Source organism: Suncus etruscus, chromosome 1 (assembly GCF_024139225.1).
Source record: "Suncus etruscus isolate mSunEtr1 chromosome 1, mSunEtr1.pri.cur, whole genome shotgun sequence".
Classification (NCBI taxonomy): Eukaryota; Metazoa; Chordata; class Mammalia; order Eulipotyphla; family Soricidae; genus Suncus; species Suncus etruscus.
This window is the reverse complement of record NC_064848.1, coordinates 192,295,468-192,437,309: the sequence shown is the minus strand read 5'-3', so window position 1 is coordinate 192,437,309 and position 141,842 is coordinate 192,295,468. Positions and strand designations below refer to the sequence as shown.

At 51.0% G+C, this 141,842-nt stretch overlaps 2 protein-coding genes and 1 non-coding gene across 4 annotated transcripts; 2 read left to right on the top strand and 1 right to left on the bottom strand.

The window, feature by feature from the left end:
• Positions 1–24,648: 24,648 nt before the first annotated feature.
• Positions 24,649–68,696, top strand: MAP3K14 (mitogen-activated protein kinase kinase kinase 14). 2 transcript variants are annotated; one of them, XM_049779048.1, is made up of 16 exons: positions 24,649–24,731; positions 47,955–48,227; positions 48,594–48,663; positions 50,279–50,489; positions 50,582–51,196; positions 52,782–52,919; positions 59,123–59,252; positions 59,654–59,785; positions 60,130–60,234; positions 64,207–64,370; positions 64,850–65,000; positions 65,731–66,105; positions 66,248–66,351; positions 66,631–66,775; positions 67,377–67,477; positions 68,161–68,696. In XM_049779048.1, the coding sequence occupies exons 2-16, from the start codon at positions 47,975–47,977 to the stop codon at positions 68,323–68,325; spliced, it is 2,859 nt and encodes a 952-aa protein (XP_049635005.1). In that variant the 5' UTR covers positions 24,649–24,731; positions 47,955–47,974; the 3' UTR covers positions 68,326–68,696. The 2 variants fall into 2 exon arrangements, with proteins under 2 accessions (XP_049635005.1, XP_049635006.1); XM_049779049.1 differs by lacking the exon at positions 24,649–24,731 and having other exon boundaries at positions 47,927–48,227.
• A 2,306-nt stretch (positions 68,697–71,002) lies between these two features.
• Positions 71,003–71,141, top strand: LOC126032895 (small Cajal body-specific RNA 11). The gene has a single exon (XR_007504061.1). It is a non-coding gene; the product is annotated as a small Cajal body-specific RNA 11 (non-coding RNA).
• A 13,446-nt stretch (positions 71,142–84,587) lies between these two features.
• FMNL1 (formin like 1) lies at positions 84,588–110,683 on the bottom strand. The gene is made up of 27 exons (XM_049779008.1): positions 110,555–110,683; positions 101,313–101,396; positions 100,146–100,259; positions 99,376–99,449; positions 99,032–99,115; positions 98,674–98,811; positions 98,435–98,452; positions 96,984–97,092; positions 96,091–96,167; positions 95,768–95,861; positions 95,086–95,160; positions 94,744–94,854; positions 92,724–92,873; positions 92,171–92,272; positions 91,738–91,990; positions 91,183–91,476; positions 90,928–91,052; positions 90,403–90,605; positions 88,151–88,385; positions 87,692–87,760; positions 86,848–86,928; positions 86,633–86,762; positions 86,340–86,503; positions 85,911–86,012; positions 85,684–85,776; positions 85,423–85,543; positions 84,588–84,918 (listed from the first exon to the last, which is right to left on the bottom strand). Exons 1-27 carry the CDS (start codon positions 110,681–110,683, stop codon positions 84,815–84,817), a joined length of 3,333 nt encoding a protein of 1,110 aa, XP_049634965.1. The 3' UTR covers positions 84,588–84,814.
• Between the last annotated feature and the right edge of the window lie 31,159 nt (positions 110,684–141,842).

Sequence of the window (141,842 nt, the reverse complement as noted above, 5' to 3'; positions counted from 1 at the left end):
TGGTCTGTGGTCACTCTGGGAAAAGGGGACAAATTCCTCCAGTTTAGTGCCAGGGAACCACTGAGCCCTGATGAGGTGAGGGACCCACATGCCTTGTGGGTTTGTTGCCACCTCTCTGCCTTTGAGGCTGAGAGAGAGAGAGAGAGAGAGAGAGAGAGAGAGAGAGAGAGAGAGAGAGAGAGAGAGAAGGAAAGAGAGAGAGAGACAGAACAGGAGGGTCCCCAGGCATGTCCTCAAAACCCAAAGCTAAGGACTTTGTGGAGGCTGTGTCCCTGTCCTGAGGCTCAGAACTGGGAAACAATGGGGTTTCTTGGGCAACTTGAGGCCTGGCATGCTGGTCACAGCTGTCTAATTGCCCAGGGCCACAGAGGAGAAAACTGGAGTCCAATGAGGTCCTGGAGCAGTCTTCTCTACCTGCTGAGCAGTGATCCTGGGGCATGGTGACCAGGTGGGCTACCTGTTTCATGACAGGCTTCTGGTCTTTGGGCATAAAAGCCTTGGATATTTCAGGGACCCATGAAAATTCTGATTTTCATTCCTTTAAAAACCAGAAGATTCATTGAATAAAACAATAAAAAATACACACTTTTGCATCTTGGATTTGTGGATTATATGCCTAGATTATATGCCTCTCAACAGCAAGGCCATTGCATGATATATTTCTGATATTTTTGATGTAGGAAGAGGCCTGTGAAGGCTAAAGTCCTATGTGACCCCTATAATTTTATCCCCACATGATAAAGAATGTCAGAACCTCTAGCCCTTTTGACTCTGGGTGCAGAGAGAGCGACCCAGGCTGGGCCAGAGCAAGCTTCGCTTATCTGTTGAGGACCAGACCACCCTGGGTTGGCCTGGGGAACTGCACACCCTGTCCCATGTCCCCCCACTATATGACTGTATGCAGCCCAGTATTGAGGAAGGGTGTGTTCTGATTCCTGGCAAAGTCCAGCTTCCTGTTTTTCTGTAGTGGACAAGGCCAGACTCCTGCTGCCCAGGGATACAGGCACATTGAGGGGCCAACAAATCCCGCTGGAGCTAGGGGCTAAACAGTAAAGAGAAGGGGACAGAAATCAGGTTTCATTGGATACATCTTCCCTCTCTTTGTGACATCCCTGCAGGCCTCCTGAACCTTCCTGAGTCCAGGAAGATGAGTCTGGGGTCCCTGCCCAACAGCCACTCTCAAAAATGCTTGAGTCCAAAGGGAGAACAGAGTTTTGATCTGGATGACTGAGCAAGAAATGAAAAAGAAAGGCTGGAGCAAAAACACAAGGAGAAGGACTTTTGTCTTGCAAGAAGCCAACTCCAATTAGATCCCTGTACCCAATATGGTCCCCCGAGCACCATCAGGAGTGATTCCTTAGTGCAGAGCCAGGAGTAACCCCTGGTCCAAAACAAAATAGAAGAAAAAAAAAAAAAAAAAGAAATGAACAGGTAATGGCGAAGAACAGAGTGTCTGGCAAATATCAGTCTTGGCGACCCTCCGGAAACTCACATAAACCAGAGTTTAGCACTGGTCCGTATCAGGGGTCCCCAAACTTTTTAAACAGGGGGCCAGTTCACTGTCCCTCAGACCATTGGAGGGTCTGACTATAGTAAAAACAAAACTTATGAATGAATTCTTATGCACACTACATATATCTTATTTTGCAATGAAGAAACAAAACAAATACAAATACAATATGTGGCCCACAGGCCATAGTTTGAGGACCACTGGTAGAGGTGTTCCAGAATGATCCAGTAAGGGGATCAGAGGAGCCATGGGGGGGGGGGCACTGGACACAAGAAGAAGAGGGTCACCAGAAGGGGCATCCACTGTTCTAGTTGCTTTGCAGAAAGTGAATTACATAGGCAACTGTGGAAGCGATGCCAGAGGCTCATGCGGGCCCTACCCCTTGGGCTCTTCTCAGAGCTGTACCTGTGTGGCAAATGATTGATTTGAAGCGTCAATTCACTAGGAGCCAGAACAATAGTTCAAAGGGCTGGAGCACTGCTCTGTATGTGCAGACTCAGGACCAGCTGAAGTCACGGTCCCCTGAGCACTACCAGGAGCACCACCCCTGAGCAACAAGCTGGGAATAGGCCTCGAGCACCACAGGATGTGACTAGAGATGCACCCCCAGATGAGCCTATGCCCGCCTTTCCTTTGCTTCCCTCTGCTCCTATAATAACCAGGAGTCACACACACGTGGCTGTGCTGAGGATTGGAAGTGGCACATGAGGTCTGTCTACATACTTGCACACAGTGTTCTCTGAGGGAGCCCTTTGAGGTTTGGGGTCATGCTTGCTCCTGTTGGAGTGTTTGCCAGGGGGTCAGACATCATGGCCGTGGTGCCCACCCTGTAGTGGTAGCATGTCCAGAAAGAACTAGGAGTGCCAGGGATCACAGAGGGCAGAGTGGAATTCCACTAGTGCTAACAATGAGGTTCAAACTTATAACATTATATTTGCAAGGCAGATCTATGCCTCAGCCCCTTTACTCAACAGTAATAATTTTATCTTTGGTTTTTGGGTCACACTTGGAGGCACTCAGGGGTTACTCCTCGCTCTACACTCAAAAATCGCTCCTGACAGGCTCGAGGGACCATATGGGATGCCAGGATTCAAACCCAGGCCTATCTTGGCTTCAGCCATGTGCAAGGCAAACTCCCTACCACTATGCTATCTCTCCAACCCCAAGAAATAAAATCATTTTTGAAGTCAATATTCATTTATTTTATTATTTATTATTATTGTTTTGGTTTGTGGGTCACACCTAGCAGTGCTCAGGAATTACTCCTGCCTCTGCACTCAGAAAATCACTTCTGGCAGGCTCAGAGGACCGTATCGGATGTCGAGGATCAAACCCAGGTCCGTCCCAGGTTGGCTACATACAAGGCAAATGCCCTACCGATGTGCTATCACACAGACCCTTACAGTAATGAAATGTTTATTTTATTGCCTTTATGGTTCTTGCTCAGCAGGATTCAACCCAGGTCTTGTATGAACAAGGCCTGCACCTTCATATTGAGCTACATCTTCACACCCCTACACAAACAAAATTTATTTGTTTGAGACCAAACCTGGTGGCTTCCATAGGCTACTCCTGGCTCCATGCTCAGGGGAACAGGGTTCCTGCTTTGAGCCAGTCCAGCAACAATCTTCCTGCAGTATGTATTTTCTTTTTTTTTTTTTTTTTTTGGTTTTTGGGCCACACCCTGTGACGCTCAGGGGTTACTCCTGGCTATGCGCTCAGAAGTTGCTCCTGGCTTCTTGGGGGACCATATGGGACGCCGGGGGATCGAACCGCGGTCTGTCCTAGGCTAGCGCAGGCAAGGCAGGCACCTTACCTCCAGCGCCACCGCCCGGCCCCAGTATGTATTTTCTTAAGTGGGACTAGCCTTACCTTCAGGCCATGTGATGATTTTGGTTTTGACTTCCCTACAGAGTTTTATTGTTTTGTTGTTGTTGTTGTTGTTGTTATTTTGAATCACTTCTGGTGATGCTCAGAACTGACTCCTAGCTCTGTGCTTAAGGATCATTCCTGGTGGTCTCAGAGGACTCTACATGGTGCTGGGGTTTGAACGTAGGTCAACTGCGTGCAAGGCAAGTACTCTACCCTCTGTCCTATCTCACCCCAGTTGCAGGAAGGTTTTGTTTTTTTGTTTGTTTTTTTTTTGGGGGGTCTGGTTTTTTTTTTTGTTTTTTTTTGTTTTTTTTTTTTTGTATTTTTGTTTTGGGACCACACTCAGGGTTGGGACCAGAGAGATAGTACAGTGGTAGGGTGTTTGCCTTGCATGCAGCCAACCTGGGACAGACCCAGTTTGATTTCCGGCATCCCATATGGTTTCCCCAACCTGCTAGGGGCAATTTCTGAGTGCAGAGCTAGGAGAGACCCTTGAGCACTGCTCAAAAATCAATCAGTCAGGCCCGGAGATATAGCACAGCGGTGTTTGCCTTGCAAGCAGCCGATCCAGGACCTAAGGTGGTTGGTTCGAATCCCGGTGACCCATATGGTCCCCTGTGCCTGCCAGGAGCTATTTCTGAGCAGACAGCCAGGACTAACCCCTGAGCGCCGCCAGGTGTGGCCCAAAAACCAAAAAAAAAAAAAAAAAATCAATAAATAAATAAATAAAGTTTAAAAAAATCTAAAAAAAAAAAAAAAAGCACTCAGGGGTTACTCCTGCCTCTCACTCAGGTATGACTCCTGGCAGGCTAGGGAATCAATCATTAAGGAATTCCAGAGATCAATCCATGATGGATGGCTGCATGCAAGGCAAACACCCTACCATATGCTGTGCTATCACTTGGTCCCTGGCTGTAGTATTTTCATGGCTGTGCTTGATGTGAGTATCTTTCAATGACCAGATTTTCCTGTCACTGGTGCTAACAGTGTCACCTTACTGACATATCCAACACTCGGTTTCCCTGGCTCTATATCAAAACAGTGTCAGAAATAGGGGGCATCCCATATGGTTCCCCGAGCCTGCCAGGAGTAATTCCTGAGTCCAGGTCCAGGAGTAATCTCTGAGCACCACTAGGTGTGACCCCCCCCAAAATGAATCTGAAAGAGAGGGGCTCTGGATAGAGGTGGTTAGGATGAAGAGAGTAAAAAGTTTGGGGCATTTTAGTTTTTGTTTATTTGGGGGACACACCTGATGGTGCTTAAGAACTATTTCTAGGGGCCGGGCGGTGGCGCTAGAGGTAAGGTGCCTGCCTTGCCTGCGCTCGTCTTGGATGGACAGCGGTTCGATCCCCCGGTTTCCCATATGGTCCCCCAAGCCAGGAGCGACTTCTGAGCGCATAGCCAGGAGTAACCCCTGAGCGTCACCGGGTGTGGCCCAAAAACCAATAAAAAAAAAAAGAATGAAAAGAACTATTTCTAGCTTTGTGCAGGAGGACTGGGGATCAACACCATGTGGACTAATGTTCCACATACAAAACCTGGCTCAGCCCATTAAGCAATCTCTCTGGCCCTCAGACTTTGCTTGGACTGATCAGTGAAAGGACTGCCTAAGAGTTTGATGTGAGGGTGAGAGAATTCAGTACTTTTCCTCACTGCACAGCCAGTGAGAGGACACTAATACCTGTGAGGTGACTCAGGCGTGGTTCTCAGTTTCAGTGCCAAGAAACCCCTGATGTCGGGTCCACATCAGCCACACATGACCTTAAGACCAGGAAAGGGAAGACAGCTTGAGGGAAGTGAGGATTGCATTAGTCCCCAGCTTGGTCCTGAGCCCCCAGAGCTGAATGCCATCTGCATGGATACTCAGCAAAGGCCCCCAGAACCTCAACCCCTTACTTTGCCCCAGGATCTGGCCATAAAGCAATCACCCTACCCCCAGATGGTGTCAGACCCCACCATATCCCCAGCTGTCAGCAGAGCTGTGGCAGAGTTTCCAGCTTTTACAATCTTTGGGGAAGGATAGTCTCTGCAGAAGGCTGAAAGGGGCTGGATAGACAGTACAGAGGGCAGAGCATTTGCGTAGCATGTGGCAAATCCCTGAAACCCCACATGGTCCCTGGAGCCCACCAGGAGTGATCCCTAAATGCAAAGCCAGGAGTAAGCTCTGGGCACCACTGGATGTGAGCCCAATACAAAATAGGCCTGGAGAGAGCATAGTGATAGGGGCATTTGCCTTGCAAGCGACCAACAATGGTTAGAAGCCCAGCATCCCATATGGTTCCCCAGGCCTGCCAAGAGCAATTTCTGAGCAGAGAGTCAGGAATAACCCCTGAGCACAGCTGGGTGTGCCCCCCCCAAAAAAAAGTCTGGCCCAAGGAAAACCCCCTTCTTCCAGAGACTGTGTCTCCTGAGATAATGGACATCTAGTCTGAGCCAGGAGCCTGCCAGCCACAGTGTCTGCTCAGTGCTCAGCTCTTCTGGGCCCCCTAAACCTTCCATTGACCCCATCACAGCTCAGCTTGTCTTTCTCCCAATCCCAGCCTGGCTTCTGCTCCTCCTTTCTAGGATCCCTAAAGCATTCCTCATGCCCGGGATTCTCCCATTAGGAAGTCAGCTACCACATTCATCTCAAAAATGCACCATCATTATCATCGGTGAATTCTGCAACTTCCTGTCTTGGTGAGACCCACCAGCTCAGAGCCTGTCCCAGCTCATCGTGGTGACTGGTTTTGGGGGTAGGGCACTTAAGAAGCAGGGAATTTACCCCTGTTGGGCAGAACCTGGGCTTGTTGTAACAGATGCTCAAAAACTATTTGGAGAGTAGGCTGGGGGAGCCAGTAAAAGGGTGAAGACACGTGCCTTGCACAGGGTCTAGCCAGGCTCAATCCCTACACCACCCACATATGGTTGCCCGAGCCCTGCCAGGAGAGACCCCTGAGCTCATAACCAGGTGTAAGCCTGAGTGCTATGAACTGTGGCTCAAACCCACTCATTTCCAATAATATTTTTTGTATGTTTTTTTTTTTTTTTTTTGTTTTTTTTGTTTTTCGGGCCACACCCGTTAGATGCTCAGGGGTTACTCCTGGCTACGTGCTCAGAAATTGCCCCTGGCTTGGGGGGACCATATGGGACGCCGGGGGATCGAACCGTGGTCCTTTCCTTGGCTAGCGCTTGCAAGGCAGACACCTTACCTCTAGCGCCACCTCGCCGGCCCCTTCCAATAATATTTTTTAATTGTTGAATGGGAATATTGGTGAATGAATAAATGCACTCTCTCTTCATATTTAGAGATCTGGGTTTTGGGAAAATGACCAGAGAAGGAGGAAATTGTTCTGAACCCTTAAAATTCAGTCAGTGGCAGGGGACATGGCCATTATAGACATACTAGCCCTCAGCTTGCCTTTACTTTCAGCCTCTCTTGGGAACCTGGCTTCCTCCCCAAGGAGTCCTTCCTGCCTCTAATACTCCCTTGACCATTGTTTTCCTGCATGTGTCTCCATTCATTCATTCATTCATTCATTCACCTACTTCTGCACTGTAGTGTGCAGGTTCAGGGTGGTAGTGGTAAAGGATGGGGTGCAGCAGCCTATCCCCTGCATCTAGGAGCCTGTGAGTGAGGGGTGGCAATTGTGTGTACTGTGGCAGTTTTGGGGAGACAGGGAGACTCGATTCTTAGTGAGGAGACAAGATTTCTCCAGCTCTGCTGCAGAGGAAGAAAAGGGCTCTCAGGTTTCTCTGCCACCTCAGACATGCCTTAGGTCCAAACAAACCAATCCCCTAAGCACCTAATGCCCCACCGACTCTTCCTACTGCTCCCCATTCCCAACCTAGCCTTATAGCAATCCATCAGGCCTGGGATCCAGGCCAGCTTCAAAGTCTCTTACATACAACAACCTCCCCAAAAAAAACCGGCTGTGGGGCTCACGGGCTCCTCCCTTCATTGAAAGTCAATTCTTGGGAGAAAAAAGTCTGGGGCCAGAGAGATGAAAGCCAAGGTAAGGAGTTTGCTTTGCAGGTGGCCAAGCCTCAGTTTGAACCCCAGCATTGCTGGCAGCGACCTTGGCAGGACCGTTGGCTGCAGAGCTGGTGGGTTTTTCTGTGGGGTGGGCAGAGAGCCAGATAGCAGGTGGGCAGCATCAAGCCCAGGGAGGGTCTGTAAAGAACCCTGGAGGCAGTCTACAGAGCTGGCAGTGCCCAGGAGAACTGTCAGACTAGCAACCTCTCCACCCACCCTCTGATTTCCCATTCTCATCTCCTGTTGATTCCAGCAGGCCTTGGCTACTGCGGGAAGCTCGAAGACAAAGCAGAATTCCAGGAACTCTGGCTGAGCAGATTTAGCCACTTTCTCAGTTCCTTCTTAAAGGTGCTCAGGCCCCTCGTGCTCCTGGTCAGGTCCTGCCTCATGCCTTGTGCTCCCCAGCCCCCACCACACACACTTCTCTCTCTGCAGCTTCTGAGAATCCTGGAAGGTCACGGCTGGAAAGGACCGTGGAGATAGTGAAAGAGGAAGTGGAGACTCTCTCCTGTGTCTCCCCAGCCCCCAGGAAGAGCAGCTATTGAATAAGATGCCCAGAGATGTGGAGCAAAGATGTCTTCACTCATTCCCACATCCTGACCCTTTTGCCAGGCAATTCAAGAGAAGTTTGTTCTAGAAAGGGGTGGCCAGATGGCTGGTAGCAAAACCTGGGTTCTAGAAGGGATGAACAGAAAGTATAGCAGCAGAGTTGTCTGGAAGGATGAAGAATGTCTCGAGAGATTGCTAAACTGAGTATTAAAATTTCGAGTGATGGGAAGATGAAGTCGAAGCAATTTCAAGAAAAAAGAGGTTGTTTTGGGACTGGCAAGATGGTTCAAAGGGGTGGAATACAAACTTTGGGTGCTTGAAGCCCTGGTTGTAAATCCCAGAGCACCACCAGTACTGAGAGGTCCTATCAGCACCTGACTTCCAGTCCAAATACAGAATCATCAGCTGAAGGCCGAGGCCCAGACCAATAGCACAGCGATAGGGCGTTTTTGTCTTGCATGTGGCCAACCCTGGACTGACCCCAGTTCCATTCCCAGCATCCCAAATGGTCCCCTGAGCCTGCCAGGGGTTATTTCTGAGTACAGAACCGGGAGTAACTCCTGAAAACTGCCAGGTGTGACCCAAAAGCCCCCCCCTCCAAAAAAGAATCAGCTGCCAGAGCCCCTTTCAGTGACAGGCTCCACAGAACACTGGGGAATACCCCTCCCAAAATGAAGTGACTTTATTGTCTTGGAGACTATAAGAGGGGAGTTTTTTGTTTTTTTTTTTTAGCTTGATTTGCTGTGATACTAACTAGTCACCAGTGTGGGCAGTATATATAAATAACTGGTGGTTATGAAATTTGAAGTCATAAAATTTGTCTGTACATGGATGGATATGGTGAGTATTATACTGAGTGAAATGAGTCAGAGGGAGAGGACTAGAAATAGAATGATCGCACTCATTTGTGGAATATGAAAAAATTATATGATAATAATACCCAAAGAAAACAGAGATGAGTGAGGGCCAGGAGGATTGGTCCATGATAGGAAGCTTGCCGCAAACAATGGTGTAGTGCAGTTAAGTCAGAGAAGGGACATGTGACAATTATAGTTGGAGATAGTCACAAAAACTGGGTGCTGAAAGGAGGCAAAGTGATGTGGTGGTACCCCTTCAGGAACCATATTGCACAGTACCTAAAAGGGAGGGAGGGAGGAAGAGAGAGAGAGAGAGAGAGAGAGAGAGAGAGAGAGAGAGAGAGAGAGAGAGAGAGAGAGAGAGAGAGAGAGAAGGAGGGAATCTGGTCACTGGTACACTGGTTAAGGGATGAGTGTTGAAACATTGTATGAATGAAACTCAATCACAGCAACTCTGTAATTGTGTACTTCACAGTGATTCGATTAGAAAATTAATAAATAGACAGAGGCTCGGCTGGGCTCAGAACACTCCACATGCCAGGATTTCGTGGGCCTTTGACTGGTATGATGGGGGCTCTGGGCAGGACAGCTAGCCATAGGACCCCTGGGCTGACCACTTGGTCCAGGGGAACAAGATTCCCCCCACACCAGGCGGGTCTTCAGGGCCACGCCTGGTTAATCGGGCCCTGGGGGGAGGGGGTGAGAAATTCCTCCCTAGGCATCCACACCAGGTGACACTCAGGGCTTATTCCTGGCTATGTGCTCAGAAATTGTTCCTGGCTTGGGGGACCATATGGGATCCCGGGAGTCAAACCGAGGTCTGTTCTGGGTCAACTCATGCAAGGCCAATGCCCTACTGCTGCACCATCACTTCGGCCCGCAGTGGGGATGCTTAACTCATGTCACCGGGGCTAGAGATAGTATAGAGTGGAGATATAGATCCAGCTTCCTGGCCGACCCCCAGTTCTCTCCTCAGCACCACATGATTCCGCAGCCAGGTGCTATTGAGTGTGGTTCTGAAGGCCCCCAAGATCTGCCAAATGTCCCCATTAATTCCCAGCAACACATGGCCTGAACAGCCCCTCATCCTTGGGCCTGCTGACCCTCAGACCTCCTGAGCTCTGCTTGGGACTCCACTCCTCAAAAATTGATGCTCCAGGGGCCAGATGGATGGCCAACCCAAGATGGACTTGGGTTCAATTCCCCACATCTCATATGGTGGCCCGAGACTACCAGGAGTGATTTCTGAGCACAGAGCCAGGAATAACCCCTGAGCGTCACAGGGTGTGTGGCCCAAAAACCAAAAAAAAAGATGCTCCAGTAGCATCGGATACAATGTTCTGTGGCAGATAAGGACTCAAAATATGGGATAAGATTCAGAAGGGTCCGTGGGGTTGGGGAGGAGGGTCAAATCTCACTCAGCTCACACTGCCACATGAGTATAAATGAATACTGCAGAATTGGCTTCATTTCATTTCTAGCAACATTTTTTTGGGGGGGAGGCCACACCCGATGGAAGTCAGTGTTACTCCTAGCTCTCGGCTCAAAATTTACTCCTGGCAGCCTTGGAGGACCATATGGAATGTCGGAGATCAAACCTGGGTCTTCCACATGCAAGGTAAATCTATTGCTTCAGCCCCGATTTCTAGCTACTTCTAGTGAAAGTGTTTCTGCTTTCCACCTTCCTCATGCCAGGAGAGTGGGCTGTACACATCCCTTTCCAGAGATGATTCCCTGAGATCTGCCAAGAGTGATCCCTGAGTGCAGAGGCCCTGAGCCCTTCTGGGTATGGTCCCCAAAAAAAACTAAAAATAATAAAATAAAATGGGAAGATTGAAGCCTAGTCCCTAGTAGGTGCTTAGTAGCTAATTAACAGTGACAACTTGAGCATCGATCAAAAACTCAAGGATTTCATCACTAGTGAATGGCCTTACCTAGGTGGTTTCTCATTTCTCAAGCTTCCAGAAACGCCTTCTGCTTGCCCTCAGCCTCCACCTCTCTTCTCTCCCACCCCTGACTTCTCGCCAGGGCACAGCAGGACAAACGGCCGCCACTGTAGCAGCCAGACAGACTGTTCCGCCGAGTTGGCAGAGAGAGAGTTTGTGAAACGCACCCTTGTTTACTTTTGCAACCACCAAGCTAATTGTTTGTGTCTTCAGCTAACAAGCTGTGGGCGATTACAGGCCCACTGGTGGTTGTGGGCATTGTTCCAAGGGCTCTGGCTCTAGATCTCCTCGAAGCAATCGCCTACGTGGTGTTGGAGGTTTCATCATGTTGTATTTTAAGAGAAGCTCTGAGTATGCCTCTGCCAGATGATGAAAGTCTGACTAAGGTGCTGCACGGAGGCTGTGGCCAAGGCGGGTGCCCGGCCCTCCAGTGCCAGCAGTGACAGAGGACAGAGGCTGATCGGGGCTTCCAACAACGACATCCTTAGAGAGAAAGCAAATTCAGCTCTGTTCACTGATTTGGAAAAACTTTTAAATAAACCATCAAAAATCCTTTCAAGATCAGATGAGTGGAACTCAAGTGGAAAATTATCCAGCAAGAGAGAAGAGAAAACAAGCTATGATAAATGGGCAATAAGGCCATTCCATCACCAAAGAGGAATGAGGCCCTCAAAACCAGTCTCAAATCCTGGGGACCCCCTTTTTTCTGCTTGTTTACATCTGCAATTGCCTAACCTCAGCTATTTGCATATCACCTTTGCAGGTTTTTTCCACCTCTGAATTTCACCTCTTCTTTTTTTTTTTTTTTTTTGGTTTTTGAGTCACACATCCAGCGGTGCTCAGGGGTACTCCTGGCTATCTGCTCAGAAATAGCTCCTGGCTGGCATGAGGGAGCATATGGGACGCCAGGATTCAAACCAACCACGTTAGGTCCTGGATTGGTTGCTTGCAAGTCAAATACGGCTGTGCTATCTCACCTCTTCTTTTATTTACTTAGGATTCTTCTCTAAATGGATTCACTTTTTAAAATTATTTTCTTTTGGGGAGACCCACACCCGGCGATGTTCAGGATTACTCCTGGCTCTACACTCAGAAATTACTCCTGGTGGGCTGGTGGGGGGAGGGATATAGGATGCTAGGGATTGAACCCAGGTTGGCCAAGAATAAGGTAAGCATCCTACCCTGTATGCTAGTATTCTGGTCCTGCCTTTTTTCTCTAAAACGTAATTGTTTAGGAAAGAAGCTCCCTATTTTGTGAAGAACCGTCACAAACCTTTGTCTATAAATGGAAAGTCAGAATCATTAAGAATCCAATAAAAATCAAGCATGGATATTAAACTAGTAAGACTTGTGACCAATTCTCTCTTAAAGACACATGTCATAGTGTGGTGCAAAAGATATTGGCCTAGGGGGAGTCTCCCCCACCCCCTACTTCAATAGAAGGTCTACACTCAAGAATTACTCCTGATGGTGCTTGGGGAACCATATGCAATGCTGGAGAGCAAACCTGGGTCAGCTGCCTGCAAGTGCCCTACCTACTATGCTAACTCTCCGGCCCCCACATCAGCAGGTCTGGCAGGAAGTGTGACCCACTTTGTTAGTTAAAGACATAAATGCCTGAACTGCTGTTCCCTGAATGCAGCTCCATAATCCATTAGGAGCCGTCCCTCTCTTCACCATCCCTGCTGCATCCACTGCTCTATCCACTGCCTGAAACTGGCCGTGTGCAGTTGGTGCCTGATAGTACTCGCTGATGCACAGGTTAATTGAGATGCAAAATGAAATAGCCAATAATAAGATCTTTACTGCAGCAATTCTTGTGTATGAGTGTGTCAGGGATTGAACCTACAACCGCAGACAAGTTAAGGGTTCCCTTGACCACTGAAAAACTATGAAAAGAAGTAGTTGGTCATCAGTCTACCTGGTAAAATTCAGCATCGAATGAACAAAGAGATATGATGGACACAGAGAATGAGGTAAGGGGCTGGAGTCATAGCACAGCAGGTAAGGTACTTGTCTTACACAAGGCTGATCCAGGTTCAATCTCCAGCATCCCATATGGGCCACTAAACCTGCCAGGAGTGATCCAAGTGCAGAGCCAGGAGTTAGCCCTGAGCACTGCCAGGTGTGGCCCCCCAAATAAAAAATATATTACAAGTAAGGTAACTGTGTACCTCCTCTAAGGAACTTACTGAGATAAAAGGCACAAAATAATTCTAATGTGCCTATTCTGTGTATTTTTTTGGAGGGATCAAAGACAAGGTGACAACCAGCAATGTTTGGGGGCTATCCCCAGCTCTTGGTGCTCTAGGGCCCAAGTGATAGTACAGAAATTAGGGCACTTGCCTTGCATACAGCCAACCTGGGTTCCATCCCCGGCACCCCATATGGTCCGCTGAGTGAACCAGGAATCTTCCCTGGGTGCAGAACTAGGAATAAACTCTGAGCACTGTCAGGTGTGGCCCCCAGAACAAAAATAAATAAATAAATAAATAAAAGAGGTTCTAGGAGTGGAACGACATCTCAAGGACAGGTAAGCCCTGTAAACACAAGATTTGAGTTTTAGCCCCAGCCCCAGGGCCAGGCCCAAACATGAAACTGTCAGACCCAGTTGGCCAAATTTCTCCAGGATTTTCCCCAACTGCCACTTGAAAAGCCCTCCAAAAGGTAAAGAAAAAAGATCCATACATTTATGTGTTTATTGGTATATAATACATAACAGGAAAAAGACACTCGAGAAACTGGTATTATGGTTGCTTCCAAGAAAGGGAGTCTGGGGCCAAAAAAGGGAGAAGCATTCTCTTGACTTTTATCCAAAGCACTCAAGTCAAACACTAAAGGGGAGAGAGAGAGAGGGTTGGGACATAGTCCAGTAGTAGAGTTTGTGACTTGCTGGTCTGAGAGTTCTATCCCAAGCACCCCTGTCTGTCTGTCTGTCTCCTCTCTCTCTCTCTCTCTCTTTCTCTCTCTCTCTCTCTGTTTCTTGCACACACAAGCGTGCGCGCGCGCGCGCGCGCACACACACACACACACACACACACACACACAGAGCACAGCTCCCTGGGAGCACACTTCTCTCCACTCTTGCCAGATGCTCTCATCTCTTCATTTTAGCTCCTGGGTTTTCCCTCTGCCTAATGTGAGAACCTTTTCGTTTAATGGGCCGAAACCTATCTTGGCACCCATCTGCCCAGCCTTAGAGAAGTCACGTCCTCCCTGACTGCCACTTCCGTCTCTTCTACAGGCCTGAAGTCATCCCTCTCCTCGCCCAGCTTTTTCCGGGCAAGCTTTCCTTTCTTGGCAAGTGGGCGTGATGCTGGGCACCAGGCCCGACTCTCCCTCCAGGTGTTACCCAAGGCCCAGTAAACATAAGAGCCTCTTACCCAGGCAGCTTTTGACACTGTGGAATTTCATTCTGGGGCCATTTTTTTACACTTGGGAGTGTTCTCATTGATCCATTTGATTAATCTCATGGCCAGATGGCACACAACTGATACCCCTGTGTAAAAGTTTTATCATGTGGCCTCAAACTGGAGGGGCAACTCCTGGCTGTCTAATGACTCCTTTAAGCCCTGGGGAGCTCCAAATCCTCAGAGCTCTCAGCTCTACCATTGGAGAATGAGATTTCCGTTCTTGCATGCAAACACTGGCTGCATGTTTGCATTTCAGACTAAAGAGGATGATAAAGCAAAGGGCAAAGACAAAAGGGCATGTGCCAGCTGGGCTGGCCTCTTTAGCAAGTTTCCCCAGAAGCCCCACCTGGAGGCTTCCATGTTCCTGGCACTGGCTGGAATTTTGGCACAGAGCCACCCTAGCTGCAAGGGAGCCTGGGTAAGCAATTCCATCTGCGTGGGCTGCCACTATATACAAATTAGCATTTAGATCTTATAAGTTAGGTGGCAAGAGGTAGATGTATTACAATAAAGTGTAACTAATATTTTATTAGCTGTTAGTAAGTAGTGTTTACTCACTCGGGTAGATAGGAGAAAGAAAGTCTGAGAAGAAGCAACTCTTTCTTTGTTGTTGTTTTTGGCCCACACTCTGCGGGTGCTCAGGGCTCACTCCTGACTCTGCACTCAGGAACTGTTCCTGGTGGTTATTGGGAGCCATATGGGGTTCTGGGGATCAAATCTAGGTCAGTCATATGTGCAAGACCCGCTTTCCTACTTCTCTGAACCTGGAGTAACTTTTTTTTTGTTTTGTTTTGTTTTGTTTTTGTGTCACACCCGGCTCAGGGGTTTCTCCTGGCTCTGTGCTCAGAAATCACTCCTGGCAGGCTCGGGGGACCTTATGGGATGCCAGAATTTGAACCATCGTCCTTCTGCATGCAAGGCAAACACCTTACCTCCAAGCTATCTCTCCAGCCTGTGGAGTAACTTTTTTTTGTAGTTCTCATATTTCTTACATGGAGCTGAAAGGAAACTGGAGCATATTGAAGATTTGGGGATAGCGTGTGGAGAAAGGTTAAGACACTGAGAAACCACAAGGTTACTGGTGTAGCAGGCAGTAAGACACCACACAAGTGTTTGGTTTGAGAAATGGTTTCACAACGACTTTAGTTCAACACACATTCACAGTGCTGAGATAATAGCTCAGCAGTAGAGCATTTGCTTTGTATGTAGGAGGCCATGGGTGCATGCCTGGTTCCACAAAACAAATAAACAAAACCTCCACATTTACCAAATACCACCAGACAGCAATAAGCTAAGATAAGGAGAGTTCCAGAAGCTGCAGCGACTGCTGGGAGAGGGGAGCCATTGCATCGGGGCCTGAGTGCTGGGGTAAGCCAACAAAAGCCCCCAAGGCTGCCCTGTTTCATGGGCTGTGATCCAGATGCTCTACCTGGCGGGGGGGGGGGGGGGGTGGCCCGATACAATAGTGCATAGTTTAGAGGTTGTCAGCAGGGGTGAAGGGAAGAACAAGCTGAGGAGCTGGGGTGGGTGTGAGTGGCAGGAAGAACTAAACAAATTGTGCTTTCCCAACAGTCATTTGGGAAATGACTGTTTGGAAATCTGGAGTCTAAGGTGCCCCCACAAAGATGAGGAAGGACATAGGGTGCCAGAAACCAGGGGACTGGCAGACTCCAGGGCTCAGGCAAACAGGGAAGAGCCAACCAAGGGTGTCAGGGACTGAGAATCCATGGGGGTGGTGGTGAGGGAGGTGATGAGGTTGGTAGTGATGTCACCCACAAGAAGGTGGAGCTGGCCTAGCCTGCAGGACTCCAGAGAGTTGAAGGTGTCGGGTGAGAAGGTGGTAGGTGGCCAGGAGTGGATCTCATGGAGCACATGCCTGGGACCAGGATGAGTGTGCAACCCCTTATGAACATTGAAACCACATGAGTACCACAGCAACAGCAGCCATGGAAGGAAGAATGGTGGGACAGAGGAGGAATGGGAGAGAAACCAAGGCAGGCGGCACACAACCTCCAGAAGTTTCTCCCACCTAAATGGCATGCACTGAGGTTTCCGCCAAGTCCTCCCAGAGCTTGCTCACTCATTTCTTCCTAATGCTGAATTTCTTTCTAATTCATTATCTGCATGTGTCACAATTGATTTACTCATTACTAAGGAAACCATAAAAAGATCGGCTCTTGCCAGCAGTTTGGAGGTGGGATGGAAAGGAGTGGATAGGCAGAGCCCAGAATTTGGGGGGGCAATGCAAGCATTCTGGGTAAGTCTGTGATAGAGAGCTGCCATGACACGTTTGTCCAAACCAAGAGAGTGAGCGTCCAATATCAAGAGTGAGCCCCATGTGAACTGTGGGGGTGATGATGTATCCATATGGGCTCAGAGTCATGAAGGGCCCCTCCTCTGGAGGATGCTGATAACGGAGGCGGCAGTGTGTGTTGGGGAGCGAGTGTATGGGAAACCTCTGTATCTCCTCTTTTGTTTGGCTGGGAACCTAAAACTGATTTTAAAAAGCAATATATCTTAAAAGATGTGTGAGTGTGTGTGTGTGTTGTGTGTGTGTGTGTGTGTGTGTGTGTTAAGTCTGTTTATTTTTTTAAAAAACATCAGGGAGGGACCAGATAGAGAGGACAGCAGATAGGGCTCTGGCCTTTTATGTAGCTAACCTGGCACCTCATATGCTCTCCAAGTCTGCCAGGAACAACAATCCTTGAGTGCTGTCAGGAATAATCCCTGAGCATCTGAGCACCACCAGATGTGTCTCCCCTAATCCCAAAACCTCCTAGGGTTTCTGGGATTACTCTTTTTTTTTTTTTTTTTGGTTTTTGGGCCACACCCAGTAAGCTCAGGGGTTACTCCTGGCTATGCGCTCAGAAGTCGCTCCTGGCTTGGGGGACCATATGGGACGCCGGGGGATCGAACCGCGGTCCGTCCTAGGCTAGCGCAGGCAAGGCAGGCACCTTACCTCCAGCGCCACCCGCCCGGCCCCCATCTGGGATTACTCTTTCCAATGACAACCATTCATGCATGGGGTCTCAGTTGGGCTCCTGAGGGAAACCCACTCTGAACCCCTCCTGGAAGACACTGTCCCTGCCTGTGCAATCTGGCGGTGTGTCCACTACTCCTTGCAGCGTCTCTGGTAGGCCCTGCAATGGTGACTGACCCCTGCAGAGATCCTGGATCTTGAGAGACTCTGGCAGGAGCCCCACTGAAGGAGATAGAAAGGGGTTAGAAGAATCTCAACTCTTTCTCCTGGATGGGGTCTATAGAGGTGGCTGTATACCTGTTGGAATTCTAACACTTTCCAAGCTTACCCCGGCCATAGACTCCCCTGCTTCTCCTCTAATCTGTTGGGTTTCTCAATACCCCACAGTTCCCATCCAGTGTCCAGTTCTTCCATTCCTGGAGGATTGATTCCTTGCATGAAAGTTCATGTTCAAAACCCAGAGTGCAGGATTAGAAACAGTATAGCCAGGAGGGCACTTGCCTTGCATGTGGTTGACCCAGGAGCCATCCTTGACACCACATATGGTCCCCCAAGCACTTTGAGGTGTAGGTCTGAGTGTAGAGCTAGCCCTGAGCTCTACTGGGGAGTAACCCAAAACCCAAACCACATCAAACAAAATCCAGAGTGATCATTCACTGCTGGTTGGAATATCTCTGGTCCCGTCTGTATGGAAAACAATATGGAGATTTCCCAAAAAATTAAGATTAGACCTCCCATAGGACATTGTAACTTCACTTCTTGGCATCTACCCCCGCCAAAAAAAAAGCATTAATTTTTTTTTTTTTTTTTTTTTGGTTTTTGGGTCACACCCGGCAGTGCTCAGGGGTTATTCCTGGCTCCAGGCTCAGAAATTACTCCTGGCAGGCATGGGGGACCATATGGGACGCCGGGATTCGAACCGATGACCTCCTGCATGAAAGGCAAATGCCTTAGCTCCATGCTATCTCTCCGGCCCCAAAAAAAGCATTAATTTAAAAAGATGCACTTACACACATATATCGACACTGATTACAATACTAAGGCACATGCCCAATGACAGATGAGTGGATAAAATTGTGGTATTTATACACAGTAGAATGCATCCACAAAAAATGAAATTGTGCAATTAGTGGCAACTTGGAATATGAAGTGGAATTTGAATGAAATAATTAGGAGAGAGAAGGACAATAATATCACTTGTGTGTGGAGTATAGGGAAACAAATCAAGGGTATAGATAACATCAGTTCATAATCAATTCTGCCACTGGGACACAGACCTGAGAATAGCAGGTTGGGAAAATAATGAGGTGAGCCAGAAGTAACACAAGGGCACTAATGAAGGGTCTCAGACATTTTTGTAGTGCTGAGGTGAGGCAACTGTGCACCTCAGAACCCTTACAGTGGACATTAGTGTAAGCATAAACAAACTTTGATAGTGTTTCAAATTTTGTTTTTATTTTTTGGTTTTTCGGGCCACATCCGTTTGGTGCTCAGGGGTTGGTTACTCCTGGCTAAGCGCTCAGAAATTGCCCCTGGCTTGGGGGAACCATATGGGACACCGGGGGATGGAACCTCGGTCCTTCCTTGGCTAGCACTTGCAAGGCAGACACCTTACCTCTAGTGCCACCTCGCCGGCCCCGATAGTGTTTCAATTTTAATTCAGTGGTGGAAGGCATGGGCACTGCAGTGACGGTGAAATAGCATTAGTCTATAAGGAATAAAAACATTAATATTATGTAATCATGTGACTAAACTATAAAGTTTAGTTTGTTTCGAGGCTACAACTGGCAATGCTCAGGTCTTACTCCTATTTCTGGAGTGCTTATGTAACCATATGGGATGCAGGGAATCAAACCCAGGTTGACCACGGTGCAAGGCAAGTGCCAGTGTACTATTGCTCTAACTCCAACTATAAAATATTTTAGGAGCCGGAGAGGTGGCGCAGGCAATAGGGCATTTGCCTTGCACATGCTAACCTAGTACAGACAGCGGTTGGATCCCTCCAGCATCCCATATGGTCCCCCAAGCTAGGAGCGATTTCTGAGCACATACCAGGAGTAACCTCTGAACATCACTGGGTGTGGCCCCAAAATAAAAAAAAATATTTTAAACACACACACACACACACATACACACACACACACACACACACACACACACACACCAGAATAAAGACCCAGAAGATAGCTCTGAAGTAAAGCATCTGCCAAGTGTGACTCCATGACACTGTTTATGATCTCTGTTGCCACAATGAAGTGTGTCATTCCAAGAACCCACAGTCCTATATGTGGACAATCCCCTCACAGGTGGGAGCACTGCCACCAGCGTGAACTCCCCGCAGGACTGTCTGATCCCCAGCACTCCATCTTGTCTTCATTCTCATCACCTGCAGTCAGGTCCATCTCTGGAAGAGTGTAGTCTGGGTGCTTCCCATAGCCTCGACCTGGTCCAACACTGCAAATGCTCAGATCATCCTACATGTAGCTGGCTGCAGAGGATGAAGGAGGGGACATCCTCTGCTCACTGGAGTCCTAAATCTGTTTTATATTTTGTTTGGAGTTTGAGAGGAAGAGGCTAAAGGAAGGAGTTGAAAGGCAGGTGAGATTGTGTTGGTATGGGACAGAGGCTAACGTGCCTTTGGAGGAAGGCAAAGGTGATTTCAAGAAGAACTTGGTAGGGAGGTGAGGTAAGAGAGAACATGGAGCCAGAGAGATAGCACAGCAGTAGGGCATTTGCCTTGCATGCGGCCAACCTGGGAAGGACCCAGTTCAATTCCTGGCATCCCATATGGTTTCTCGAGCTTGCCAGGAGCAATTTCCGAGCACAGAGCCAGGAGTAACCCCGACCATCACCAAAACCCAATTAATTAATAAATAAATAAAAATAAACAAACACATGGAGGTAAGGCATTTGTCTTTCATGCAGAAGGTCATTGGTTCGAATTCTGGCATCCCATATGGTCCCCTGAACCTGCCAGGAGCGATTTCTGAGCATGGAGCCAGGAGTAACCCCTGAGCACTGCCAGGTGTGACCCAAAAACCAAAAAAATAAAATAAAATAAAAAATAAACAGACAAAAAAAGAGGATAGTTAATTGGGAAGTGATTGAACGTTAATGCAGGGCTCTCTGTGAAGGTTTCAGAAAAAATATGGCAAAAAGAGCCAGAGATTGTGTAGCAGACAAGCTGTTTACCTTGCACACAACCTATCCAAGTGCATAAAACCAGAAAGTAAACCCTAAGCATTGCTGGTTGTGGCTTCCCCAAAACACAAAAATAAACCAACAACAATATGTGTGTGTGTGTGTGTGTGTGTGTGTGTGTGTGTGTGTGCGCGCGCGCATGCGCGCACACAAACTACATCACCCATCCTTCAGAAAGATTTGACCAAACCTTTCTCCTTCCATCTACACTTCCATGGCTCCTCCTTTCTCTTCTCTAGTAGCTCAATGGTATACCCCATGTCTGTCCTTAAGCAAAGCTAAAATACTGGAGAAAGGAGGAATCAGCATCCAGAATCTACCTGCAGTGGTTTGCTGATACATGTTTTAAAAACCAGTTTGGAGGGGCTGGAGCGATAGCAGAGTGGTAGGGCGCTTGCCTTGTATGTAGCTGACCCAGGACAGACCTAGGTTCAATCCCTGGCATTCCATATGGTCCCCCAGCCACGAGCGATTTCTGAGCGCATAGCGAGGAGTGACCCCTGAGCGTCATGAGGTGTGTCTCCCCCACCAAAAGAAAGCAGTTTGGATGCTGGAGCAATAGGGCAGGGGTTAAGGAGCTTGCCTGACCTGGTTAAACACAACTCAGATCCCAACACCACATTAGGTTCCTGAGCTTTGCCACAGGACTTCTAAACATAAATCAGTAATAGCCCCCTTGAGCTTCACAGGATGTAGACCCCTCCAAAAAGAAATATAAGAGAGCCCTGGTTTATACCTTCATCCTGCCCCAATTCAAGATATTACCAACATGAGATGTGCAGAAAAGTACTAACCACAGAGCAGAAGAGCGCTCCCGAACAACACAGCCCACACAGCCTTCACCGCACCTCCTTTGGCTCTGGACTGGACACAGAGTGGGGCAGGTCCAACTGAGGTGCAGCCACTGCACCAGGCAGAGGAAAGAAAGCAAGGCCACCTCCGCTCCAGCCCTTCCTCCTATACCATGTCACTATCACTTATCTCAACCTCACATCTGAGTTCTTCTCAAGTGTAACTTCAGGGTTTTAAAAGAATTTGGGGTCTGCGAGCCACAGACACTTCAATGATTCACCAGCCACTTTCTCACTAAGGCCTAAGTCCCATCTACTTTGCTGACTAAAACAATCAAAACCAGCATGCAATTTCCTTTCCTCCAAAGCAAACAGAAAAGGGAAAATTATCTCAGAGGTGTATTCTCCCACTGAGGCACCACTGTCCCTCATTCTTCTTCATTCTTCTGCAGCGCTGATGGGCCCTTGGCACCTAGAAATAAAGCACAAAACCTCTTTGCAGAGTCAGTGTGCAGGACTTGGACCCTGCTGGGTTTGTATCCCAGCTCTTGGGGTACAGCACAGTAACCTTGGGTGAGTTAGTTAGAGCTCCCATTGGCTGCTCTGAGAATAACAGCATTTGCTCTATGGGATTACACCCCACGAGTTTTCAGCTGGGGACAGTTCTGCTCCCTTTGGGGACAACTGGTGATGTTGGAAGCATACTTTTGGGGGAACTAGAATCATCTGGGTTAGAATCTAGGGTGGCAGTCACTTGTAGAGTACTCAGAATTGTTCAGAAATATCTTGAATACATATAAAGCCCCACTTCTAATGCCAAGTTGAGGAATCTTGATATATATATATGGGATGGTTCCACATATGAAATATTTAGCAGTCTCTCATTTAGGGTTTTATTTTTCTCAATTTTACAAAATAATTTCTTGGGGGAGGGTGTAGTTTGGGGCCTCATTCAGTAGTGCTCGGAGGCAAGACTCACTAGCCACATACCAGGCAAGTGCCTAACTCATGTCCTATCTCTCAGACCCCCTGTGGCTCACTCTTTTATAAACGTTCAAACAAGGCAAAATAAACAAGCACAGAAGCTCCTATCCTTTTTTGGAAAAGTTGTCCTTAGCCTTCCACCTCCATAGGTGAGCGGTTGGGGTGGGATAAGAGAGACCAAGAGTGCTGAGAACCTGGATCCTGGGCCAGGTGTGAGTCACCCTGTAAATGTCATTGTGTTTTACTGAAAGCAGAACCAAGGCTGCTCATGTGACTCAAGGATAGATGTCATTCCTGTGGTTGTCGTCACTTGGCTGGAGGAGCTCATTGGACCCTGGAAGCCTCTTTTCATTGGGTGGGGGTATACATTTAAAGGGTCTGACCCCACACGCTCAGTGCTTAAAATAAGCCTTATAATCTCACCAGCCTTTACAGTCCAGACAGAATGGGGAAAAAGAAAAACCTGAAAAAAGCTGCTGAAACTTCCCAGCCATGCTTGACCCAAATCTCTCCCTCACGGATCTGGGCAGTTTGTTCCTCCCCAACTACCTAACATGAAATTTCCTATTGGGAAGCAAAGTTCTGGGTGATTCAGTTCATCCTCACCCACCAGTCCACTTCAGCATCTGTGGGTAGATTTATTTTTTATTTGGGGGTGGGGTGGGTCACATTCAGTGATGATCAGGAATTACTCCTGGCTCTGCACTCAGAAATTGCTCCTGACAGGCTCAGGGGACCATATGGGATGCAAGGAATTGAACCACCTTCTGTCCTGGATTGCCTGCATGCAAAGCAAACGCCCTACTTCTGTGCAATCGCTCTGGCCCCTGTGGGTAGTTTTAAAGACAGTTCATCTTGATGAGGTAAGAGTGGCGGCCGCCAGGGGACCAAGATCAGGGCAGAAGTGTTGAGAAAAGTTGTGCCATGTTCCTGGGCACTGGGAGTCCTGAAGGAGGAATGGGGAGAGAGGCCAAGGCGAGGCGCCGAGTCTGCAGGCACTGGGCCCGTGCCAATGTCTTTCCTGAGAAGTGCTATGCCCAGAGGCACACAGGTGGTGGGAGAGGGAAGACGGGCATCCAGGCTTGCTGATACAACCTGTTACCAGCCACCATGCCAACTTCCGCGCCCTTCCCTGAGTCACTAAACCAAAACCCCTGCAACTGGAAGGTGTTGTGGAGCCCCAGCTTTTTCCCTTCCCATCAGCTCCCAAACTAGTCTATGCCACAGTCAGGGACATGCACCGGTCAACGGCCAGCTCCAAGCATGGCTTGATCATGGCCTTGACATCAAATGCTTCAGAGGTTAGATGGCTTCAGAAGACACTGCGGGATGTAAGGGGCAGGAGCTGAGAGGAACTGCAGGCTCTGTGTTCAAATCTGAATTCAAATGTGAAAAATGGGCCTAGCCAAGCAAAGGAGATGCCCCCTGCCAAAATGAATAGTTCTCCCCCACCCAAAAAAGAGGTCTTTAGACTGCAAACACAAGCTTCAAGGTATCAAAGACCTTCTGAAAAGTGGTCCTGCCTTTGCTCAACCACTTCGAGCCTTGCTTGGGGCCTACCTACACCCACCTATTAGCTCAGTTGCACCACTTTTCTTCAGCTGATTGTTAACGCTAGGTTGAGAATACGGTTTTTTGTTTGTTTGATTTGGTTTTCGGATCACACCCTACGATGCTCAGAGGTTATTACTTCTGTCTCTGCACTCAAGAATCACTCTTGGTGGAGCTGGGGGAACCCTATGGGATGCTGGGGATCGAACCCGGGTCAGTTGCGTGCAAGGCAAACACCCTACCCGCTGAACTATCACTCCTGTGCTATATTCTTGGTCTTCAATGTCCTGAACCCTCTGAACCCAGCCAGATGCCTTGCCCTGCACTCACACATTAGGCTCAGTCTGGGCCTCAGCCACCATAGCAGCATTTTCCACAGAACATCAGTCTCCCCTGCAGGCCTGACTGTGTCAGTCCAGAGCTCCCAGAGCTTTTCTACAACAGTCCTACTCGTCCCCAGAGACCCCCCCCCCACAAGAAGTTAGGCACAGAGCCATGCTCAAGAAACACGTTTCCAAAAGGCCTCAGAGCAGAACCCGACCCTGAAGCCACAGCGCCTCGCGGTCTCCAAGGCAACGACGTCAGAGGCCACGCATGCGCACAATTGTCCTTCCTGACCATACCTTCCAAAGAAAAGACGGGCCGGAGCGAATGCGCATGCGTAATTCCTTCCACACCCGCCGCCTCCGTCCTGTCAGTCCGCCCCACAATCGCTTCCTCAAAAAAAAAAAAAAAAAAAAAAAAAAAAAACACTGTCCGGAAGCGATGTCCATTTTGGGAAAGGAGGGTTCCAGCGTCCAATCGCTGCTAGAGGCCGAAAGCCCGGACGCGCGCTCTCATTGGCTAGCCTGGAGGGGTGGGCGGGGCCAAGGGGTCGAGGCGCGGCCAGAGCGGGGAGGTGCGAAGAGAGACAAAGTTGCAGCCGCCGGGGGAGGCGTGGCCCGGGGGCGGCCGGGGCGGGGCTTCGGCGGGGCCCAGAGCACCGTGACCCGCCGCCAGCCGCGGGAGAGCACGGGCGTGGGGGAGCGCGACGCTGTGGCTGGAGAGATCAGCGCCCCGCCGGTAAGTGATCGGGACCCCGAGTCCCGGAGCTGCGCGTTCCGAGGCGGCCAGGATGGGTCTCCCGCCCGCCCGCCCGCCTGCCGGGCCTGAGCTGCGGCCTGGCTGGCACGGAACGCGCGAGGGCGCCCGGCTTCCACTTCCCCCGCGCCCCGTGCCACGGCCTGGCCCTCCTGCTTGGCTCCTGGGTGCCCCCCAAGCGCCTTCTCTCGGTGAGAGTTGGACCTTTCTGCACCGGCACCCCGAGTCTTCTCACCCGCCCAGCCAGGGGAGCACCTTCTCGGGTGCTCGTGGCACACCCCGAAGTTGGGAGAAGGAACTGAAGCAGAGCCTGCCCTTGGCACCAACAGGCTGTGCTGGACATGCAGAGTTGCCCCTCCTCTTAGCCCTCAGCCCTTCTGATCCTGGACCCAGATACTATAACCCCATCTATAAAGTCCTGCTGGACCAGGCGCCCCTCAATGTCCCGAAAGGTGGCTGGTCCAGAGTAGAATCTCTGCTGTCCACCCCCTGGGCCTTTTGGGGGATGCATAACTTGTGCCACTTTCCACTGGGATGTTGCCCCCAGTGCCCTGGGCACTGAGGTGGGAGGAAGAACAGGAAAGGTATCATGGTGCAGAATGGAGACAGTACAGTGGGTAAGGTGTTTGCCTTGCATATGTCTGTCTCGGGTTCGATCTCCAGCATCCCATAGGGTTCCCTAGGGTCCCCTGAGCCTGCTAGGAGTGATCCCTGAGCACAGCCAGGTGTGACCCCCAAACATAAATTAAAAAGGAAAGAAATCAGTGGTACAGATGTAAGATTACTCTGGTGAACTGCAGACCATGAATGTCTTCTTTGACTAAAGGACTTAAAAGCGAATGGAAATGAATGATGGAGGGGGTTGGAAGGGGTGAGCTGCTATAAAGTAGATAATTGAAGTTTGCTTCCTAGAAAAGGTGAGACCCTGGCCAGAGAGAATACAGAACGTAAGGTCCTTTCTTTGCATTTGGCCAGCCTGGGGTCAGTTCCCAGCACTGCATATGGGTGGGTGTGATATCTGAACACTACTGAATGTGGGACCAAAAAACAAAAAAAGAAAGAAAGAAAGAAAGAAAGAAAAAAATGAGGGGCAGAGAGATAGTACAGTAGATAAGGTGCTTGCCTTGGTTGGAGCCCTAGTTGGAACCCAGGTTGGATCCTTGGAATTTTGTATCCCTGAGAACCGCTAGGAGAGATTTCTTTGTGCAGAGCCAAGAGGAGTAAACCCTGAGCATTGCAGAGCATAGCCCAAATCTCCCCACCCCAAAAAAGAAAAAGGGAGGACCCCCTCAAATAGAAACAGGGTCTGGGGCCCGGAGAGATAGCACAGCGGCGTTTGCCTTGCAAGCAGCCGATCCAGGACCAAAGGTGGTTGGTTCAAATTCTGGTGTTCCATAAGGTCCCCGTGCCTGCCAGGAGCTATTTCTGAGCAGACAGCCAGGAGTAACCCCTGAGCGCCGCCGGGTGTGGCCCAAATAAAACAGAAACAAAAAAACAAACAAACAAAAAAAAAAAAAACAGGGTCTGTCTGAATTAGTGGGAGATAGTGAATTAATGGAATTAGTGGGAGACTGTCTGAATTAGTGAAAGATGCTATGGTCTGTATTTTTACAAAGTGTCTGCTGGAGCAATGTTTTTACTAGAGAGATGATAGAGTAGGTAAGGCAAGTACCTTGTCTGCGATTGACCCAGATTCAGTCCCTGGCACCCAGTATAGTCCCCAAGCCCACCAGGAGTGATCTCTGAGTTTATTTATCCAGAAATAAACCACAAACAAAACTTTAAAAAAAAAACGTAGCTGCATGCCTGTAGACTTTTAAATCTTTCAGGTGTCTGGGTGTAAAATAGATACTGACAGTGTGGGAGCGATAGTACTGGGGTTAGGGTATTTGCCTTGCACGTGACTGTCTGTGGTTTGGTCCCCCAAACACCACCAGGGGTAATCACCGGGGAGTGATCCCTAAGGACATAGCCAAGAGTTAAGCTCTGAGTATGACCAGGTCTGGCCCAACCACTGTCCTCAAACACACACACTAAAAGATACTGTGATACTGTCCTCTTTTATAACAGAGCATTAAAAGGGGGGGGGGCTCGCTCTTGCCTGATGGTCCAGAGTTGAGACTGAATGAGGAGCTAGGAATTAGATGCCAGAAGGAAGGAAGGAGTTTTTGCACCTAGTGTGAGAAAGCAAGTGTTTGTCCTACTCAGGGCACATTTGGATTCTGAGGCCAGAATTTGTTCCGCTGTATGGGGGTGCCAGATCTGAGCTGATCAAACACCTTGAGGATCATCTCCTCCTTCCTTTATTTTGAAGGGCGTGGTGAACTTCTCAGAAAGTCTCAAAATAAAAGTAACAGTCGCTAGGTTTAATTTTAGAAAGAAGAACCCAGGTATCTGTTTCAAGCACTTTTGTGAAATCAGACAACACCAGGTCAGTTGGTCTATAGTGTCTTGGGGCTGTTTTCAGATGTTAAGGAACAGCCTGGAAGGGGGTTTTTGGGTCCCCGGTCTTGTCTGTCAGAAGCTGTGGGAGCGGCCCATGGCACAGACCCTGCCAAACGAGCCTTTCCCAGTCACCAGAAGCGTCTGCTTGGCCCTTGAGCCTCAACAGACAGGAGATTTGGTTCCTCATTTTAGTTCTCCTGTTGAACACTGGTTTCTTTGTGGCCGGTCTGGCGTGTTCAGCTGTCATCGGAGTTGGAAGCAGCCTGTTTCGGCTGGCTGTCAGACTCCTGGGAGCTGTTAGGATTTGGGGATGGGGCGTATGCGTGGGAGTGGGAGGCTAACAGTCTATCTCTGGTGGGAGTCTGGAGAGAAATCTGTGGAACTGAAGGAGGAGTCAGCCAGGATTGTTTTCACTTTGCCTCCCCTCAGAGTGCTCTGGCACTTTGACCTGTGAAGTCACTTTGAATTTCCTATTTTGTTTCCTGTTCCAGTGGCAGCCCAGGAGCTTTCCTAGGGGGCCTACCTGCCCCGGTGAAGGGCTGACAGATGCCTACAGGACTTCTCTCTGGTTCTGAAACCCTCTGTGGAACCGCAGGCCTAAATAAAAGGGGGCCACCACATCGGCACTGATGGCTACCATCATCACAGGTTTTTTTCTTTTTCCTGGCAAAAGGTTAAAAGGCAACTAAAATTCAGCTTTCATGATTAATAAGTCACTACCGCAGTTGTGTCTGATGCTTCCTGTTTGCCCCATTTTAGTATGTCAGTTAAACTGGAAACCTCTGGGTAACGGGGGCCCTCTTAGTGGCATCAATATGAACGTGACAGGAAAGGGGACGATGTCGTGTCCCAGGATTGGGGAGCTCTCAGGATAGGCCAGCCATCTGGCCTCTGCATCCCCAGAGCCTCCAGAAGCAGAAGGAGTGGGGCTTTGTGTTTGGGGTGCTGCACGTGGGTGACCCGGCTTAGCCTTGTAGTTGGGGGGCTGGGAAAGAGGCTGGCAGAAGGGCGAGGCCACCCAGGGTCCACTGAGGCTCCAGTGTTGACTCAAGGGTCTTTCCTTGTAATCTGGGCTCAGGATCGAAAGACAGTGCTGAGAGTGGGTCGTCTTTCCTCAGTGCTTCACGCATTCAAGCTTCAAAGCTCCTCTCTTTGCTATTTACGTCCTTTCAATCAATCTTACCCTCCTGATTCCACCAAAATGTAGATGCATCAGGTGGCTAAGGTTTTTGCAAGCAGTTTTTGTGGTTCCTTTAAAGACAGGGACAAAAACTTAGGAAAGTGGAGCCCTGAAAGAAAAAATAAAATGGATGAGAAGTCAGTGTCAGACCCAAAATGAAAGGATAGGTTATATGTATATATATATATATATATATAGAGAGAGAGAGAGAGAGAGAGAGAGAGAGAGAGAGAGAGAGAGAGAGAGAGAGAGAGAGAGAGAGAGAGATTTTTGTTTGTTTGTTTGTTTTTGGGTCACACCCGGCAGCACTCAGGGGTTACTCCTGGCTCTCCACTCAGAAATCGCTCCTGGCAGGCTCAGGGGACCATATGGGATGCCGGGATTCGAACCATTGACTTTCTGCTTGCAAGGCAAACACCTTACCTCCATGCTATCTCTCCAGCCCCAGATATGTTTTTATTTTTTTCCCAAAAAAATGAGCCCATTTTTTAAAGTAAACTGAAGAATTGTCTTTATTTGTTAGAAAATTGTGGGCATTAATAAGGGTTAGCAGTTCTGTATGGGTACTGATTCATTGTAAGAATGAGTGATGACAGGCCGAGTGACAGATAGCAGTTCCCTCTGGGTCCTCACCCCTGTTGACAAATGCAGATATGGAGACAGTTGTCAAGGGATTGCCCAGAGCAGTCGAGCAACATGGAATCTCTGTTTCAAAGGTGGGGGATTCAGCCTTCACATCAGACAGGGCTCTCTGCCTGCGTGACCTCCAGCAAGTCACTCCTCCAAGCAGTGTATCCCACCTGTATCCCAGCTGGCATGAGAAATCTTCCCCCAGTTGCTTTGTGTGGTAAAGGAGAGAATAGAAATAGGTGCTGAGCTCTATGCCTAACACCTAATGAGACACAGAAGTGAGTGAATGAGCATTCCTTGGTGATCGGGTAATGCGGGGAGTAGGGGAACTGCTGATACTACATTGACCAGACCTGTTTTCCGTAAAGATGTCGGGTCAGGGCACCTAGCTGTGGCCAAGTCATTTTCTTAGGAGGCACTTTCAAGGGGACATGGCTACTGGCTAGAGGTTCTAACTGTCAAATTCCAGTCTGATGTTAACTGCTGCCCACCATACATCTAAATGTCTAAAATGTCGCAGCTCTGCTCAGAGACCCAGAAGTGATCCTCCTAACCCTGGGGTCCCCTCTGTCTTCCCAGCCCTCTGAGCTAAGAAGCAGACCTGAGTTCTTTCCTGTGTTCCTGCCCCCCCCCCCCCACACAATCCTGGGTGATGGGGACAGGTTCCAGCCTTAATTCTGGGGATAAAAAAAGGAAAATATTTGTAGACTAGAATTCATCAAGGAGTCCATCATTGGCAGACTAGGTGGGAAAGCTTGTTTCTAAGTTTCACCCCATGTGGCAACCCCCCCCCCAGCCTAAATTCCTTTGCTTTCCTAAAAATGTCTTTGTCAGGTTCTCCCCAACACCTTGTAGCTTCTCCCCAGCACCCTGGATCTACACTTAATAGACCTGGAGGTTTCTCTTTAAATCACCCATGAGTGGGTGGGGAGGAGGGGGACGAAAAAATTTTCATAGATGATTTTAAATTCTTATTTCCCCTTCTTCATACAAAACAAAATATAGGCTCCCTCCTGGCTGACAGTTTCCTTTAAATAACATTTTGTTTTCTCTTGGGGAAGCTGCCTTGATGGCCCAAGAGTCATTTCTAAAGTGAACCTAGTTTTTAGAAAAAATAGATCACCGGATGTCAAGCCTCGTGTTCAGAAGAAAATGAAACCGGCAGGCTAGAGGGGCTGCCGGGCTGCCTGAGTCTGGAAGGGAGAGGCAGAGTTTGCGGGCGGCTTTTTGACTGGCCAGGGGGAGCCCCCCTCCCCCCGACAGCATTTGATCCGGGCCTTAGTCACTGGCAAGGCGACTCTGCTTAGGTGAGAGGAGCACTTTCCCTGGAAGGTGAGTCACCATGCGGGGTGTGGGCGCCCAGTGACTCCGTCCTTGTCCTTGGCAATGTCACAGAGGAAGACCTGATCCAGCCTTTGGAGTAGCCCCTCCACCAGAGACCTCTGGAGCTGCAAGAAGAAAGTAGATGGCATTCCTGGCAGAACAGGAGCCCTACACACACACACACACACACACACACACACACACCCTCCACCACCCTGGCAGGCTGGGACACACACACACACACACACACACACACACACACACACACCCTCCACCACCCTGGCAGGCTGGGACACACACACACACACACACACACACACACACACACACACACACACCCTCCACCACCCTGGCAGGCTGGGAGGCTTTGCCATGGAAAGAGCTCTGAGGCCAGAGCAGCGACCCTGTACCCCTGATTCCCACCTAGAGGGCAGGAACTGGCCTGCTGCCAGGGACAGTCAGCAAAGAGGCAGGAGGGGCACGCTGGCGGCAGGGAGCTGGGAAATCCCTTGGCAAAGAGCAGAGATATTCAGACCATGCTCGGGGTCAGAGTCCTCTGAAGAGACCCCTTTAGTACCTGCCTGCCCTTTGCCACCTTTGTGGGTGGGAGGATCTAACCATCAGTGTGATTGGAAAGGTTAGAAATTTAGGAACGCATAGCTGGCCACCCTGATAGGGCCAGTGCTCGGGATTCTTAGGAACAGCCATCCAGATGCCCAGTTTCTGGTTTCTGCTTCCCTCCAAGCCCTGCCTAAATGTCATCAAAGCAGAGAGTCGAGCACTATCAGTGCTGGTAGTCCAGGATTTCTGTCAGCCACTGGGCTGGAAGAGCCTGTGTCATTTGTCAAGTGTCTGGCTGCCCTGGTCTGTCACACACTACTCCCCAGTTCCCTCACTAGCCAGTGAGATCTGCAAATGCTCAGGCTTAGGGACGCAGGTTGTGCATGACCATTCTGTCTCGGAGGAGCAGTTGGCATGCTGGCCTAGCAGCCTTGACCAGCGGCCACAGAGGAGTTGATGGCCCAGACATCTGTGTTGCCCGCTTTTCACCAAGAGGTGCTGCTGAACTGAGGGACAGGAACTAAACTTCTTCCCTAGCTCCTCTCCTCCCCTACCCTCTCAGCCTCCCTGCGGGCCCTCCCAGACTTGGGAAGGGTGGAGCCAGAGTGGCAGCTGCCCTGTCAGGTCTGAGGAACCCAGAAAAGGTCAAAGTTGATAAAAGAAAACAATCCTGGGCAGGGTTACCCAGAAATCTCAAAGGTGTCCTATACCCCCAGGCACCTTTCTACCTTGCCAAGTCGTTAGTGTCTTACCTACAGTGGGCGTTCAGGATTCCTGATGACTGATGGCATCAGCCATGGATTCCCCTTTGCCTCTGCCTGGTAGGAGACCTTTGCCCAGCCTCTGCAGTTGGTCAGAGAAGAGGGCAAAGCTTGATGTCACATCTGTGTGCAAAGAGCTGTCTCAACTGAGACCTGCCTGTCACACCCACCTCCTACCAGACAGATGTTTCCTCATGCTGGGACAGTCTCCTGATCAGTGCTGGGCTTGTGGGAAGGCTTGGACATAGAGCCCAGCTTTGCCAGCTTTCCCATGCAGACTCAGACTCAGGCCTATGGCAGCCAAGAGCGGACTCCCCTTGCCCCGAAAGCTAGTTGGCTGTGCCAGGCTTCTGGAGGTCTGGCCTAGCAGTCCCAGTGGCCACATGGGAAATGGAACTCACTTCTCAAAGATAAGAGGAAAAGCACAGGTTGCACTCTACCTCCTGCCTAGCACCTTTCTGAAAATCTGTGCCCCGGTGGGTACTATTGGTGGCTAAGATGGGTTATCTTCTCAAGCATTTGCAAAGAATTGGGTCTCTAAGTGAGCATTAAAACAAAAAAGGATGGGGCCAGATAGATAGCATGGAGGTACAGTGTTTGCCTTTCATGCAGAAAGTCATTGGTTCGAATCCTGGCATCCCATATGGTCCCCCAAGCCTGCCAGGAGCGATTTCTGAGCATGGAGCCAGGAGTGACCCCTGAGCGCTGCCGGGTGTGATCCAAAAACAAAACAAAAAAAAAAAAAAAAGAAAAAGGATGTGGATGGGACTGGAGAGATAGTACAGCAGGTAGAATATATGCTTTGTACATGGGTGACCTGACACTACATATGACCCCCCCCCAAATCCCACCAGAAGTGATCCCTGAGCACCACTGGATATAACCCAAAAACTTTAAAAAAAAAAAAAGTTGAGGGAGATATTGAAATGATGCATTGATGCATTCATGAAAGTATCACTCTCGGTATTCTGACTCCTGATACCTCAGCAAAAATGGGATGAAAGACAGGCAAGATGGAAAGCCAAGGACATATCTCAAAGGGCTGGAGCTCTGACCAGCATGCAGAGCCCAGGATTCCATTTCCAGCTCCACCTGGTCCCCTGAACACACAACTCAGTCTGATCAGCATTAAGTCACATCACCCTAGGGCTGGTCCCTGCAGGGTAATGCCACTGGCTGAGACAGAGCCAGCCCTGGACTTCCTAGTGATGATGCCTGGGAAGGCAGGTTGGCTGGGTTTCGGGTTTATTCTTCAGTTCCTCAAACCAGTTCCTCAGTTTCATCCTTGGTTACCGGGGATGCCATGAACTTTAGCCTCTTTCCTTTCAGGGACCCCAGGTCTCTCTCCATCTCCCATCTCCTCAGAACACAGGCAGAGCCTGCTAGAAACCAGAGCTGCCAGCCAGCTTGGTGGTGAGGAAAGGAGAGAGTAGGGGTTTTCAGGGAGTGGCAGACCACTGTACTGACCGAGCTCAATGTCCTGAGCAGCCGTGCTTGCTGAGACCACCCTTAGGCTTGGCTCTATTCAGCATGTCAAAGCAAGCACTGAGATGAGCAGGAATTTAATGACAAAGGCCATTTCTAACAATGTCCTTGTGGGAAGCTGTCGGTATGGAATGTTCTATACTGCAGCCTCCACACATGCTCAGAATATTCAGCAGTACAGAATTCCCCAACCTGCAGGTATCAGTGAAACCTGACTTCTATTTTTCTTTTTGGTTTTTGTTTTTTGGACCATACCCCACAGTGCTCAAAGCTTATTCCTGGTTCTGCTCTCAAGGACTACTCCTTGCCTGGGTCAGGGGTTGCTGAGAATCAAACCTGGGTTGGCTGTGTGCAAGGCAAGCTCCCTACCCACTGTACTATCTTTCCAGCCCCCTAAGTTTGTTTTTTTTGTTTTGTTTTGTTTTTTATTGGCTTTGGGCCACATCCAACTATGCTTGTATGGGATGCCAGGAATCGAACCCTGGTCGGGTCTGTCCCGGCTTGGCCACATGCAAGGCAAACGCTCCTGCCCCTATTTTGGTTCCATTTCTGTTGCTGCCTATACTCAAGCCCTCACCCCAGCATCTTTTGCTTTTGCAAAGAATTCCAAGTGGAAATCGGGACATGAATGGGCTGATGCCCACAGGTTGGTCTCCATCAGTCCCACTTGGAGTCTTGGCTCCATTGCCATTTTGAAGTTGCTTTTACCAGGATTAGTTTTGTTTTCTCCTAATGAAGTGCTTCCTCCTGGGTCAGTCTTGGGTTTCTCTCTTAACATACCATGCATTTGCTGCTGCTGCTGCATTTTAGTCCCAATTTTTTTAAATTTGGATCATTAAAAAGGTTTTTATTTTGGTTTTGGGGCCACACTCAGCAGTGCTCAAGGGCTACTCTGGCTCTGCACTCAGGAATCACTCCTGGTGGTTTGGGGAACGATCAAACCCGGGTCAGCCTCATGCTAGGCAAATGCCCTCCCCCCTGTACTACTGCTCCGGTCCAGGATCATTTAAACTTTTTAAATTTGGATCAATCGAAAGTGAATCCAGTGTTCATGAGTAAGTGTTTGCACATAAAAACATCCCACTTGCAAACCCTGATCGGCACTTCCGTGCAATCTGACCTTGGGCCAATGACTTGACCTGCTGAGTCTCAATTTCTTCCTCTGTATAAAGGGAATATACTAGGGCCTAGCTCACAGCAGTAGTGTGATGACTCAAGAAACAAGATCGCCTTCTTGTAGTAGCTTATCTGCAAGGTTTTCGCTTGTTCCGGTAAGTAGAGGATCTTTGTTTAGCAGTGATTTAGCAAGTTGTGGCTCTCCAATTCAGCTATAAGACATTATAGCATGTTTTTGAACACCCAGGTGAAGCAATAATGATTTACACATGTTGAGGCACACCAGACTTACATAGTCTCAGTAGAAGATGATGACATCTAAGGAATAAAATAGGGTGGGAGACAAGGAAAGAAGGAATATGGGAGGGGAGAAGGAAGAGAAGGAGGAGGGAGGGAATGAAATATAGGAACCTTACCCAATATTTCGTGAGCCATGATAAGTACCATTCATATTTCTACTTAGGCCTCCCTAGATGACTAACTGGCTGCAGCTGAGGAGTTCAGGGTTTTGGGTCGTGGACTATGGCAGCTCATCCTCGGTGGGTTGGTTTGGAGCTGCGGCATGGCCAGGAGAAGGGCTGGGTGTGCAGACATGGAGCACTGTCCAAAACAGCCTCCTGAGGAACATTTTGGGCCTGAGCCCTCTGCCTCCACTCAGGGGTTCTGCCAGTGTCTGCTCCAACCTTCCTGCTGATGTGAATCAGTCAATGGGAGGCTATGGGCAGTGGGTTTTAGCTCCACAGAGGTCAAGACGCTGCCATCAAACTGGTTCTGTTCTCTCTCTCTCTCTCTCTCTCTCTCTCTCTCTCTCTCTCTCTCTCTCTCTCCTCTCTTCTCTCTCTCTTCTCTCTCTCTCCTCTCTTCTCTCTTCTCTCTCTCTTCTCTCTCTCTCTCTCTCTCTCTCTCCTCTCTTCTCTCTCTCTTCTCTCTCTCCTCTCTTCTCTCTTCTCTCTCTCTTCTCTCTCTCTCTCTCTCTCTCTCTCTCTCTCTCTCTCTCTCTCTCTCTCTCATATTGATTGGGCAGTGCTGAATGCCAGGCATACCTAGTGCATTTCATTTTCTCCCTTGTCCTGAGTTGTGTAAAATCCTCTGATATTGCCTTGGGTTTCCCTGGTTTTGTTGTTTGTTTTTTGTTTGGGGGCCACACAGGTGGAGTTATTCCTGGCTCTGTGCTCAGAAATTACTCCTGGCAGGCTCAGGGAACCAGATGGGATGCCATGGATTGAACCTGAATGGCCACATGCAATGCAAACGCCCTACCCGCTTTGCTTTCGCTCTAGTGCCCCCTGTCTTTGTGATGGCTCACTCACTCTCAGATTATATGGCCTGCCTATAACTGCCCACCAGAATATTGAGATTTGGATTCGAATCAGATCTTTGGATCTCAGGGCCATTCTTTCATGTGTGGATGGTTATTTTGTTGTTGTTATTTTTAAAACATTCATGGTTACAAGATTGTTTATAATGCAGGGTTTTTATTTCACATATAAAGTTGTTCATGACTGAATTACATACAGTAATACAATATACAACAACCTTCACCAGGGCATGTTTCCCACCACCAATATTCCCAGTTTTCCTCTCACCCTTCCCATGCCCTCTTCCCTTCCTGTCTCTGAGGTATACATTCTCTTTCTCCCTTTTTTTTTTTTTTTTTTTTTGGTTTTTGGGTCACACCCAGTGACGCTTAGGGGTTACTCCTGGCTATGCGCTCAGAAATCGCTCCTGGTTTAGGGGACCATATGGGATTTCGGGGATTGAACCGAGGTCTGTCCTAGGCTAGCGCATGTAAGGCAAACACCCTATTGCCTATGCCACTGCTCTGGCCCCTCTCTCCCTCTTTTCTTTTTTTTATCCTTTTAGACACTTTGGTTTGCAGTACAGTGTGCACATTGAGTTTTTTTTATTTCATTTTATTTAAACCATTGTGATTTACAAAATCCTTTATAGCTGGGTTTCAGACAGACAGTGAATCAGGGCCAATCCTACCACCAGTGTTGACCTCTTTCCACCATGTTCCCAGACTGTATCCCAGCCACCACCCTTTGTCCCCCAGTCTTCCAGTATAACAGGCCCATTTAAAGTTTATATTGTTAGAGTTTGGGACTCTTTATCCATTGTTGTTGACTTTGGCTTGGATATTTATTCCTGTCCCTTTTCTTTTCTTTTTTTTTTTTTTGGTTTTTGGGCCAAACCCGGCGTTGCTCAGGGGTTACTCCTGGCTGTCTGCTCCTGGCAGGCATGGGGGACCATATGGGACACCGGGATTCGAACCAACCACCTTAGGTCCTGGATTGGCTGCTTGCAAGGCAAACACCGCTGTGCTATCTCTCCAGGCCCCCTTTTCTTTTTTTAATCTCCACCAATGCACCTAAGACTGCTTGGCCTCTGACCCCCATCCTTTCATATTTGTGTTTCTCCTCCTCCACTCAGTTTCTTTCCTTCTCAATATACTCTGGGGCCAAGGGTTGTTCTCAGTTCTCCGTTTTGTTAGAGTAAGTGATCGCCAAGGACTCTTCTGGTTCCAAGATCATATTCTGATTCCTGTATCTTTTACCGATCATTTCCCCCAACTAAATTATAAGTTCCTTGGGGCCAAGGCTAATCCCATTTCAGCACCTAACCACTGTTTTGGGGGACCCCTTGTTCTCCTGTTAGGCTTCTCTGCCACACATATTCTGGAGTCAGAAGGGCCACCAGAAAACCAATCCCCAGATTGCCAGCTCCCAGAATTCACCACCAGAATTACTTGTACATGGGCACAAAGAAATGACTAAAGTCATTGTTTTTGCATTATTACTCAGAAGAATGAAAAATTGGAAACAGCTTGAAAGTCCATGAAGGTAATAGGTTAAGACATGATGGCTCATTTGCTCCATGAAATCTCATGGGACCCTCAAGCAAAGTCAGAGCTACACACACACATCAACATGGAGCCGTGTGCATAGTAGGCCACAGAGTGAAAGAAGCAGTTGTGGAATATTAGGAATGTATAGTCCCATGTTTATTTTTAAAATAGTCCCAAACTCAAGTCAAGAAGGAAGCTTAAAGGACCAGAGCACATGCTTTGCATTACTGGAGCCTCAGGTTTGGCACCACAGGGGCCCCCAAGCATTGCTGAGTATGGCCCCAAAATAAAATAGTCCTAAACTCTTTGACCATGTATGTAAGCTAATGGAACCAGAAGGATCTACATCTTTTGTTATCTAGAAACTTTATTATCTTTGGGGACCACACCCTGTAGTGCTCAGGGTTTATTCCTGGCTCTGTACTCAGGGATTATTCCTAGAGAGGCTCTGGGACCTTATAGGGTACCAAGGATTGAGCCCAGGTTGGCCATAGGCAAGGCAAGTGCCCTATGCGCTGGTCCCTACACTAAACTTCATAAGTATTTCTTATATAGCAGGGAGGAGGGAACCATGCAGGAACTTGGCTTCCTTACTCACTCTTCTGTTCTTTCTCCCTCCCTCCATTCTTCTCTCTCCCTTTCACTCCCTCCTTTCCTTCTCCCTTTGCTCTTTCCTCCCTGCCCTTCCTTTTTTCTTTCCTCCTTCCTTCCATTCTCTCTCCCTCTCTCCCCTCCCTCTCTTCTTCCTCCCTCTTTCCTTCATCCCATCCTCTCTTCCTTTTTCTTTATCTTCCCTCCCTCCTTCCCCCTTTCCTGCAACTAAGCTGCAGGACTCCCTGGAGAACTTGCTCCTTTAGCTACAGTGCTTGCACACACACACTCACCGGAAACATGCTCCTTTAGTTGTGCTCACATGTGTGGTTTAGAGGGCACGCATGAGGGTGACTTGTGTCTCCAGTGGGACTGCACACTCGAGTTGCAGTGCTCACACTGCTGTGGCTGGCTAGGCAAAGGTGGTCCCATATGGATGATGCCAAGGGTTCCAGGGAGCAGAGCTGCAGAGACCTCATAGTGGCCTCAGCAGTTGCTGAGGGGCTGGCCCACGTGAGTCCTGGCAGCCAGAGAGGGGCCCACTTGCCCCTGGGTCTCGGCTGTCATTTCAGTCCCTTGTTCGCTCCCCTGGGGCCTGTGGTTTCTACCCGGCTGAGTCAGGACATAGGAAGGTGCTCCCAGATGGTTGTCAGTGACCTCCGCGCTGAGGGCCACAGCCTCTCAGCTTCTATTTGTGATCATCCAAAGACAGGGCACGTGGTGGTTATAGGCAGTGCAGAGGGGGGATGGCAGGGGAGAAGTGGCAGAACTGGACTTCGGATAAAGCCAGGCTTCCTTCCTCCTTCACTGCTGAAGTCCCAAGGCTGGGATCCCAGGGCCGCCCCAATCCAGGAAGCCTAAAGCAGGCGAGTTTTTCTGGCTTGTCTCTCCTGCTCTCCTTATGTAATATCTCACCCGGCTTATTCTTTGTCTGTTTCCAGACGCAGAAGTAACACTTGTTGGCTCAAACAGTTCTTTTTTTGTTTGTTTGGTTTTTGTTTTTGGTCACACCCGGCAGCACTCAGGGGCCACTCCTGACTCTATGCTCAGAAATTGCTCCTGGCAGGCTCAGAGGGACGATATGGAATACCAGGATTAGAACCACCATCCTTCTGCATGCAAGGCAAACGCCTTACCTCCATGCTATCTCTCCGGCCCCTGGCTCAAATAGTTTAAGCCACCCGTGGCTCAGCTCTCCACTCAGGTCAGCCTCCCAGCCCTGGTTATTGAGTTTCTCTTTTACCTTCCAGTACCTTCCAGCTGCCCTGGAAGCGGCTTTCCTTTCCCTCTCTCCCTATTTATCAGCCCTGGAGCCCTGGTGAGGTTTGGAGGGAAGGGCACACATAGGTGTCCAGCCCCACTGACCAACATAGACTAGATTCCTCTAAAACTTACCCCCCTTTTGTAGTGACCCCATTTTGAGTGAGAGCTTGATTTCACTAAATCACAGGAATATGTCCCAAACTGGAAACGGTAGGTGTGGGGAAAAGGGAAGGCGGTCTTGATCTTTTCATTGGATATGTTTCTGTGTTTTTTTAAACTACTTGGAAGCATCATCTACTTAAAGAAAAAGAAAACAGCCTGAGGATGTGATTCAAGTGGTAGGCTGCCTGCCTTGTCTCCTGAACACCCTGGCAAGGAAAGCAGACTGGCAGCACTGGGTGGCAACAGGACCATAGGGAAATCTGATCCCACCTGTGAAAGACAGCCCAGATGGGCAGAGAATCCCCACAAGGTCAGGACATGCAGAGACGCACAGAGTTGAGTCAGCAGCAAGTGGCAAGGAGATGAGACGAGACGGGCAAGAGCCCAAACCCTGTGTTTAGGGAAACAGTGGTCAGCATTTGGGGGCCGCAGAGTTGGGGCAGGGCCCATAAGCAGTGCAGACCAGCCTGAGAACCTGAAGCTTGGGTGGGCTGGGTGCCAGGGAAGAGAAGCTGCAGTTAAAATTGATGGGAGGAAAATTGCCTTCAGCCTGGGAACGGACCCAGCAGGCAGCTGTGCCAGTCAGCCGTGGTCAGTGGGCAGAGATGGCCCTTGGCTGCCTGAGGTCACCCAATTGTCTTCCATATGTCTCACTCACCCGTGGTTTGACCTCGGGACTGGGCGAAGAGACCAAATTTTTGTGGGCAGGTGAGGGATCTTTTTCCTAATTGATCCGTCAGACTAATGATTAATGCACATTCATACGTCGTACCCTCCTCCTTACTGGGAAAGGCTTCTGCCGAAAGTGCTCCCCTGGGAAACAGGCTCCAGGATGACAAGTGAATTGGTTGTTGATACTGCGCCAGTGAGATGTCTGGGGCATGTTCCCCGCTTCTGGTATCCCAGAGCCCAGTCCTCTGGGGGAGGGAGGGTGAAGGGAGGATGGAGGCAGCCCTGGGATTGTGGGGTGGGGTACGAGGATCACAATAGTTGGGGGTTCTCGAGACAAGTGCAACATCCACTTACATCCGTCCCAATCCTGAGAGCTCCTTCATTTGGGACACCCCACTAAATCGCGTCACACCCCTCTCATAAGAGTTGTACCCTTTAGGGATGTATCAGGCCCTAGCGTATTTCCCTAATCTGGGACCGGAACTCTGCACAGCTTCCTGCCCCAAAATTAAGCTTTGCCCATCAGCCCCTAGGGACTGAAGGAGACACCTCCCTGGACCCCTTGGGGCCCGCTACCCAGATTGTCCAACTTTTCCTTGGCAAGTTGCCTTCTCACCATCTAATTTCACTTTAGCATCACCAGGATTAGCCACCTCTTCTGAACTCCAGATCCCCAGGGGGGTCGTCCCACTGTCCCTGCCCCATGCCTCTCTGATATTGTCACCTCTGGTGTGGAATGTGAGCTCCTCAGGGGACTGCATCTTCTGCCACCAAAGAGGTTGAAAAGAGGAAGCTCGAGAATTAAGTTGGTTTGCAACTAATGTCTTATTCAGGAAGTTGAGTCATTCCACTTCTGCTATTGGCCCCCACTGGACAGCCAGAGAAGGACCCATTTCTATACCCGGATGAAGTAGTCTAAGGGCACTGGGCCAGGGCAGTCTACTCTGATCCCTCTGTGGGCATTTTCTGTCTGACCATGGAAGATGAAGGGTTTTTTTGTTTGTTTTTTTTTTTGCTTGTTTTGTTTTGTTTTATTGTTGTTATTGTTATTGTTTTGGGCTATGTTGGGTGGTGCTCACGGCTTATTCTTGGCTCTGCACTACATGGGGTATAGGAGATCAAATACAGTCTGGTCACATGCACAGCAAGTGTCCTCCCCACTGTACTGTCTGTCACTCTGGACCCAGATGAATTTTCCTATTGGACATTTTTGGTTTATCGTGACCCAAATTATGCGGAACTATAAGCTCCACCCCTTGACTGTGGCGCTAAGACACAGTCCTGTTGCCTCACAGATGGCACAGAGTTTGCAGAGGGGCAAGGGAACAGGCGTCCTTGTTAGATCTCATCCCAGACAGACAGAGAGGAATTCCTGTCCTCTGCCTCATTTCATCCCAGACAACTAAACAGAGCTCAGAGAAGAAACACAGATGCTTGGGCCTGAAGAGAGCGCTCCAAGGGCTGAGCATATGTTTGGCATGAGGGAGGCCAAGTTGGATTAGTTTGATCATCAGCATCACATGGTCTCCTGAGCACCACCGGGAGTGACTCCCAGCAAAGAACTGGAATAGTCGCCAACACTTCAGGGTGTGGCTAAAAAAGCGTCAAACACAAACCTCAGAGGCCCACTCAAGGCTTCCCAGGCAGACTCTGGATGCATTAGCTGGTGCCTTCTTCCTCCCCCACAGCTGTAATGGAGTGAGTCTTGGCAGGTTACTAAGTGTCTCTAGGCTGCACTTTGCACATCTGAAAATGAGGTTTTAAGTGATATATTAGGAGCTGAAGAGATAGTATGTGGGTTTAGACATTTGTCTTCACACAGCCAACCTCGGTTTGATCCCTGAGCACTCCTGGGTGTGCCCCCCCAAAAAATCAAATCAATAAAATGGTAGATCATTGCTAAACAGTGACAGCTATCATTCTAAATGAGACTTAATGAGGCTTTGCATGTGGGAGCTTTGGTTTAATCCCCAACACCTCAGGATCCTCTAAGCACTGCTGGGAATGGCCCCTAGGGTCTCCTCCCCCTCCAAAATACAAAGTTATAAAAGATTTCCTAGGAGACTGGCTTTCTTATTTTGTTGTTGTTGTTGTTGTTGTTGTTGGTCTTTGGGTCACACCCGGCAGCGCTCAGAGGTTACTCCTGGCTCTATGCTCAGAAATCGCTCCTGGCAGGCTCGGGGGACCATATGGGATGCCGTCCTTCTGCATGAAAGGCAAACGCCTTACCTCCATGCTATCTCTCTGGTCCCAGGAGATTGGCTTTCAAACTGTCTTGTTGGAGATTTAGAATTCTGTGGAGGTCTTGGGGGAGGAAGAAAAGCTCATCTTGTGGGTTTGCCTCCCTCCTGAGCTGCTGCTGCCTCTTTGTATTTCGTTTTCTGGGGGTTGGGATTTTGTTGTTTTTGTTGTTTGGTTTGGGATCACACCCAGCCATGCTCAGGGGTACATACTGGCTCTGCGCTCAGGGGCCACTTCTGGTGGTGCTTGGGGGACCATATGGGATACCGGGGATCAAACCCAGGTCAGCTGGATGCAAGACATTCTCCTCCCTTTACTATAGCCCCAACCCCTCTGCTCCCTCTTTGTGAGTTATCTGCCAGTTGCATGCTTCTAATTTTTCTATATACAGGGGTCTTGAGCTAGGATTTTATTTGAGAAAATTAGATCAATGGTCCTACTGGTGCCAGAGAGATAGTATAACAGATAAGGCACCTGCCTTGCACACCTGGTTCATTCCTTGCACCCTACCCTTGCTCCACTAGGGAATGATCTCTGAGTTCACAGCCAGGAATAAGCCCTGAGCCTGGCCAAGTGTGACCCCAAAACAAAAGAGGGTAAAAAAACATCCTGCTGCTTTCTAAAAATTAGTCAGGACTAGAGCCCATGTCTTCTGGATCCTAGTCTAGTTTTTTTGTTTGTTTGTTTGTTTGTTTTGGGGTTACACCTGGCAGCACTCGGGGGTTACTCCTGGCTCTGTGCTCAGAATCTCTCCTGGCAGGCATGGGGGACCATATGGGATGCTGGGATTCAAACTACTGTCCATCCTGGATTGGCTGTGTGCAATTGGCCATGCTATCTCTCTAGCCCCTATCTAGTTATTTTTATTGTGCATACCAAAACATGGAACTGAATATTATATATTTTTAAAATATTATCATTGCTAAAAAATAATAGAAGACAGGGGGCTGGAGAGATGGCATGGAGATAAGGCCTTGCATGCAGAGGGACGGTGGTTTGAATCCTGGCATCCATATAGTCCCCCAAGCCTGCCAGGAGCGATTTTTAAGTGTAGAGCCAGAAATGGCCCTTGAGTGCTACTGGGTGTGACCCAAAAACAAACAAAAAAAAAAAATAGAAGGCAGTATTTTAACCAAATATATAAGGTAGTATTTTAACCAACCAATTAGCCAAAACTTTATTTAGCCTTAACTCCATTTCTGTCCCAGAATCCCAGGAGTAGAAACTTTGCTGTCAGAGAAAAGTTACTCTCCCCAGGCCAGCATTACTCCTTTGAGCCTTCTGCAGGGCTAGAACTCTCCGTACCATCCAGTAATAGGAACTGCTTCAAAATTTTTACTTGATCTGAGCTGAAATAAATCTAAGTAGCCACACACAGTTCATGGATGCTGTATTGGACAGCTCGTCCTTAAGTCTAAAACTGGGGTCAGATGGTGACCCTGGCCCATTGGCCTCAGACTCATCTAAAGAGTTTGTTCCAAGTACAGAATCTGGGCCCAGTGCCCAGCAACTTATTGAATTGTTCTGGGCTGGGTGCAGTTTAAGAACCCATTTGGGTCTTTCGGTCTTGCAGTTGTGTTGGAATGTGCTGTACTAGCGGGCTCTTCCCTTGTGTTCAGGAGTGCACCCAGAATCAGCCATTTAGCCCTGGCCTTGATCTTTGACCATCTCAGTCCTCTGGGAAATGTCAGACCTTTGGAGAATAGGGTGAAAGTTAGAGGCCCCGTCCCTTGAAAAATTCAAACTGTATGTCGTTTGGCAGGGGCTCCCCAACCTCCCCAGAGCCATCCTTGAGCACACATTAAGAATTCCTCAGCCTAAGATAGACATAAAATAATCTCACTCATTTGTGGGATATAGAAAAAATAAAAGATAGTATGTTAATAATATCCAGAGATGAGGATCAAGAGGACCAGTGCTTGGGGGACCATGGTAGTAAGCTTACCACAAAAAGTGGTGAATATAGTCAGGGTAGTGAACAGTCTGCTGTGTCAGTGATAGTTGGAAATGATCACTTTGGACAAGAACTAGGTGCTGAAAGCGGATAAAGTGATATTCATGGTACCCCTTCATTAGCAATAGTGAGAAAACAGAGAGAGAAATAAAATGCCTGCCCCAGAGGCAGGCAGGGGAGAGTGGATGAGAGGGAAACTGGGGACATTGGTGGCGAGAAATGTGCACTGGTGAAGGATGTTGTACATTCTATGACTGAAATTCGGCCACAAACAATTTTGCAACCATGGTGCTAAAATAAAAAGAATTATATTTTAAAAAAGAAAAAAAAAAACTAATTCCTCAGCCACAGGAAATAGCTCAGTGGACTGAATGCATATGAAGTGTGCTTTAATGCTCAGCACCAGGTTTGATCTTCCAACGTTCCCCCAGAACAACTAGAAATAACCACAAAGAAAGAGCCAGGAATAGCCTCTGAGGACCACTGGATTTAGCCCTAAAACAAACAAACAAAAAATAATAATCTCTGGGACTGGAGCAATAGTACAGTAGGTAGGGCATTTGCCTTGCACATAGTGGACCTGGGTTCAATCCCCAATATCCCATATGATCCCACAAGCCTGCCAGGAATAGTCCCTGAGTACTGCCAGGTGTGACTACAAAAAACAACAATTTCTCAACTGGGACTGGGGACCTAGCCCAGTAGTCATGTACTTTCCTTACATGTGTAAGACTCACACACACACACACACACACACACACACCCTTTCAACAGGGACCAATAGTCTCTACTAACTGGTGAGTGAGAGAGCCAGGTTTGCGTGTTAGGGTTCAAGAGTATTGTTCAGAGGCCAGAACCATAGTACAGCAAGGAAGGCACTTGCCCTGTAGGTTCCAACCCTGAGTGCAGAATCAGGAGTAACCACTGAGCACTACCAGGTGTTGGGCCCACTCACCCCTTAAAAAAGTGCTATTCAGAGCGTATCAGTCAGGCAGATAGTGGCCCAGATCCCTCTAGAAACTTCCCTGGTATTCCTAGCCTGTATTACTAGATGAAAAACATCATTATATGGCCACAGAGGACAGACCACTCTTCAGGCCCCTCAACATCCCCCTTGAGTTTCGTCCTGTCCTGTTCCTTCCCTTTACACCAGGAGTCTCAAACTCAATTTACCTGGGGGCCGCAGGAGGCAAAGTCGGGGTGATCCTTGAATGCAAAGTCAGTAGTAAGCCTTGAACATTGGGGTGTGTGACCCAAACAACTAAAACAAAACAAAACAAAAAAAATTCCTCTAGGGCAGGGCCACAAAATGTTGTACGGAGGGCCACAAACGGCCCACGGGCCTCGAGTTTGAGACCCCTGCTTTACACTTTCCTGGCTCTACAAGGGAGCTGAAGAAGGTCAGCCCTTGCTCCTGTTCCCTGCCTCAGCTCCAGCATGGCAGATGGACAGCATGATCTGACGTACCCCCCATCAGTGAAACACATACTGCATGGAGCTGGGCATTGTATTTAGGCTGAAGAGTACATTGGGGCTCAGAGTTATCTCCCAAGAAACACCATCATTTCCCCTCAGATTGCGGGAAAGAAGAAACAAAACCATGAGGCAATAAGCTGATTACCTGCCTGGGGACCAAAGCCCAAGTGACAACCCCAATTTAAGACTAAAATCCTTTTGAGGGCTAGAACCCACAGATACAGGAGGAAACAAGCATGCTTGCCAGGTTGGGGCACTGCTGACAACCAGTGTCCCCAAATAGCTTTTTGAAGTTGGAGGATGTCCTTGAGACTGTGAGTCACAGCCACGTGCCCAGGACAGCCAGCTGCATACACATCTCCCGGGCAGGACCATGTCCCTGGGAGGTGAGGGCCACCCCACTTCCCTATGCCCTTCACAGGTCTGGGCTAACTCCTACAGCCTCCTGGTGACTCTGCCTGCTGGGCTGTCTGCCGCAAGCTGGAGGAGCCCTGGAGCTTATCTGACTCAGTAACAGGGAGGAGACTGGGCCTGCTGTGCAGCCCACCTCACCACCCAGAGAGGATTCCAGGGAGGATCTAGTTTAGGGGATCCTGAGTGTAACTACAGCACCACACAGCAAGGCTCCTCAGAGCCACCCCCGACCCCCAGTCTCATCTTTCTCATTAGTGGGACTCTTCATCCTGATCCCTGGACTGCTTGCATCTTTGCAGCTTGTCTCCAGTTTTCCTCCTCCAGCCTTGGCCTCCTGCTCCTCCCTGCAGGTACTCCTCTGTGCTCAGGAGCCTTCTGACCATATGTAGGACAAAGGCCTTATTCCTCTTTCTTTTTGTTATTGTTATTTATGGACCACACCTTCCAATGTTCGGGCCTTACTGCTGGCTCTGAGCTCAGACATCACTCCTGCCTGCTTGGGCACCATATAGAACCCAGTCAGCTGTGTGCAAGACAAGCCTGTTTCTACAAGTGGAAATGAAGAGGTTAGAGAATGCCTGAGTTAGCACTCCCTAGCACAGTCTGGAGAGCCCGGGCTGGACTCAGGTGTTTACCTGAACAGCAGTGGCACCTCTTTGGAGGCAAAGGGGAAAGATGGAGGTTGGTGACAGGAAAACCTTGTGCCGTGGTGGGTTTTACCCACTTGAACTCAGTGCATCCTGTCGATGCCTTAGGATGAGCAGATCAAATAGCAGGGCCACTGCTGGCCTGCCTCCTCAGCATAAGAGCCTGGCACCCGAGCTCAGAGTCCAGCAGAGATGAAAGGCTCAGGGTAGCAGTGACCTCCAGCCCTCCCACCACCCTCTGGGCCTCTGGACCAACCCAGCTGTGGTGGTAAGTTCAGTCAGGAAGTGTCTGCTTTGTTCTGACTCCCACAGCTTCAGTGAAGCCTTCCATTTAGCTGCATGGTCTGCCCTTGTGTCCCCAGACCAGAGGGAGGTGAGGCAGGGTCCACTCTGTCACATTCTCTAGCAGCGGTTTCAATAGCAGGTCTGTGCTCTGCTGGAGATGGGTGGAAGCACTGCTCAGAGAGAACTGCTAAAGCCCATCCACATGGCGGCCTTCTTGGGGTTTGTCCAGAGCAAGTTATGCCTCAGCAGAACCCTGCCCTTGGGGACTCTCAGTCCTTGTCACTGAAAAGGTACCCAAATGTCCAGGATGGGAGATGGTGCTGTTCTCTGCCCTGCAGACCTGGGTGCCTCTCTATTTCCTGGGGGTGGCCCCCTCACCCCCACCCAGAATCCCTATGCTTTGTCCTGTCTCACTAGAGGTGGACATTGGTGTTAGAACTCACAAACAGGCCACTGTTAGGGTCCCGGAGTGATAGCACAGTGGGTAAGGGGCTTGCCTTGCCACATGACCAACCTGGGTTCAATCCCCAGCAACCCATTTGGTCTCCCGAGCCCTGCCAGGAGTGATTCCTGAGTGCTGAGCCAGGAGTAACCCCTGAGCATCACTAGCTGTGCCCCCCCCTCCCCCATAAGAAGAAAAGAAATACCACTGTTAGCATTGCCAGAAAGAAAAAACTGATGCCTAGAAGTTTTTAGCATACATACCCAATTCTGTCCATCTGTTAACACACACACAAACATGCACACATGCTTCTCCCTCTACCTCCTTCTAGGAAACAAACATATCTGAATCTCCTCTTGGAGAAAAGCCATGGGGGCAGTAGACAGGTCCTCCGAGAAGGCAGGGTCTGTGCCTTCAGTGAGTGATTAAGGGATTCCTCTGCCTTGTTTATCCGAAATCAGTGGCAGAAGGAGACTGAGCCAGGGGATGCAGGAATGTGGCAGCGAGGTGTTTGTGCTGAGTGTCCAGAGGAGGCAGATCATGGTCCTTGCTGGGCACAGTGGGGAGTCCACAGAGGGAAGCAGCCTGAGAGGTTGGGGTTCAACCCCAGGGAACCAGGAAGGACCCAGACAGGGGAGACTCCTGCTGTTGGGGAGGGGCCATAAAGAAGCAGGCGCCTTCCCTGACACGCCCTGCTCTTCTCTCGCAGGGTGAGTGGCAGCCTGGGAGATGGCAGTGATGGAAATGGCCTGCCCGGGCGCCCCTGGCTCGACGGCGGGGCAGCAGAAAGAGATGGCAAGCGCCAAGGAGAAAACTCAGGCCCTGGGGAAGGACAGCTCCCTCAGCCAGTTGGAGGCAGTGGAGAAGAGCCCTGTGTTCTGCGGGAAGTGGGAGATCCTGAATGACGTGATCACCAAGGGCACCGCCAAGGAAGGCACTGAGGGAGGACCGGCCGCCATCTCCATCATCGCCCAGGCTGAATGTAAGGCCCTGCCCGGGGAGGCAGGGGGGACCCCTGTGTTAGAGTCTCAGAAGCATACAGTTGGGGAGGGAGCCAACAATTAGCCACTTAGTAGGGGAGTAACCACAAAGGGAGACCTTGTCCCATCTGGACTGGACTGGGGCAGAGAATGGGACGTGTCCTGGGGCTAGCTGGATCCAGATCCTCCATGACACCTGCCCCTTTCAGCACCTTTCATTACATGAGCCGTGTCCTCTGCCCGAGACTACCAGAGGGTGGAGGGAGGAGTCCTTGGAAGGTGGGATGGTGGGTGTTCCCCTGAGAAATTGTGTCACAGTGTTGCCCTCCTGGACTCTCTCTCCTACCGCCTCGCCTTTCCTTACTTAGGTGAGAACAGCCAGGAGTTCAGCCCCACCTTCTCGGAGCGGATTTTCATCGCAGGATCCAAACAGTACAGGTAAGCGGGCAAGGGGGGTGGCAGAAGCCAGTAACTGAAACCTTGTCCCCGCCACTTTGGCCTTTGTCCCAGGCTGCTTTCACATGGCCCGGCTAGTCCCTCAGCACCTGTGGCACTGCTCTTGGCACCCACCAGGCTTTCCTGACAGCCAGAGAAGCTTTCAGGGTGTGGATGATGGGGGATTCTTGTTCTCATGGTGGCCTGCTGGGGGTTGCCCAGCACAGAAGTCACTTCCCCAACTGCGTGCTCAAGGAGTGTCTCCTCCCCTGCGATCACATCCCAAGAGCAAGAGAGGGACTGAGGGGAGCAGCTCACAGGACACCACGTAGAAAACAGGCCCAAAGCCCCAGCATTTTCTGGAGACTGACAGCTGCAGCCAGACAGCACACAGTTGGCGCCTCTCCAACAGTCAACCTTTGATCGCAAGGGTTTATAGAGTGCTAGTGATAACAGAGTGGAAGGGCCAGGACCGCTGCCCTTGAACCCAGCCATGCTGATGTCTGTCACATTCATTCCTTATCCTTTTTCTACTCAGGGTGGCTCCACGCTCCTCACAGAGCCAGTTCTTTCAGCTGCCTGAGAAGCCAGTACCCACCCCGGAATGGTCCGAGTGTGCTTCCTTTATGGGGTGCATATGATGAGGCCACCAGAGGTGCTGTGATCTGCCCCCATGTACACTGCCATTTGGCTTTGGCCCTTTCAGAAAGCTCCTCTGGCCAGTGCCTTTAATACCTGGAGGGTTAAGAGCCAACTCAAAATCATGGTGGGCCCTGACCACCAGGTGGGCATGTGGGGAGAGAACCCTTCCCACCACCCTTGCTTTTACAGGGGCCCTAACCAATGCTAACTCCTTCCTGAGCTAACAAGCAAACAGTCCACACACAGAGTGCCTGTCATGAGGCAAGACCTCCCATCTGCTGCTTCTCTGGGCTCTCTCCAGGGCACCCCACCATGGACAGCTGCGGGAATTGCATGTCTTGCAGTATAGTGGGGATGCACTTGTCTTGCATATGGCCGACCCAGGTTCAATCCTTGATACTCCATATGGCCCAAAAGTCAAAGAAAGAAAAAGAATCGTACATGTGTCTCCTAGCAGCATGTGTCCCTTGGAATAGTCATGACTCTCCTGGGAACTTCTCCGTGGGCTCCTTCTAAAATGAGCTGTTAGATTTCCAGGGATCTCCCAAGCATGCTCCCAGAGTCTGGGGTCCCTCCCACCCTCTCTCAGCCAACCAACAAGTGGGTCAGTACAAGGGCCAAAGGATTCGGTGCTGCTCAGGCCTTGTAGCACTGGGGCTTTCCCAGACTACCCAAATGGTGCTGGGGGCCTCCAGAGCTGTACCCTATGGTGCCAGGGATTGGACTGGGGTGAGCCCACATGCAGGGCACCTTTACTCCGGTACCATTTCTTCAGGGCTGTCTCATGTATACTTCACAGCCCACACACTTTCCACACATGAGAAGCCTGAGGTTGGCTGGTTGGGGTCTGAGAGCATTCATCTAGGGGTTGACATGGCTCCACCTGGAGCCTAGGGCTCCACTGACATTGCCCAGTGTTGTTCCCTCCTCTTGAGCCCCCTCATTCTCAACACTTACTTATCCCCTCCTCTTTCAGCCCGTCTGAGGGTCTTGACCAGATCCCCAACAATGTGGCCCATGCCACCGAGGGCAAGATGGCGCGCGTGTGCCGGAAGGGAAAGCATCGCAGCAAAGCCCGGAAGAAACGCCGGAAGAGGAGCCCCAAGTCCCTGGCTCCGGCACAAGTGGCCCTGGCCAGACCTCTCCCCCGAACCCCCGAGCAGGAGAGCTGCACAGTCCCCGTGCAGGTGCGCCCCTGCCCCTTGGGCCACCCCCTTCCCCTGGACCCTTCTTTCCTGGACCTTCACCTATGTCCTAATGCCTCTGTTTCCCCCCCCAGGAATTCGAGTCTCCACTCAGCGCCCCATATGTTAGAAGTGCCCCCCAGTTCACCAAGCCCCTACAGGAACCCGACCCTGGCCAGCTCTGTTTTAAGAAGCTTGGGGTGGGCCTGCGGCCTGGACTACCTCGGCCCGAACTCCACAAACTGATCAGCCCTTTGCAGTGCCTTAACCATGTGTGGAAACTCCACCACCCACAGGACACGGGCCCCCTGCCGATGCCCGCTCACCCCTTCCCCTACAGTCGCCTGCCCCATCCTTTCCCCTTCCACCCGCTACAGCCCTGGAAGCCTCACCCACTAGAGTCCTTCCTCCTGGGCAAACTGGCCCCTGCAGACAGTCAGAAGTCCCTCCTGGGCCTGCCCCTGAGCCAAGTGGCTCCTGTGGATGCTCAGAAACCCCTGCCCCAACCTCCAGACCCTCGCTACCCCCCACGGAGCACAGGGGAGAAGTTCTCCATGGAAGAGTACCTGGTACATGCTCTGCAAGGCAGCGTGAGCCCTGGCCAGGCCCACAGTCTGGCCAGCCTGGCCAAGACCTGGTCTACGGGAGGCTCCAGGCCCCAGGATACCAGCCTCCAGACTGAGGACAGTGAAGGCGTCCTGCTTACTGAGGTAGGTGAAACATGGATTCATGCCATCTTCACCATTGTCCAGTGCAGGGGCTGGGTGGGAGCAGTCAGGGAAAAGGGGGCATCCCTGGAACCTACTGAATTCCCGTAAACACACACACACACACACACACACACACACACACACACACACACGGCTATTCTCTAGGCAGCATCTCTCAACCAGGGGCAATATGGAGGGACCCAGGGAAATTCACAAGAGGGAACCATGAGAAAGAAGGGTAGCACAGAAGGAAACTAGGTCAAAGGAGGCACAATCGGGAAAAAGTTAAGAAACCCTTGTTTAGGGGCCGGAGAGATAGCATGGAGGTAGGACATTTGCCTTTCATGCAGAAGGACGGTGGTTCCAATCCCAGCATCCCATATGGTCCCCCCAGGTCTGCCAGGAGCGATTTCTGAGCGTAGAGCCAGGAGTAACCCCTGAGCGATGCCGGATGTGACACAAAAACAAAAACAAACAAGAAACCCTTGTTTAAGTCACATAGACCACAGTGAAATAGTCAGAAAATCACACACACACACACACACACATACACATACACACACATACACACACACACACACACACACACATCTTGGCATCTATAAGAAGATGCTCCCTCAGCCTCACTTTTCAATGTTCTGCTATTTGGGGTTTATTTGTTTGATTTGGGGCCATACCCAGGATCACTCCTTGCAGGACTTGAGAGACCGTATGGGATGACAGAGATTGAACCTGGGTTGGACAAACCTGAGCCCTCCCTTCCATACTATCCCTCTGGCCCTTTGTTTTTTTATTTTTAGTTCTGTAACCTTAGATAATCTATCCAAATTCAAATTTCTAAGTGGTTTTGTTTGCTTATTTTACTTTTTCATTTTATAGATAACTAATTCCCACCACACCCCAGCACCACCCCACGGTGCTGGCACGGACTGTATCTTTGCAAATGTCTGGGCCCAGATTTCTCAGTTTTATTCCATTGACCCCAGGTGTTAAACCTAAGTCCGTGCCCATTTCCAGTGCTTCCTGCTCTGAGTCCCCCAGACCCCCAATCATTGTCAAAGCTATCCATGGCCTGATTCTGTCCCACAACTCTAAATCCAGGAGGCTTTCCAGGGCCACAAGGTTGGACTGACCTGTAGCAGCCCCTGGGGTCTCTTCTGCTTCACCTTTTTCCCATCATACCCCACACTTCTGCCTCAGGAGACTGGAGCAATAGTACAGCAGGTAGAGTGTTTACCTTGCACATAGCTGACCCAGATTCTGTCTCTGGTACCACACATGATCCCCACACCCACCAGGAGTGATTCTTGAGTGCAGAACCAGGAATGCAGAACTGAGCACCTCTGGGTGTGGCCCAAAAACCTACAGAATACATGAATGAATGAATGAATGAATGAATGAATGAATGAATGAATGAATGAATGAATATAGAGTCCTGCTTCAGATGGGGGTAGGAAGGGGAAACCAGGGGAACTTGATTATGAGGGCTCAACCCAGCAGCTTGTCAGAGACCTGGGGAAGCCCTGTGACCCATCACTCTGCTGGCCCTGGCCACTGACGCTGACCCTTCTCCTGCCAACCCCAGAAACTCAAGCCTGTGGATTATGAGTACCGAGAGAAGATCCACTGGGCCGCTCGGCAGCCCTGCCTGGGCAGAGGCTCCTTCGGGGAGGTGCACAGGATGGAGGACAAGCAGACTGGCTTCCAGTGTGCTGTCAAAAAGGTACACTGCACCCTGAACATAGGCCCAGGTCTGGGGTTCGGGTGGGTGGCTGGATGGGCACCCCATGGTGCACCCCATGTCCCTCCAGGGAGCTGCATGTTGTCTACATGTAGGAGAGAGAAAGAACATGAGACTTGGGTGTGGCCCAAGTCCCTTCTAGTGCCCCTAGTGGCAGAACCTGGGAGATGGTTGGATTGTCATGATGTCCCTGTGGAGCTGAATCTCCCCAAACCACACCAGAGCTGCCCCACTTTCGACCCCAGAGGGAGAATGACCTCCCCATTGGGTGTTTCTGGGGTGCACTGGGGGAGCAGACAGCCAGAGGCCAGACCCAGCATGTATAGAGCATCCGAAGGAAGTGGGATGGGCAGGAGACCCAGCTTGGCTGGCACCCCAGTGCTGAGTTCTAACACCCAACTCAGGAAGAGTAGGCAGGAACTTGGGGAGCCTGGGATCCTTGTTTCCCACTTCCTCATCTCATGGAGGTTACAGCTGAGACCAGAGTGGGCCGTGTGCGCATTATGACCATCTGAAGCTCATGAAACAGGCCTGCTGGTGGCCACTCATACTGGGCAGCCCAGCACAGCTCCCTGGCACCCACTGGTCTCAAGGGCACTGGCCCTATGTGATCTACCACCACCATTCTCCTTTTCTCCCTTCATCTGAGTTCAGCTTCCCTTGTTTGGATGCCCCAGATTCAGCCTTAGAGCTGACACCCTGGACCCCAGACCCCAGAAATCAGAAGCATATTTCTGGCCCATTTCTGTGGCCCACTGGGCAGGGGAAATAAGCTAGTTCAAAGGTATACCTGGTTTTAAGTGGCTTGGTCAAGGACACTTATGGTTCCCCCCAACACACACATGCACACACACACACACACACACACACACACACACACACTTCAAGCATGCTCCAGTCCCCTGGAGCTTGAAAAGGTGAGGCCCCAGGAGGTAGGGTCTAGGGGTACCCCAGGTGATGGGATGAGGGACTATCCACAGGTATTACCCTAAGCTTCAGACAATCTGTCCAAGTAAACAAGCCCCACCCCACCCCCAGCTCTTAGCCAAACGCTAGCTGAATCTGGCCATCGCGTGGCCGGCTGTGGGCCTGCCCTCCTCTGCAGCACCCTCTCCCCTTCTGGCCATCCGAGAAGTCGCAGCTGTTCCCGAGGAGAGGTAGAGAGCGGATGGGAGGAGGGCGAGAGAGTGTGAAGGGGCCTGTGCTGGGAGCTTGCTTAGTCACTGGGCTTCTCAGCTGTTCCTCTGCTGCTCGGCAGAGTCCAGGCAACACGATAAACAACCCTAATATAGTAGAAGAGGATAAACCCTCGCCTCAACTCGCCTCCCCAGACATGGGGGACGCTCCAAGCCCACCCCTGCCCCCAGGATCAGCCTGTTGAGCAGACAGGCAGACAGCCCCCCCTTCACTCCGAGGAGGGGAGAAGAGGAGGGTGTAGGCTGTTGTGGTGTCCTTGAGGGTTTCCAGCTGGAAGGTTTGAGAAAGTTCCCTTCCAAGAGGGGCGGGAGTGGGTGAGGTCAGTGGGATCAGAGGCCACCACAGAGTCCAGCAAGCATGCACCCTGGTGGGGAACCTAGACTGGAAGGATCTTTTGCTCTTGGTCCCCTCAGAATTCCATGCCAACCCCCCAGGTCAAGTTAGCCACAAATTTAGGGCTTACTTAGGGTTTAACACAGAACTCTTGTTTGTGGGAAGGGACATCTTGGGGTGCGCTTCCAAGCATTGGCCAGGGGGCAGGGTGTGCACTTCTGGCAGTACTTGGTTAGTTGGTCCAGTGATCAGTGCTGCTCAGGTCTGGCATTGCTGGGCACCCCCAGGGCCATTGCCCCAGAGCTCAGGGACCATGAGGAGCCTTGCTTAACCCCTGAGCAATCTCACTACCATGTTTTGATTTGTTTTGGGCTTCCCCTATGTTGCTGGGACTGAACCCAGACCCTACATTGGCCAACTCTGTGCTCTAGCACTTCCGCTATCTCCTTATCCTCTGGGATTGATTGATTGGTTGGTTGGTTGTTCTACAGTTCTATTTGATTTCTTTGGCAGAAGGGTGATTTGGCATATCTGATAGTGCTCAGGGACCACACCTGGCAGTGCCTGAGGAGTCAATATATGGTTTTGGAATTTGAACTGAGTTTAGCCACATGCAAAACAAGCTACTTACCTCCTGTACAGTCTCTCTGATCACTGATCTTTTTTTTTTTTTTTTTTAAATAAAAAGCCATGGGGCCACGCTCAATCTTTGCATGCTGAAGACCCAGGTTCCATACTGAGCATTGCATGTCTCTGAGCACCATTAGCAGTGACCCCCCACAGATCTGGAATAACCCTCAAGCACTGCTGTATGTAGCCCCAAACCATAAAAATGTGTTCAAGAGACCCTTGCACACTGTGTGCATTCTCAGGGATACTCAGACACACTCTTTTATCTCTCTAGTGCTTGTTGCCTGTGTTCTTAGGTGGGTCACTGATGAACTCGGAGGATCATGAACTCCTGGTACTTTTATTCTTCAAGTCTAAGTGTGGCATGGTATACCTTTTTTTGGCAAAGTTCCCATCCCCTCTGTTCAAAGGGATCCATGACCTAAAGAGCTGAAGAGCCTTTCCCACTGTACTATCGTTCAGGCTCCCTTGTGAATTTTTGATTTTGTTTTGTTTTGTTTTGAGTCCATACCCAGCAGCTCTCGGGTTACTCCTGACTCTGCACTCAAAGTTACTCCTGGCAGGCTAGGGGAATCATGGAGGATGCTAGGGGTTGAATGTAGATCAGCAGCATGCAAGGCAAAAAATGCCCTTCCTGGGCCCGGAGAGATAGCACAGCTGCGTTTGCCTTGCAAGCAGCCAATCCAGGACCAAAGGTGGTTGGTTCGAATCCCGGTGTCCCATATGGTCCCCCGTGCCTGCCAGGAGCTATTTCTGAGCAGACAGCCAGGAGTAACCCCTGAGCACTGCCGGGTGTGGCCCAAAAACCAAAAAAAAAAAAAGAAGAAGATTAAAAAAAAATGCCCTTCCTGCTATGCTCTCACTCCAACACCACCCCCCCTGCCACCATAAATTTTTTAAAAAACGCTTTTGTGTTAATAGCCCTTCACTTCTCAAATTTTTCAGCATACCCCAGGCCATTGGACTAACAATATACATATATCAATGAGTCCTTTTTTCTCTGGTTTTAAATGGGGCTTCTATCATGGTTTGGCACACCAACAGCTTCTCAAACCTCGGGCTCATGTCAGACACCATCATCTACATTGGCTGCCCCACAAGTGCTGTTCATCACAGCACCTACTAGAAAGATCTCGCTCCCTAAAGCTCTGTCACAGAGTGCCACACGCTCCAGTGCTGAAAAGTGACTCTGACTGACTCTGGAGCGCCTGAATTGGGAAATAGTCGGAGGCTCAGCTGAGGAGCTCATAACTGTTATCCACCAAGGGGAAAGAGCCTCATTTCATTTGCACACCCGGGGAGCAACAGTAAAGATTAACCTAGCACTAATTCAAGTCCCATCAGTGAATGAGTTCCAATCCACTTTCAGAGCTGGAAAAACTGACCCAGTCAAAAGTTTGTGTGGGTTGCTGAGCCAAACTAGCTCTTCCTTGAAGTAACTAGACGAGACATTTTCCACTGAGTGATTGGCAGAGGTCCAGAAACCCCTCCTCAGCATCAGACCTTCTCGCCCAGTCAGCTGCTCACAGGACCAAACTGCCAGGCCTGAGGGCTGAGGGGGGAGACTGGCGCCCTCTGGCGACACCTCTCCCTGTGCAATTGAAACCATGCAGCAGCCAGAAAGGGCTCACCAGCTGCTCTTACTGGAGTATGAGAAGGCGAGGGGGGGGGGGGGCGCTAGCTCCATCTCTTAAGCACTGTGCTATGGGACTAGTGCAGTGCGTCATCCTGCAGGGACAGAGGCCAGGACCCATGGGTGGGAGATGGAAACAGAGAATTCAGGGTGTAATGATGTACCTGTGGAATGGCAGGCCAGTGTCTCAACCAGGATGTGTGTATCAAGGGCCTGTTTCTTCCCGCCACGCCATGCAGGGCCCTGCCGGGAAGTTTAGCCAAGCCCTGGCTGACTGGCACAACCCTGCCTTGGCCCAGCCCCTCCCAGAGGCTTTTCAGTGCTCAGGCGCAGGGAAAAACAGCTGCAGAGACCATCAACAAACGTTCCTTGCCTCTGTGGACGTTTCAGCTTGGCAGGGAAAGAAGAGTAAATCATTCTGAGAGTTGAGAAGGTGCCGGGGAGTCAGTCTGGCCACATTAGCTTCAGCTGTGGAGAAGTTAAAAACCCAGCCTGTATAGAACAGACGCGGGTATTGATCCACAAAAGGGTCACATCCAAGAAATTGTACAGATATTGAAGCTGGGTTAGAAAAGAAAATAAAGGAGGCTGGAGAGATAGCGTGGAGATAGGGCGTTTAGCCTTGTATACATACAGAAGGATGGTGGTTCGAATCCCGGAATCTCATATGGTCCCCCGTGCCTGCCAGGAGCGATTTCTGAGCAGAGAGCCAGGAATAACCTCAGAGCGCTACTGGGTGTGACCCAAAAACCAAAAAAATAAAAAAGAAAAGAAAGGGGCCAGAGAGATAGCATGGAGGTAGGGCATTTACCTTGCATGCAGAAGGATGTGGTTCGAATCCCGGCATCCCATATGGTCCCCTAAGCCTGCCAGGAGTGATTTCTGAGCGTAGAGCCACAAGTAACCCCTGAGTGCTGCCGGGTGTGACCCAAAAACAAAAAAAAAAAAAAAAGAAAAGAAAGGACCAGAGAAAAAGCACAGTGAGTAAGGTGCTTGCCTTGCACACAGCCCATCAGGGTTCAAGTCCCAGCATTCCTTATGGTCCCCCGAGCTTACCCAGTGTGGCCCCATGCAGAAAGCCAAGAGTAACCCCTGAGCATTGCCAGATGTGGCCCCAAAAGAAAAAAAGAGGTAGAACCAGAGATCTGGGACAGGGGTTCATCTGCTTAACTTGCATGTGACTGATCTTGGTTCAATCCCTTGCACCACGTGGATCCCTGAGCACTACTACCATCAAGCACAGTTGGATGGCTAGGTAGTCCCTTGCACTACTGGGCCAACCAGCAGTGCATCCTCAGTCTCTCCGACCATCTGGTCAAGAATAGAATGGCAGGGGTCTGAGTGATAGCACAGCGGCCTTGCAAGCGGCCGACCCAGGACGGACTCGGGCTTGGTTCCCAGCATCCTATATGATCCCCCAAGCCTGCCAGGAGCGATTTCTAAGTGCAGAGCCAAAAGTAACCCCTGAGTCCCACTGAATGTGGCCCAAAAATCAAAAATCAAAAATAAATTAATTAAAAAAAAATAAAGAATATGGGCCTGGAGAGATAGCACAGCGGCATTTGCCTTGCAAGCAGCTGATCCAGGACCAAAGGTGGTTGGTTCGAATCCCGGTGTCCCATATGGTCCCCCGTGCCTGCCAGGAGCTATTTCTGAGCAGACAGCCTGGAGTAACCTCTGAGCAGCGCCGGGTGTGGCCCAAAAACCAGGAAGGAAGGAAGGAAGGAAGGAAGGAGGGAGGGAGGGAGGGAGGGAGGGAGGGAGGGAGGGAGGGAGGGAGGAAGGAAGGAAGGGAGGGAGGGAGGGAGGGAGGGAGGGAGGGAGGGAGGGAGGGAGGGAGGGAGGGAGGAAGGAAGGGAGGGAGGGAGGAAGGAAGGATGGATAGAATAGAATAGAATAGAATAGAATAGAATAGAATAGAATAGAATAGAATAGAATAGAATAGAATAGAATAGAATAGAATAGAATAGAATAGAATAGAATGGCCAACGAAAGGTTCCGGGGGATGCCAGCTGGGCACTACTTGGGAGGCCTGACTAGATTTAACAAGATCAAGTGTTTGGTGGATGTGAGGGTGGGTCATACGCCAGAGCCCAGCTAAGTACAATAGGTCTCATTTGACTCCACACTCGACATTTTCACAGAACAAGTCCACCAGTTTAGTTTTTATCTGCATCTTGACATTGGAACTTATTAAGGGGGTGGGGGTTGGGTTCCACCAGTGTTCCCAAGTTACTCAGGAACCTGTTTCTATTCCATTCTGGAGCATTTAGCAAGGATTTGCTGTGCCCAATGGTGCAAGCAGCCACCGTTCAGTCCGGGAAGGCTCAGGGGTCCTGCTTGACCTGACACTCAGCCTAGCCCTGACTCCAAGCGACCTCTGGGCCCCCAGGTGCGTGTGGACATGTTCCGGGCAGAGGAGCTAACGGCCTGTGCGGGGCTGACGTCACCCAGGATCGTGCCTTTGTATGGTGCTGTGAGGGAAGGCCCGTGGGTGAACATCTTCATGGAACTGCTGGAAGGTCAGATCCAAGTCCTGCTTCTCCCTCAAACTCAGACCCAAGATCTCTGATCTTACCTGACTGACATTAGCTCCCAGATAGTTGTATTTGTTTGTTTTTGTTTCTTGTTTGGGGGCCACACCCAGAGATGCTCAGAGCTTTCTCTTGACTCTGTGCTCAGGGATCACTTCTGGAGGGGCTCATGGGGCCATATGGGGTGCAGGGGGTTGAGCTGGGTTGAGTATATAAGGCAGTGCCCTACCTGTTGTAGTATGGGTTCAGCTTCCACAATGTGTTTTTGAACCCTATGGTCTTATGACATGAGCAGGAAGCCCCACTTTTCCACCCTTCCTTTCAAGCACCCTTGTCCTGGCTCGCTCGGTGTCTGGGAAAGCACCATGCAGACTGGTGTTGTTTCCTAGGTGGCTCACTGGGCCAGCTCATAAAGCAGAAGGGCTGTCTGCCTGAGGATCGCGCCCTCTACTACCTGGGCCAGGCCCTGGAGGGACTGGAATACCTCCACACCCAAAGGATTCTGCATGGAGACGTCAAAGGTGAGACAGGCCCCCCGCAGCCCTGTTCCCAGCTGCTCCTTCCCATTTCCCTGCAATTTTAGGGCCTCCAGTCACCTCCAGCGACCTGCTATAGAAGGGGCCCTGAGCAAATAAAAGAAGTGGCTATTTCCAGTGGGCACCCGGGGAGTAGGTAGTGGCAGCAGGTTGTAGGGGATCCCCTTTATGCTCCCCCACCCTGCTTCCAACCTATACCACCCTCCTTCCATGACTAAGGCTCCAAGCAGCAGTGACCATGGGGCTTAGACAGACAGACAGTGTTCCCAGAGGGCCAGAATATGACAGGACCCCAACTCACCTGTTTGTCTTCTCTCCTGGGACCTCAGCTGACAACATACTCCTGTCCAGCGACGGGAGCCGGGCAGCCCTCTGCGACTTTGGCCACGCTGTGTGCCTGCAGCCCGATGGCCTAGGGAAGGCCTTGCTCACAGGTGAGCCCCGACCCAAGGTGGCCACAAGCAGCAACATCCTAGGCAGCTGGCTACAGCTTGTCTCCACTGTAGCTCAGTACCTGCGGGCTGCTGATGCCCCCTGGCTGCTCTCAGTGCCATGATTCGTGTCATTAAATGTCAGAAGGTCTTTGAGCTTCCTCTTGCAGAGACTTGAAGGCCAGGGCCTCACCCTCAGGTCCCCACCCTGGAGTCCCATGTCTCCACCCCTTATCTAACTGTTTTCGGAAGGACTTTAGGAAGATGAGCCAGGAACCTGGGCTCTACAGCTAGAGAAAAATCTAACTTACATTTATTTAGTCCATGCCTTTTATAAGTTGTGGTAGGAAGGGCAGGAAGTCAGTAGCCTCACCAATTCTGTATCCCTGAGAGTTATAAATATTTATGGTCATTCCTTCCAGGTTATTGTTTTGTATGTATATATGTGTATATAAATATATATACACATATATATAGTTAACAATGTAACACAAATTTGTGTTTTATTGTTTTTTTTTATTTATAGCACTAGCCTTAAATGCTTTTATATTAACCCAGGGAAAATAACTCTATAAGTAAGTAATAGTTGGTTAAAGGCCTGTGCTGGTAATCTATAAATTTAACCTGGAAACAAGATCCCCTTTTAGTGTATGTGGTTTTTGGTTTTTGTCTTTACTGTGGTGCTGGGACTGGACCCACCCCCCCCCCCACACACACACACACACACACTTTCTCTCTCTCTCTCTCTCTTTCTCTCTCTCTCTCTCTCTCTCTCTCTCTCTCTCTCGTTCTCACTCTCTCTCTCTCTCGTTCTCACTCTCTCTCTGTCTCTCTCTCGTTCTCACTCTCTCTCTGTCTCTCTCTCTCTCTCTCTCACTCACACACACACACACACACACACACACACACACACACACACACACACACACACACACACACACACATATGAGCTGCTCCACAGCTGAGCCACTTCCCAGCCCTGACCTCCATTTTAAAATAACTTGAGTGGCTTTTTGCTTATTGCGAAAGTATTTTTTTTTTAATTTCTTGCAAAAAGTAGAACTAAACAAACATGGGACCAGATAGCTCAGCGGTAGGGCGTTTGCCTTGCACACAGCCTATTCAGGATGTACCGTAGTTTGAATCCCAGCATTCCCATATGGTCCCCTGTGCCTACCAGGAGCGATTTCTGAGCACAGAACCAGGAGTAACTCCTGAGTATGCTGAGTATGACCCAAAAAACAAACAAACAAACAAATAAACAAAAACTAAGCAAACGGAAAATTACAGGGCTGGCGCAGGTATGGCCCCTTGCCTTGTGTGCAGCCAACCTGGATTCAATCCCCAATATCCCATAAATAAGGGGTCTCAAACTCGCGGCCCTCGGGCCATTTCCGGCCCTCCCTACAACATTTTGTGGCCCGCAGCCGGCCTTCAAATATCGCAGTATTCACGATTATTCTCTTACCGAATAATCGCAATAAAAATGGCATTAGTAAGAAAAATATTGCATTAAACATTTACATATCCCAAGCAGTTCTGTTCGGGGTATGCAAATGTTTAATGCGATTTTTTTTTTTTTTTGGTTTGTGGGCCACACCCGGCAGTGCTCAGGGGTTACTCCTGGCTGTCTGCTCAGAAATAGCTCCTGGCAGGCACGGGGGACCATATGAGACACCGGGATTTGAACCAATCACCTTTGGTCCTGGGTTGGCTGCTTGCAAGGCAAATGCCGCTGTGCTATCTCTCCGGGCCCATTAATGCAATTTTTTGCGATTTTTTCCTTACTAATGCGATTTTTTATTGCGAATATTCAGTGCGAAATCCCTTATGCGGCCCTGCCTCACCCCGACTTTGCCTCCTGCGGCCCCCAGGTAAATTGAGTTTGAGACCCCTGCCATAAATCCTCCAAACCTACCAGAAATGATTCCTGAGGGCAGAACAAGGAATGACCCCTGAGTACCACTGGGTACCATTGAATGTGGCCCCAAAACAGAATAACAACCAAAAATAAAAACCAATTAAAAAAAACATAAAAACTATAAATCCCCAAAAGAAAAAATAAAGAAAAGAAAAAGAAAATGGGGGCCAGAGAGATAGCATGGAGGTAAGGCATTTGCATTTCATGCAGAGGGATGGTGGTTCAAATCCCGGCATCCCCGAGCCTGCCAGGAGCGATTTCTGAGCACTGCTGGGTGTGACCCAAAAACAAAAAAAAAACTAAATCACCAAGAAAATAAAAAAGATTAATTGAGGCTGACATGGTAATACAGCAGGTAGGGTGTACACCCTGTGTTCAATTCTCAACACCTCATATGGTCCCCCAAGCCTACCAAGAGTGATCTCTGAGTGTAGGAGTAAGCCCTGACCAACACTAAGCGTGACCCCCCCCAAAAAAAGTGATTAGCATCTAGTATCACTTCTTCAAGTCTTTTTTTATTCATATGTTGTTTTTTTCTTTCACTTACTGAATATCATACTATAAGTAACCTATAACTTAGAATTTTATGCACAGAACCTTCCTCCACTTTTTTCTTGTTTGGGGGCCACACCTAGCTGTACTCTGGTTACTCCTGGCTCTGCTGCACTCACAGATCACTCCTGGTAGGGCTCTGGGGACCATATATGGTGCCAAGGATTAAACCCGGGACATTCACATGAAGGTAAATGCCCTACTCTCTCACTGTACTGTCGTTCCAGCCCCAGCCCCTTTCCCTTTAAAAGAAAATACTTTGGGGCCCGTAGAGATAGCACAGCGGTGTTTGCCTTGCAAGCAGCCGATCCAGGACCTAAGGTGGTTGGTTCGAATCCCGGTGTCCCATATGGTCCCCCGTGCCTGCCAGGAGCTATTTCTGAGCAGACAGCCAGGAGTAATCCCTGAGCATCGCCGGGTGTGGCCCAAAAAAAAAAAAACGAAAAAAAATTTTTAATAAGGGTTTGATCCAAGTGACAGAGCCAAATCTCAGATGCAATTTTTGTGCCGGTCTCAGCAGGACTGCTAACTGACCTCATTCCCTGCAAGTTTGACTTGGAGACTTGCTCTATTGAAGTCTTTCTGGGCTTTGGGGAGTGATTCAAAGGACTAAAGCACATATTTTACATGCAGGAGTCCTAGATTTGATCCTCAGGCCCACATGGGCCCTGATCATCAACAAGAAGAAACACAGCACAGAGCCTGGTGTAACCAAAAGGAAACCCCCCCCCCCAAAAAAAAAGTCAAATAAGTTTCATTCCTTGGTGCTAGAGAAATAGTACAGCAGAAAACCTTGCATGTAACTCACCCAAGTTCCATCCCCACACCTATACAAGGCTCCCTAAGTCCTACTTTGAGCACAAAGTAAGGAGTAAGCCCTGACTGTACGCAGCCAAGGATGCCCCTCAACCCCCCAAAAAGGAAAAAATGTCCAAAGTTAAAATTAAAAATTAAAAGGAGAGTTAAGCAGGGTTGGGCCTGGTTAGTACTTGGATGGGAAACTGCCTGGGAAAACCAGGTGCTGTGGGCTTAAAAAAATTAATTAATAAAAGGAGGGGCTGGAGCAGTAGCACAGTAGGTATGGTGTTTGGGGGCGGGGGTTGGGGGGTCATACCCAGCAGCGTTCAGGGGTTACTCTTGGCTCTACTCTCAGAAATCGCTCCTGGTAGGCTCAGGGGACCATGCATGCAAGGCATGCAAGGCAAATGCCCTACCTCAATGCTATCTCTTTGGCCCAAGGTATGGTGTTTACCTTGCATGCAGCCACCCAGATTCAAGCTCCAGCATCCCATATGGTCCCCCGAGTGTGCCAGGAGTGATTTCTGAGTGCAGAGCCAAGAGTAACCTTTGAGCACCACTGCATGTGACTCAAAAACATAAAATAAAAATGAGTCCTTCAGAGAGACCAGCACAGTTTCCCAGGATCTGTTTGGGTTGCCCCTGTTGTGCTGTGGTCCTGCCTCTCCAAGTTTATGGCTGACTTGTCTCTCTGGTTCTCTCAGGGGACTACATTCCTGGCACCGAGACCCACATGGCTCCAGAGGTGGTGATGGGCAAGGCCTGCGACGCCAAGGTGGACATCTGGAGCAGCTGCTGCATGATGCTGCACATGCTCAATGGCTACCACCCCTGGACCCAGTATTTCCGAGGCCCGCTATGCCTCAAGGTCTGTGGTGATCATGACTGGCCAGTAGAGGATGCCGGTGGGGCCCCTAGCCAACATCTCCCATCCATGCAAGATGCCAGGGGGAGCAGGGGAAGGGTCATGATAAATGTGGGAGCCTGGGGGCCAGTGCAGTGGACGGGGCACTTATACACGGCTGACCTGGGTTTGCTCATCTGCCAGCATTCCATATAGTCCCCCAAGCAACCATAGGAGTGATTCCTGAGCATAGAAACCAAAAAAAAAAAGGGGAGCCTTACTGAGTCGCTTGTCATCTACCTCAGAGGGACCCAAGGGGAGGCCCTTTGCACCCCGGGAGTCAGCGCTCACCACTCTTTCCTTAGGAAGGTGCAGGCCTCCCTCTAATCCAGGCTGCCCCATCCTCAGGCCAGACCCCCCCACACACTGGAGAGAGGAGAAGGCAGGAGAGGACAGGGCAAGAAGGGGGAGTCAGGCCTCCCATGTTGCCTTTTGACCCCCAGATTGCCAGCGAGCCGCCTCCTGTCCGGGAGATCCCCCCGTGCTGCACCCCGTTGACCGCCCAGGCCATCCAGGAGGGCCTGAGGAAGGAGCCAGCCCACCGCGCATCCGCCGCTGAGCTGGGTGGGAAGGTCAGCCTGGCACTGCAGCATGGTAGGAGCCACTGGGGGACTTACCAGTTCCATACGGGGACACACTGATGACACTCACTTCAGGAACATTTGAGGGGGCAGTAAGGTGACCAGAACAGAGATTATCCACACTGTAGTTGGAGCTGCTCAGCGTTCACTGGGCAGCCTGAGTGGGACTAACCTCACCACAAAATAAGTGCCTCTGTTGTTTTTGCTTTGTTTTGTCTTGTTTGGGGGCCACATCCCAGGGTGTTCAGGGATCACTCCTGGCAGGGATCGGGCATTATATGAAGTTCTGGGGCTCATACACTCCACCCACTGTACTGTCTCTCTGGCCTCACACCTTGCAAGAGCCCAGCCTGCCAGATGACATCTGCCCATGACAGCTGTGTCACCTGGGGTGGAGGAGTAGGAGGGTAGAAGCAGGCATGTTGCTGGTCTAAGCCCCTCCACTTAGAATGATGCCTCCTTCCCAGATTCCTGAGCCTTGGGAACCCTAGTGGGAGAGGGGTGTGTGTGGGCAGTCAGGGAGCCCAGGTTCCGGGATCCTAAATGGGGGTCCCCAGAGCGGTTGTGGGGTTTCCACGTTTCTGTTACTACTAACCAAGTGCTTCTGTGAGCAAAACTTCTCACCCTGAGGGGGACAGGGAGGCGACTGGGCAGTCCATTCCCCATGGAGGCATCCACTGACCCGCCCAGCCCCACACCTCCCCTCTGCCCTGCCTCTCACACTCTCCTGTGTTCTCTCCTAGTGGGAGGTCTGAGGAGCCCGTGGAAGGAAGAGTCTAAAGAACCCAGATGCGTGCCATCCCAGCCAGCCCTCCAGCAACACCCAGTTCCCTATCACCACACCCTCCTCGCCTCCTCCCCAGGGGAGCCCTTATCGGGGACCCCAGAGCCACAGCCAGCTGAGGACCCACAAGAGGGGGCCCCAAAGCTCCAGCCTCCCCTGCCCCCAGACCCCCCGGAGCGGAACAAATCTCCAAGCCCGTCCTGGGTCAAGGAGGAGCCGGGCCCATGGGAGCCCCTACCCTTGTCCTCCCTGGACCCGGCTCCCCCCAAAACCACCAGCTCATCAGAGCGGAAACCAACCCTCCCGGAGCAGGAGCTGCAGCAGCTGGAACTAGGTAGGAGCTGCCGCCATGGCCTCTGCACAACTCGGGATACAGCCTAACCTAAGTCACCACCTCACCCCACCTCACCTACCTTCACCCACCACCTCACCCCTGCTTGCCCTCCTGCTCACTGCCTCCCCGTCCTCTCCCCCAGAACTCCTCCTCAGCAGCCTGTCTCAGCCCTTCTCTCTGGAAGAGCAGGAACAGCTTCTGTCCTGCCTCAGCATCGACAGCCTCTCCCTATCCAACGACAGCGAGGTGAGGCGGCCACACCCAGAACAAGGGGACAGTTAGGAACCCTGTGGGGGGGGGATATTCACTGCAGAGACCCACCCCGAGCACACGGGCCCAGCAGCCATCCGGTCCACTGTGGGCTGTGGGGAACAAGGCCACAGAGCTCCACTGGGCTCTGAGGCAGAGTCCCCGGTGCGGGCTACCAACCCAAGACCGAACCCTTTCCTGCCCAGAGGGGACCCAGGGCGCCTTGCTCATGTGAAACGAGGTTAGGCCTGAGTCCACACTGCCCTGTCATTTCAGAACCCCTCAAAAGCCTCTCAGAGCTCACGGGACACTCTAAGCTCGGGCGTGCACTCATGGGGCAGCCAGGCAGAGGGACGCAGCTCCAGCTGGAATATGGTGCTGGCCCGGGGCCGCCCCACCGACACCCCCAGCTACTTCAACGGTACGGCTTCCCACGAGCCCGTGTCCTTGAGGGTCATGTCCAAGGGGGGTGAGGTGGGGTGATGTTAAGTGGGGGGTATAGTAGAGTGAGAGGTGAGGCAGTTGAGGGGGGGTAAGGGGCAAGGTGGGGTGAGATGGGGAAGGGGTGACCTCCAAACTGAAGGGTCCAACCTCTCAGTGAGCAGGGAAAAGTCAACATCCTGGTCACCTGGAGTCTTTCCCAATGTGGAATGAAGACTAGGGGTTGCTGTGGGGCATCCCCAAGACCTGAGTGGAAGAAAAGCGTTTCTTTTGGTCAAGACTGTGGGTGGAAAATTTCCCAAGGAGGGCACAGCAGTTCCTGGGTTTTGAAGTCAGCTTAGCAAAGACCCGCTCCCTCCGCCGGTGAAGGCATGACTAATACAGGAGCTTCCCGTGCCAGAGCAGCTCCAGAGCAGCAGGGCATGGGGCATCAGACCCTAGGGCCTTGAGGGAACACTCAAGGGAACACTTGAGTCTAGGCAGCATGGTCTCGGGCTCTGTTCCTTGGCACTCGGCAGTGTGCAGGCCAGGTTCCCACCTAGGAAACAGCCTGTCACAAAGGGCATCTTCCTGCCTTCTAGGGGTCAGAGTCCAGATCCAGTCTCTGAACGGTGAAAACCTACACATCCGGGACTTCCACCGGGTCCGGGTGGGAGACATCGCCACGGGCATCAGCAGCCAGGTAAGGGCAGGTTTAGGGCAGGGACTTAGGACAAGCACTGGAGCCAGAGCCTGGCCCTGTTCAGCAGACTTTGGGAGTGAGAGAAGTAGCCTCCTGAAGAATATTGGCCTCAGCTGTTCCCAGGGGCTCCTGGCTAGAGCAGCGCTGCTGAGTGGGGGGTTTCCTAGAACCAGTGAAGACCCAGGGAGCCCTCCTGAAGGAGAGGCAGGTGGAGTCCTGCAGGGCCGCCTGCTGGGCTGGAGGGAGAAACCCCATCCCCCCATTAAGAAACCAACTGGGGGCATGGAGGTAAGGCGTTTGCCTTTCATGCAGAAGGATGGTGGTTCGAATCCCAGATCCCATATGGTCCCCTGTGCCTGCCAGGGGCAATTTTTGAGCATAGAGCCAGGAGTAACCCCTGAGCGCTACTGGGTGTGACCCAAAAACCAAAAAAAATAAAAAAATAAACCATCAACTGATGCCTGAATGATGGTGCAGTGGGGAGGGTCCAGGTTCCATTCCCCGGCACCCCATATGTTCCCCCAAACATCTCCAGGAGCTATTCCTGAGTGCAGAGCCAGGAGTAACTCCTAAGCATCGCTGGGCTTGGTCCAAAAACCAACAAACAAAAGAGAGGCCATGACTGTGCCCTGCTGTGCCTGACGGCTCATCACCATCTTACCCCACATCTGCTCTGCCTCCAGATCCCAGCCACCGCCTTCAGCTTGGTGACCAAGGATGGGCAGCCCGTGCGGTACGACATGGAGGTGCCAGACTCGGGCATTGACCTGCGGTGCACCCTGGCCCCCGACAGCAGTTTCACCTGGAGTTGGAGGGTCAAGCACGGCCAGCTGGAGAACAGGCCCTAGCCCAGCCACACACCAACTTCTCAGGGTCACACCCACAAAGCAGGGGGTCTCCGTGTAGAGCCGCCTCATCGCCCGGCAGGTGTCGACCTGCCCACAGCCTCCAAGCCACATGGGTCAGCATCAGAGTGCTGGCAGCAGATGTGCCCTGTTCCCTGGCACCAGGGCTTCCCAAGGGAACTCACCTTCTCCATAGTGGCCATACAGGTCTACACAGGCTGAACCCACTTCAGCCAACAGCCCAGGAGGTGTCAACGAAATGGTTCTCAGTGCCCAAATATGTGGTCGGGCTGCTAAGCAAGGCCCCCCTGCACCTGGCTGGCATTCAGTGCCCAGTCCCAGGGCCAGGTGACAGGCCTTTGGGCTGAGGGAGGGGGCCCAATGGGCGGGAAGCAGACAGGTATTCAGACCCCTGCAGCCCCCCCCCCACATACACACACACCAGCTTCCCCAACCCAGCCCCTGCCCTGGCCATGGGCACTGCCTGCTGCACTTTATACAGATGACCTCAAAGCACTTTCACAGACGCCCTCCAGGGGTCAGGTCGCAGCTCTTTGAATAGGAGCATGCCAGGAGATGGGATGAATTGTGAAGGGGTTGAAGATGAGCCCCCTCTCCTGTCCACCCCGGGAGCCCATCAGGACTCATTGTAGCATTAAATCAACTGTGAATTGGGGGGAGGGGTACAGGTCTGCTAGTCTCAGTTCCTAGGGTGAGGGTGTCCCCTGAGCATCCTACCTGCAGGAAACTCCTCCACACACCTGGCTGAACTGTTCCCTTTGAGCCGTGCTGCCCTCCCCCTACCCCAGGGAGAAACCTCAGCCCCCCACCCTCGCTGTGGGGAGCCCACTCCACAGAGTTCAGGTTGTAGGGGACTCTGAGCAATAAAGCTTGGGGTGACAACAACTGTGTATGTGCCATGGCCAGCTCCGCTCTCATCTGTCCTGCTGCTGAACCCAAGACCCCACCCGCCGCCTCAATCTTGGAAACCCCGCCAGGGCCATCTTCAACTCTCATGTGGGGTCGCCCTTCCCAGGGTTCCTCCCGCAGAGGGTGCTCGGAACCAACCTCTGGGCTACCTCCGTGGAGCTATTAAGCTAGAAGGCACGGTGATGGCCTGCTATGAGGCCTGGCTACAGGCTGTGACAGGTCAGACCAGGCAGGACTTTAAGGGCAGTGCAGCGCCACATGCCTTGAGGCAGGCCTGGTGTGGACAGAAGGTTTCCAGAGGCCCAGGCAGGAGCACTCAGCCCTCACGGTGTTTGGCTGGTCCCACTCAGACATGCAGGTGTGGCTCTGAGCTTGCTGACTACCATTTCTGGGCCTTGGTGTCCAGAGGTAAAAGGGCCCGGGTATATACCCACAGTCAACCCAGAAGGACAATAGGCAAAAGTAGAAGTGAGCGGTCCACAGAGGACAGGGGCTATTCAGGGAGAGGAGAGACGGCTGACCTAGAGTCGAGTTCGAATAGACAGATACGACCACCCTATGTGCTGTGTTGGTCAGAACAAAGGGACCATGTGAATGTGAGCCAAGGAAGTGGAGGATGGAGGGCGGAGAGTGAGCACAGTGGCCTGAGAGCATACATTGCATGGGGGTGGGCAGGCTCAGCGCCCAAGAGTAACGCCCCAGCACTGTCAGGTGTGACCCAAAAACCAAAATGATGACAATGATAAATTTGATCGTGGAGGATCGGCTACAGAGACAGCACAGGATTCCACGAGTACGTTCCCACAACTGCATGGTTTTGAGACATTGCCAGTGCCACCTCTGAGCACTGCAAGGTGTGGCCCAAAAAACAAAACTGGAAAGTAAATGGAGTGTACAGGTCTAAGATAGCACTTACAGGGGCCAAGTTCACGTCTCAGGTACCAGAGGCTCTGGGTTTTTTCCAGCACACAGCACTACCACTGGGTCTGACACCAAACCTTCAGGCCTTGTTGAAAGGAAGCCCCTATGAAGAATAGCAGAGTCTTCACCCGAGATTGGCAGGTGAGAAAACTCAGTTATTGGGGCCAGAGAGATAGTAAAGTGGGTAAGGAGCTTGCATTGCATGTGGCCGACCCAGGTTTAATCTTTATGTCCCCAATGGTCCCCCGGAGCCTTCCTGGAGTGATTCCCAAGTGCAGATCCAGGAGCATCGCTGGGTGTGGCCCCAAAACAAAACTCATTTCTCTGCACAGCTGAAGGACCCCTAAGCTAGACAGTGTTGGGGACCAGAGAGCCACAGTAAGCACCCACACGCCCACATCCTGATTGAGGGGTAATGTGCTCAAGCGCCTACAGGGATGGGTGGGGATGCAGGAGGAAGAGCCCCGAGCCCAGTGCCAAGGGACCGAGTCCGGAAGGCCTGCAGGAAGAGGTGAGCCCCTGAGCATTATTATCACAACAGGAAACAAGGAACATTCCAGAGCCAGGAGAGCTCAGCCAAGACAGGGATTCAGAATGTTCTAAACAAGGTGAACTGAGGTTCATTAGAAATGTGCAGGGCCCAGAGAGATAGCACAGCGGCGTTTGTCTTGCAGGCAGCCGATCCAGGACCAAAGGCGGTTGGTTCGAATCCCGGTGTCCCATAGGGTCCCCCGTGCCTGCCAGGAGCTATTTCTGAGCAGACAGCCAGGAGTAACCCCTGAGCACCGCCGGGTGTGGCCCAAAAACCAAAAAAAAAAAAATGTGCAGTCGGTCCCGGCCTGTGCTCTGCCTGGCGCTATTCAAAGCTCTGACAGCGCTGTGTGGCTGGGACATACAGCAGTCTCCCTCTCTTTTCAGGAGGGCCGTCCTGAGCGTAGGACTGGCTCTTAAAGGCACGAGAGGACAGTTCAAAAAAGAAAAGAAGAAATGTGCAGTCGGTGGTGGGAGCATCAGTCTAGGGGTGAAAGTGGGGAAATGGAGAGTGGGAGGCCCAATTGTAACTCAGCAATAGTACCCAGGTCTGCTTGCGTAGCCCTTGTGAGGTGCTGGGTTTAATCCCTGACCCCCCCACAAAAAATAAATAAAGCAGATATTGGAGGCTAGGGACAGGAGAGCTAATACAGAGGGTAGGGTGATTGTCTTGCACACAGCAACCCAGGTTTGATCTCCAGCACACTATATGGTCCCCCAAGCGCCGCCAGGTGTAGTTCCTGAGCATCGCTAGGCATGGCCCCCCAAAAAACAAAGATTTGGGACTAGTGAGAGCTCAAAGGGGACTGGCAGTGGGGTGCATGCCTTATATGTGTGAGGCCTTGAGTTTCTACCCTTTCTATGTGGTCGCCAGCACCACCTGGTGTGACTGAGGAGCTGGGTGGGGTTAGGGTCCGAGCAGCACCAGGCCACAGCACCAAGCTGAGCTGCACCTCTGGGCCTGAGCACTGCCAGGGAGACACCCGTACACAGATTAGAGAGAGATAGGAGGCTCCGGGAAACAGATTCCCCCTTCACAGGGGAAGAGCTTCACAATGGTCAGCACTGTGCCAGAGGATCTCAGAGGCAAGTTTCCAAGGACACACCTGAAACCTATGACTACAATAAAAATTTCAGGGGCCAGAGAGACAGCACAGTGAGTAGGGTGCTTGGCTTGTACGAGACTGACCCAGGTTTGATCCCCAGAACTGCATAGGACCCCTTAACCCTGCCAGGAGTTAATAAATAATAAAATAAAAATTGGGGGGGGTCATACCCAGCAGCGTTCAGAAGTTCCTACTGGCTCTGTGCTCAGAAGTCACTCCTGACAGGCTCAGGCAACCATACGGGATGCTAGGATTAGAACCCAGGTCCGTCCTGTATTGGCCACGTGCAAGGCAAATGCCGTACCGTTGTGCTATCACTCGGCCCATAAAATAATTTTTAAAATAGCTTTATTGGAAGAAGACCTCCCAAGTGGTGTTCAAGGGGCCCGTGTGTAATTCTCAGCCAGTAATTCAAGGGTCTGAGGAGACAGTGCTGCTCAGCCCTGCAGTGCCAGGGATTCCTCACCCCACTCTTCTTGGGGTGTCTGGGGCCCTCCAGGGTTACACCCAGCAAGGCTCAGGGAACCCTGTGGTGCTAGGTATCACTCATGATGGGCTCAGGGGACCTTAGTGGGTACCAGGAATTGATACAGGTCAGCCGCATGCAAGGCAGAGCCTTACCCCTATATTATCACTCCTTCAACTTCTTGGCGGGTGTTTTGAAAGGAGTGTAGAACTGTCCTCATGTCTAAGGGGGCAGTGCTCACCCCACACCGGGTCCCAGCCCCAGCCACTTTGCTTGGTTCCCAGCCAGGACTTAGCAGCTTCTTTTAACTCGATCAAAGCAGCAAGCATGTGGTTAGAGCCGTAAAGCTTTCTTAGCGATGAAACACAAGATGCAACCTCACTCTTCGGAGCAACCACATTGGTCTCTGAGCTATTTAGCTATTTATCAGCAGCTGCCTTTTTTTTTTTTTTTTTCAGTGCTAGGATGGAAGCCAGGGCCTCACCCACACAAGCCCAGTGAGTGCCCCACCTCCGAACCACATCCCCAGCCCTCCCTGCTTTCTTATCGCTCTTAGTTCTTTTGTGCTCACTTCCCAACCTTGACCACAGTTCTGTTCTCAGGGTCCCACCCTGCCCTCTCTCCCATACTGTATTTCTCCTCCTGCCTCTGGACAGGTCATGCCTTCATTTTTCATCACCACTAGACTGTATTTTATGACACTTCACATCTCACTCCTTCAGCTTTCTTCCCCACCTCCCATTTCTCACACTTGCATTTGTTTCGGGGTTTTTCTGGGGTTTTTTGGAAGGTGGGGTTGGGAGGGTTTTAGCAACACCCAGTGGTCATCAGGGCTTACTCCTGTCTCTGCACTCAGACTCAAAGTTTATGGGGCTCAAGGAACAAACCAGGTTCAACGGTGTACAAGGTAAGCGCCTTGCCCCTTGTACTATCTCTCTGGTCCCTCTATTTGGTTTTGTTTTGTTTTAATTTTGGAATCATACCTGGTGATGCTCAGGAATCACTCCTGGAAGTGCAGGTAATCATCTGGGTGCCAGTTCAGCCACTTGCAAGCCAAGTGTCCTCCCCCTGTACTATCTCTCCAGCCCTAGTATTTGTACCTTTTAACTATAAAGGTTTACATCGTTGATATGGTCCCCTAGCCACAATAACAGCTTCCAAATTTTATCTCCCCTGACTCTACTAGTTCAAAGACATTAAACAGGAATTGTGGGGCCAGAGCGATAGTACAGCCTTACTGCAAACTGTCTTACTGCAACCTACTCGACTCAGTCCCTAGCATCCCATATGGTCCCTCAAACCCAGTAGGAATGATCCCTGAGTGCAGAGGCAGGAGTAAGAGCTGAGCATCACAGGGTTTGTCCCCAAAACAAAAACAAAACCAGGATTTGTGGTCTAGGGAGTGGCCACGGAGCTGCCACTCAGCGACAGGAAAGGCAACACTATTACCCTCACACGACTCTGGGTTTTCCTGTGACTAGTAGCCACCTTGCCCTTGTCCTCTTTGGTTTCCTCACATCTGCATCTTCACCAGCCTCTGTTTTCTCGGGTCTCTGTGCTTCGAGCCCCGATGCCCTGTCCTCCGCCTCTGAGGCTGCCAGAACTCAGCTGCCTTCCTGGGTGGGCCCAGGGTTATTATTTCCTTCCTGGTTCCCTTATTGATTTTCTTCTTGTGCACCCTCCAGTGACTTCTAGAGAGATCAAGAGAAAAAGAAAAAGTACATTTTCCAAGTCTTTGTCTGAAATAATTGACTGACTACAAAGAACCTTTAGAGTAGAAAACTTTATTGGGGAACCAAGAGTGTGAAACACCTATAAGGTCCTAGATTTAGTCCCTGACACTGAAAAATAAACAAACAGTAACAACAAAGACACAGGGGTTTAGAAAGATGTAAAGGATTAGAGCACACTGCTTATAAGCAGGAAGTATGAATTTGATGTCCAATACTCCAAAGTCCCCTGAGCACCTCCAGGAATGGCCCTAAGCACTGAGCCAGGACTAAGAATTCTCAAGCATCAAAACTACAAAACAGGGCCCGAAGAGATAGCACAGCGGCGTTTGCCTTGCAAGCAGCCGATCCAGGACCAAAGGTGGTTGGTTCGAATCCCGGTGTCCCATATGGTCCCCCGTGCCTGCCAGGAACTATTTCTGAGCAGACAGCCAGGAGTAACCTCTGAGCACCGCCAGGTGTGGCCCAAAAAACTAAAAAAACAAACAAACAAAAAACTACAAAACAAATCATTTTCTAATATTTATTCGATATAAATTTTTGTTATTGATTTGTTTGGAGTCACACCCAAACAAAATCCTGGCTCTTTACTCAGGAATTACTCCTACTTGGGCTTGGGGGACCCTATGGGATGCCAGGGATTGAACTTGGGTGAGTCAGGTGTAAGGCAAGCACCCTACCAGCTGTACTATCACTGCATCCCTTCTAATTCTCTTTAAAATGTATCTTAGGGGCTGGAGCAATAGCACAGCAGTAGGGTGTTTGCCTTACAAGCAGTTGGCCCAGGAAGGACCCGTTTCGATTCCTAGCATCCCATGTGGTCCCATGAGCCAGCCAAAAACGATTTCTGAGTGCAGAGCCAAGAGTAACCCCTGAGCACTGCTGGGTGTGGCCCAAAAATTAAAAAAAAATTTTTTAATGTATCTTAGTCTTGTTTCTTGACTGTCATATGTGTTGGTGAACATTACCATGTGGAAAATCTGAAACTGGTGAGAGGTTTTGAGGTTCCCCCTTTCCCTTTGTCACTTTTGCACTTTTGGTTTAGAGTTAGTTCACGGGGAGGCCCTAAAAGCGGTGCTTACCCATGTGTCCAGCAGGGGGCGCCCCTTCAGCTGTGTTGCTCACATACGTGAGACCTGAGCATCCCAGGGTGTGCCAAATCAATATGCAAGTACTACAGCTATAGGTGTGATCCCAGAAACTGCAACAAAAGTGACAGAGACAAAGGATATGGAAGAAATATGGATAAAGAAGTGACGCAGAGAGATAGTACGACCCTGAGCACAGTCAGCTGTGGCCCAAAACCAACAGAGAAAATGGTCAGTGGAATGGCCCCAAGTGTATTTTCCAGAGGTGAGTTTGTAATTCACAGTTTTCCCACAAGGAAATTTCAGGCCCAGGTTCGTTTTCTTCACTCATAAATTCTGCGAAACTCAAATGAAGCCTGGAATTTTCTCATGGGAAGATCATTGGTTTAGAGCACTAACTTTAAGGGTCAGAGTGATAGATAGCACAGCCAGTAGGTAGGGTGCTTGCCTTGTACTCTTCTGAGCCAAGTTCAATCCCTGACTCCACATGTCAACCCCCAAGCACACCAGGAGTGATTCCTGAGTGCAGAGCCAGGAGTGAGCCCTGAGTAGTGCCACATGTGACACACACACACCCCAAATAAATACTGGAGCCGAGTGATAGAGCAGTGCTTAGGGTACTTGTCTGGCTGTGATTGACCCAGGTGTTTTTGTTTGTTTTTGTTTTTTAGTTTTTTGGGTCACACCCAGCAGCTCTCAGAGGTTACTTCTGGCTCTGCACTCAGAAATTGTTCCTGGCAGACTCAGGGGACCCTATGGAATGCCAGGAATCAAACCCAGGTCCATCCTGGGTTGGCCACGGACTAGGCAAACCCCCTACAGCTGTGCTATCTCTCTGGCCTCCGACCCAGGTTTGATTTCTATTATCCTGTATGGTTTCCCCAGCAGCGCCAGAAGTGATTCCTGAGTGCAGAACCAGGTGTAACCCCTGAGCATGGCCAGCTTCAGCCCCAAAACAAAAACAAGTAAATATACAAAGACCAGGGTACAGGCACAGCAGGTAGGGTGCTAGCCCTCGACAGATCCAGTTCAATCCTCAGCATCTCTTATGATCTCCCAAACACCACCAGAAGTAATTCCTGAGCACAGAGTCAGAAGTAACCCCTGAGTAACAACAGGTATGGCCCTCCAAAAAAGAAAAAGCATCCAAAACAGAGTAAGGGAGTGTCCAACACTACACACACACACAACACACACACACACAGACGAAGGACTAACTCAACTGGCATGTGTGCATGGGTGGTCAATTAGACCACAATGGGCTATGAGTTCTCTCTCCACCTCCATGACTACAAAAGTTGCTGGAAACCACGTTCCAATGGCCAGGTTAGAGGCAGCCATGGAGGGACCATGGAGGATGCCAGGGAAGGGCTGAAGGCCTATCCCAAGATGGCTGGCCTGCAAAGTGGCCAAGCTGGTGACATGACTGCCCATCTGGCTAGAGTTTAGGATTCCATGAGCTGAGAGAAGGATCTGGGGAGGCATTATAAGGAATGGACGGCAGTTGTCCGGGTGCCCAGCTGGAAGCAACCTTTGAGCTCCACTCTGCTCATTGACCTCCCACAATGGCCCAAGGAACTCTCTCTGTCTCTGACTCTGTGTGTGTCTCTGTCTCTGGCCAGCTCAGGGGACCATATGAGATGCCAGGATTTGAACCACCATCCTTCTGCTTCTAAGGTAAACGCCCTACCGCTGTGCTATCTCTCCGCCCCCTAGCCTCTATATTTTAAGGGATGTCACTCCCATTCTTTAGATCCCCAGCCTCCCCCTGGCCCTTGAGGCCCCTACACCCCCTCCCCATCACCCACCACTGCTTTTGCTCACTGCTCCCAACTGCTAGGTTCTTGGTGCGCTCATGATTCACTTAGGGATCTGAGGGTCATTGGACAGGGCTAAGGTCAGGACTCAGGTTGAGTTGAGAGAGGGCCTCCCAGGCTGGAGCAAGCTGCATGCATCTGAGGGATTCTTCCAGCATCCAAGGTGGTCCAAGATGTCCAAGGTATGAAGGAAAGGGACAATGAACTTGGCTTCCTTTGGAGGCAGGACAAAGCCTCAAGTTGGAAGTTCCTCAAATAGGGAGGGACTGGGGAGACATCACAGGGATCAGAGGCACCAGAGTTCAAGCTCCATCAAACATGAAACACTTCCGGGGAGGATATGGTGGTCCCATATGCACAGAGCCTAAGCAGGACCTGATGCTCAGGCAAAGCCTCAAAAAGTTCATCTGAGTTGGCTGAGAATTGCTGGGGATGGTCCCTAGGCCCCTTGGGATCAGCTTAAGAGCCAGAGAGGAGAGGTAGCATGGAGATAAGGCATTTGCCTTGCATGCAGAACAGTGGTTTGAATCTGGGCATCCCATATGGTTCCCCGAGCCTGCCGGGGGCAATTTCTGAGCATAGAGCCAGGAGTAACCCCTGAGCACTGCTGGGTGTGACCCAAAAATAAAAATAAAATAAAATAAAAAGCCAGAGAAGGACAAAAGGAACAAAAGATGTCCGGGGGGAGGGGGGGGGACGGACCGGGAAGGTGGCGCTAGAGGTAAGGTGTCTGCCTTGCAAGCGCTAGCGTAGGACGGACCGCGGTTCGATCCCCCGGTGTCCCATATGGTCCCCCAAGCCAGGGGCGATTTCTGAGCGCATAGCCAGGAGTAACCCCTGAGCGTCAAACGGGTGTGGCCCAAAAACAAACAAACAAAAAAAAAGATGTCCGGGGGAACTAAGGGTACTGGGATACTAATATGGTGGCCAGATACGAGGGTTCATATGTGTACATGAATCCGAGCTCACCTGCATGCCACATGCCAGCACTCCCACAGCACATGCACACCAAACACACACAGCCATGGGCCATGCACACACAGGGTACGCAAAGATGAGCCCTTGAGACAGGAAGCTGGAAGGAGGACAAGGAGGAGTCCAAACAAGCAAGCGTCAGGGCAAGTGTCCACTCATGGCTCACAAGGCTGTGGCTGTAGGACCCACCTCCCTAAGCAAGTTTTTCCATTCTGCTTCTGACCACACCTAGGGATCTGTGGGGCTTTTGCTGCAGTGCTAGGGATGAAACCAGGTGCTCCAGCCTGCAAAGTGTGTGCTCCCATTGGTTAAGCATCTCCCACACCCTTGGAGCATATTTTCAATGTGGTCTCTGCATATGATTTGCATTTTTTTTTTCAAGAAGGGGTTTCTGGGCCTGGAGAGATAGCACAGCGGCGTTTGCCTTGCAAGCAGCTGATCCAGGACCAAAGGTGGTTGGTTCGAATCCCAGTGTCCCACAGGGTCCCCCGTGCCTGCCAGGAGCTATTTCTGAGCAGATAGCCAGGAGTAAGCCCTGAGCACCGCTGGGTGTGACCCAAAAACCAAAAAAAAAAAAAAAAAGAAGGGGTTTCTTCCTTCCTGAGAGGACATCAGCTGGGCCCATGTCTCCAGAGGAGTCCTCCTTCACAACTGGGATCTGCCCTCTTCCCCTATCCCACCTTAGCTTCCAGAGGGGAGATGCAAATGCTACAGAGTAGGGCATGCAGCCAAGTGGGGTTTAGCACCTGGCATCCGATATGGTCCTCTGAACCCTGCCAGGAGTGATCCCTAAATGCAGAATCAGGAGTACTGCCTACTATGATCCCGAAAAAAAAAAAAAAAAAAAACATAGCCCTGTACTCCAAAACCAGGCTAAAGCTGGGGGCCGCAGGCAGGGGGCGCTGCACCAGCCCCAAGCCTGTAACTGCCTTTCAGGCAGCAGGGAGGGGAAAACCAAGAGCCACAGCAACTTTGAAACCGTGCAGGTGACAGGGGCTGAGGACAGGCAGGCCACAATGCTGAGCTGCTGCCCCAGAACCCTCCAGAAGAGGATGTGGGTGCATGATCCCAGACAGAGGTGAGCTGAACCCCAGGAGTGTGAGCGCCAGAGCAGGCTGGGCTCTCAACCTTGACCACACACACACACACACACACACACACACACACACACACATACACACACACACATACACACACACACACACACACACACACACACACACACACACACACACCCCTCCAAGGTCTGCACAGAGGCCTCAGAGGCTGCTAACACAAGACCCAGGGGAGGAACAATCCGGAAGGAAGCAGAGGAGGCGACACACACGTCATACAGCCTGGCCCCCCAGAAAAGGAGCTCTGAGGCAGAGGTGGCCACTGTGGTTAGACGCACTATGAGGGAGTCCAAGGGCCCCTCAGCTTCCATTTCAGTCCAGTCCAGCCCAGGCACCAGGTGACCTAGGGGGGCAGTGGGGGATAGGTGGGTAGAGTAGGACACTCCTTGGCTTCCCTTACAGTAAAATGGCCTCTCCAACCTCTTCCCTCTGAGGCAGCTTTGCAGATGAGAACCCTTTACCAGCTAACAGGTGAGGAGGAAAATTAGGGAATGCTCACTCAGAGGGGAATGACCAGTCTAGAACCTAGGGTCACTGCAAATAACTAGAACCCATGGGGCTAACAGGACAGGAAACAGTACAGGGTGAAACCCAAATTGTACCCCTCTCACTACAGTGGTCCTTTGAGCACCACCAGGGGTCATCCCTGAGCAGAAACTCTGAGCACTACAAGATGTGGCCTGCCCTCCGCCAAAAAATATATATATACCCAGGATGATTTTATAAAACTTCTTGCTGGCTGGGGTCAGAGAGATAGCATGGAGGTAGGGCGTTTGCCTTAGACACAGAAGGACAGTGGTTCGATTTCCAGCATCCAATATGGTCCCCCGAGCCTGCCAGGAGCGATTTCTGAGCATAGAGCCGGGAGTAACCCCTGAGCGATGTCCAGTGTGACCCCAAAACAAACAAACAAAAAAACACCAAAAACCAAAGCTTCTTGCAGGTGGTCTAGATTAGTGATGTCAACAACTCCAGAATTCAGTGTGTGTGTGTGTGTGTGTGTGTGTGTGTGTGTGTGTGTGTGTGTGTGTGCTGTTGTTGTTGTTGTTGTTGTTGTTGTGGGAACGTGGACTGGTGGACAGGAAGATACTACTTGGGAGCGATAAATGAACAAACACAGTGAAAATAGGAAAAGAAAAGAAAAGATAAGGAAAATGAGCTCTCTGCTTCCCTTTGGCCAGAGGTTGTGGAGAGGGAAGAAGAAATCACTCCTGCAATTGGGGGCTTTCAACATATTCCCACACCATGTCCCGATATTGTCATCACATTACATTACTCCACAGCATCTCCAGCGCCTGCACCAACCAGGTACCAGGAAGGGGCCGTGTGATCCCAGATCACAGAACCCAGTCCTGCAGCCTTTTGGGGCGTTGGTCATGGATGTGCTGATAAACATGGAAAAGAAATAGCCCATGAGCCCAACACAGCAGCCATTGATGTTCTTCATGCTCAGTTATAATTCCCAGGGGCTTGGAAGGACCCATATTCTCCGATTATGGGATCTGGGGGTCAGAGCTGGGTCTTGCTCTGTGTGGGGTCCACCTTGCTGTCCCCTTGCCCCCAGCATTCCAGAATATCTTCAAACTGCTGAGTTCCTGCATGGCGAGTCAGCCTTGTGGACATGCAGAGCCTAAAGGTTGCTCTATATCACACTGGTATCCAGCTAAAAGCCCAAGAGATGTGTAAGGTTCTGTGGCAGGCCGACTTGAATGGTAGGTGTCACCAGCCCTGCCCTCCTACAGCCTTCCTCTATATTTTTCAGGTCCACAGAATCCCTAGTTTGTTCTTATTTTCAAGTTCCCTCTTCAGGGAAGCTGTTCTGCTCCACGTATCCATCCCAAAGCACCATAACATTTTTGCTGTGAGGACAGAGAGATCTATGGGCTGGGTGCATGCTGAGCATACAAGAACTTCATGCTTGAATCCTAGTATCACACTCACACACCCCATAATCCTTATGCACACAGAGCCAGAAGTAGCCCCTGAGCAGCACCAGATGTGAGCCACAAAAGACAAATATCTAAAATGAGTGCCAGAGAGATAGCCAAGATTTGCTTGCCATGCAATTCCCAGTTCAATCTCTAGTACCCCAGATGATCCTCTGAGCATCACTAGGAATAATCCCTGAGCACAGAGCCAGGAGTATGTTCTGAGAACAGTTGAAAACCCCAATGCAAAAGACAAACCCCAAACACCAAAGAAAAGCAAGTATTTGGGGCCCGGAGCGGTGGTGCAGCAGTATGCCATTTGCCTTGCATGCGGCTGACCTAGGATGAACCATGGTTTGATCCCCCAGCATCCCATATGGTCCCCCAAGCCAGGAGCAATTTCTGAGTGCATAGCCAGGGTAACCCCTGAGCATCCCCAAGTGTGGCCCAAAAGCCAAAAAAGAGAAAAAGAAAAACAAGTATTTCTGCTGTGTTAATCCTTATCCTGATTTGAAGTTCCATGAAGGCAAGAACTATTTCCTTTTTTTGGGGGGGGTTCAAAGGAGGATTTAGGGGAATTCTCAGGAGTTACTCCTGGCTCTGTGCTCAGGAATCACTCCTGCTGGTGCTCAGGGGACCATATGTGATGCTGCGGATTTAACCCAAGTCAGCTGCATGCAAAACAAGCACTCTATTTGCTGTATAATTGTTCTGGCTCCAGCAAGAACTATTTCTCCACCACTCAGTGTACTGGGATGGCTGGAGGTACTGGGATGGATGCTGGGCTGCCAAGAACAAGCTCCAGCTTCATGCAAGACAGATTGGGCAGCAGTGACCTCCCATCTTTCCATAGTGGACTAGTTGTGAGCTTCAAAGACTTTCTGGGCCTGGCCATGGACACCTGCCTTCTGGCTCAGCGCATGGGTGAGGAGCCAGGCTGGGGGAAAAGAGTAGTTCGGGGCCCAGAGAGATAGCACAGTGGTGTTTGCCTTGCAAGCAGCCAATCCAGGACCAAAGGTGGTTGGTTCGAATCCCGGTGTCCCATATGGTCCCCCGTGCCTGCCAGGAGATATTTCTGAGTAACCCCTGTAGTTTGGATCTTGGAGAAACAACTCCTTACCTCGATTTCCCTACCCCAGGCCAGGTGACCTGCCTGGATTGTGACCCCAGAGTCTGCAGACCCTGTTCTTGGAAATTCTTTATATTTATTTAGGTTTTGTGCCACACCCAGCTGCACTTAGGGGTTACTCCTGGCTCTAGGATCAGAAATCACTCCTGGCAGGCTGGGGGACCATATGGGATGCCAGGGATTCAACCTAGGTCCATCCTGGGTCAGCCGCATGCATGACAATCGCCTTACTGCTGTGCTATCATTCTGACCCCATTCTTGGGGATGCTTTTCAAGCTGATGAACTTTGTGGGTGCCAAAAGTGCACAGGAAGTGATCAAGTGAGCATGCTCCAAAGTCCCCTGATGGCCCAGGAATGTGGCAAGAGGGCGGGTGAGGTAGGAGAGCAACTCTGGCCCCAGCAGGAGTCCCCTGCTAGGGTAAAAAGCCCTGAACCTGGAATCAGTCTTTATTTTCAAAACAGACATGAGGGACTTCCAGTCCTGCCTTGGTTTCAACTGGGCAAGATGCTGGCTAGGCGACATCTCAGGTGGCTGCCCCCTATTCCCCTCCAAAGTTTCTACTCCAAGAGGCAGTGGCTGAACCCAGATTGCAAAGGTGAGCCCCGTAGCCAATGCTGCAAAAAGCCTGACGTCACAGGCCTTAATTTCTTGTACCAAGGGCCAGAGTGGTAGCACAGTGGTAGAGCATTTGCCTTGCATGCAGCTGATCCAGGACAGACACAGGTTTGATCCGCAGCATCCCATATGATCCCCCGAAACTGCCAGTGCAGAGCCAGGAGTAACCCCTGAGCACCGCTGGGTGTGCCCAAAAACAACAACAACAAGTGAAGCCTGAGCTCTCCGCCCTAATTCCAGCTGCCAAAGTGCTACCTGCCCAGCCACTGCTGCCCAAGTGATGCAACCAAGGAGCAAGCAGAGAGGCGGGGCCTGTGGTGGGCATGGTATTTGATGAATGGGCAGAGTAAACGATCTGGTAGTCTAGTACAATTTCGGGGGGCTACACCAGGCGATGCTCAGGGATTACTCCTGGCTCTACGCTCAGAGGTCATTCCTGTCGCTCTAGCTCATGGAAGTCAAGTAAAAATTTGTCCCACCTTATGGAAAGCGATATGGAGATTCCTCCAAAAAATGGAAATCGAGCTCCCATACGATCCAGCTATACCATTCCTAGGAATATACCCTAGGAACACAAAAATACAATACAAAAACCCCTTCCTTACACCTATATTCATTGCAGCACTATTTACCATAGCAAGACTCTGGAAACAACCAAGATGCCCTTCAACAGACGAATGGCTAAAGAAACTGTGGTACATATACACAATGGAATATTATGCAGCTGTCAGGAGAGATGAAGTCATGAAATTTTCCTATACATGGATGTACACGGAATCTATTATGCTGAGTGAAGTAAGTCCGAGAGAGAGAGAAAAACACAGAATGGTCTCACTCATCTATGGGTTTTAAAAAAAATGAAAGACATTCTTGCAATAATAATTTTCAGACACAAAAGAGAAAAGAGCTGGAAGTTACAGCTCACCTTAGGAAGCTCACCACAAAGAGTGATGAGTTCAGTTAGTTTAGTTAGAGAAATAACTGTCCTAATAATGAGAATGTATGAGGGAAATGGAAAACCTGTCTAGAGTACAGGCGGGGGTTGGGTGGGGAGGAGGGAGATTTGGGACATTGGTGATGGGAATGTTGCACTGGTGATGGGTGGTGTTCTTTACATGACTGAAACCCAAACACAATCATGTATGTAATCAAGGTGTTTAAATAAAATTAAAAAAAAATTTAAAAAAATAATTTGTCCCGCCAGACAAAGGCATATGGGGTGGGGTCTAGACCAGGTCTCCAAGAGGTGGGATAGGGTTAGAGAGAGTACAGAGGCAGGGAGCTTATCTTACAAGTGGTCAATTCAGTTTGATCTCCAGCATCCCATCAGGTCCCCAGAGTGATCCCTGAGCATGAAACAGGAGTAATCCCTAAGCACTGCCAGACGTGTTCCCAAAACAAAAAGCAGGACGCTAGCGGGGGGGGGGGGGGGGGGGGGGGGGAGTGGAATTGGGCAAGAGGTAATGTAATCTGAAATCACTTGAAAGTATAGCCAAGTCAGACAGTGCATAAAGGAAGGCCAAGGTACTGGAGGTTGAGTGACCGACAGGCAGACAGACTGGCCAGTGCTAACCCACCACCTCTAGCATATGCTGCTGATTTGACCCTCCATGCTCACGCCTGCTCCTAGCAGGGTTCATGTATGCATATGTGCCTCTGCCCCACTAAATCGGCTTCCTCTCCATCAACCCTAGTGTAGAAACAACCCTTCTCCTCTTCTGCAGCCTGCTGAAGAAAACTCCTGTTGAAACCTGCTCCGAAGATCTTGCAAAAGGTTTTACAGAGCATGGAAGGATAAGGAGGCATGGAGCGGACTCAGGTCTTTTGCAAAGATCTTTATTAATCTTGTATAAAAATAAGGTAATAGTCTCAGAGCTAAATAGAAAGCAAGTACTGAGAGAATGCCAGGTAGCACTTCATAAATTACAGCCTAGGATTTCTCTGTGACTAAGTTTAATGGCTACTGCCAGTTGGGTGCTGCAAGCAGCATTTACAAGGAGGGGCCAGCAATGCTGTCTCCAGTGGCAAGATAAGGTGTAGGGGTGAGGGAGCAAGCCGAAAGCCCTATTAGCTTCCTCTCCACCCCTACACTCCAGTGAAGTCCATCTATCAAATTCATAACAACTGCATCCAGAACAGCTACAAGGAGAGGTCAGAGGTGACCTGTAGTGGGGGTCCTGGGGGTCGCCGGCGAGCACTTCTGCGGCCGGTATCTGCTCGGATGTAGGGTTGGTTCCGCAGATCTGACAATCCCAAGGAGACACACAGACCCTCAGTGCAAGGACCTCAAGTCAGGGCATATTCCTCACCCTTGCAAGGACCCAGCTTACAGGTGGAGAGGCCAACTTGTGCCTTTCACACACACACACCCAAGCAACGCCCAGCAGTGTAGGGCCCCCCCAAGGAGGGCAGACTAACTCCGTCCCCCACCCCAAGGCCCAGTCCAGAATACAGGCTGTTGCTGGGACCTGAGGCCAGGCCATGCAGGTACCTGAGCGCTAGAGTGGGAGCTCCTCTCCCAGACTGGCCTCACAGAGGAGCCTGGATGTCCGTTTGCCGGTACGGGCAGTGAAGGGCACTGTCTTGAGCACTGGGGTGGCAGGCAAGGGAAGGAGGAGAAAGGAAAAAAGAGAAAAAGGCAGGAAAAAAAAGCAAAAAGCAATGAGGCAGCCAGACAGAGCCCAGGTTGGAGGGGTAGATGGAAAAAAGGCAAGAAGGACAGAGCTCAGCGGCAGGATAGGCCTCACCTGTGATGATGTCCTCAATGGCCCCATCTCGGTCACTCTCATAGATGAGGGGCTCCTTCTGCTGCTTCCGTTTCAGCTCAGTAATGAGGTCCATTTTCGGTCCCCGGACCTTGGGTGGGGACTGGGAGTTGGGGTGAGTGCAGAGCATTTAGCTGCAGATCCAGGATCTCCTTCCCCAGGGCCACCAAATTCTAGGACCCCTGCCTGGTCCCCCATATCATGAGGAGGGAACCAGAGGCAAGCTCAGAGGCTGCTACTCACCTTGGCTGCTGGGGGCTCCCCTTTGGCTGGGTCTTCTGTGCTTGCCTCCTGGGCAGCTTCTTTCTTCCACTGCTCCACTTCCTGCTCTGCTTTCTGAGAGGCCAAGGTGGGTCTCCATGAAGGGGCCTCCTCCTTTTCCTTTCTCATGCCCCTCAAGGCTGGAACTCTCACAGCCCCTCCCCAAGCCCCAGGGGAGGCCCCAGCTAGCCCACTGGGCATACACACACCTTATAGGCCTTGACGAAGCGGCTGAAGAGGGAAAAGAACATGGAGGGGGACGTGGTCTTGGGGTTCTCTCCGAAGTATTCCACCACGGACTCGTAGGCTTCCTGTGAACACAGCCTGTTAGCCCTACCCGCTCAAAGCCCTTGGAGCCTGGCCCTTTCAAAACACTGGACATAGGGGCCAAAGTGATAGCACAGTGGGTAGAGCATTTGTCTTGCATGTGACTAACCCAGTTTTGATCCCAGCATCCTAATATTATGCCTGCCAGGAGTAATTTCTGAGTGCCACCAGGTGTGGCCCAAAACAACAACAACAACAACAAACATCAGCCATCAATCTCTGTTCCTCCAGATAGGAGTCCCTCCATTTTGCTCTACCCCACAAGTTGGCCTTGGCCCCATCCCAGGCCCCCCTCACCTCCAAGGACCCACCTGAGCTGTCTTACTGTCTGCCAGCATCTTATCCATGGTGGGCGAGTTGGTCTTCAGGAATTCCTTGAGTACCACACAGTCATCTTGGCGCACAAACTCACGCTGGGTCAACTCCAGGCCTCTCTGCAGAGCACGCACATCCCCGAGGACGCTGTCCAGGGACACTGAGCCGGTAGGGTGGCCAGGAAGAGGCAGCAATCAGAGAGGCAGCATTCCTGCCCATCCAATCCTGGGATCTCCTCACTTCCTTCCACCCATCTCCATCACCCAAAAGCGCGGTACAACACCCCTACCTGAGCCCGCCTTGTCTAAAAAGTGCAGGTCCGTGTGGAAGCCAGTGAGCTGTGGGTACTTCTCCGCAATGACTTTCACCAAGTAGTGCAGCAGTGTCTGCTTCCGGTCAGTGGATTTCATCTCCAGCAGCTGAGGGAGGATCCATCATAAGACATAGACCCCTCCCAGCTAGTCCTCAGCTCCCAGGTCAAGGGCCCCTTCTTGATTCCCTCACCGCATCCAAACTCTGGAGCCGGAAGCCATAGGCTGCCCCACGCTTGCTGCTGTTCATGTAGTTGCCAAAGGCCAGGACGATCTGGGAAAGGCATGGAAGAACTCAGCAGGGGAATGGAGCTGGGGAACCCTTCCGGAACCAGTAATTGCATAAGAAAAGTGGCAGAGAGCAAGCCCCTACTCCATACCCAGCCTCTTTGCATTATTGTGTAGCCCCTGGGGTTGAAAGTAGGTATGCATGAAGGGGGCAGATGGACGGGTCTGACATGTATATACCATCACTGTGGCATACCCGACTCTGCCCTCTGCTGGTCCTGCCCTTACTGTGCTACCCACGTCGCCTAGGCCAGTGGTCGGTCGGCAACCTTTTTTTTTCAACTGAGCCAAATCTCGCCAAAACCACGATTGAAATTTATTTTGAGAGCCACACAGAGCACGCACTGACAGAGGCTAGGAGCAGAGTTCTGACTCCTGGAGCGGCCGCCTGGCACACAGAAGAGCCAAATTAAAAGGGTAAAGAGCCACATGTCGCTCGCGAGCCGCAGGTTGCAGAACACTGGCCTAGGCTATGGGCTCAAGACCTGTCTAACAAGGTCAAGGGGTCCCCTTACATTCTAGAGTGGGGATGGGTGCACTGTTAATCTCACAGAGATCTCCAAATTGTCACTGCCAGGAACTTGGGTACCTTTCCAAACACATGGCCCCACCCTGCCTCTTTGCTCTGCCCTGATCCTGTATGTGAGAGGCAGGAAGGCATGTGCTATATTCTCAGGACAGAACACATAGCAGGCAAGGTATATCGTAGGAGGGATACTCTCCCCTAGACCCTGCGCAGGGGGCCTTACCTCCAGGATCTGGCGAAGTTTGTCAGACGACTTGATGGACATTGAGGCTGCAATGATGGCATTCAGTTGCTAGGGAGAGGATGCCGGGAGCAATGTAAGTTGGGGTGGGGTGGAGGGCAACCCATAGATAAGGCTGAGATACCCTCAAATGCACTGTGTTGTGGATTCCCAAACGGCCACTTCTTTTTATTGGAGGGTGGGCATACCAGTCAGTACTCAGGGGTTATTCCTGGCTCTGCATTCAGAAATTGCTCCTGGCAGGCTTGGGAGACCATATGGGATGCTGGGAATTGAACCTGGGTCAGCTGCGTGCAAGGCAAATGCCTTATCCACTGTGCTGTCACTCAGGCCCTCAAATGACCACTTCCTGCCCCATATATACAGGAATCCTTCACTGCCCATGTCCACCTCACCTTGTATCCCATCCACACCACCCCTCTGTGCCCTGCCCACACCTACCGGCATAAGCAGCTGAACTGTATCCGGAAAGTTGCCCAGGAAGGTGAGTGTGGTCATGCGCTCAGACAGGCGAGGGATGCGGCTGAAGCGCAGCATGAACCGGTCCTCCTCCGACAGCTCCTCCATTGGCCTCTGTTCTTTCTCGAAGCGGGCAATGAGACTGCGCTCATATTCCGTAGGCAAGAAACGGGTGAGCAGCTCCAGGAAGTCCAGACCCAGGACCTGCAGGTCATACCTGGGGAGGTAGGGTAGAGTTGCTATCACTCCACTCACTCCCACCAGTTCTTTCTTCTTTCCTTGAGTTGTTGGGTTTTCTTTTTTTTATTTTTGGGGGGTTTTCTTGGGGGGAGGGTTGGGCCATACCCAGTGGTGCTCAAGGCTTACTCCTGTCTTTGCACTCAAGAATCATTCATCAAAAAAAAAAAAAGAATCATTCATCAGAGGCCAGAGCAATAGCACAGCGGTAAGGCGTTTGCCTTGCACACGGCCAATACAGGATGGACCCAGGCATCCAATATGGTCCCTCGAGCCTGCCAGGAGCAATTTCTTTTTTTTTTTTTTTTTTTATTTTTGGGCCACACCCGGTAATGCTCAGGGGTTACTCCTGGCTATGTGCTCAGAAGTAGCTCCTGGCTTGGGGGACCATATGGGACACCGGGGGATCGAACCGCGGTCCGTCCAAGGCTAGCGCAGGCAAGGCAGGCACCTTACCTTTAGCGCCACCGCCCGGCCCCCAGGAGCAATTTCAGAGCACAGAGCCAGGAGTAACCCCTGAGCACCACTGGTGTGACCCAAACGGAAGGAAGGAAGGAAGGAAGGAAGGAAGGAAGGAAGGAAGGAAGGAAGGAAGGAAGGAAGGAAGGAAGGAAGGAAGGAAGGAAGGAGGGAGGGAGGGAGGGAGGGAGGGAGGGAGGGAGGGAGGGAGGGAGGGAGGGAGGGAAGGAAGGAAGGAGGGAGGGAGGGAAGGAAGGAAGGAAGGAGGGAGGGAAGGAGGGAGAAAGAGAGGGAGGAAGAGGGAGGAAGGAAGGAAGGAAGGGAGGGAGGGAGGGAGGGAGGGAGGGAGGGACGAGCGAGCCAGCCAGCCAATCCCCAGCATCCCATATCCCCTGAGCCTGCTAGGAGGAATTTCTGAGTGCAGTGTCAGGAGTAACTCCTGAGCGCTGTAGGGTATGGCCCAAACAAAACAAAACAAAACAAAACAAAGAATCGTTCTTTGTGGTGCTCAGGAGGCCATAATATGCCCAGGATCAAACCTAGGCTGGCCACATGCAAGACAAGTGCCCTATTTGTTGTACTATCACTTCGGTGGCCCCATCTAGTGGTCCCATCCCACCAGTTCTTTGACATCTACCAGTTCCTTGACAACTTCCTGGGATGAGAGTTAAGAGACAGGGAAGTTGGGAGCCAGGAAGCCCTGGATCCTCATTATCCATCAGAAGCATAGGCCCAGCTGTCGTTGCTGGGCCTGAGTCCCAGGAGGTACATGAGTGGGCAGGGAGGGAATGAGAACATCTTGATTTTGTTTTTGTTTTTGAGTCACACCCATGAATGCTTAGGGGTTACTCCTGACTCTGCACTTAGGAACAACCCCTGACAGGCATGGGAGACCATATAAGATGTCCCCATGCGGGGGGCCGGAGAGTTAGCATGGAGGTAAGGTGTTTGCCTTTCATGCAGAAGGTCATTGGTTCGAATCCCAGGATCTCATATGGTCCCCCGAGCATGCCAGGAGTGATTTCTGAGCATGGAGCCAGGAGTAACCCCTGAGTTCTGCTGGGTGTGACCCAAAAACAAAACAAAAAAAGGTGCCCCTGTGCTACTGCTCGGACCCCAGGAATGAGAACATCTTGGGCTGGACCTGGACTCATATTATGGCTCCATTTTGTAGGACTGAAAGGTTTGTGGGGAGAAACTTTTGTGGGTTGAGGAGGGGGGGGGCCACTACCAGCAATGCTCAGGAGTTTTTCTTGGCTTAGCACTCAGGAATCACTCCCGATGGTGCTCAAGGGACAACTTATAGTGTCAGGGATTGAACCTGGGCTGGTAGTATACAAGGCAAATAAATACCCTTCCTTTTATATTATTGCTCCAGCCCCAAGGACTGAAAGTGAGAACAAGATACCCCACCTGCTTCCTGACCAGGATGGGAATAAAGCTGGATGGACTCTGCACCATGACTGGTGACTGGGGTAGTTCTTTCAAGCACCTGCCTGCCATCATGCTCCAACTGAGGGTCCAGGGCAGTTACTCACGTCTCAATAGCCTGGCAGATGCGGTCAGCTCCCAGGTTGCCCTTGCGCAGAGTGATAGCCAGGTTCTTGGCCCGGTTGGCCTCAATGAGTGTGGCCTTGGTGGGAGCCTTCTGGGATGCCTTGCTCTTAAGAGCACTGATATCTAGGCTGGGACCTTGCGACTTGGTCTTGAACTGTTCCTCAAATTCACTCATGTCCAGCTCCTGAGGACACAGGGAGAGGAGCTGAGAGGGGCAAGCTTGGTCTTTTGGGAAGACTGTAGTGCTCAGTGCTAGAGCCGTGGCTCAGCCCTGGTCACCAGCGGAGAAGATCTCAGAGAGGAAGAGGCCAGAGGGGGAGGAAGGAAGCACTTCTCTCCTGGGGGGAGGTGGAGTTCCAGAGTCTGGAGTCTGTCGGATAGCTGGTACCCCGCATGCCTTTACTACCCTCCTTGCACCTCTGTTTCCTCATCAGTAAGTCAGGGCGGGGAATCGATGCCCACCCGGATTCAGGCCTGGCTTTACTGCCCACGAAAGGACCACTGACCTGCAGCACTTTCTCATCGTTGAGCTCGGTGAAGACAGTGCCTGAGATCTGGTTGGGCTTCAGGGCCACCCAGTTTAGGAGCGGCATTCTGAACTTGGTCTGGATGGGCTTCTTGGCTTTCATTCCTGGGACACAGAGAGGTTGGTGAGTGTTAGGTAGGGGATAGGGTACTGGGGAGCTGAGAGCCTGTGAGGGCAGGCAGAAGGTCTCCAAAAGATGCAGGTGACTGCCCCTAGCTCCATCCAGTCCACTCACCTGAACCCACATCTGCACCAGGAACTCCTAGGTCATCCGAGGGTCCTCCAGGAGGCGGTGGCGGTGGGGGAGGCACCGGCCCATCTGTGCCAGGAGGCAGCGGGGGTGGAGGTGGCAAGTCTCCCGGCAGTGGTGGAGGAGGTGGGGGTTCGAGGCCTCCTGGGAGAGGAGGAGGTGGTGGGGGCGCCAAAGAGGGGGTGTCTTGCAGCGGAGAGGAGAGACCAGGCAGTGGAGGCGGAGGTGGGGGCGGCGGAGTTGCAGATTCGGGTCCAGGAGGTTGTGCCTCTGGTAGATCTGAAGGAAACCAGAAGTGGGGAGGGGGCCAGGCAGGATGTTCAACCTCTTAGCTCGGGTGGTCTCCGCCTCCCTGCCTCCCCCAAGCATGCGCAAAGGGTCCCTTGCCCACCCACCCGCACCTACCTGGACCACACCTATCCCTCCCAAAACTAGCTCTCTCCAACCTTTCTCTTCCTAGAATGTCCTTCGGCTTGTCCTCCAAACCCCGGTTCCCTACCTCCCCCACCCCACCCACAGCAACTCCAAGCTTCTGCGCACCTGGGCTGGGGGAGCTGGTGGGCACCCCCAGAGTCGCAGCGTCACTGGGGCTGGGAGTTGTCACAGCTCCCGGGAGGATCTCGATGGAGACAGCATCCCCCGGTCCCCGCAGGATTCGGATTAACCCCTTCTCCTCCAGCTCCTCCACCTTCAGCTCCAGGGCAGAGGGCCTGGCCGGGCTGGGGACCGACACTTTCTCAGGCTCCGGGGGACGCCTGGAGACACCCAGAGAGGCAGACGCCGCGTAGCGCTCCTGGAAAGGGGAGAGAGGTCAGTGCGCACCGGTGGCCCTTGGCACTGCGCCCGTCCTCCTGCCAGGTTGGTGGAAGGGATCAAGCTTGGAAACCCAGTCTGGTGGTATTGTTTGGGGGTGAGAGGGGACCCTCCTTCTCCTTAACCCCCTACCCACCCAGCCCTGGCACCCCAGCCTCACCCGCAGCGTCTCCAGCTCCTTGCGGGCATGGCTCAGCTGCTTTTCCAGCTCCGCGATCTTGGCCATGGATTCGTTCTCTGCGTCCCGAAGTCGCTCTGTCAGCTGGGGGACCGGCACATGGTGAGTTGCCGCCCGCGGCCGGGCACTGGCACCGCCGTTGAGGGGGCGGCCGCTGGCACACCCGCCCGCAGGGCACTGGGGGCGGCTTCCGCCGGCGGCTCAGAGACGCACAGTCGAGAGAGCGCGCGTAATGGGTACCCAAAATTGGCAGATGCGTCTTGGGAGTGAGCGACAGTGCTCCCAGAGCACCACAGGGGGACCCATGTCCCACCCAAGTCAGGGAGGGTCTGGGCCTGCGGGGGGGGGGGGAGCCTGTGCACTTGGGGAGGAAGGGCTCAACGCAGCAGCTCCCTGGAGAGCTGTCTAAACTAGACCCCTTCCCCCAAAAAAGGTCAGGCTTTGCATTCATCTGAAACTCAAGAGCCAACGCCCAGTTTACTCCCAGACCCGGTCTGAGGGCCTGGCGCGTGCCCAAGTGGAAGGCGGCTCTCACCTGGCTCACTTGGTCCTGCAGCTCCTCCATGTGCTCCAGGACCGCGTTCTTGGTCTCTGTGTCCTCCAGCAGTGTCCCCACGTCAAACACATTGTCCAGGTATGCCTGGATCTGCACCTGCAGCTTGTCGCTCTCTGTGAGGCGCAGACTCTGTCCAAGGCGCAAGATGCAGTGTGAGGCTGAGGGCAGAAGGTCTTTCCAGTCCCCCATCAATTAGAGCCCAGGAGAGGGGCTGAGTTTTAGCCTGCTGTGCTTCCTTATGTTTTTATGGAGCTATAATTCACCATGTTAGGTATCAAAGTGTGTGTCTGTGTGTGTGTGTGTGTGTGTGTGTGTGTCCTGGGTTGAACCCAGGACCTTGTATGTACAAGCCAAGTGCTCTATCATTGAACCACAACTGGGCCCAAAATTCACTCTTCTATGCATATACTTCGGCAGTGTTTAATGTATTCAGAAGGTTGTATAACCATCATCACTGTCCATCCCTAGAACATTCTCCAAAAAGATGAATCTAGTCACTGCCAATAGTCACTCCCATTTTTTCTTCTCTCAGCTTGTGACAGCCTGCAGTCTATTTGTGTCTGATTTCTTTCACTAAGCACAATATATTGGGGGGGTGATTTTGGTTTTTTTCTCTTTAGCAGAGGTTTTTTTCCTCTTTGGGGGTAGGAGGGTGGGTCACACTAGATAGTTCTCAGGGCTCACTCCTGGCTGGGCTCAGGGACCCTATGTAGTTCAATGAAAGTTCAACAAAGTTAAGGTTGGCTGCATGCAAGGTAAGCACCCTGTCCGTTATTCTATCTCTCCTGACCCCACATTTTTTGTTGTTGTTGTTGTTTTTGTTTGTTTGTTTTGGGGCCATACCCGGTAATGCTCAGGAATTAATTACTCCTGGCTATGTGCTCAGAAATTGCTCCTGGCTTGGGGGACCATATGGGATGCTGGGGATCAAACCCCAGTCTGTCCTGGGTCAGCCATGTGCAAGGCAAATGCCCTAATGCTGTGCTATCACTCCACCCCCACACACACACATTTCTTCTCTTAGGGCTGAGTAATTTTCCTTCAAAGGACTCTATCACCCTAGCCTGCTGTTTACCTTTGGCTAAGACTGACTCTTTCGGAATATAGATTAATAGGATTTAAGGCATTTGCCTTGCAAATAGTAGACCATGGTTTACATTTCCAGCACCACATAGGATCCCCCAGCAGCACCAGGGTCACTCATAAGCACAGTCAGGAGTAGGTACTGAGACTGCTGGATGTGACCCCAAGCCCCAATTTTTTTTTTTTTTTGGTTTTTCGGGCCACACCCGTTTGTTGTTCAGGGGTTACACCTGGCTAAGCACTCAGAAATTGCCCCTGGCTTGGGGGGACCATATGGGATGACGGGGGATCGAACCGCGGTCCGTCCTTGGCTAGCGCTTGCAAGGCAGACACCTTACCTCTAGCACCACCTCGCCAGCCCCAAGCCCCAATTTTTTAAATTAAAAATAAGACTGGCTTTCAAAAATTCCAATCCCAAAGGCTCTGCTCTTCCAGGAAGCCTATCAAATTAATCATGTTTGAAAGCCACATCTCTCTTCCTTGCTCAAGTTGTGCTGGGAAGAATAACCCTGCCTCTAGGGGCTGAGGATTTCTGCAGGCCTGGACCCACCCAGCCTGAGCCAGCTCTGTGCCCTCCATTTCCAGCCAACCCCATAGGTGCTCCAGTCTGAGTGCTCATCTGATGTTGATGTTCAAGCCCCTCAAGCTGTTCTAGTGTCTGCAACAACAGATCTGTACAGCAGACACTGCTGTCCCCAAGTAGAGTCACTAGTGTTCCTATTATTCTCCCATTTTATAGATGGGAAAGCTGAGACCCAGAGAGAAGACACCATCCAAGGTCACATGGGTTGGAAGGTGGCAATCCCAGGACTGGAACCCAGGTCGGTTTGACCCCAGCACTCATGTAGCTGACCAGTGACTTGTACTCTGCAATGGGGGGATTAGGGGTGGGGTGGGTGGTATGTGCAGGGCTCACCTCCAGGTAGTGGTCCAGGCCCAGGTGGGTGAACTCATACTGCAGAAAGACCCGGAAGTTCATGTTCTCCACTGAGTGCACCACGATGTTGATGAACTGCATGCAGGCCACCTGGGACAGGGCCAAACAGGGGTCTGTGATCCCCTTCCACGGCCCCCCACACTCAGCTCAAAGTCTCCCTCTGTCTCCACTCATCATCTTCATTCCTGCCTATATGTTCCCCCACCACCACCAATTGCTGAGCCCCCTCATGGGTAGGAGCAGGATTCAAGCCTAGAACCCAGACTCTTAGCTGTGTCTGGTCCCAAGAGTACTTCTACCTGGGCCCTACCCCAAGCTCACCATAAAGTCAATGTTGCTGTCCTCATTCCGGAAATAGTCCATCAGCTTTTCAAAACGGTGCTGCTCCCCACACACCTGGTGGGGATAAGGGGTGGCTGTCACCGAGGCCCCAAGGTCACAACCTTCTGCCTCTCACTGCCTCTCAGGGACCTTGTCCGAAAAATCCATGGCTTCCTCCACTCCCATCCTAATCCATCCCGCCCCCATATTTCTCTCTCCTCTCTCTCTCTCTCTCTCTCTCTCTCTCTCTCTCTCTCTCTCTCTCTCTCTCTCTCTCTCTCTCTCTCTCTCTCTCTCGCTCTCTCGCTCTCTCTCTCTCTCTCTCTCTCTCTCTCTCTCTCTCTCTCCCCCCCCAGCATTCTGGCACCTTCCTTTGCTGCCCTTCCCACCCACTATGTAAGCTGTGGTCTTGGCTCACAGTAGGGGGAGTTCCTGACCCCTCACCTAGAAGGTATCATGCCCTAGCACACTGCAATTCGGCTTATTCCACTTATTCGCTCAAAGTTCCTGGTCTGTCCTATCCCCCTTCTTTGTTTCTTTTGGTGACCTTTCCTTCTCCCAGTCCCAGACAGCCCAACCCTGCAGTGCTTAAAGACCCACCCAGTACCCCCATTAAAGGGTTAGCCCCAACTGCCAACCATGAAGTCCACACCCCCGCTGGATTGGGTGGGTGCTCCAGTACCTCCTTGAAGTTGTCGAAGGCTGCTAGGATGATATTGTGCCCGCCCCGCACCAGACACACAGCTGCCAGCAGTTCTAACACCAGTGCCTTGGTTCTGGGGAGAGAAGGGGGCAGGTTGGCCCTGGAGAAGGGATAGAAGTAGCAGCCAAAGGGGTGACAGTTTGGGAGGGGAGGGCCTAGGAGTAGCTGTGGCCCCACTAAGGAAGTGCTGGGGTGATGAGTCTCAAGGGAAAAGAGAATCCACTGGTGGGGGTGACCCTGGGGGACAATCCTAAGCAGGAGGAAAGTCCAGATAGAGGGAGAGGTTGCAGCCTCAACTTCACCTGGGGCTTTTGTTGTTCAGACTCAAAGCAATCTCATTGACGCAGGCGGGGTGGTTCATGACGAGACTGAAGCCAGACTGAGGAGAAAGAGGAGTCAGCTTCTCTGGGCAGGCACCCCTACTTCCAGCAACCCCACCCCACCTTGAGGCCAGGCCAGTCTAGTCTCTGACCCTGTTCTATTTCAGGAAGTTCTTTTTCTTTTTTTGGTTTTTTGTTTGGGGGCCACACTCAATGTCACTCAGGGGTTTCCCTGGCCCTACATTCAGAAATCACTCCTGGCAGGCTCAGAGTACCTTGTGAGATGCCAGGGATCGAACTTGGGTCAGCTGCATGCAAGGCAAACATCCTACCCGCTGTACTGTACTCCAGCCCAGGAAGTTCTTTCTATCCAGCTAGTAAGGTACTTCTTTTCTTTTTTTTTTTTTTTGGTTTTTCGGGCCACACCCATTTGATGCTAGGGGTTACTCCTGGCTAAGCCCTCAGAAATCGCCCCTGGCTTGGGGGATATGGATGGGACGCTGGGGGATCGAACCGCGGTCCTTCCTTGGCTAATGCTTGCAAGGCAGACACCTTACATCTAGCGCCACCTCGCTGGTCCCTACCCCCCCTTTTATTTTTAGTGGTACTTCCTTTCTAACACCTTTATGTTTATTTTTTTGTCTTTTGGGCCACACTTGGGTCATACCAATTAGTTGCGGTGGCTCAGGAATTACTCCTGGCTCTGTGCTCAGAAATTACTACTGACAGGCTCAGGGGACCATAGGGATGCTAAGAATTGAACCCAGGTCGACCCCAAACAAAGCAAACGCCCTACCTGTTATGCTATGGCTCTGGCTCCCTTTCTAACACATTTAAAGTAAGCTGGGGATTCCTCCCTGCGGGCCACAGCCCACCTGGTAGTTCATGATGGCTCGCAGGCACATGATGCACACGTGTACATCATCCTTCTGGCTGACGATGCGTGAATTCCGCAGTGTCTTCCTGCTGTGAGCGGGGGTCATCCTGCACAGGACAGGAGGAGGTTGCAAAGGGGTCAGCGTAGGAGCCCAGCTCCCACTCTCCCCCTACCACACCTCTTGGCCTCCAGAAGCCACGGGGGCATGTCTGGGAAGCTCAGGTTCCTGCTTGCCACTCCCAACCAAAGGGGACAGGTGAGTGATGGCATCCAGGCTTCCAGGAGAGGGGGCTGTGCTGTACCCTAGTTTCCAGCTCCAACAGAGAGCAGAGAAAGGGGTGTGTCTCTAGTGTAGCCATGCCCCTGAAGGAGGAGCCAGTCTTGGCCACCGTGGGAGGAACCAGTGCCAAGGACATGTTCCCAGGGAGGGGTGCTGGAGGCCCAGGGTGTGGCTTCCATCCTGAACCGGTGCCCAGACTGCAGAATTTAGGGTTCGAATCCCACTCACACCCCTGCTCCAGCCAGGCCCTCAAGCTCCCTGTGCCTCCATGTCCTCATTTATAAAACAGGCACCTTGAGACCAGCACCTCCCTGATGGGGTTTGTGGGTGTGTGAAATGACTTTAAACAGAGCCCCGTGTGCGCCTGCTCGGGAAGGCTGCTTGCCATCAAGGCAGAGGTTCCCCGTTGTGACTTCCACACAGCTCCTCTCATTCTGTCGCATTTCCAAAAGATCGCAAGTCCCCACCTCCTCCCTCCGCCTGCGTCACGCCCTTTGCCAGTCACTGCCTCTGCAGTCATGGCTCATGCTGTTCCTTCAGCCCAAACATGCCTTTCCCTGTGTCAGGTGCTGCCTGCAAGACCCACATGCAACCCCTAGCATGCATTATTCCCAAGGACCCTGGGCTCTGGGAAGGGGCAGGGGAGGAGACTCCGGGGGGCCTGATATGCCGTAAATGCTGATCAGTGTTTGTTACATGTATGAATGACCCAAGGAACACACTGTGAATGTTTAACATGCAGTTGACACCCTGGACCCAAAGAGAGAAGGGACAAAGGTGGGGAGTCACAGGGGGTTCAGGGCAGCCTCTCTCCCCTCCACCTCACTGCAGGATGACCAACCTGAGTCAGTGGTTGGTAACCTTTTTGTTCAACTGAGCCAAATCTCGCCAAAACCATGATTGAAATTTATTTTGAGAGCCACACAGGGCGCATACGGACAGAGGCTAGGAGCAGAGTCCTGACTCCTGGAGCGGCCACCCGGCACATAGAAGAGCCAAATTAAAAGTGTAAAGAGCCATGTGTGGCTCGTGAGTCACAGGTTGCCAACCACTGCTCTGAGTCAAGGTGAGAAGGACCTGGTTCGGGTGCCTAACCCAGCTGCACACCTCACCCGGCTACACACCCCCAAGACCAACCAGACATGCATCTGCCCTAGGCGAGTACCTACCGGGGAGAAGGGGGGCATCTGGAGATCATACAGGAGAAAACAGGGGGTAGAAGGTTAAAGACAGGGCCCACCAGCCCAGAAACCCCCTCCTTAACCCAGACCCACCTGGAGCCCAGCCCAAAGGTCTCAATGCCCCATCTCTCAGCCCTGTTGAATTGATCCCCGATGCCAGGATGCCATCCCCCATAGCCAAAGTGGGCCAACTGAGTGCCCCAACACACCACCACAGGGTCACGTACTTGATGGTCAAGTGGCGAGTCTTGGGTTGTGGGGTGACGGAGGGAGACGGCCCTTTGGTGAGGTCCTCCATCGAATGCTCCAGAGGCTTACTCTTCTCCGAGCCGGGACCTCCATTGTCAATGCTCTCCATGTCATACCTGCAGGGGTTCCCCGGGGTCACAGGGCACATCGGAATGGGTGCAGGGGGGTGGGGGATGAGGCAGAGGAAGAGACGGAGTTCCTGAACCACGCTGGGTATGGCCGGAGCAAGGAGACTGCAGGGACAGGTCAGGGAGCCTGGGTGGCCTTGGGCCATATGGGTCCAAGGGGCGGAGGAAAAGTGTTGAAAAACTAGGGGTGCAGAGGGGCAGGGCTTACGTGACGGAGCACTGAGCGAAGGCCAAGTATTCCAGAAGCACATCCAGGCCCCGGTTCTCTTCGTTGAGGAACTCCTGCACCCACCTGCCAACACGAGAACCTTGAGGTGAGGTTATGCCCAGTAGGCACTGAGTGTGTGACCTTGGGTGCCCTCCCATCAGGAAGACACCCTCTAGCTGAGCCCTGGGGTTGCCGGACTCAAGCAGGATTCACAGCCCAGCTATGTCTCAGGGACAGGCAGAGAGCAGCGAGGGGAGACCTCATTGAACCTCTCCTGAACCCCCCCAAGACCTCTCCTGAACCCCTACATCTCTCCTAGGCCTCTTCCCTCAGGCCAGACTCACCCAATATGGTTCGTCCTCAGGGAAATTTCCAGCTCCCGCAGCACCTGCGTGGACTCCTGGACTCGCCTCTTGAACTGGGGGGCCAAGTACAAGACCATCTGATGGGGGAGTCTATTCTCCCACAGTCCCCCCAGCCCAATGGCAGCAGCCGGCAGCAGCGCCTACCCATGCCCCCCCCCACTACTGGCCTTTCACGAGGCCTCCCACACCTCCTCCACACACCTGCCCAGTCAGCCCCTCAGCTGCTCATTCCACAGGCATTGGGTTCATGGTCCCCTCAGGCATAGTCATAAGGGAATCACAGTTCACCCAGACACAAACATGGGGCCTCACAGACACATCCTAGGCACAGGCCTGTGAGGCTCACACCCAGACACACAGCACACACAGTCCCTTTGCACGGTCATCACGGACATACAGACCCCCAGTGACCAGTAGTACACACAGATGGGCACAGGGAGATGACAGAGCAGGAGACGGCTCCACACACCGCACTTTCACTTGCTCACTACCTCACACACGTCACCCACACATCCACTCCTCACACACACCACACAGATTCCTGCTACCTCACATAGACACACCACACACACGCACAGATGCCCACTACCTGCACACACTGTGAATATGAGCACATACTCACACCTTACATATATGCCATAAGCATACACACAAATCCATCATTTATGCACCCACACAAACCCATAGAAAAGCTCGAACACAGTTCTTCCAGCTTTAGAAAAAGGACGCAGAAAAGAGGGAGTAGGTACCCCTAGGTTGGGCATCCAGTCAGCTGCCACCTTTCGGCTAATGCCCCCAGTCTCCAGGTAGCTCTTCAGCTTCTCGATATAGGCAGTGGGCGGGTTCTTGACCTGGAACCGTTCCTGAGGAGACAGAGGCATAAGCAGGGCCAACAGAGCTCTCAGGGCCCCATTCCCAGCTCGGACCTGAGGCCTCAGGCTCTAAGACCCCAAAATGCCAGAGGGAAACCAACATTTCCAGGGCTTTCCAGGGCTCAGGCCTGGGGTTCCACCCCATGATGGCGTCGTAGGTGACAGTGGCAGCACAGCTTCGGATAGATCCATTTTGCTGGACACCCACCTTGATCAGGGCCTTGGTCAGGCCACTAGGTAGTGCCCTTCTTCCCTAACCCCCCATTCCTCCACACAGCCCAGAGATGGAGTTAGAGCAGAGAGTAATCTCAGTAGGGAGTTGCAGGGGTCACTCTCCAGGCTGTCCCAGCTGCTCCTTACCAGCATCCTTTTTTCCTCACCCAAATCTCTCAGATAGGCACCATCAGCCCCATCGACCTCCCTTGCTCCCAGGAAACCTAGGAACCCCAAAGCTGAGATCCCAGGATGGCAGCAGTGACTGGCCCACACCTGTGGGGGCTGCTCTCTGGCTCTGACTCTGGCCAACTCCTCTTTCTCCCCTCTATATTGATCAACAGGAGCCAGAACCTAGCCAGGATTTTCTGGGGATGCCCCAAATCCCCACTCTCAGCCTCCCTCAGCAGAAGCTAGAAGCCCCCGCCTCACACACACACACACACTGCCACCATGGACAGTGGCCATAGGACACCAAGGAGCCTCAGAGCCACCCTGTACCACTTTAGGTTGCTGTAGGGAGCCCCTCCAGGCCACGGTCAAAGGAGGACAGAGGTCCCTGTCCTTACTCCCTATCCTCATGGGGTCAGAAGGAAAATTCAACCCTGAAGCCACCCCTCATGCCCCCAGAACTGGAGCACCCCCTGGCTGCCCCACAGAGCTCCACACTATGGCAATCCCAGCCCTGTTCCTGTGGCTCAGAGGGCCCCAGGCACTCCTGGTGTATTTAAGAGAGGGAGATTCAGTCCACACAGAGGCTGCATGAAGTGAGGGTGTGGCAGTCCCTTGGGCAGAAGTCCCACGGATGAGGGTGCAGGGGCTGGAACCCACCTGGTCACAGATGAGCTCCCATTTCTTCTCGTTGTCATACTGGCTCAGCAGCTGGACCTTGTCTGGGGGCAAGTTCATGCAATTCTGGGGGGGGAAAGAGGCATGTAAGACCCTGCATATAGGGCCCGGAGAGATAGCACAGCGGTGCTTGCCTTGCAAGCAGCCGATCCAGGACCAAAGGTGGTTGGTTCGAATCCCGGTGTCCCATATGGTCCCCATGCCTGCCAGGAGCTATTTCTGAGCAGACAGCCAGGAGTAACCCCTGAGCACCGTCGGGTGTGGCCTAAACACACACAAAAAAAAAAAAGACCCTGCATATAACCTTATTGGGAGGCTGCTGGATACAACTCACATGTGACCTTGTTGGGGGATTCCTGTGCCCCAAGGGCAGAGGGCAGGGGCATTTTCAGGAGACCCTACAGACCAGCTCCCTAGGGAAGTCCCAGTCCCCCAGCTGAACCCATAGAGCAGGGGTCCTCAAACTTTTTAAATAGGGGGCCAGTTCACTGTCCCTTAGACCATTGGAGGGTCTGACTATAGTAAAAACAAAACTTATGAACGAATTCTTATGCACACTGCATATATCTTATTTTGCGATGAAGAAAAACAACAGATACAAATACAATATGTGGCCCTCGGGCCATAGTTTGAGGACCACTGCCATAGAGGAACCTTAGCAGGTGAAAAGGCCCATCCCAGAGGTGGCTCCTGGGTACTGGTTAATGACATTAGACATACTGGCAACTCCATGGTAGACCCTCAAGTCCCCATATTACCCATCTAACTCCTCAAGGCCAAAGAATACAGTGGTTAGAGCATTTTCTTTTTCTTCTTTTTTTTTTCTTTTTCTTTCTTGTGTGTGTGTGTGTGTGTGTGTGTTTTGGTCACACCCAGCTGTGCTCAGGGGTTACTCCTGGCTCTATACTCAGAAATCGCTCCTGGCAGGCTCGATGGGATGTCGGGATTAAAACTACCTACCTCCATGCTATCTCTCTAGCCCCAAGTTAGAGCATTTTCTTTGCACGCAGCCAACCCAGGTTCAATCCCCAACATCCCCTATAGTATCCACCAGGAATGATTCCTGAGCACAGAGCCAGGAGTAACCCCTGAGCACTGCCCAGTGTGGCCGCAAAACAAAAACAAAACCCAGAAGACCCAGGCTTGGACTCTCAGCTCATCTTCCCACTGTGCTGGGTTTGTGGGAACCTGTGGAGGGGCCTCTGGGTGCCAGCCATGGGAGAACCCGCCCCCTACATGAGTTTCACAGAGATGAGGAAAGCAGTCTGTTCATGGTCTTGTTCTGAGGCACTAGGGTATTTCTACCCAGAGCAGACTCAATCTCCCATGCCCCTCAGTTCCCACCTTCTCCCCTGACCCCCAAGGTCTGCTGGGGACCCACCTCATTCCACCTCAGAGAGAATGTGTCTCCCTGTAGGACAGGTACAGGCCCCCAGCAGAGCCAGGAACCACCTGCTGTGGCAGCACTCTGGGTTCCCTACACTCCTAGACTCTGTTTTTGGTGTTTTGGTTTGTTTTTGGTTTTTTTTGTTTTGTTTTGTTTTGTTTTTGGGCCACACCCGTTTGACACTCAGGGGTTACTCCTGGCTATGTGCTCAGAAATCACCCCTGGCTTGGGGGGGACCATATGGGATGCCGGGGGATTGAACCACGGTCCTTTCCTTGGCTAGCGCTTGCAAGGCAGACACCTTACCTTTAGCGCCACCTCACCAGCCCCAGAGTTTTTTTTTTTTTTTTTTTGTTTTTTTTTTTTGGTCTTTTTTTTTTTGGTCCACACCTGGTGGTTACTCAGGGGTTACTCCTTGCTCTGCACTCAAATATCTCACCTGGCAGGCTTGGGGAACCATATGAGATGCTGGGGATTGAACCCAGGTCCGTCCTAAATTGGCCGCCTATAAGGCAAACATCCTACCACTGTGCAATCTCTCCAGCCCCTCCCCTAGACTATATGTAACTCTAATAGACCCAGGAAACAAAGTCAATTCACCCCAAATCAGTCACTCCCCTCCCCATGCTATAGGAGAACTACTGGGCATCAGGTTCTCCAAAGTCAGCCCTAGCCTTTCAGGACATCCAGTCTAACTGGGTTTGGGGAGCCCCTGGGAACCCCACCCACTGATGGCTCAGAAGGACACAGCTTCAGTCCTGAGCCTAATGTCTTGGGCTGGAGTCAGGGGGCCACACCCATGGACCTCCTCAGCCAGCTTCCTCCTGTCTGGGGTGCTGGCCCTAGATCTAGGGCTCTGGCTAGACTTCACCCCAAAATCACTGCCACAGGTCAGCCCCAGACAACAGGAAGCTGCTACTCTCGGCTGTCCCGTGTTGGTGTTGCCCAAGCTTCCGGCTGGCCCTCCTGAGAGGTGGAGCCTGTCTCCCAGGACCCCTCCCCCCAGTCCCGCCAGTCTGAGGAGACACGTGTCATTCCTCCCCAGTTCATTGCGCAAGGAGCCAGATTGAGAAACTGGAGGGGAGACGCCCCACCTGCCGGCAGAGCAGACCACAGGAGCAAAGGGAGGAGCTTCAGTGGGTACAGTGGGGCAAAGGCTGAGAGCTGGGACAGCCAGAGGGTGACATTCCTATTCTTCTCCTCTTCCTCTCTCTCCCTCTCTATCTCCTCTTTCCCTCTCTCCACTCCCACTCCCACTTTTAGGGGAGAGTTTTGCAGACACACCCAACAATGTTTTGGGGTACTCCTGGTCTGCACTCATGAATCATCCCTAGCAGTGCTCTGGGGACCATATGGGGTGCCTAGATTGAATCTGGTCAGCTGTGTGCAAGGCAAACACCCTACCCACCTACCCACTTTCCAGCCTCCTCTGGCTTGTCTGCTTTCTTCTCCCTCTCTTTTTTTTTTTTTTTTTTTTTTTTTTTTTTGGTTTTTGGGCCACACCCGGCGGTGCTCAGGGGTTACTCCTGGTTGTCTGCTCAGAAATAGCTCCTGGCAGGCACGGGGGACCATATGGGACACCGGGATTCGAACCAACCACCTTTGGTCCTGGATCGGCTGCTTGCAAGGCAAACGCCGCTGTGCTATCTCTCCGGGCCCTCTTTTTTTTTTTTTCCAACCACACCCAGTGACGCTCAGACGTCACTCCCAGCTATGCACTCAGAAATTGCTCCTGGCTTGGGGGACCATATGGGATGCTGGGGGATCAAACCACAGTCTGTCCTAGGCTAGCCCCGGCAAGGCAAAAGCCTTACTGTTCTGCGCCACTGCTCCGGTCCCCCTCTCTCTTTCTCCCTCTTTCCCTCTCCCTGTCTCTCTCCCCTTCCTCTCTACTCTCCCCTCTTTCCCTTCTCCCAGCCACTCTCCTTCTTGCCTCTCTCTCTCCTGGTTCTGTACCATACAGAATCTCAAGATGGGGTAAGCCAGAGGGGTGCAGTGCTAATTGGGAAATGAGGAAATCAGGGAGACAGCCCCAGGAGAGTGGAATGGGGGTGCAGAGTGAGCCCTCTGGGAAATTTAGAGGGACAGACACTTCACCTTGTCCTTTCTGGGCCTTAACCCCACCCCAGGACCTGGTATCTTCCTGGCATAGCCTCAGTGACAGAGGCCGGCAGGAACCAGCTTGCTGGCCCCCTATGCCTGCCCCTTGCCCTCTGTCCCTCACACTGGTGCCAGCACAGATGAGCTGAGCAACTTTCCAAGGTCAGGAAGCAGGTGCAGTATTGGGGTGCAGGTTGGCCCTGCTCACTGCAGGAGCAGGGACCCCTTTGCTGGCCTCTTTGCCCCTTCCCCTCCTGGGCCTCCTCAAGGCTAGCCACTTACCAGCCTGCCAGACGGGCTAAATTTAGATGCGGAAATCAGAAATAGTTCTGACAGCTCGAGCACTAATTAGCAGCTGCTCCTGGGCTGTGCCCACCCAGAGCTGGGCCCTCGGGAAGCACTCGGGTGGGTGAGGCCATTGGGAAACAGGGTCAAAGCCCCAACCCCGCACTGGCACCATGGGGCTGAGGCTGGGAGAGAGAAAGGGGTGCTGACCCCTCAGATCAGCTCAGATGGGTTGGTTCCGGTGGCAGGAAGGGTTAGCTGTGCTTGAGGGTCCCCAGGTGGAACTCAGGACCCCGACCTGACAGGGCCCATCACACAGATGCAAGGGATGTGGGAGCTAAGGGAGTGGACCTGCACCTGATGTTGGGGTTTCTGTGGGGTTCGTCCATTATTTGGGGACCTTCCCCTCCCATATGCAAAGCAGCCTGTGGAGTAAGAACCATCCCAGGGCTCCACCTTCACACTCTGACTCTTCAGCCCTTCCCACACCCACAGCCCTGGGTTGGAGGAGGGGAGGGGCCACAGACTTTGGGCTGTAACTAAGAAAAGGAGGTGACCTCAATCTAATTGTTGGGACTTGTGGACTCAACCTCTCCCCCAAAACACTCTGCTTTTGGATAAGAGAGGGGTCTCCCCGTCCTCCTCAGACCAGCCTGGAGCCCCCACAATGCTGCCTGGGAACAGGTGTCCCCTGGGGCTGAGGTCATCTGGATGCCTCAGCCCCTACTTTCACACTCACCCCCCACCTGGACAAGCCACATGTGCCACACTCACCCAGCCCTGACCCTTGAGTCTCTGATACTTGGATCTCAGATGCCAGCCCAGTCAGTGCCAGTCTTGGTGCAGTCATGCAAGGGCCCTAAGCCCTTTGGTCCTCAACCCTCCGCTTTCCCTGCCTTTTCCTCCACCTCTATGTGGCTTCAAATTTAGTTGGAGAGCTCATGGTGTTTCTTCAAAAACAATCAATTGTGCCTACTTTTAACATTTTCCAGTAAATGGATTTTCTGGGGAGCAGATAGCCCAGTGGGTGGGCCACTTATCCTGCATGTAGCTCACCTGGGTTCGATCCCCAGCACCCTTAATAGACCCCTGAGCCCACCAGGTGTTATCTCTGAGTAGAGTCAGGAGTAAGCCCTGAGCACTGCCAGGTATGGTCAAAAAAAATAAATAAAACAAAAGAGAAAGGGCCTGGGGTGATAGCACAGCGGTAGCACATTTGCCTTGCATGCAGCTGACCCAGTAAGGACCTGGATTCAATTCCCGGGATCCCATATGATCCCTGAGCCTGCCAGGAGTAATTTCTGAGTGCAGAGCCAGGAGCAACCCCTGAGTGCCACCGGATGTGGCCCAAAAAATAAACAAGCAAACAAAAAAGATAATTTTGTAGGGCTTCCAAGCACTGCCAGGCACAGAGGTGTGTGGTGGGCTGCTAAGGTGAGGTTCTGGGGACCCGCCAAGGTTCTGAACTTCTCCTTCTAGATTTCTGGCCAGGTTGGCAGGAGTGAGAATCTGTCCCCTACTGTCATTTGTCTGGGCTTCCTAAATCCTGTTGCCCTTCATTCATTCAAACACAAAAAACCTACGAAGCAGGCACTGTTCTAAGGCCATTCATAAATGAGAAACCAAGGCACAAAGCTATCGAAGCCTGAGGAGCCTGTAGGAAGACAAGGCTTTGAGGGAAAAGAGAAGTGGAGGGTCTAGGCCCAAGGATCTCTGCAGACAGCCAGGGGGGCCCAGTGCCCCCCACTGAGGAATCAGGAACAGCCAGATCCACTTCCTGCCACCCAGCACCCTACACTTCCTGTTGTTGCCTATACTGAGCTCTTACTCACTGGGGAACACCCCCCCCCAGCACCCCTCAGAGGGAAGTGGAGGCTGCCCCTCCCCAAGTGCACCGCTACCGTTAGCACCCAGCCCCACCCCCAGAGGTGGGCCTCCCACAGTTTCCGCCAGGCAGCTCTGGGCGGACCTGTGGTGAGGATGGGACCTGAGGCAGCCTGGCACCCCAGGAGCTCAGATGTTAAAGAGGGGGGCCTGGGGTCCTCATCCAGAAAGTTCCAGCATGGTCAGTGGATGGATCGAGCTCATGCTCTGGTGCTTAGCACTGCTGAACACTCAGCAGTGCTCAGGGGTTACTCCTGGCTCTGTGCTCAGGAAACATCACCTCTGGCAGGGCTCAGGGCACTATATAGGGTGCATGGAAGGCAACTGCCCCCTGTACTATCACTCCATTATCACTCCAGCTTCTGCTTAGCACTCTGGCTTTTGTTTTGTTTTGTTTTTGGATCACACCCAGCGGTGCTCAAGGGAGTTACTCCTGACTCTGCTCAGAAATTGCTCCTGGCAGGCTCGGGGACCATATGGGATGCTGGGATTCAAACCACTGTCCATCCTGGAAAGGCTGCATGCAAAGCAAATGCCCAACCCTATGCTATCTCTCCAGCTCAGCACTCTGTTGTGTTTTTATTTGGGGGGTGTGGTGGGGTGGAGGAGAAGGGAGCTTGGGCTACACCCAGAGATGCTCAGTGATTACTCCTAGCTCTGCACTCTGGAATCACTTCTGGTGGTGCTCTGGGGACCAGATGAGATACCAGGGATTGAACCTACATTGGCTGTGTGCAAGGCAAACGCCCAACCCACTATGCTATCGCTCTGGCCCCCTTTCTTCTAAACCAGGAGGAGAATAACTCAGAGAGTGAAACCTGGTCACTAACAACAAAAGAGCCCTCAAACAACATCACCAGCCCAAAGCTAGGGAAGCGGCTCGGTCTTTCCCATGAGTCACATCACCTTCTCGGAGGCAGGCAACCCAGCACCTTCCTGGGCGGGTGTGGCTGCAACGAGGAAACAGTAGTGGGCCCTAGTCCACCTGCTCCTGCCCATCTCCCCAGCCCTCTGCCTGGTCCCACATGTCCCAATGAATCATGCTGACCACAGCCCCTGGTCCAGCCACAGCCTTGGCCCAACCCCACACCTGCCCACATCGCCACAACCCCACTGGACTCCTCCATATGGGTTCCTCGGGGACAGAGCTGCCTGGTCCCTGCCATCTCCTGGTCCCTGAGGAGAGGGCACCATGGCCAGCCCCAGAGGGAAGGGGGCAGCTGGCAGCAGGACTTCCGGTGCCACTTCTACCCTGCAAGACCCACATTCCTAGCTACATGCTAGGGGTACCCCAGGATGCTAACGTCAGTTCAGGACATGGAAGGATACAGATATGGGCACTGGCATGGGCACGAGAGTTGCCCTGAACTTGGAGAGCTCTGCCAGGCCCAACAGTGCAGATCCCTGGTTCAGCTGTTCTTTCTCCTCACCCCACTCCCAAGCTAGGGTACTCCTCGACTGCTTCCATGGAAAGTGCTCCTTGTCCACTTCTGCATGGGAGAAAGGCCAGCCACGGGCCAGGGCAGAGCCAGGGTGCCCTGGCTGGTCATACATCTAGGGCAAAGGCACCCCGCGGTCCCATGAAGGCTCTTACATCCAGGGGCAGGGAACACTTCAGAGTTTGGGGCTCCTACTCCCCACCCAAGAGACAAAGCTGAGTTTAAGGAAGAGGAAGAGGCTCCCGAATCACGTGGCTGGATCCCACAGCCGGGCCAGGGTGCTCTGAAGTCAGAGTTGGCTGCAGGAGGGAGACACACAACTCAGTGGCCGAGCACATGCCCCTGGGATGAGGCCAGGGGGTGGATCCCACAGCACAGAGGGATGAGGGGTTCCAGATTGCAGCTCATGATCATCCTCCATCTTTTCAGGTCCCCCTGGCAGTGACTGAGGACCAGGAGGTCAGCGGGGGGTGCTGGGTCTGAACCTCCCTGGTGGATCTCATCCACCCCACCAGGCCTGACTGCCAGTCCGTTCCTCAGACATTGGGTTGGGTCGGGTTGGGTTGGGTGTGTCCTACCACAAGAGAATGAGAGACAAGCCAGTTCACCCCAAGAAGCAGGTGCAGTGTAAACACACTAAGGGGAAGGGTTAAGGGGGTGCTGGAGGCCAGAGCCTATCGGGTACCTGCTACCCACATTCCTTTCGGGCCTCCTTCCACCCCTTTGCAACACCACAGCCATTCCTGGGTCAGGGCCCTCCAGGGCTGGGCCAAGTGGGGTGAAGCCAAGATGGAAGCAGACTTCTAAAGTCCACAGCAGGGGAGCACTTGGGCTGACTTCTGGCTTTTCTGTGACTTTGAACCATCCGTGCCCCCCCGCCCCCCACTACATTAATGCCTCCCCACGCCCTGACAGATCCTCCCATCCTCTGCACAGAAGCAGGCTAAGGGGAAAAAGGCTCTGTCACTCCCACCCAGCCAGCCTGGCGGGGCTCAGGGATCCCTACTAAAACTCAGGCTCACAGATGGCCCTAGGGACGGCATCGGCATCTCCTTCCCCCTTCGCCCCCATCTGCTCGCTGGCTCAGCTCTGTGGACCCTGGGCTTGGAGAAGGGGAGCAGAAGGAGAGAAAGGGCTTTCCCCCCTCAGGCACCGGGAGCATCTCCAGAGGGAGACCCTCCACACACACACCCAGCCTTCCTCCTAGGAGCGCCAGCGGCCAAGGTTTCCAGGAACCCTTAGGAGGGGCTGAAACACATCTGGCAAGTGTGGCCTGAGGACAGGCCTGGGGAGGGAAATGATGTCAGGGGGTGGGGGAGTACCGGCCTGGGGCCAGCCTCCGGCCCCCAACCTCCGCCCTGCAGCCTGGGTGTGCAGGGAAGCACTTTCTCCATTGCTACCAGACAGGGTCCTTCGAGGGACAGACCAGACCCCCGCCCCCAAGCCACTGTTAGAGAAGGAGCCTGGGATGAGAGGAAGTGAAAATGTGACCTCCCACCTCACTTCTGCCTCTTGTAGGAGCCCCAGCAGAGCTCTGGGGTTCCAGCTCACCCCACCCTGCTCAACCTGCCTGGTCCCTGCGCCCGTCCCCGAGACCCTAACCCAGAACTAGGTGTTGGGGTGGAAGGACTCAACTCAAACCTTCTTGACCTTGCCCTTTTAACCTGAACCTCTAGGGTTCAGGAAGAGGAGGTTCAAGACCCCATCCAGCCCCCAAATATTTTTAATCTCCGCTATTTTTCATCTGACCCCGGCTCCCAGCAGCTCGGGCTGCGGGAAAGGCGACCCGCGGGCGCCTCCACCGGGCTCCCCTTCCTTCCTTCCCCAGGCAGAAATGTCACCCCAGCTAGACACCCACTCCGCAGAGGCGCTAGACCCCTGCAGCGGGGTCAGGTGGGGGGGGGACCCCTTTGGCGAGCCCAATCCCAACTTCCTCACAGGACAATTCGGGGGAACCTTGAGACCCAGGAGCGCCCTGGGGAGGGAAACTGGGCGCAGCAGAAGAAACTTTGGGGGGTTGAGAGCTGCCCCCCGGGGAGAGGCCAGCGGCTCTCCAGGTGCCTCCGTGCACCTCCTGGGCACTCGGGCTCGGACGTGCGCCCGGCTGGGAACGGGGTGGCCCCACTCACCAGCACCCGGTGGAACCGCTCCTCCAGCTCTCCGGCCGCGGGCATGGGCTGCTTGGGCGCCGCGGGCGGCTTGGGGGGCGGCGCGGCGGGCGGCGCAGGCTGCTCGGAGCTGCCGGCCGCGTTGCCCATGGTGGTGCCCACCCAGCCGGCCAGGCGCCTCCAGCCACGGAGATCCAGCTTGGCGGGGCCCGGGGGCGCGGCGGGGCGGGCGCACGGCTCAGCGGCGCGCAGGGCCCGGGGCGTCGCGTCCCATCGGGGCGGCCCCGAGCGAGCGCAGGAGCCGGGCGCGGCGCGGCGGAGGAAGTGGGGTTCGGGCCTTCGGGGCCGAGGGCTGGGCCGGGGGCAGGAAGCGGCGGCGCGGGCTCCCCCCTCGGCGCGTCTCCAACTTCTGCTGCCGCTCCCCGGGCGCGCAAACCGCATCTCGCTCGGCACGGCGCGCCCGGCCCCGGGGGGCGGGCTTGCGGGGAGGGGCGGGCGCGTGGTCCCCCCCGCAGCCTCGGGAGCGATAGGTCTGGGGGGCCCTGCCGCAGACGGGGGCGACCCGAGCCGCTCCACCTGCCCGATCGCGGGGACACCCGGGCGGGCGCGGCCCGGGAGATGGAACGCACGCGCGCGCGCGCGGCCCGGGCATCTCCGGGTCCTAGAACCGCGCGATCGGCCGGGCCGGCACCTCGGGGTGGCCGGGACGGGGGTGTCCAGACCCGGGGCGACCCGGTGGGCTGACGTCAGGGGGTGCGCGCGCTCGGAGATCCCCCCAGGAGGTGATGTGCAGGGTCCCAGGGCTGCGCCCCTCTCTCCCCTTTTTGGGTCCCCGACCGAGCTTGCCGGGAGCCCCCTTCCAGGCCCCCCAGCCTTGTTTCTCTCCGCCTCCGTTTAGCCCAGGACCAGAGGGATCCATCTGCGAAGGCGAGATCCCCCAACCAACCAACCAAGGCAGGTTTGGGGGCGCAGAGACTCGCTCCCGCCCTTGGTCCCCAGTGCGCGCTTGCTGCACGCGCATGCATGGGGGAAAGGGAAAGGCCGGCGGGCAGAAACAGCGGTCCACCGAGGTAGTGTCAAGGAGAAGGTCGAGGATGGGGTGCTGAGCTCAGAGCAGCAGGGAGGCTGGGCTGGATCCGGAGCACGCGCCGCAAAGGGAACCGCTCAGTTACCGCCGGGACCCTTTTCCATCACCCCCCTCCCCATACGCCACCCCTGACAACCCTGAGTCTGGCAGTTACAGAAACACCCCAGAGTCTTTCTTCCTTCATCTTCATCGTGGCTGGGGCGGGGGAGGTAGGTTTGCTGCCCTCATTTCAGAGATGGGGAAGCTGAGGCTCAGAGTGGTTAAGTGATTTGCCCAAGGGCACACAGCCCCCCCCAAAGGGGTCCACACTGCTTGGCACCCTGTCCTGCACCGCTCACCCACCCCTCTCTTGCAGGGTGGGAGAGTATCAGGGGAGCCCCAGGTCTCGGCACAAGCTCCAGTCTTTTGTACTTCTACGTGATTTGTGGGGCTCTCTGTTATTAAGGGGTTAAGGAGACCTGGATTTTTTTCTAGGCCAGACCAGGGGTCACACGTGTCCCCTCTTTCCAATAACGGTGGGAACCACTAGCAGAGCCTCAGCCTAAGCAGTGGGTGATTTGTCTAGTAAGAAGGCCCTGGGGTTGGGCTGGGCGCCCTCCCCAGCTCCATCTCTTAGCTGACCTGATTTAAATCTTCCTGGTGCCAAGGTCACCAGGTGAGCTATAGGGCCGCTTATTTCCTGTCCCAGCTGGGGCTCGGAAGGTAAAACCAAGCAGGATCTCGCCAGGTTTTGTTGAGAAGGGATACTCTGTCTTGTCCACTGTTCTCTCCCCCAGCCCAGAGCCCAGGAGGAGCCCTAGAGACAGACAGACTAGGGTCACATCTTTCCCTGATCTCCTCAAGGGCAGCCTGGCGCTCTCTCTCTCTCTCTCTCTCTCTCTCTCTCTCTCTCTCTCTCTCTCTCTCTCTCTCTCTCTCTCTCTCTCTCTCTCTCTCTCACACACACACACACACACACACACACACACACACACACACACATATGTACTGCCCTGCTGTGAGGCCATGCTATCTGTGCTGGGGATTCTGTAACAAATGACCAGAGTCCTTGTCCTTGGGCTATTCCCAGCTTCACAGGGACAGACTCCAAACACTCTGGAGGCAGCTGTAGCTCTTAGGCCTCTTATTTATGCTCTTACCCAGAACTACTGTTTAAATTGGGGGAAGGAGCTATTCCTGACTCTATGCTCAGAGGTCACTCCTGATGATGCTGGGGGACCAGATGCTGGGGATAGAAACTGGGTTGGCCACATGCAAAGCATGGTACTGTCTCACCAGTGTAGCATTTCTTTAAGGAACAGGAGAAGGTGGGAGTTGTGCCGGCAGCTGAAAGCCTGAGCGGGGCAAAGAGCCTCTAATGTAGTAGTTGCCAGCCTCTGCCCGCAATCCCTGGGGGTGCTCAAAACACTGCCAACCACTACCCCACAAAGCCTAATGGAAATGAGACTGGGCTAATAGGGCTTTGGGTGTGGAAAATAGACAGCACAGCAAGCTGCTTCTTTTCTCTGGTGCTAATCAGAAACTATGAGACACACCAAAAAAATTAATCAATTGTTGCTTAATAAATTTGGTTGACTTAGCAGGAAGTGTCTTTTCCATCACTGTGCACAGAGGAGGAAATCCTAGAAGGGATGCTGGGGAAGGGTTGGGGCCAATGCTTTGGTGGGGCGGTGCTGACCCCTGCTGGTAATGAGCGGTATGACAGCCAAGACATAAGTGATGTGATGGAGTCACACTAGCATAGGTGACATTTCTAGACTGTTGTCACCCTGCCACTGCCAATATGGGGGTTGTGCAGTCAAGAAAGACTCTCAGGGGCCCGGAGAGATAGCACAGTGGCATTTTCCTTGCAAGCAGGTGATCCAGGACCAAAGATGGTTGGTTCAAATCCCGGTGTCCCATATGGTCCCTGTGCCTGCCAGGAGTAACCCCTGAGCACCGCCGGGTGTGACCCAAAAAAAAAAAAAAAGATAACTTTCATTCATTTAGTTTGTTTTGGGGCCACACTAGCGATGTTCAGGGATTACTCCTGGCTCTGCATTCAGGTCACTACTGGTGTGCCAGGGATCAAACCGCAGTTGACTTCATGCAAGGCAGTTAGTACCTTACCCGCTGTACTTAAAAGTTTCATTTAAAGATAATACCTATGGGGCTGGAGAGATAGGTAGGGCATTTGCCTTGCATGCAGCCCACCTGGAAAAAACCTGGGTTCCATCCCATATTGTCCCCTAGGGCTGCCAGGAACGATTTCTGAAAGCAGAGCCAGCCAGGAGTAACCCCTGAGCACCACTGGAGGTGGCCTAAAAAAGCATAAATAAATAAATGTAATACCTATGCAGGATTGAAAGGAAAGCATTTTTCATGTAAATTCCCAGATCTATGTGAGACATTACATGTGAACATATGTGAGACAGTTACACAATTAGGCAAGTCGCACCCCACGCTGTTGAGTGCCTTATCTTACTCGCTAATAAATCTGCCTCTTCAAAATCTATGTAGTCTCCCATCACACAGGAGTCACAATTAATTTCACAATTCCCCTACTGGTGGTTATTTTGATGATGTCATCCTTTGGTTACTGTCTTCAGGAAACTGGAATATATTATATTTATCTGCACTTACTTGGCTAGGGCAGCTTTATAAAGATGGCATTACTAAATCAATGCACTTCTTGGTTTGGGGGCACACCTGGTGGTACTCAAGGTTTATTCCTGGCTCTAATTTCAGGAATTACTCTTGATGAGGTTCCGGGGATCATGTGCAGTTCTGGGAATCAGACCTAAGTTAGCCACATACAATGCAAGAGCCTTATCCATTGTATTATTGCTCCAGCCCTTTAATACACATTTTAATCTTCTGCCTATTTGGTTTGATTTTTGTTGGTTTGTTTGTGTTGGGGGGGTCACACCTGACAGTGCTCAGAGGTTACTCCTGGCTCTGCACTTAGGAATTACTCCTTGCGGTGCTTGGGGGGCCCATATGGGATGCCCGGATCAAACTCATGCTTGCATGCTAGGCAAATGCCCTACCCCCATATTTCCTGTATCACTCCAGCCCCACTGGAGTCTTGAATGGAGAGCCCAAACAATAATATAGCAAGTAAGGCACTTCCCTTGCATGCAACCAACCTGAATTTAATCCCAGGCTTTGTATATGGAACAGGAGTAATCTCTGAGCATCTCTAGGTGTGAACCCAGAAAAAATATTAAATGCATTTTCATGAATTTACCCTCCTTCCCTACCTCCATCTCTCCCTCCTCCTCTTTCTTTACTCCTCCCTTTCCTTCTTTCCTCTTCTCCACTCCTAGTCCAATTCTTCCTTCTTCCTCTCCATCTACCTCCACCTTCCTCTTCCTCCTCCTCCTCCTGCCCCTCTTCTTCCTTTTTCCTTCTCCATCTCCTCCATCCTCCCTTATCTCTCTCTCTTTCTCTCCCTCTCACTCTCTTTTGGTTTGGGGCCTTGAAGTCACACCCAAGCCATGCTCAGGAGCTATTCCCAGCTCTGTGCTAAGGGTCACTTGAACCTGTAAGAAAACATGCCCAGCCAGTGAGCTATCTCTTTCTCATCCCAGTCCACCAAAATCTTCTTGGAGCTTTTCACGAGGCTTCTTTAAAAGTATTTTTTTTGCTGTTGTTGTTTTATTGTTCCTTTCTGGAACCAAGCCCAGAGTCTCATACATGCAAGGTCTGTGCTCTGCCACTGAATGACGTCCCTGGTCCTTCTTTGGCAATGACATATGATGATCTGTCTCAGTATTTCTCCAAATTAGAGCCTGTCTTTGCCATGCCTGCCTCCCCATCACAGGCTTTAATATGGAATGACAGGAAACAGGACTACATCTGACAGCACTCAAGGGAGGGCAGAGAGCACTTGGGGTGCAGCCAGTGGTGCTCTGGCCTTACTCCTGTTTCTGTGTTCTGGGATCACTCCTGGTGGACCCAAGGGACCATACAGGTTTCTAGGGATCAACCCAGATAAGCTACCTGCAAGGCAAGTGCCCCCCACCGCAATACTATCTCTCCAGTCCTGGTCATTTGAGGGTCATTTCATCTCCAGACCCTTTGCTCAAGCGGCTGCCCAAACCCCAGATCCCTGGGCCAGAGTGATACCCACAAACAATGGGTAGGGCATTTACCTTGCACGCCATCAACTCAGGTTCAATCCCTGGCATTCCACATTGTGCCCCAAGCCCACCAGGACTAATCTCTAAGCACAGAGCCAAGAGTAAGCCCCGAGCACAGCCAGGTGAGACCTCTAAATAAAAACTAAATAAATAAGAGCAAATTACCCATAGTGAGCATATTGCCAACCCCCAACTAAAGCAGCACAAATCTCAGCAAGCTCCAAGGTCAGGAGTGTGAGCACCAAAGTCAGATGTGAGGCTAAACAAGGGCCCCAGCTGAAATGTGTGTCTGCAGCTGGAGCCATAGTCCAGCAGGTAAGACTTGTCTTGCATGCAGCCAACCCAGGTTGGATCCCCAGCATTCATATAGCACCCCAATCCCTGCCAGGAATGATGCTGAGCACAGTACCAGGAGTTAGTCCTCAGCACTGTCCAGTGTATGTGACCCAACAATAACAGTGAAATCAAGGTAAGAGGGAATTAAAACTTTTTTTTTGGGGGGGAGCACACCCAGGAGTGCTCAGGGGTTACTCCTGGCTCTGCACTCACAAATCACTCCTGGCAGGCTCAGGGGACCATATAGGATGCTGGGAATCGATCCTAGGTCAGCTGCATACAAGCCCTACCTGCTGTCCTATTGCTCCAGCCCCTAAAACTATTTATAATGAAAAGCACCTTTAAAAAAAAAATAGTATTCAGGGGCCGGAGAGATAGCATGGAGGTGAGGTGTTTGCCTTTCATGCAGGAGGTCATCGGTTCGAATCCCGGCGTCCCATATGGTCCCCTGTGCCTGCCAGGAGCGATTTCTGAGCCTGGAGCCAGGAATAACCCCTGAGCACTGCCGGGTGTGACCCAAAAACCACAAAAAAAAAAAAAAATAGTATTCAGGGGGCCAGTGAGGTGGCGCTAGAGGTAAGGTGTCTGCTTGCAAGCGCTAGCCAAGGAAAGACCACGGTTTGACCCCCCGACGTCCCATATGGTCCCCCCAAGCCAGGGGCAATTTCTGAGCGCTTAGCCAGGAGTAACCCCTGAGCATCAAACGGGTGTGGCCTCAAAAAAAAATAGTATTCAGGAGCCAGAGTGATAGCACAGTAGTAGGGTGTTTGCTTTGCCCGCAGCCCATCAAGGACAAAAGGTGGTTCGAATCCCGGCCCCCCATCTGGTCCCCCAAGCCAGAAGCGATTTCTGAGCGCAGAGCCAGGAGTAGCCTCTGAGCGTAACCAGATGTGGCCCCCCAAAATAAATGTATTTGGCCACTGTGATTATAATGGTAGAGTTTATACATATAACATTTTAATACCCTCCACTATCCTACCCATTTCCCTTCATGACAGTTTTTAATTGTTAAAATCAGAGCAAACTTTTTAATTCAGATGTTGTTCTGTCCTGTTTGCAGCTTGTGAAGAATGAGAAGCTCCCCCTCAGGAATAACTCAATGTGACAAACACAACCCAGGTCAGCGCTGGGCCTTCCCCAGTCAGTTTTTGCCACCAACAGCATCCCCGAGCATCAGCTATGCTGGGTGGCAGCATAACAGTCTGGCAGGCCCATAGATGTGCGGCTGATCTCATAGGCCTGGGGGCACTGATAGGCTCAAAGACACCAGCTGGCAAATGTCAACAGAGGGCTAGAGCCTGGTCCACGCACACAAGGGCTGGGCCAGGACCCTGTGCTATCCTGGATCCCAGCCCTCACTGCAAAATCAACACACACACACACACACACACACACACACACACACACACACACACACACACAAAAGCATCCCTGGAGCAGCAAGATTTTGTGAAACTGTTTGATTATTTAATAAGATTTCACAGAAAGGGCTTAGCAGAGAATATTTTATTTTGTTTTGTTTTTGGGCCACTCCCAGTGACACTGAGAGCTTGTTCCTGGCTATGCACTCAGAAATCGCTCCTGGCTCGGGGGACCATATGGGACGCTGGGGATCGAACCCAGGTCCATCCTGGATCAGCCATATGCAAGGCAAACGCCCTACCACTCTGGCCCCTTTTCTTTCTTTTTCTTTTTATTTATTTATTTATTTATTTATTTATTTATTTAGGGTTTTGGGTCACACCCAGCAGCACTCAGGGGTTACTCCTGGCTTTATGCTCAGAAATCACTCCTGGCAGGCTCGGAGGACCATATAGGATGCCGGGATTCAAACCACCATCTTTCTGCATGCAAGGCAAATGCCCTACCTCCATGCTATCTCTCTGGCCCCTTTATTTATTTTTATTTTTTGCTTGTTTGTTTGGTTTGGGTTTTGGGGCCATTCCCTGCACTTTTGGATTGGGGTAGGAGGTTACGCCCAGCTCCCAGCCTCCCACGACAAAGCATGTGCTCCAGCCTTTTGAATGGCCTCCCCAGTCCCGAGCTGAAATGTGTGCTTCTAGCAGTAAAGAGGACTATATTTCCAGAGAAACCCTTCTGCAAAAAAAAAACAAAAAAACAAAACAAAAAAAAGCTCAATGAAACCCAACTATGAATGACTTTGTAAATGACAATGGTTGAAAAAAAAAAATGTGGGCCCGAAGAGATAGCACAGCGGCGTTTGCCTTGCAAGCAGCTGATCCAGGACCAAAGGTGGTTGGTTCGAATCCCGGTGTCCCATATGGTCCCCCGTGCCTGCCAGGAGCTATTTCTGAGCAGACAGCCAGGAGTAACCCCTGAGCACTGCCGGGTGTGGCCCAAAAACCAAAAAAAAAAAAAATAAATAAAAAATAAAAAATATGAGTATATATAAAATACTACTCATACTATCTGCAATAATTCACAGTCAAGTCAGGAATAATTTGAACATTCATATAAATTATGAAAATATGGGGTGCTAGTTCTTTTAACAATCACATGGTAAAGTTCTACACATATAAATTAAGTGAATTAAAACAATTTAAAAGAGGCCTAAGCAATAGCATAGCTGGTAGGGCATTATCTTGCAAGTGACTGACCCGAGTTTGATCCCCAATATCCCATATGGTCCCCCAGAGCCTGCAGGAGTAATTTCTGAGTCAGAGTCAGGAGTCAGAGTCAGGAGTAACCCCTGAGCACCACCAGATGTGGCAAAAAAAAAAAAAAAAAAAACTAGAAATGTTACATAAAAGATAAAGTGTGTGTTTTTTTGGTTTTTGGTTTTTGGGCCACACCCGGCGGTGCTCAGGGGTTACTCCTGGCTGTCTGCTCAGAAATAGCTCCTGGCAGGCACGGAGGACCATATGGGACACCGGGATTCGAACCAACCATCTTAGGTCCTGGATTGGCTGATTTTGAGGCAAACGCCATTGTGCTATATCTCCGGGCCCAAAGTGTGTGTTCTTTTCAGTACAAGGCTGATATAAGGGTGAGACGACCCTACCTTAATTAATGTACAGGAGAGGAGGTGCTTGCCTTGCCACTGTTTGGGCCGGGCACCACCAGGGGTCACTCCTGAGCACAGAGCCAGAAACAGCTCCTGAACCCTGTGTGCAGTGACCATTGCAAGTTAAGATTAAAGGGAACAGGATTGCAATCATGTTACCTAAACTAGGTAACAGCCAGAGAGGAGCCACAGCAACAGTACAGCAAGTAGGGCATTTGCCTTGCATGCAGCCAACCTTGGTTTGATCCCTAGCACCCCATATGGTCCCCTGAATCTGCCAGGAGTGATTCCTGAGCATCACTGGGTGTGCCCCACCCCACCCCCAAAATAAAACCCAAAGAGAGTAGAGTAGGTAGGCTGCTTGCCTTGTACACAGTCAGTTTGATCCCTGGCACCACAGATGGTCTCCTGAGCATGGCCAGGGGTCACTCCTGAGCACACAGCCAGGGCTACCCCCTGAGGGTTTGGATGTGGTCCAAACCCTCCCTACCTAAAAGAAAAAAAAATCTTCAACAGTACAAATCCAGAAAAGAGCAAAATAGCATCTGGGGCCTCCAAAGGAAGGGGGCTGGAACAGTGACCATCTGCTCCTTGCAAATGTCAAGGGGACCTTAGACTGGAGCGATAGCACAGTGGGTAGGGCACTTGCCTTGTGTGAGGCTGACCTGTGTTTGATCCCGGTGTCCCATATGGTCCCCCAAGCCTGCCAGGAGTGATCTCTGACTTCAGAGCCAGAAGTAACCCCTGTGCATGGCCAGGTGTGTCCCCACCCTCCCCCCCCAAAAAAAAAATGTCTGGGACCAGAGCGATAGCATAGCCGTAGGTGTTTGCCTTGCACACAACCAACCTGGGACAGACCCAGGTTCAATCCCTGGCATCCCATATGGTCCCCTGAGCCTGCCAGGAGTAATTTCTGACCTCAGAGCCAGGAGTAACCCCTGAGTGCCGCTGGACGTGGCCCAAAGCCAAGCCAAAACAAAACAAAACAAGTCAAAGAATCCAAAGGTAACATCTATGAGTAAACTTGAAAAATCCACCCTGTAGAAAGCAATGGTGGAGTATTTGGCTGCTCCAAGTCATCTACAAGGTCTAACAACTCTATAGTTACAGACTCCTAGTAATAAATCTTTGACATCAGAAAGCAGAAATGGGGGGGGGAGACAAGCCCAGCAATAGAACAAGAGATTTTTCTTTCTGTGTGTGTAGGGGGAACCACACCTGGTGGTGTTCAGAACTTACTCCTGGCTCTGTGCTCAGGCATCATTTCTGGCCAGCTCAGAGGACCATACGGGGTGCCAAGATTGAACCCGGGCCATCCATATGAAAGGCAATCAATCATTCTACCCACTGCACAATCACTCTGGCCCCAAATTGGAGATTTAAACTACCTCCCTTTGGGGTTGGTGGCTTATGTCAAAAGTTCAGTAGGAAGCAGTAATGTGAGAAAATACATCTGACCAAAAAAAAAAAAAAAATACATCTGACAAACTGAACTGAATTGTGTGCTTTGAATGTTCCAATGAAGAGTGGGCAAAATCAGGGCTGGAAAACAAGGATTGTAGCAGAGCCCTGGCCTTGCATCATATGCATAGCTTTGGATTCAATTCCTGGTACTGCCTGGTCCCCAAGCACAGCTGGCAGCAAGCCCTACACATGAAGCTGGGAGTACCCATTAGCACTACTGGGTGTGACCCCAAACTGACAGCAAATTGGGAAAAACAGGTTGGGGAGGTAAGTCAGACCTGGGAGGCTGAGGAGGGTTAGGAGTGGCCCCCACACTCCCAGGCCCCTCAGCACTGCTTGAGAAGTCCACCACCAACACACACACACACACACATATGACCCATGATCAGGCTGTACTCACAGCCTATAAACAACCCCTCCACCTCTGACCCAGGGCTACAGGATGGCCAGCAGGGCCTTCTGTCCAGGAAGAAACCAGGCAGAGACTGGTAGGGGTCTCTGAGCAGAGAATCCTGGGGTTCCAGGAACAAAGAGATTTCTATGCCTTGTGCTGCCCAATGAGGCAGCCCACATGACTGATTTGGGTATCAGTGGTTTAAAACAGAATAAAATCTATGGGGCCAGAGTGATAACACAGTGTAAGATGTTTGCCTTGTACACAGCCAATACTGGACGGACCTCAGTTCGATTCCCAGCATCCCATATGGTCCCCCAAGCCTGCCAGGAGTGACTTCTGAGCGCAGAGCCAGGAGTAACCCCTGAGCACTGCCGGGTGTGACCCAAAAAATCAAAAAATAAATAAATAAAATAAGACAGAATAAAATGTAAAACTTCCTGGGATGAGGGCCACATTTCTTGTGTCCAGGGCTCCTGGTGGCCAGAGGCGACTATGCCCAACAGCAAGATTAGAGTATTTCTATGTTCTAACAAGTGCCACTGAGCCCACAGCATGACCCAAAGCAGTTTGTTTCTTTTTTGTTTTGTTTTTGGTATTTATTTGCTTGTTTTTTGGGCCACACCCAGTATTGCTTAGCACTTACTCCTGACACTTCACTCAGGGATCATCCTGGTAGTACTCAGGGAATCATATGAGATGCCAGGAATCAAATCTAGGTCGGCCACATTCAGGGCAAGTTCCAACTTTTGAATACATGATTCTTTTCATGTTTGTTTTGTTTTGGGTGCTCAGGGGTTACTCCTGGCTCTGTGCTCAGAAGTGACTCCTGACAGGCTCAGGGGACCATATAGGACACTGAAAATCAAACCGGAGTCTGTCCGGGACTGGCCGTGTGCAAGGCAAATTCCCTATTGTTATGCTATCACTTGTGACCCTCTTTTTATTTCTTTTTTAAATTGAAATAGCATTGGTTTATATGACTGAAATGCTTATATGTTTTTTGGGGGGTTTAGGGATGGTTTTTGGGGGGGTTTCTTTGGGGGGTTGGGTCACACTCAGCAGCACTCAGTAGTGACTCCTGGCTCTACACTCAGAAATAGCTCCTGGCAAGCATGGGGGATCATATGGGATGCCTGAATTCGAGCCACCATTCATCCTGAATCAGCTATGAGCAAGGCAAACGCCCTACCGCTGTGCTATCTCTTGGCCCCTATTTATATGTTTTGTTTTTGTTTGTTTTTATTTTGTTTTTGGTTTTTTGTTTGTTTTATAGGTTTTGGGGTCACACCTGGCAGCGCTCAGGGGTTACTCCTGGCTCTAAACTCAGAAATTGCTACTGGCAGGCTTGGGGGGACCATATGGGATGCCGGGATTCCAACCACACCTTTCTTTTTTTTTTTGGTTTTTGGGTCACACCCAGCAGTGCTCAGGGGTTACTCCTGGCTGTCTGTTCAGAAATAGCTCCTGGCAGGCACGGGGGACCATATGGGACACATGGATTCAAACCAACCACCTTAGGTGCTGGATCGGCTGCTTGCAAGGCAAACACCACTGTGCTATCTCTCCGGGCCCACCAACCACACCTTTCTGCATGGAAGGCAAACACCCTACCTCCATGCTATCTCTCCAGACCCATGTTTATATGTTTTTTATTATTATTATTCTTTTTTTTTTTTTGGTTTTTGGGTCACACCCAGCAGTGCTCAAGGGTTACTTCTGGCTCTCCGCTCAGAAATCACCCCCGGCAGGCACAGGGGACCATATGGGATGCTGGGATTCGAACCACTGTCTTTCTGCACGAAAGGCAAACGCCTTACCTCCATGCTATCTTTCCGGCCCCATATTATTTATTATTTTTAATAGAATCACAGTAAGGTAGTTAGATGGGTCCAAAACGATAGCACAGCATTTACAAAGGCATTTGCCTTGCATGCAGCTGACCCAGGACAGACCTGGGTTCAATCCCTGGCGTCCCATATGGTCCTACAAGCCAGAAGCGATTTCTGTGTACATAGCCTGGAGTAATCCCTGAGCATTACCGGGTGTGGCCCAAAAACCAAAATAAATAAATAAATAAATAAAGGCATTACAGTGAGATACAGTTACAGAGTTCTCCATGGTTGAGTTTCAGTCACACAACGTCAAACACCCTTCACCAATGTCCCCAGTTTCCCTCCTACCTTTCTTCTGCCCCCTCCCCTGCAACCATGGGAGACATCTTTCTTTTCTGTCTGTCTGTCTGTCTGTCTCTGTTGGTCTCTCTCTGACTTCTTTTCTTTTAGACAATGTAGTTTGCAATATTATTACTGAAGGGGTATCATGCGTTTCACTTTATCTACTTTCAGCACCCAGTTCTTGTCCAGAGTGATCAGTTCCAACTGTCACTGTCATAGTGGTCCCTTCTATACCTTAACTGCACTCCCCTGCTCTTCGTGGCAAGCTTCCTACTATATGCCAGTCCTCCTGGCCCTTGTCTCCATTGTATCTCACTTTTATTACCATATTATCTTTCTTACTGTAAAGATCCCAAAAATGAGTGCAATCATCTATGACTATCCCTCCCCCATCTGACTCATTTTACTCAGCATAATACTTTCCATATCCATCCATGTATAAATGAATTTCATGTCTTCATTTTCCTAACAGCTACATAGTATTCCATTGCATAGATGTACCATAGTTTCTTTATCTACTCTTCTGTTCTCAGGCACTTGGTTGTTTCCAAATCCAGAGCACAGTTTCCTAAATGGCTTCCACTCTTGACCACTTTCTTCTGATAAAATGTTTAAGTGACCCCAGGCATAGAAGTATATAAAGCAGGTGTACTAGTTAAACACTGAGAATAACCATAACTAGGGGTCGGGCGGTGGCGCTGGAGGTAAGGTGCCTGCCTTGCCTGCGCTAGCCTAGGACAGACCGCGGTTCGATCCCCCGGCATCCCATATGGTCCCCCAAGAAGCCAGGAGCAACTTCTGAGCGCATAGCCAGGAGTAACCCCTGAGCGTCACAGGGTGTGGCCCAAAAAAAACAAAAACAAAAACAAAAAAAACATAACTAGATTTATTTTTCAACATAAATTTTTAAGACTTCACAATTCTTTTTTTTTGTTTTGTTTTGTTTTTGGGGGGGTCACAGGCTCGGGGGACCATATGGGATGCTGGAATTCAAACCAGCATCCTTCTGCATGAAGCAAATGCTTTACCTCCATGCCATCACTCCGGTCCCAAGAGTGATTCTTGAGCACAGAGCCAGAGAGTAACCCCTAAGCAGTGCCAAATATGGCCCAAAACCAAATAAAATTACTCTTTTTTTGGGGGGGGTCACACCCAGCGGTGCTCAGGGGTTACTTCTGACTATCTGCTCAGAAATAGCTCCTGGCAGGCATGGGGGACCATATGGGACACCGGGATTCAAACCAACCACCTTTGGTCTTGGATGGCTGCTTGCAAGGCAAACACCACTGTGCTATCTCTCCAGGCCCAAAATTACTCTTATTTCCTTCCTTCCTTCCTTCCTTCCTTCCTTCCTTCCTTCCTTCCTTCCTTCCTTCCTTCCTTCCTTCCTTCCTTCCTTCCTTCCTTCCTTCCTTCCTTCCTTCCTTCCTTCCTTCCTTCCTTCCTTCCTTCCTTCCTTCCTTCCTTCCTTCCTTCCTTCCTTCCTTCCTTGTAAGTTATCTTCGCTGTTAACTTTGTTGGGTATTTGTGAATCCAAGAAAAGTCCCCAGAATGAGAAATTACTTCCCATCCCCTTGTCCCCTTTCGGGGGGGAGACCTTGGTAATATTTATCCGCAGCAAATAATAATCCACACAGACAAGAAGGAGAGGGTGTAAAAGATTGAGCAAAGAGAGCGAGAGAATCCTCCTGCAGCCTGCAGCTTTCGCAAAAGGACCCCTCTCCCTCTCCATCAAGCTATTTATTGCCAACTCCACAGCGCCCCACCTGGAAGGGCTAGGTGGGGCAATAGTCAAACAGAACAATCCTAAGGAAATACTTTTGTATACAACAATTCCAAGAATAATCTTATGGAAACTTTTTCATATACTACACTTTCCTTCCTTCCTTCCTTCCTTCCTTCCTTCCTTCCTTCCTTCCTTCCTTCCTTCCTCTTTCTTTCTTTCAGAGGAGAGAGGAGGGAGGGAAGGAGAGAGAGAGAGAGAGAGAGAGAGAGAGAGAGAGAGAGAGAGAGAATGCCTGGACCGATAGCATAGTGGTAGGGCATTTGCCTTGCACACGGCCAATTCAGGACAGATGGTAGTTCAAATCCAGGCATCCCATATGGTCCACGAAGCCTGCCAGGAGCAATTTCTGGGTGCAGAACTAGGATAACCCCTGAGAACTGCCAGGTGTGGGTCCCCTCCAAAAAATAAATAAATAAATAAATATAAATAAATAGAAGCAATGTCTAGGGCCCGAGTAAGGCGGGTAGGGCACTGTCCTTATACAAAACTGAGCCTAGTTTCAATTCCCAGTACTATAGGGGTCATCCCCCCCACCAGCACTGTGAGAAGTGACCACCTGGACATAGAATTAAGAATAGCTCTTGCACACCACTGGGTAAGGCCTCCTGAACCAAAATTATTAATTAATTGGCTAGTTAAATAAAAGCCAAAGCAAACAACAGAGTAGGAGAGAGAAATGGGGAAGGGAAAGGAAAGAGCCTTCCAAGAGACACTCCTGAAAGGGAGAAAAAGGTAGCCCATGTTTATCGGGGACAGGTGACAAATGAGTGTGGCCCAGCTGAAGGGTCACCCACTGTGGGAGAAGACACCCCAAGATTCATGGGGTTGAGATGCATTCACCAGTCCAGCCCAGACTGGGGGTGTGGGGCAGGGATTGGGGGAGGGGTTGCCCTTCCAGGTGGATGAGCGAGTAAGAGAGAAGCTATTGAAGCTTCTGGAAGGCTGAGAGATCTGGGATCCATCTTGGGATGGGGACTGGGAAGACATTTCTATTAGGTTGTGTAGAAAGAAGCCACAAGAGACCAAACTTTTAGACTATCCTGGGCAGCCATTGGAGAGGGCCAGGCCAAGCATCTTTATTGGTTGTCCAAGACAGTGGGTGGGCTCTGTTACTGCACTCAGCTCCAAGGAGAAGGGCCAGTTCCAAGTCTGGGACAAGGTCAAGAGAATAAAGGGCTTCGAACACAATGGAGTGGGCCAATCGAGGTCCCTCAGGGGTCCTCCCAAAGAATTTCAATGGTAATGGTAGTGGCAGAAGGGAGAGAAAGGATAAACCCAGCAGCGGGGAAAAGACCCCAAAACTGGCTTTACAGATAATCCAAGGGCTAATTTGCAGGGTCTGAAGTTATATGAAAGTAAAGGTTTCCACTCTTGTTTTTGTTTTTGCTTTTGTTTTGTTCTTTGAGGCCATACCTAGCTGTGTTCAGGGCTTACTCCCTGTTCTGTGCTCAGGGATCACTCACAACAAGACTTGGGGGACCTTCTGGAGTGCTGGGGATCAAACCTGGATCAGCCACACGTAAAGCAAGTGCCCTATCCATTGTCCTCTCTCTCCAGCCCCCACTTTTTTAAAAAGATCCATCAAAAACAGAGAAGCCTGGAGATATGTGGCAATTAAATGCAATGTGTGACCCTGGTCTGAACCCTACCCCGGAGGAAAAAAATTATTCCAAAGGGCCCCCATTGAATTGATTTATAAAGCTAGAATGAGGGCAGTAGATTAGATAAAGCACAAAATCAGAGCTAATTCTCCTGAGATAGGGAAATGGTTCCAAGGCCTAAATACACAAGGCTTTGTACACACTGCATAGACCCCTGAGCTCCTCTGGGGATGGCCCCTGAGGACCAGGCCAGAAGTAACCCCTGAGCATTGTTGGATATGGGACAACGATAAAATTTAAAAATAAAAGTTTCCCATAGTTGAAAAGTTGAAGGGATGCAGCAAAAATACAGCAGCAGGTACTTGTCTTGCATGCACCGACCCAGGTTCCATTCCAGGCACCCTATGTGGTTCTCCAGAGCCCACCAGGAGTGATGCCTGAATGGAGAGTCATAGGCAAACCCTGAGCACCACTGGGTGTGACCCCAAAAGTAAAATATACATAAAAAAGGTAGCATGATGGTTGTCACTTACATTTAGGTGAGGAGGATCCTCTGTGTTATTGAGAGAGATGGAGGCTGAGATAGGGCAAATGGGGCATAACCTGAAACTGTGAATAAGGGGTAGGGAGGATCCTTGCACTGGCTTCTTAACTTTCCAAAACTAAATAAAAATTAGGGGCTGAAGAGACAGTACAGCAGGCAAGGTGCTTACAGGTTCAATCCCCATCAGTCTATCAGACTTCCTAGGAGTATTCCCTAAACATGGAGCTTGGAGTAAGCTCTGAGTACCAATGGGCATGCCTCCCCCAAAAAAGACAAAATTAAAGTTAAAATTAAAAATAAAATAAAGAGGGGCCCGGAGAGATAGCACAGTGGCGTTTGCCTTGCAAGCAGCCGATCCAGGACCAAAGGTGGTTGGTTCGAATCCCAGTGTCCCATATGGTCCCCCGTGCCTGCCAGGAGCTATTTCTGAACAGACAGCCAGGAGTAACCCCTGAGCATCGCCGAGTGTGGCCCAAAAACCTAAATAAATAAATAAATAAATAAATAAATAAATAAATAAATAAATAAATAAATAAATAAATAAATAAATAAATAAATAAGTAAATAAGTAAATAAATAAATAAATAAATAAAATAAAGAGGACCAAAGAGATAGCACAGCGGTAGGGCTATTTTGCACGCAGCCAATCCTGGATGGAAGGTGGTTCGAATTCCGGCATCCCATATGGTCCCCGAGTCTGTCAGGAGCAATTTCTGAGCGCACAGCCAGGAGTAACCCCTTAGGACTGCTGGGTGTGACCCAAAAACAAAAACAAAAAATAAATAAGTAATAAATAATAAAATAGAGGCCAGAGCGATAGTGCAGCGGTAGGGCATTTGTCTTGCACACGGCTGACCTAGGATGGACCTTGGTTCAAATGGTCCCCCAAGCCAAGAGTGATTTCTGAGTGCATAGTCAGAAGTAACCCCTGAGTGTCACTGGGTATGGCCCAAAACATACATACATACATACATACATACATACATACATACATACATACATACATACACACATACATACATAGAGGCCAGAGCGATAGCACAGTGGGAAGATCATTTGACTTGCACGCTGTCACCTTGGTTCGATCCCTGACATCCCATAAGGTCCCCGAGCCTGCCAGGAGCAATTTCTGAGCACAGAGTCAGGAGTAACCCCTGAGTATTGCTCCCCCCCAAAAATAAACAAAACAAAACAAGGGAGGTTCAGAGAGATAGCACTGCGGTAGGACATTTGCCTTGCACGCAGCCTATCCAGGACGAATAGTGGTTCGAATCCAGCATCCCATATAGTCAGTGCCCCGTGCCTTCCAGGAACCCGAGCGCCGTAGGGTGTGACCCCAAAACCAAAACCCCCAAAAAATAAAAATAAATGCTACCCAAAACAAGGATCGTCCTGGCATCGGGCCTGTCCAGCTCCTTCCTCCATCCCGGGCCCAGGGCGGAGCGTTGTGGGGGTCCTGATGCACTGGGGTTCAGGTGGCCCCTGGAAGGTCCTGGACAGACCCTGCAAGTGACACCCCTCGGAGCTCCTGGACGCGGCGCGCTGGGAGTGTCCAGCCAGCAGGTGCCGCCGTCGAGCCAGCTCGGGCCGAAGCCAGGGTCAGCCCAGCGGGCGTCCTCCCAAAACCACCCCAACGGGTCTCCAGGCTGCCCAGCCCCCGAGCTCCGCCCCGGACGCCCCTAGCAGCTCTCGGCCTACAAGGGGTGGAGTAGGGGGCTGGAAAAGCTTCGGGTCCCGGCCCCTGCCCCTTCCTCCGCGTCGATCTCTCTCTCCCGCCCTCCTTCCCCTCCTCCTGCTCCTCCTCCGGCAACCCCAGATTTCAAAACAAACACACCTCCCGGCCCCATCCCTGCTGCCTGACCTTCCTCCCCAGCAGGGCTGTTCCCAGGCTGCAGGCCAAGGGGTGGGGAGACGCCTTGGACGCCCCGTGTCTTGTTTCTTCCTCTCTCCCAGGGACTTGCGGGCCCTCCTCCCCTGGGCTTTAGCTGGCCACGCGGCAGATGCACAATGGTTTGTTGTCCACTTTGAGGGGTCCTCAAACTTTTTAAACAGGGGGCCAGTTCACTGTCCCTCAGACCATTGGAGGGGTTGACTATAATAAAAACAAAACTTATGAACGAATTCTTATGCACACTACATATATCCTATTTTGCAATGAAGAAACAAAACAGATACAAATACAATATGTGGCCCACGGGCCATAGTTTGAGGACCACTGATAGGGGGTGCTCAGGGTTACTCCTTGCTCTGTGCTCAGAGACCACTCCTGGAGGGGCTCAAGGGACTATATGGGGTGCCCTGGATCAAATCCTGATGGGCCTTATACAAGGCAAGAGTCTTAGCCCTTGTACTCTCTAGCCAGGCCTTGTAAAATTTAATTTTGATTTTTGGGGGTTTGGGACTTATGGGGTTAGGCTCCACACCTGGACATCACACCTGGCTGGCTGGGCCTTCGGATCATATGCGGTGCCAGGGATCGATCTGGGGTGGGCTGCATACAAGCCTTACCCTCTGTACTCGAGAGATCTTAGGGCCCCCCTAAATCCCGTCTAATATAGAAACCCTTGGGCCGGAGAGATAGCACAGCGGTGGGGCGTTTGCCTTGCAAGCAGACAGATGGTGGTTCAAATCCCAGTATCCCATATGGTCCCTGGAGCCTGCCAGGAGCGACTTGATTTCTGAGCACAGCCAAGAGAAACCCCTGAGTGCTCCAGGTGTGACCCAAAAACAAAACAAAACAAAAAGTAGAAACTCTTGGTCTCCCCTAACCCTTACAGGGGGGAAGGGGCTTAGGACTAATTATATACATCACCACTCCAGAAAAGAATCCTCCTTTGTATGTGTTTTATTTATTTTTATTTTTCATTTATTTACTTATTTATTTATTGGTTTTTGAGCCACACCCGGCATTTCAAGGGGTTACTCCTGGCTCTGTGCTCAGAAATTGCTCCTGGCAGGCTCTGGGTGCCATGTGGGATGCTGGAATTGAACCTGGGTCCATCCAGGTCGGCCATATGCAAGGTAAACACTACTGTTGTTCTATTGCTCTGGCCCATGTGTTTGTTTTTAAACCAAATAAATTCTTTAATGGAGGGGCTGGAGCGATAGCACAGTGGTAGGGTGTTTGCCTTGCACACAGCTGATCCAGATGGACCTCAGTTCGATCCCCAGCGTCCCGTATGGTCCCCCAAGCTAGGAGCAATTTGCCTTTTATGCAGAAGGACGGTGACTCCAATCCCGGCATCCCATATGGTCCCCCGAGCCTGCCAGGAGCGATTTCTGAGCATAGAGCCAGTAGTAACCCCTAAGCGCTGCCGGGTGTGACCCAAAAACAGAAAAAGAAAAAAAAAAGGCATACACACACACACACACACACACACACACACCACACACACACACACACACACACACACACAAGAAAAAAGAAAAAAAATTCTTTAATTGACTCCCCATGGGGTACACAGAAAATTGTTCATGATTGAGTTTCAGTCATACAATGTCCAACACCCATCCCTTCACCAGACAATTTTCTATCACCAATGTCCTTGTTTTCCTCCCACCCCCTCCTCCCCTGTCTTCTATGGCAGATATTTCTCTCCTCTCTCTCTTCTCTCTCTCACCTCCATCCATCCCTTCACTCCCCCTCTCTCGGATCTGCATATAAACTTTCCCATCCTCCCGATTTCCATGAAGGACTTTTCATGAGTGTGAGTGACATACAGGAACGTTATCTAGGGCACTGGAAGTCTTCCTACCGGAAGTCCTCCCCCATCAGAAGTCCTTACCAGACTGGGAGACCATGTCTGTTACTCCTGTGGCCCCAGTTCTGCATGACTGTTCCTCTAGGCTCACTTATCCAAGGTCCAGTTGAATGCAATGCTCCTGGGTGACTCTTCCTGCCTCAGAGGTTGGAGCAAGAGCTCACCCTACTAGAGAGTTAATGCTGTGCCTGCAGTACCATTCCTGCATTTGTCCTCTTGCCTTCCAAGGACCTGTCTCCTTGGGTTCCCCAGTCCTTCCTCCTTGGATTCCAGACCACAGCAGAGTTAGTAGGGCCTGGAGCCCTGCTCTATTCCTCACTCATGGCCTTAACTCATTTATTTCAGTTCAGTTTTCCCATCTTTAAAACGGGGTTCATGGCAATACTTTCTTTATGGGGATGGTGGCTAGTAAAATAAGATAAGCCCTGGGCCGGAGAGATAATTTTATGGGCTGAGTACTGTCTTGTCTCCCTGGCACTACATACAGTCCCCAGAGCACCACTAGGAATGACCTCCAAACACAGGACCAGAAGTAGCCCCTGAGCACTGCCAGGTATGGTACCAAATCTCACAACAAAAGAAAGAAGCAGGGGCCGGAGAGATAGCACAGCGGCGTTTGCCTTGCAAGCAGCCGATCCAGGACCAAAGGTGGTTGGTTCGAATCCCGGTGTCCCACATGGTCTCCCGTGCCTGCCAGGAGCTATTTCTGAGTGGATAGCCAGGAGTAACCCCTGAGCACAGCCGGGTGTGGCCCAAAACACAGGAGAAAGAAAGAAAGAAAGAAAGAAAGAAAGAAAGAAAGAAAGAAAGAAAGAAAGAAAGAAAGAAAGAAAGAAAGAAAGAAAGAAAGAAAGAAAGAAAGAAAGAAAGAAAGAAAGAAAGAAAGAAAGAAAGAAAGAAAGAAAGAAGAGAGAGAGGAGGGAGGGAGGAAGGAAGGGAGGGAGGGAGGGAGGGAGGGAGGGAGGGAGGGAAGAAGGGAAGAAAGGGAAGAAAGAAGGGAAGAAAGGGAAGAAAGAAGGGAAGAAAGAGAGAAAGAGAAAGAGAAAGAAGAAAGAAAGAAAGAAAGAAAGAAAGAAAGAAAGAAAGAAAGAAAGAAAGAAAGAAAGAAAGAAAGAAAGAAAGAAAGAAAGAAAGAAAGAAAGAAAGAAAGAAAGAAAGAAAGAAAGAAAGAAAGAAAGAAAGAAAGAAAGAAAGAAAGAAAGAAAGAAAGAAAGAAAGAAAGAAAGAAAGAAAGAAGGCCCGGAGAGATAGCACTGTGGCGTTTGCCTTGCAAGCAGCCAATCCAGGACCAAAGGTGGTTGGTTCGAATCCCCCGTGCCTGCCAGGAGCTATTTCTGAGCAGACAGCCAGGAGTCACCCCTGAGCACCTCCGAGTGTGGCCCAAAAACAAAAAAAAAAAAAAAGAAAAAAAAAAGAAAGAAAGAAAGAAAGAAAGAGAGAGAGAGAGAGAGAGAGAGAGAGAGAGAGAGAGAGAGAGAAAGAAAGAAAGAAAGAAAGAAAGAAAGAAAGAAAGAAAGAAAGAAAGAAAGAAAGAAAGAAAGAAAGAAAGAAAGAAAGAAAGAAAGAAAGAAAGAAAGAAAGAAAGAAGCAGGTGTTGGAGTGATAGCACATACGGAAGTGCACTGGTCTTGCACATGGCCCATCTAGGTTTGACACCCGACACTCTATATGGTCTCCTGAGCCCCACCAAGAAAAAGCCTGAAGTAATCCAGGTGTGCCCCCAGATGTACAAAAAAAGAAAAAGAAAAAAGAAAAGAGATTTAACCCAGAAAATTAACCAAGTAAATTATTCTTTAAAGGGGCTGGAGAGATAGCATGGAGGTAGGGTGTTTGCCTTGCATGCAGAAGGACAGTGGTTCGAATCCCGGCATCCCATATGGTCCCCCGAGCCTGCCAGGATTGATTTCTGAGCATAGAGCCAGGAGTAACCCCAGAGTGCTGCCGGTGTGACCCAAAATCCAAATATATATACTTTAAAAAAGAGAGGTGGTGGGGGAGGGAGGCATCGGTGGTGGGAATATTGCACTGGTGAAGTGGGTATCCTGTTTAAAACTGAAACCCAACTACAAACATGCTTGTAATCATGGTGCTTAAATAAAGATTTATTTAAAAAAAATTTAAAGTTTGAGAAATATAAAAAATTAAATAAAAAAATTAAAAGAGAGGCCCGGGGGGCCGGAGAGATAGCATGGAGGTAAGGCGTTTGCCTTTCATGCAGGAGGTCATCGGTTCGAATCCCGGCACCCCATATGGTCCCCTGTGCCTGCCAGGAGCAATTTCTGAGCCTGTAGCCAGGAATAACCCCTGAGCACTGCCGGGTGTGACCCAAAAACCACAAAAAAAAAAAAAAAAAGAGGGGCCCAGAGAGATAGCACAGCGGTGTTTGCCTTGCAAGCAGCCGATCCAGGACCAAAGGTGGTTGGTTCGAATCCCGGTGTCCCATATGGTCCCCCGTGCCTGCTAGGAGCTATTTCTGAGCAGACAGCCAGGAGTAACCCCTGAGCACTGCCGGGTGTGAACCAAAAAACAACAACAACAAAAAAAAAAAAATTAAAAGAGAGGACCAGAGAGATAGCATGGAGGTAGGGTGTTTGCCTTGCATGCAGAAGGATGGTGGTTCGAATCCCAGCATCCCATATGGTCCCCGGAGCGATTTCTGAGCATAGAGCCAGGAGTAACCCTTGAGCACTGCTGGATGTGACCCAAAAACAAACAGAAAAAAAAAAAAAGAAAGAGGTGAATGAAGGGGCAGAGTGATAGCGTAGCGGTAGGGCATTTGCCTTACACATTGTAGACCGAACGAACCCAGGATGGACCCTTTGTTTGATCCCCGGCATCCCATTTGATCCCCCAAACCTGCCAAGAGTGATTTCTGAGTGAAGAGCCAGGAATAACCCCTGAGAGCCACTGGGTGTGGCACAAAAAAACAAACAAACGGAGAGAAAAAAAATAATAAAGGAAGTGGAAAGGCTGGAGTAATAGGCTTTTGTTTTGCACATAGCTGATCCAGGTTTAATCCCTGGCATCCCATATGGTCAGTCCCCTGAGACTGCCAGGAGTAACCCCTGAGCATTATTGGGTATGGACCCCTCACCCCACACTCAATCCCCATCCCAACCCAACCCAACTCATCCCCCTGCCATAAAAAAGGAAGTGGAATCCCCATCAGAATGGCTAACTGAGGGGCCAGAGAGATAGCACAGCAGTAGGGCATTTGCCTTGCAAGTGGTCGACCAAGGACCAGTGGTGGTTCGAATCCCAGCATCCCATATGGTCTCCCAGGCCTGCCAGAAGTGATTTCTGAGCAGAGAATCAGGAGTAACCCCTATGGCCCAAAAAAACAAAAGAAAAAAACAACACAGAATGGCTAACTGAACAAAGCAGATAATGACACCAAAGGTTGCCAAGGACATGGAGCAAGAAGCTCTCACACACAGCGGGGAGAGTAGGGTGCATTCAGTATGAATATCAGTACACGGTCTGACTTTCTTTTTACTCTTAGATATATAAACCCACGTATGCACCATAAGACATGCAAACTCATGTCATAGCAACATTTACCGCAATAATTACTGTAAGGAAGTCAAATATCTAGCAGTAGCGGAATGAACTAATGACTTTTAAAATTTAATTTTGGTTTTGAGGCCACACCTGGCGGTACTCAGGGGTTTCTCCTGGCTCTGTGCTCAGAAATTGCTCCTGCAGACTCAGGGGACAGACAATATGGGATGATGGGGTGCCAGGAATCAAACCCAGGTCTGTCCAGGTTGGTGGCTTGCAAGGTAAACGTCCTACAACTGTGCTATGTCTCGGGCCCTGGTACTGTTACTTTTAACAACACAACTATAACTGAAGAAATGGTCCAATAGGTTAAGTGCAGGCTTTGGTATGAGATGTTACGTCTAGTCCAGGTCCCATCTGCCATCTTGGGCACCTCAAGGGCAGAAACCTGAGCACAGAACCAGAAATAACCCCTGAGCACCATTGGGTGTGGCTAAGTCTCAAATATAATGTGGAAGGAGATAATGAGCACAGAGGAGGCACATACTACATGATTGTTTTCATGAAGAGCTCCAACACAACCAAATCATATATGTTAAAGATCACATAGAGGTTACACTAAGGGAACAGTGATTGGAGGCACAGCTTTGAGAGTTTTGAAGTGTTGCCAGTGTTGTTTCTGTGGGTGTGGTTCCAGAGGTGAGCAAACTATGAATATCCCTTAACCTGTACACATGATTTATGTTCTTGTTTGTAGAAATCAATAAAAAGTTTTCCCTACTTCAGCATCTTTGGAGCAGGTTGTTGAGATGAAGAGAGACGGCTCATTGTGTTGAGTAAGAAGAAGAATAGTTTTATGAATAATAATAAAAAAAAAAACATTTGGGCCAGAGCAATAGCACAGCAGATAGGGCATTTGCCTTGCATGCAATCGACCCAGGTTTGATCCAGCGCATCCCAGATGGTCCCCTGAGCCTGCCAGGAGTGATTTCTGAGTGCAGAGCAAGGAATAACCCTGAGCACCACTGGGAGAGGCCTATAAACAAAAATAAATAAATAAATAAATAAATAAATAAATAAATAAATAAATAAATAAATAAATCAAGGCTAGAGAGGTCAGAGCGATAGTACAGCAGGTAAGGCATTTGTCTTGCATGCAGCCAACTCAGTTCAATCCCTGGCATCTCATCTCTGAACCTGCCAGGAGTAATTTCTAAGTGCAGAGCCAGGAGTAACCCCTGAGTGCCACTGATGTGACCCTAAACCAAAAAAAAAGTTTGGAGGGTTAGTGCAATGGGTAGAGTGCTTGCCTTGCAGGGATCAACCTCGGTTTGATCCTCAGAATTCCATCTGATTTCTCTTTTTTTTTTTTTTTTTTTAGTTTTTGGGTCACACCCGGCAGCGCTCAGGGGTTCCTCCTGGCTCCACGCTCAGAAATTGCTCCTGGCAGGCTCGGGGGACCATGTGGGATGCCGGGATTTGAACCAATGACCTTCTGCATGAATGGCAAACGCCTTACCTCCATGCTATCTCTCCGGCCCTAGCCCATCTGATTTCTTGAGCACCACTAGTAGTAGCCCCTGAGCATTGCCTGGTATGACTCAAATATATTTGGGGGCCGGAGAAATAGCATGGAGGTAAGGCGTTTGCCTTGCATGCATAAGGTCGGTGGTTCGAATTCCGGCATCCCACATGGTCCCCCGAGCCTGCCAGGAACGATTTCTTAGCATAGAGCCAGGAGTAACCCCTGAGCACAGCCACGTGTGACTCAAAAAACAAACACACAAACAAAAAAAAAAAAATATATATATAGGGACTTTGGGTTTTTTATTTCACCCAGTGATGCTTAGGGATCACTCCTGACAAGCTAGGAAATTATATGGGATGCTGGATATCAAACCAAGTTTGCCAAATCAGGGAACTGCCAAGGCACATTTTCTACCTGCTGTACTATTGCTCTACCCCCAAAATCATAAATTTAAAAAATCTTTTTAGACACTTTGATTTACAAAATTGTTACAATAGGTTTTTAAAGCAGTGTTCCCAAAATCTAAAAAAATGTTTTTTTCAAAATCTAAAAAATTTTAGTAACAAATAGGTTATTGAAATAGTTTGATGAGGTGATTCATAGAAAATTTGAAAGCACCTAACACTGGATATCTGTGAGCATGCATTCAATCTTGTTTCTTTCTCTCTGTGTGTGACAGGCAGGGGCTGTGGAGAAATCAAATCCAAAGCCTTGCACCTGCAAGAATCCCTTTTGGGAGGCCAGAGAGAGAGTACAAGGTGCATGCCTTATGTGCAGTTGACTTGGGTTCAATCCCAGGCTCCCCATGAGATCCCCTGAGCCCTACCAGGATTGATTCTTTTTTTTTTTTGGATTTTGGGCCACAGCTGGCGGTGCTCAGGGGTTACTCCTGGCTGTCTGCTCAGAAATAGCTCCTGGCAGGCACAGGGGACCATATGGGACACCGGGATTCGAACCAACCACCTTTGGTCCTGGATCAGCTGCTTGCAAGGCAAACACCGCTGTGCTATCTCTCCGGGACCCAGGATTGATTCTTGAGTACAGAGCCAGGAGTAAGCCCTGGCACCAGCAAAGGTGGTGCCCTCACCCAAAGAAAGGGCCAGAACGATACTACACTGGGTAGGGCACTTGCCTTGCATATGGATCTCAGTTCAATCCCAAAATTTCTTATAGTCCCCTGAGCTCATCAGGAGTGATTCCTGAGGGAAAATCAAGAATAATCCTAGAACACTACTGGATGTGGCACAAACTATGCTCCCCCTTTAAAAAAAAAACAAAAACAAAAACAAAACTCTAGACTGGAGGAAGAACAGGGATTGAGTTAAATACCAGACATTTCTTACTTTACTTTTCTTTCTTTTTTTTTTTTGTTTTTTGTTTTTTTGGGTCACACCCAGCCACGCTCAGGGGTTACTCCTGGCTCTATGCTCAGAAGTCGCTCCTGGCAGGCTCAGGGGACTATATGGGATGCCAAGGATCGAACCAGGGTCCATCCTGGGTCAGTCATGTGCAAGACAGACACCCTACTGCTGTACTATTGCTTGGGCCCCACTGCAGTCATATGAGATGCTGGGATTCGAACCACCTACCTTCTGCATGCAAGGCAAACGCTCTACCTCCATGCTATCTTTCCGGCCCCTTTCTTTTCTTTTTTTCTTTTGTTTGTGTGGTTCCACACCCAGCAGCACTCAGGGTTACACCTGACTCTGCACTCAGAAATCACTCCTGGCAGGCTCAGGGGACTATATGGGATGCCAAGGATCTAATCAGGGTCCATCCTGGGTCAGTCATGTGCAAGGCAGACACCCTACTGCTACTGCTGTACTGTCGCTCCGGCCCCCCTGGAGTCATTTCTGAGTGCAGAGTAACTCTGAGCGCCAATAGGTGTGGCCCAAAGACAACAATAACAAAAGTCTAAATAATAAACACAGAAGGGAGAATTTTTCTTTCTGTTTGTTTGTTTGTTTTGGGGTCACACCCGGCAACGCTCAGGGGTTACTCCTGGCTCGATGCTCAGAAATCATTCCTGGCAGGTTCAGGGAACCCTATGGGATGCTGAGATTCGAACCTCTGACCTTCTGCATACAAGGCAAATGCCTTACCTCCGTGCTATCTCTCCAGCCCCTTCTTTTTGTTTTTATTTTTTGATATGTAGTGCTCAGGTTTTACTCCTGGCTCTGCACTTAGAAATCACTCCTGGTGGGCTTGGGAGACTCGATGGGGAACTCAGGATTGAACCCAGATTGGCCAATGCAAGGCAAACACACTAGCGGCTGAACTATAGCTCTAGCCCCAAAGGAAATTGTCTTATTATCTGTCTTTCCAGTGCTCACTCCATACCTGGCACCCCACAATGTTTGGAAAATGAAATACTGCTTGGCTAATAAAGCATTGGAGCCAGGTCTAAAAGTCACTCTTTCCAGGGCTAGGCCTTGCTATACTGTTCTCCACCTTGTCATAAGTCGGGGAGGAGGGGTCACAGGGCAGGGCAGCAATGGCACCATCTATATCTGAACTGAAATATCAAAAAAGAAAAATCAACAATGGGCCAGAGCTATGGCACAGTGGTAGGGCGTTTGCCTTGCATGCGACTGATCCCCTCACATCCCATATGGACCCCAAGCCAGGAGCGATTTCTGAGCACATAGCCAGGAGTAACTCCTGAGCATCACTGGGTGTGGCCAAAAAAATTAAAAAATCAACAATGGGGCCCGGAGAGATAGCACAGCGGTGTTTGCCTTGCAAACGGCCGATCCAGGACCAAAGGTGGTTGGTTCGAATCCCGGTGTCCCATATGGTCCCCCGTGCCTGCCAGGAGGTATTTCTGAGCAGACAGCCAGGAGTAACCCCTGAGCAATGCCGGGTGTGACCCAAAAACCAAAAAAAAAAAAAAAAAATCAACAATGACAGGCAACCTAGCTGAGACAAAGCAACGTCATTTATCAGAACTCACTGCAAATTCAGAAGCTGGCGGCCTAAATTCCTATCATGTGCACTGCCAAGATCATTCAATAACTTGTCCCTCAGCCAAAGCCTCTCCAGATGTATTTCAGTGATACAGGCAGCTCTGTTCATTTGCCCTTTTTTTTCTACGAGTGCATTTGTCCTCTCTGTGGGACATAAATGGGACTTTCTAAGCCAAGGTTTGGTCAAAGCCGGATGGGGGGGCATCTTTGGTGCCGGAGAATAGACAAATAGCCTCCAGCACATTAATTCTCTGCATGCAATGAGATGCCACTAATTGCAGACGCCTTCTATCTGTTTGTTCGGCCCTGAGTGGAATGCAGCCTCTGAGAAAAGCTCTTCTCACCACTCCAAACCCACCCCAAGCATGCTGAGCCCTGAGAGGGGCTTCTAGGAATGCAAATTCTGGGCCTCACAGCAACAAACAGAGTTAAGTCTGTGATGAATGCCCGCTCTGCTGCCCAGGATTCCTATGCTTTGAGGATTGGTCTTTGTTTTGGCTTTTGGGGCCATGTGGTGCTGGGGAGCAGAACCAGGCTGGAACCCAGGACTAGTCTGGCAGGCAGAGCATGCGCTCAGGTGCTTGGAGCTCTAGGCCTGACCCTTTGAGGTTTGCTTGGTAAGAAAGAGAAATAGGTTTGATTTCTGAGGGCTGTTGGAGGCCCACTTACCTCCAATCAGAGTTTGAAGGGCTGGGAATGATGCGAAGGCTGGGGGAGGCATTAAGAGGCCCATCTGGTCACTCAAAACTCCCAGCACACACCTGTCTGCACAGCAGGCTTCTCGCTCTTGCTGGTACACACTGAAGCAGGCCTGGTTCTGCCCATCACGGGGCAGTGTGCATGCTTGGTGTATGATGATCAAACCCTCTTAGAGTGACTGGCCTCTTACTGCCAGCCCTATCCTTCCATGTCTGTCTGTCTGTCTGTTTCTACCTTTCACACACACACACACACACACACACACACACACACACACACACACACGGCTGAGATCCACCAGTTGTATGTTTCCTCCTTTATCAATTTTTGTTTGTTTGTTTGTTTGTTTGGGGCCACACTCTGCGGCACCCAGGGGTTACTCCTGGCTCTGCACTCAGAATCACTCCTGCCAGGCTCAGGGGACCATATGGGATGCTAAGGATCAAACCTGGGTCAGTCCTGGGTTGGCAGTATGTAAGACAAATGCCCTATCGCTGTGCTATCACTCTGCCCCCCCTTATCAATTTTCTATTTAATAAAAATGCAAGGAGGGGGCGGAGAGATAGCATGAAGGTAAGGCATTTGCCTTGCATGCAGGAGGATGGCGGTTTGAATCCCGACATCCCATATGGTCCCCGGAGCCTGCCAGGAGCGATTTCTGAGCCTAGAGCCAGGAGGAACCCCTGAGCACTGCTGAGTATGACTCAAAAACAAAAAACAAAAACAAAAAAATGCAAGGAGAGGACAGGAGCGATAGCACAGCGGCCAATCCAGGTTCAAGTCCCAGCATACCTGAGCCTGTTAGGAGTGATTCCTGAGTGCAAAGCCAGGAGTAACCCCTGAATACCACCGGATGTGGCCCAAAAACAAAAACAAAAAAATGCAGGAAGGATTGAGCCAGAGAGTACAGAAGGTAAGGCTCTTGCCTTATATGAAACTGATCCAGATTTGAGCCCCAGTATCCCATAGAGTTCCTGTGCAGAGTACCAGGAGTAAACAAACCTTGGGCACTGCTAAGTTGGACCCAAAAACAGGGGGTGGGGGGGAGGGGAGAGGAATGAGGTTGGAGAGTGGCTGTGACTGGTGCCAGGAGAGGGTTTGAAGAGGCAGGTACCCAGCCAGTGCCCTTCCTCCCTAGCCTTTCCCCCTCTCTTGCCCAGTCACATTGAAACAGAATATTCTGTTTGTTTTGGAGAGCCTAAGGATTGAGACCCCAAGTGAGTTTCGTCACTCCAACATCTGCCAGTGATTGGCACAAATATTTTTGTTTTGTTTTGTTTTGTTTTGTTTGCAGAGGGGAGTAGATTCAGTCACAGTGGATGGTGCTTTTTGCTCAGGAATCACTCCTAGTGACAGGGAACTTACATGCAGTGCTGGGTTTCAAACCAGGTCAGCCACTTGCAAGGCAAAAGCCTTATCTCTTCAGCTCCTCAAATGAGTTGTTAAATTTTTATTTATTATTATTTTTTGCAGTAGTGTTTATGTTATCCCAGGCCTCTTAAAAATAGGGATGGGGGTCCCAGAGAGATAGCACAGCGGCGTTTGCCTTGCAAGCAGCCGATCCAAGGACCAAAGGTGGTTGGTTCAAATCCCGGTGTCCCATATGGTCCCCCGTGCCTGCCAGGAGCTGTTTCTGAGCAGACAGCCAGGAGTAACCCCTGAGCAACGCCGGGTGTGGCCCAAAAACCAAAAAAAAAAAAAAATAGGGATGGGAGTGCCAGAGAGATAGCACAGCAGTACGGCATTTGCTTTGCAGGCGGCCGACCCAGGACAGATGGTGGTTCGATTTCAGGTAGTCCCCTGAGCCTGCCAGGAGTGATTTTTTTTTTTTTTTTTTTTTTTTTTTTTGGTTTTTGGGCCACACCCTGTGACGCTCAGGGGTTACTCCTGGCTATACACTCAGAAGTTGCTCCTGGCTTCTTGGGGGACCATATGGGACGCCGGGGGATCGAACCGCGGTCCGTCCTAGGCTAGCGCAGGCAAGGCAGGCACCTTACCTCCAGCGCCACCGCCCGGCCCCAGGAGTACAGAGCCAGGAGTAACCCCTGAGTGCCTCCAGGTGTGACCAAAAAAAAAAGGATGGGAGGTGTCGAAGTGATAGCACAGCTGGTGGGACTTTTGCCAACCCAGATTTGATCCTGGCATCCTGTCCCCAAAGCTTGCCAGGAGTAATTTCTGAGCATACAGCCAGGAGTAACCCCTGAGCACCACTGGGTATGCCACCACTGTGTATGACCCTAAACCCACCAAAAAATGGGGGTGGGAACTGGGTCACACCTAGCAATACTCAGAGGTTATTCTTGGTTCTATGCCCAG

Bases quoted from the DNA above. Each gene is read 5' to 3' on its own strand.
- MAP3K14 (XM_049779048.1), top strand. From the start codon at position 47,975: ATGGCAGTGATGGAAATGGCCTGCCCGGGCGCCCCTGGCTCGACGGCG. The intron at 51,197-52,781 runs GTAGGTGAAACA...TGCCAACCCCAG, and splicing joins AAGGCGTCCTGCTTACTGAG to AAACTCAAGCCTGTGGATTA. The intron at 59,786-60,129 runs GTGAGACAGGCC...CTGGGACCTCAG, and splicing joins TCTGCATGGAGACGTCAAAG to CTGACAACATACTCCTGTCC.
- FMNL1 (XM_049779008.1), bottom strand. From the start codon at position 110,683: ATGGGCAACGCGGCCGGCAGCTCCGAGCAGCCTGCGCCGCCCGCCGCG. The intron at 95,161-95,767 runs GTACTGGAGCAC...TATCCCCACCAG, and splicing joins CCTTCGACAACTTCAAGGAG to GTGTGTGGGGAGCAGCACCG. The intron at 84,919-85,422 runs GTGAGGCCTATC...TGGGATTGTCAG, and splicing joins CATTGAGGACATCATCACAG to ATCTGCGGAACCAACCCTAC.